Source organism: Podarcis raffonei, chromosome 1 (genome assembly GCF_027172205.1).
Source record: "Podarcis raffonei isolate rPodRaf1 chromosome 1, rPodRaf1.pri, whole genome shotgun sequence".
NCBI lineage: Eukaryota > Metazoa > Chordata > Lepidosauria > Squamata > Lacertidae > Podarcis > Podarcis raffonei.
In genome coordinates, this window is record NC_070602.1 from 9,317,956 (window position 1) to 9,462,134 (window position 144,179).

Genomic DNA, 144,179 nt, shown 5'->3' on the forward strand with positions numbered 1-144,179 from the left:
TCCTCACCACTGTGAGCTGAATAAAGAGCATGAAATCCACACTCAACTCCGAGTATATTTCAGTTCCAATTCAGTTTTAAAGAGCCGGTGCAATCACAGACCACACATTCTTTTTGTTCTTGGTAGTTTTGTCTTATTGTACTTTCTCCCTTCATTCCTCTCATTTAATATTTTCTCATAATGTTAAGACTATTTAAACTCCGACCCCCCCCCAATTCATTGGAGAATGCTGATTTGGTCGAGAAATGTTTATTCCTGATTGCTTATTTCCCTGTTTTTCACCCAAAAGATACTTAGAGGAGCTTACAGGATTTTAAAGACATGAAGGCAATACAGCATCTATATTTTGGTAAGTTGTCTGCTTGTCTTTTCTCTGTGCTTTCAGACACCTCTTAAAGTATTGCAACCCAATTTGGCACAATGGTTCCTGAGACTGAGATCAGGTTTTCATCCAAGTTTGGATACTATTGGACATGATTCTGAATCAAGATACCAGAATGAACGGTTGAAAACTGCACACATCTCAACAACATCCTGTTCTCCCAATGGCCAATCAGATGTTGACAGACCACACCTGGAATACTGTGTCCGGTTCTGGTCATCACAATTTAGGAATGATATTGACAAGTTGGAACAAGAAAAGGAAGGCAACCAAGTTGATACAGGATCGGGAAACCAAGCCTTATGAGGAATGGTTGAGGGAACTGGCTATGTTTAGCCTAGTAAGGTAAAGGGTAAAGGGATTCCTGACCATTAGGTCCAGTCGTGGCCGACTCTGGGGTTGTGGCGCTCATCTCGCTTTATTGGCCGAGGGAGCCGGCATACAGCTTCCGGGTCATGTGGCCAGCATGACTAAGCCGCTTCTGGCGAACCAGAGCAGCACACGGAAACACCGTTTACCTTCCCGCCGGAGCAGTACCTATTTATCTACTTGCACTCTGACGTGCTTTCGAACTGCTAGGTGGGCAGGAGCAGGGACCGAGCAACAGGAGCTCACACCGTCACGGGGATTCGAACCGCCGACCCTCTGATTGGCAAGCCCAAGGCTCTGTGGTTTAACCCACAGCACCACCCACATCCCTTTTAGCCTAGTAAAGAGGAGACTAAAAGGAGATATGAAAGCCATCTTCAGATATCTAACAGACTCTCCCATGGCAGATGTAGCAAGCTTGTTTTCTCCTTCTCCAGAGGGTAAGACTCGAACCATGGCTTCAAGTTACAAGAAAGGAGATTCCGACTAAACATCAGGAAGACCTTTCTGGCGGTAAGAGCTGTTCAGCAGTGGAATGGTCTCCCGCGGGAGCTTGTGGACTCTCCTTCCTTGGAGGTTTTTAAGCAGAGCTTGGGTGGCCATCTGTCATGGATGCTTCAGCTGAGATTCCTGCATCGCAGAGGGTTGGACTAGATGACCCTTAGGTCCCTTCCAACTCTGAGCCCACGTGCAGGACCTGAGCACAAGAGCACTCCCCACTTGAGATATTGTGTCTGGCAGTGGAGATACAACCTAGACATCTATTGCTGTGTGTTCTGGCCAGCAATACCTCTCCAGGGAGTTTTCCCAGTCTCGGTGCTCACAGCCATTCAATGGGAGGTTTCTGGGGTTGATTAATCCTGGGACTCCCTTGCTCAGCGCCTGAGGGCCCCAATCCTGCCACTCACCACCTGGCTCAGAGCGGGGCCTGATGGGCTCTATAAAGGACTGCTGCCGCCGCTGCCGCCGCTGGACAAAGAGGGCTCCATTTTGTTTTGTTTTCGTTTTTTGTTTAAATTGCTGTTGTTTTTTACCTATGTCATTTTAAACTGTGATATTAATGCTGTATTCTTAGTTTCAGATTTTGATTTATGTGGAAATTGTTTCCCATTTGGTTGTGTATTTTTTTTTATGTGGTTTATTTATTGTTTACGGACACGGGAGGCGCTGTGGGTTAAACCACAGAGCCCAGGACTTGCCAATCAGAAGGTCAGCGATTCGAATCCCTGTGACGGGGTGAGCTCCCGTTGCTTGATCCCTGCTCCTGCCATCCTAGCAGTTCGAAAGCACGTCAAAGTGCAAGTAGATAAATAGGTACCGCTCCGGCGGGAAGGTAAGCCAGCATGGTGTAGTGGTTAAGAGCGGTAGTCTCGTAATCTGGGGAACCGGGTTCGCATCTCCGCTCCTCCACATGCAGCTGCTGGGTGACCTTGGGCCAGCCACACTTCTTTGAAGTCTCTCAGCCCCACTCACCTCACAGAGTGTTTGTTGTGGGGGAGGAAGGGAAAGGAGAATGTTAGCCGCTTTGAGACTCCTTAAAGGGAGTGAAAGGCGGGATATCAAATCCAAACTCTTCTTCTTCTTCTTCTTCCGTGCGCTGCTCTGGTTCGCCAGAAGCGGCTTAGTCATGCTGGCCACATGACCTACAAGCTGTACACCGGCTCCCTCGGCCAATAAAGCGAGATGAGCGCCGCAACACCAGAGTCGTCCACAACTGGACCTAATGGTCAGGGGTCCCTTTACCTTTACCTTTATTTATTGTTTATGACTTTTGTAATTATGTCAATCTTGTTATGCTGTAAGCCGCCTTGAGCATTGTTTTTTTTAACTGTGGAAAGGCGGCATACAAATAAAAAATGATGATGATGAATGCAAAATGTCGTGACACCTTTCTGACCCCTTGTTTATCAATCTGCTGTTAAAACTCTGAACAGCTGGCAAACAAAACCCTGTCCAGTTCTTACGAAATACACTAAACACAGCCCAAACAATCTGCCAGCCGAACCAAGTCTTATGACATGACATGATGGGTGTGTGACTACAATCATAGACCACACGTCCTTTTTTTCACTCGGTATGTTTTGCTGTTGACTCAGTAGACCGCATAGCTGTATCCTGTGGGCGATTGTGTGACAACTTATTGTTATCTTTAAAATGATCTTTCTTTTATTTCTACCCCCTTCCCCATAACCTGTCTGCTATTAAAACTTAAAATAAAATTATTGGGAGGGGGGAATGATGGACATTGCTATTGTTCATTACATTTCTTACCCAACTTTCTTTTTTTAAAAATAATAATAATAATTTGATTTTTCAGATTTAAATTTTACAAACACATATCCAACATAGAACATAAAAATAAGATTCCAAGGAATCTCTTGGCCTCCCCTTTGTGGGTCCTATTATTAATCATTTCCTCCTGCATCTTTTATGATGATCCAAAACTTTTATATCTCCATTGTGTCCAAAATTCACCATTAAACTACAAGTGATATTCCAACGCTACTAACGATTTTAGCTATTTACAGTGGTTTTGAAGATAAATTATAATTCCCCCCCCCCATTCCTTATTAAAATTTTGGTCTTCCTGATTTCTGATTCTTCCAGTCATTTTAGCCATTTCGGCATAATCCATCAACTTAATCTGCCATTATTTTCTGGTAGGGACTTTATCTTCTTTCCAAATCACCCAACCTTCACCATGAAGTCCCAGGAATCATAGAATCATATAACTGTAGAGTTGGAAGGGATCCCAAGCATCATCTAGTTCAACCCTCTGCAATGCAAGAAGGGTTGCAACAAGCATTACAATTTAAGCCAGGCTAACTTCCTGTTGAAGCGATAGCCTGGGTGATGGGCCATTAAAGAGAACAAAGGAAAGGGGCTCTGTGTGAGACGTTCAGCTCTATAAAGTGGCAGCGATGTGGCCTAGAATCATAATAGCGAGGAGAGTTGGGGGCAGGCATGCTAGATCTTGCTTGAACCTATGGCTGCAGCTCTGGGAGAAACAAGACCCTCATGGGGTGTTAATGCTGTGAACCTCTCCATCGCCGGCTCAGGTTGTATATCTATATAAATAAACCATATATCACAAAGACACCACAGCTTCCACTACACCTCATTCCAAAAAGAAAACCCGAACCTTGGGTGAGCACCTCAAACCGCTGGAATTTTGCGCCGTTTGGAGATTAGGCTGGTGTGCAGCAATCTAATATGAAGATGCATTTATTTATTAAATTTTATTTATTAAATTTAAATACTGCCCTTCATCCAATGATCACCTGAATTTGCAATATAAACACACACACACACACACATCATACCATAGTAACAAGCAGTAGCAATAACCTGAAGGAGCATCTCCACCCCCATCGTTCAGCCTGGACACTGAGGTCCAGCTCTGAGGGCCTTCTGGCGGTTCCCTCGCTGCGAGAAGCCAGGTTACAGGGAACCAGGCAGAGGGCCTTCTCGGTAGTGGCGCCCACCCTGTGGAACGCCCTCCCATCAGATGTCAAGGAAATAAACAACTCTCTGACTTTTAGAAGACATCTGAAGGCAGCCCTGTTTAGGGAAGCTTTTAATGTTTGATGTTTTATTGTGTTTTTAATATTTTGTTGGGAGACACCCAGAGTGGCTGGGGAAACCCAGCCAGATGGACAGGGTATAAAAAATAAATTGTTGTTGTTGTTTGTTGTTGTAACCCTGCCCCCAGTTAACACAGTTAAAACAAACGAATGTTGCAAACGGAATTTAAAAAGGAAGGGGGAGCAAAGCAAAGAGAAACTAGATATTTATTTACAATTTGGTGACCCTTTATTTCATCTGTTAATGACAACCATGGGACAGACCAGTTATCATCCATTCGACAACAGATATGGCTATCATAACATCGACATACAAACATCAAATTAGCATCGCTGCGACAGGTTGATGGTGTGTTCCACTACGATGGACAAACCAAACTCCACCCTCCTGATAACTCCAAGCTGCATAATGAAACAAAATTTAATTTTTAACTGACTTGAATAGGAACGAATATGGGATGTTTCTTATTTGTTGTGATGCCTTACTTATTGTTTTCATGTTCAGCTTTGTAAATTTGTAAAACCCAATAAAAATATGCTTTTAAAAAGGTGGGGAGGGGAATAAAGAAAGCAATTTTATTTTATTTTTAAAAAATGCAAAGCAAGATGTGCCTCCACGTGGGTTGAGGTGCAAAGAAGTTGAGAAGACATTTCACCCTTCTTTTCCGGCTGCTCCTGTCCTCTGAGACAAGATGTTAATTTTGCTGGGGGGTGTGAAGAAGAAGAAGAAGTGGATATTCCAGCTGTGGCTCCTCCTCCGAGAAAGAGGGAGAGAGCGAAGTTGCCAACAGAGATTCAAATAAGTGGCTTTGGAGACACGCCTTCCTGGAGGAATCTGAAGGTGCAGCAATTGGCCGGAGACCTTTCCCAGCAAAGGAGCCAGGAGGGGGCGAGAAAGAGAGCTCTTTGCACTGTGGGGTTTGGAGAGTGTGTGCTTGTGATAAAATGACAGCTGTAGTTCTGAAGAACAGGTTAGAGCTACACACAGCAGCCGCCGCCGCCGGGACAAGTCCTTGCAAGGCTACTGGAAGCCCCACCCCTTGGCCTTCCCTTCTCGTGGGCTAGTCACATCTCTCAGGTGTTCCCCTTGCTCAACAACCGCTTGTGTTGGGTTGTTCTCTCTGTGTGTCTCTAAGGAGGAGGAGACGCTCTTCTCAAAGCACCCGGGCAGGAGAAGGAAGGAAGCAAATCCTGAGCAGAGAGAGAGGAAGATTCTGCCGAACTGAAAGCCTGCTCTCTCTTATCTGTGGATTTGTGGCTTGTGGTTTGGGTGAGCGGCTCAGGAAAAGGAGAGAAAGAGAGGTTTCCCCCCCCTTCTTACTCTGCTGCAGTTTCTTCCTGAACTAAAGGGAGGGGGGGAACTGAAGCGGTTTGTCTGTGAGAACCAAGAACAGCTAAGGGTGTTCGGTGGCTGATGTGCACAGAGCCGGGAGCGCTGGGGTGTTTGGCACCAGACGGCAGGGCTCTGGAAAGCTGCTTCGCTTCTCTCTCTCTCTCTCTCTCTCTCTCTCTCTGTGTGTGTGTGTGTGTGTTTCCATGCTCTGTTATCTCCCAAAGGAGGTGAAGGAATTAGCTCCTCTCCGCTGTGAAGAAGAGAAGTGATTCAGCAACTTGGTTCATCTCCTTCCTTCCTGGAAAGGGAAGGCAGGGGGGCAAAGGGCTGGGTTTGGGTCGGTGCCCTCGACAGCATGGCCCAGAAACCAGGAGCTGCCACCACAGGCTGCCCTGTCCCCTGAGGACTGCCAAGCTACTCTCCTGGCTACCACAGACTCAGTAGGACAGCACCGTACTTCTCCAAAGAGGAAGCATCCCTCTGTTTCCCCCCCGTCCGGAGCCATGAAGTTCAACGGCTACATGAAGGTGCGCATCGGGGAGGCTGTGGGGCTGCAACCCACCCGCTGGTCCCTCAGGCACACGCTCTTCAAGAAGGGGCAGCAGCTCCTGGACCCCTACATCACGCTGAGCGTGGACCAGGTGAGGGTGGGGCAGACCAGCACCAAGCAGAAGACCAACACGCCGACCTACAATGAGGAGTTCTGCGCCCCAGTCAACGATGGGCGGCAGCTGGAACTGGCCGTCTTCCACGGCACCCCCATTGGCTATGATGACTTTGTGGCCAATTGCACCGTGCACTTCCATGACCTCCTGCACGGCACCGGGTCCTCGGACAGCTTCGAAGGCTGGGTGAGTCACTGAGCTTCTCCTGGGGCTGTTTGGCATCTAAGGGAGCTTGGCACCTGTGCCCATTTGTGATGTGATGTGTGATGTTGTCTACCAGGGCTGGGGGAACGTGTGGCCCTCCAGATGTGTCAGGACTACTAAAACTCCCCTTCTCCCTGGCCATTGGCCGTGCTGGCTAGGGATAATGGAAACTGGAGCTAGAAACATCTGGAGAGCCATAGGTTCCCCTATGTGCATGTGTATGCTCAAGGACTCTCTTCCCTGCTTTGGGGTACTTGATGGTTTTGGGGGGTGGAATCAAGGCTTTTTCAGGTGTGTGTGCATGCAAAAAACCTGGTTACCAGGGTAGCTAGAAACCTGAAACCGGGGAACTTAAAAGAACAAATGAATTATCTTGCTGGGCCTGACCAAAGATCTCCCTCGGCCATCATACAATGATGGACATTGCTATTGATTATTACATTTCTCACCCAACCTTCACCATGAGGTTCCAGGAATCATAGAATTGGAAGGGACCCTGAGGGCCATCTAGTCCAACCCCCTGCAATGCAGGAATCTCAGCTGAAGCATCCATGACAGATGGCCACCCAACTTCTCCTCGAAAACCCCCAAGGAAGGAGAGTCCACCACCTCCCTAGGGAGTTTGTTCCACTGCTGAACAGCTCTTACAGCCAGAAAGTTTTTTCTGATGTTCAGTCGGAATCTCCTTCCTTGTAACTTGAAGCCATTGGCTGGAGTCCTACCCTCCAGAGCTTGAGAAAACAAGCTTGGTATTCAGACGATGGGCATCTACCAGGGAATGTCTGTATCTCAGTGGCAGAGCGTTTGCTGTGCATGCAAAAATTCCCAAGTTCAATTCCAGCATCTTCATGTCAGGCTGGGAAAGGTTCCTGCTTGAAGCCCTGGAGATTGAGATGGACCATTGGTCCAAGATGGCTTGAGGCAACTTCCTGTGTTATTCTGTCCTCTGATCATGTGGCATTTGGAGGTTCATCCTCTTTGAACATGCAAGTACCATCCATACTGACTTACAAAACCCTATACAGTGTGAGTTTTGAACCAATGGAGGTCCCTATGAGTCCCAATGGGCAGCAGCCCTCACTGGTTAGTGTACTGGGCTATGCCAGTGAGTTTTTCCTTTGGATTACACCATCTTTGGCTGTGGTTTGCTAAATGGCAACATGAGAGGCGGCCTTCTCAGTGGTGGCACCCCAGCTTTAGAACTCCCTACCCTCTGTGACCTAGCAGAGCAGACCCTGTGGCACCCGCTCTTTTAAGTCTTGGGCACCTGTCTTTCCGTATCATCTGATGACAGTATCGTCGTTGTTTGATGAGCTGCTGCTGATTTTAGCACCTGCATTGCGAATTTGAGATTGTTTGAGTTGTAACCTGCTCTGAAATTGCTGTGCAATGAAGAGCACGTAGGAAATGTTTCAAATACACGAATCAATAGCACCTTTCGCAATCCTCACCAAAAAGAAGGCAGAACCCTGTTGCCCCAGGACTTTTCTCTGTTTTTTCCAAAGCCATCTCACCTAATGGCTATCGCTGCACCTTGTGACAAGGTGTTCCATCACTTAATTATGTGTTTTCAGAAATCCTTCCTTTGCTCCTTAACCAATCCCAGCGTCTGGTGTTTTTCGGGTGCACCTGGTATCTGACATTTCACCCAGCCCTGCTCTGCGGCTGGTGTTCAAAATACCCAAAGGTGGTGCCTACCATTCTTGTAATATATATATATTTTTCTGGGTAAGCCAATGTTTATTTCTCAAGGAAAGAGATGCGTCTCATTGCTTCTCAACAGGATCTGAAGCCTTCTTTTTGAATAAAGTCGCATCCAAGTCTATGAGCTACATATTAATGAAAAGAAACTGGAAGAGAAATGAATCAGATGAATGGGTTTTTCAATCAGAATTCCATTTTCATTGAAATCCCTGCATTTTAATGGCTAAAACAAATGGGGCGCATTTGATGGGGGATGGGAAGGGAGGGAGAAGAGAAAACAGTAAGTTTGAGAGTCACCAAAAGCACAATTCAACACGGGTTTTATTCAGCAGTAAATCTCCTTGTTTCTATGGGATCTTGCTGCTAGGTAGGTAAGTGTGTGTGGAATCGCAGCCTTAAAACTTTTCAGAATGATTAGCTGGGTCCTGTGAGTGGCCAGGCATGATCTATTTTATCTTTTATCCTGTGCAGTTCAAAATCTTGCACGTTTGCAAAAGGTGGATGATTTGCTGCGCGAAGACGACATTTTTTTTGCCAACTATCTTGCACATCTAATGAGAAGGCTAGAGAGAGTGTTTACACCTCGCGGTCATTCAGGCATCAACAAGAAATGTGTGCCTATTGATTTCCCGCATCAGAAGACACGGGGGGAATTTGGAAATTTCTTAGGAAAGATGCCAGCTATTGAAAACCTTACACTTCAAATGTATTGGCCAGGGGGGGGGGGGAAACCTCTAAGCTGGCAATCCCCGTTGCCACATGGGGTGAAGGCACGTTGAACACGTAGACAGCCCTTCTCCTACAGAATTATTGAAGGACCCCTTTTCATCCGGTTACTGTAGTGCTGAATGTGTCAGGCAAAGACACACTCAAAGAAGCAGGCCTCAGCTACCTGGTCAGAGCTTCCTTGTCGGAGATTTGCTGCTGCCTTTAAATCAGACTCGCTTAGTGGTAGATAAGCCTGTTAATTCCATTTTATCGTTTCCCCCGAATCTTATGTTCAGCTTGCAGCAGCTTGTGATTTGAAAACCCTCACAGAAATTCACTAGTGTGAATTTGTGTGCATTCCTCCTAAGGAAGACATTTTGTGTGTGCATTTTTGCCTAATGTAAATATTTTTTTTTTGCCAGCAATTTCCCTTAACAAGGCACTTTTGCATGTTGCTTTCCACAAGCACATGCATTTTTATTTTTATTTTTTTTAAAAATCTACCCTTTCCCCATATATATATATATATATGGTTTTTGAAGGCTTGGTTTTTTTGGAAAACCACATTGCAAAATTCAGAGGAAGTTTGAAACGTACCTGCGTTTCAGTTTGTTTTGGGAAGCGTTAATTCAGAACTAGGTTTGCATTGAAATGAGAGCTGTGCGGGATTGTCCCCCATCTCTAGGGGGAATCTGTGGGACCCCCCCAAAAAAATCTCATTGGACCCTCTACACCCATCAGCTCCTGCCAATGTAGCCAGCAGTCAGAGATGATGGGAGTTGTGCTCCAACATCAGCTGGAGGTCCACAGGTTCCCCATTCCATAGATAGAGTTGGAAGGGACCCCGAGGGTCATCTAGTCCAACCCTCCGCAGTGCAGGAATCGCAGCGAGAGAATTCCTTGCCCTGGTTTTCTTATAATCTCCCAAGTCTTCTGCCAGGGCTGACTCCTTCATCCTCTTCTTCCATCATTTCCACTGGCACTTACTATTTTTTTTTAATAATAATATTTTATTAAATTTAACAATAAGGAAAGACATCACCAAACAAAGGACAATAAAAGCACAAAACCAAGATTTCACAATACATAAAATACCTAAAATACAAACATTTAACCTAAAAAAGAAAAAAGAGAAAAGAAAGAAAGAAAAGAAAAAAAAACACCAGTCAACACACAGAAGTAAAATAAGAAAAAACACAAGTCACTCTTTTCTAATTATTCAACATTAATTAACTTATTTTCCTGACTTCCTCACGTCTCCCTTTTTTGTATCCCTTTTTGACAGTTGGTTCAGCAAATTCATATCCTACCACTTTGTCCTTAAGTATCCTACCTCCCAAATTTATAATTTCAAACTTTCACTCTCGTCACTAAAACCCCTTCATTTCATTTCAATGTCATCAGCATTCATACATTTTACACTGCTTCTGTAAATAAATTTTAAATTTCCTCCAATCTTCTTCCACCAACTCTTCTCCCTGGTCTCGGATTCTGCCAGTCATCTCAGCCATTTCCATATAGTCGATTACTTGCATCTGCCATTCTTCCAAGGTGGGTAATTCTTGTGTCTTCCAATGCTTTGCAATGAGTATTCTTGCTGCTGCTGTAGCGTACATAAAGAAAGTTCTATCCTTCTTTGGCACCAATTGGCCAACTATGCCCAGGAGAAAGGCCTCTGGTTTCTTCACAAAAGTGTATTTGAATATCTTTTTCAATTCATTATAAACCATCTCCCAGAAAGCCTTGATCCTCGGGCACGTCCACCAAAGGTGAAAGAATGTGCCTTCAATTTCTTTACATTTCCAACATTTATTATCGGGCAAATGGTAAATTTTTGCAAGCTTGACTGGGGTCATGTACCACCTGTACGTCATTTTCATAATATTCTCTCTTAAGGCATTACATTTCCACTGGCACTTAAACACCCCTTGCTTGCAGGCAGCTCCACTGCTGATAGAAGACAAATAATAATAATAATAATAATAATAATAATAATAATAATAATAATTTATTTGTACCCCGCCCAAACTAATACCTCATCCTTTGCAATGTTAGTTATTTTCTGCTTTTCATAGCTTATTTCGCGGGCCTGTGGACTGTGCCCGTGCAACAGAAACTAACAAGGCTATGTGCTCCCTGCTGAATTCTTCAATCGACCACTGAACCTACAGGGAAGGTGGCTGAGATATTCCTGAGGGGGCTGGGCCACATAGCAGTCCTCCCCGCATCCAATAATATACAATACACCATAATGCCATTGGCCTGATTCAGAGATAATGGATAAACTATGGCTTCACCACTGTTCCTGAGGCTTTCAGGTGGCCCCTGAGCCTCTTCACTGTGTCCAAACAGTCGTCTCCTAGCAAACAAGCAGCAATGGGAGTGAGAAGGAGTCAGCTTTGAATGTTCTTTCGTTGCAGGGGGTTGGACTTGGAAGGCGATTGGGCTGGATCCGGCCCCCGGGCCTTAGTTTGCCTACCCATGGATTAGACATTCTTCTGGAAGAAAAATTTACTGGAGGCTCAATTGACTTCTAAATTGCCTTCTAAATCTGGTCTGCGGACGGTCCGGGAATCAGCATGTTTTTACATGAGTTGAATGTGTCCTTTTATTTAAAATGCATCTCTGGGTTATTTGTGGGGCATAGGAATTCGTTCATATTCCCCCCCCAAAAAAATATAGTCCGGCCCCCACAAGGTCTGAGGGACAGTGGACCAGCCCCCTGCTGAAAAAGTTTGCAGACCCCTGCTCTTCATGATGAAACTAAATTGGATCTTCACATTCAAAGGTGAAGTATCAGGCGCTTGTGGATGACAACAGGGTGGCTGTAACCATCCTTCCTGCCCTGTGAGCTGCCAAAAGCATTCTGGCTGTCCATCACCGGAAACAGTACACTGGGCTTGGTGGAATTGGTGTGATCTAGCCAGGCAGTGCATTGTGCTCATACTTGTAGATTCTTTCTGAGCCTTTGTCCTTAAAGGAAATGCCGCTATGGGTCCTGCACAGAAAGGAAAGAGTGAACCATTAAACAATAGCTTTCGAATACAGACGAATGCCAATAACTTTCAAACACAGACAGGTTGCTTTAAGAGCTGCGTTATGGAATTTAGAACAGTGTGAAATTCTGAAGGATGACTGTCCTTCAGTTCACATCTTGTTTTGGGGAAGTGTGAGTTTGTTACGTTCACCTTTAAATGCAAACTTAATCAAATTTCTCCTGTACTCAGATGAATAGGGACGCGGGTGGCACTGTGGGTTAAACCACAGAGCCTAGGACTTGCCGATCAGAAGGTTGGCGGTTCCAATCCCCATGACGGGGTGAGCTCCCGTTGCTTGGTCCCTGCTCCTGCCAACCTAGCAGTTCGAAAGCACGTCAAAGTGCAAGTAGATAAATAGGTACCACTCCGGCAGGAAGGTAAACGGCGTTTGCGTGTGCTGCTCTGGTCCACCAGAAGCGGTTTAGTCATGCTGGCCACATGACCCGGAAGCTGTACGCTGGCTCCCTCGGCCAATAAAGCGAGATGAGCACCACAACCCCAGAGTCGGCCACGACTAGACCTAATGGTCAGGGGTCCCTTTACCTTTTACTCAGATGAATATTGCGAGGATAGAACGCTATGCCTTGATCAAGCCTTTGAAAAGGAGGCTAATGTTCAGCAGCTTCCTCTTTTCATGGCAGTCCTGCAGGCCAGGGAAATCGGAACACATTTATTGAGTTGTTTCAGGGTGGGTAGTCCTGGGGTTTTGCCTCCCGTGGATGTGCCTTAGCTGCTTCAGGGGAGGAGAGCCTGTGGTTTTTGTTAGGCCACCTGAAGTCCCACTTGTGATCTTGCTTCTTGTGGCAGGTAGACAAAGGTAAACAAAACTCTTGGCCTCCCTCTGAGCCTCTGTGTCCATTAGGCAATGTGGGTGGAGTTTGTTTGAACATATTCGTTTCAGCTTAACAAATGAGGTTTTGCCCACACATGATCTTAAGAGGAACGACTTTCCTTCTTAACGTTGCATCACGGACCGAGTTCGGTGGTTTCATTTCTGATCTTTTTCTTGTGTGGGTGGGATTCAATCACATGCAGGCAAATTCGGGTCGCCCAATTAAAGCAAATTTGGTACTGAGGCAGGACAAACCCGTTCTCTTCCCCACCCACCCGCTGAACTTTTTTGCAGCAAGGTTCATGACGGGGGAACACACTGGAAAGTGTGGGGTGGAAATTTATCGAGGCGACATTGTATGTAACCTCTCTGCAACCAAATCAAGGTCAAAGCACGATAATCAGGTTGCCTGGAAGCGATCCAAATCTCACTGGTATTCTTATTCTGGCAGTGTTGCAGCACTGCAGCTTCCGGATTGGCCCTTTGCACGGAGGAGCTCAGTGTGCATATGTTGGCACATCGCTTCACATGGCAGTTGGATATGTGCCTGGCATGGGGCATAGCAAGTGCATGTGTATCACTAGGGTCAGGGACAGGTTTGTTGTTGTTTAGTCGTTTAGTCATGTCCGACTCTTCGTGACCCCATGGACCAGAGCACGCCAGGCACTCCTGTCTTCCACTGCCTCCCTCAGTTTGGTCAAACTCATGCAGGTAGCTTTGAGAACACTGTCCAACCATCTCGCCCTCTGTCATCCCCTTCTCCTTGTGCCCTCCATCTTTCCCAACATCAGGGTCTTTTCCAGGGAGTCTTCTCTTCTCATGAGGTGGCCAAAGTATTGGAGCCTCAGCTTCAGGATCTGTCCTTCCAGTGAGCACTCAGGGCTGATTTCCTTAAGAATGGAGAGGTTTGATCTTCTTGCTGTCCATGGGACTCTCAAGAGTCTCCTTCAGCACCATAATTCAAAAGCATCCATTCTTCGGCGATCAACCTTCTTTATGGTCCAGCTCTCACTTCCATACATCACTACTGGGAAAACCATAGCTTTTACTATATGGACCTTTGTTGGCAAGGTGATGTCTCTACTTTTTAAGATGCTGTCTAGGTTTGTCATTGCTTTTCTCCCTAGAAGCAGGCGTCTTTTAATTTCGTGGCTGCTGTCACCATCTGCAGTGATCATGGAGCCCAAGAAAGTAAAATCTCTCACTGCCTCCATTTCGTCCCCTTCTATTTATTTGCCAGGAGGTGAGCTCCTCATATTCCCATTCTTGACTTCAGCTCTTCTCATTTCCCCATTTGCAAATATGCGCATGCGTGTGTCCTCACGAAAATTCACCAGCATTTCAGTGTGAATTTGCCTTAACCAGGGACACATACCCCTGCTTGTTTCGCTTGCCAATCCCTACCAAATCTCCACCAAACCCCATTCCCCAGGGCCATAGCTCAGCAGAAGGACATGTGTTGGGGATGCAGAAGGTGCCATGTTCAGGCCCTGGCATCTTCAGGTGGGGCCTGAAATGTCTCCTGTTTGAAATCTTGCAGAGCCACTACCCATCATTGCAAACAAGTCTGAGCTAGGTAGACATTACAGTACAGTACCAATATTTTTTGTCACTTCCCAAAACTATTTGCAATAGAATAACATATATAAAACAGCTATATATATAAAACCTTGAAAACAGCTGCTTTATCTAGCTGGCTAGTTATTTATCTGTCTTTCTATGTATATGGAGACTGAAGTTATAACTGGCTAGACTTTATCCATGTAATAGTAAAATCCTCTAATTTTACAATTTCGATATGTTAAAGAATCTGTACCAATAGAAGACATTAACACAACATCTCTTAACTGCTGCCGTGATTATTATTTGTCAAAATTGTAGGCGGGGGATGGGAAAATCATCCACATGAGAATGGATGTCTTAAATCTGGGGCATAGTATGCGTGGTTGAGCTTACATATCTAGTAAGAACCAGAGAGGGTAGACAAGAAGAAGATGTTTTTATCGAGAGATTAACTATAATTAATCCAGAATGCGACAGCTAGATGGGTGACTGGGAGTAGCTGCTGAGACCATATAACATTGGTCCTGAAAGACCTATATTGGCTCTCAGTACATTTCCAAGCAGAATTCAAAGTGTTGGTGCTGACCTTTAAAGCCCTAAACGGCCTTGGCCTAGTATATCTGAAGGAACATCTCCACCCCCATTGTTCAGCCTGGACACTGAGGTCCACCTCCGAGGGCCTTCTAGTGGTTCCCTCCCTGCGAGAAGTGAGGGTGCAGGGAACCAGACAGAGGGTCTTCTTGGTAGTGCCACCTGCTCTGTGGAACGCCCTCCCACTAGATGTCAAGGAAATAAACAACTACAGTATCTGACTTTTAGTAGACATCTGAAGACAGCCCTGTTTCGGGAAGTTTTTAATGTTTGATGTTTTTAATATCCTGTTGGAAGCTGCCCAGAGTGACTGGGGAGGCCTGGCCAGAGGGGCATGATATAAGTAATAAATTGTTGTTGTTGTTGTTGTTGTTAGCAGATTAGTAAGATACAGAGTAATGTAAACCCATTTGCCTTTCTTGGAACCTTGTGATATGATTTTATTGTGTTTGCTTTTGTTGTGGAAATCTGCCCCATCATGTTTAGCGCCAGATGTTCCTTTCTACTTTTATTCCATTTGCCCTACGCTGCTATACTCTTATGTTATAAACAAATATATGCAAAAAAGTTAAGAAACTGTTGCATATATAAAAACATTTGCATATATAAAAAACAAATTTGAGAACAGTTATAAATATAAAAAGTAGTTTTAAGCATGTGCCTAAAACCAATTCAAATCCAGTACAAACTCCAGCTGAGATAATGATTTTCAAAGGCTCCTTAGAAGACGAACGCTTTTAAGCGGCACTGAAAAGAGCAGGTGCCTGGCTGATTTGCAGTGGCAGGGAGTTCCAAAGGGTGCCACATTAAAGCTCCAGTTCTGACACCATGAGGAACATAGTTCTGCATAAACAGGCATTTGCAGCATACGCAGATCGATGCAGCGATCGATTAGGAATGTAGGGGAAGTGGTGATCTCTTAGATATCTTTGTCTCAAGCTGTCTTCATACACCAATAGCAACACTTTAAACCTAGCCTGGTAGCTAATTGACAGCCAATGGCCTGGCTGTATAAAGCAAGCTCCTTCTACTTTGGGCTTGCTTGAGGCCTTGCCAGGTCTGTGACTCATGCAAAAATGCAGGGAGTGGGCTCTTCTGAGGAACAGGTAGTTCTGATGTTGCACATGCCTTTCACTTGATAGTACCCCCCTGAAAGAAGCAGGAGGAGATGTTGCATCAATCCTGGCTCTCCTTGGGAAGGGCCCCATCGTCCCCAGTCACCAGACACAACCCACTGGAAATTCCACGAGGCACAACCGCAAGGACTTAATAAGTCTCTCAAGCCTTCGACCCAGATCCTCTGCTTTCTTTCCAAAACAAAACCAAAGCAGCAGTAGGGAAGCAGACATCTGTAATAAGGACTCCGCGGCTGCTGTAATTACATCGCAACCTCTTGCCTTGGTGCCAGAGGGGCATGTCCGATGAGCACAAATATGTTTTGACATATTTTGGCAGAGGTTTTAGCGCGTGGCAGGTGCAGAGGAAAGTGCGCTTGGGCTGCGTTGCATGCTTAAAAATATATTATTTGGTTTTTCGTATTAAAATTTGACAGTTACATATCCAACATACAACATTAAAACAAGATTCCAAGGAATCTCTTGGCCTTCCCTCTTCTCCTTTGTGGGTCCTATTGTTACAGTAATCATTTCCTCCTGCATCTTTTATGATGATCCAATTTTTTTATCTCTCCACTGTGTCCAAAATTCACCATTAAACTACAAGTGATATTCCAACCCTACTAACGATTTTAACTGTTTACAATGGTTTTTAAGATAAGTCATAAATTTCCCCCATTCCTTATTAAAATTTTGGTCTTCCTGATTTCTGATTCTTCCGGTCATTTTTGCCATTTCGGCACAATCTGTCAGTCTGATCTGCCATTCTTCTCTGGGAGGGACTTTATCTTCTTGTGCACTTTAAATTTTGATGCGATCTTCTGAGATCGGGATTTGAATAGCGGCGGACAGAAAAGCCTCTCCTTGCAGCAGATCTCCTGTGCTTCACCTGGTCTTTCATGCTGGTCAGCCACCCAGGCTCAAGATGCTGCGAAACAGAAAATGGTGCCCCGCCTCTTCTTTGTCGGACGTCCTCCTGTCACACCCCACAGACACTGCCTGAAGTTACTGGAGGTGGCCTGGGTGCAATGAAGGTTGAAGGAGAAGGAGAAGAGGAGGGGGAGGAGGGGGAGGAGAGGGAGGAGGAGGAGTTTGGACTTGATATCCCACCTTTCACTCCCCTTAAAGGTAAAGCGTAAAGGGACCCCTGACCATTAGGTCCAGTCGTGACCGACTCTGGGGTTGGGGCGCTCATCTCTCTTTACTGGCCAAGGGAGCTGGCGTACAGCTTCCGGGTCATGTGGCCAGCATGACTAAGCCGCTTCTGGCGAACCAGAGCAGTGCACGGAAATGCTGTTTACCTCCCCGCCGAAGTGGTACCTATTTATCTACTTGCACTTTGACGTGCTTTCGAACTGCTAGGTTGGCAGGAGCAGGGACCGAGCAACGGGAGCTCACCCCATCGCTGGGATTCGAACCACCGGAGGAGTTTGGATTTGATATCCCACTTTATCACTAACCTAAGGAGTCTCAAAGCAGCTGACAATCTCCTTTCCCTTCCTCCCCCAGCAACAAACACTCTGTGAGGTGAGTGGGGCTGAGAGACTTCACAGAAGTGTGACTAGCCCAAGGTCACCCAGCAGCTGCATGCGGGGAATCGAACCCAGTTCACCAGATTAAGAGTCCACTGCTCTTAACCACTACACCACTGCTGGCTCTGGACATGCCGTCCCTCCTGCCTGTCTCCAGCCTGCCACCTGAGGTGGCCTCCTGACTAAGCCTCACGGGCCTGGCAGTCACCTGAGCTGTCCTTAGGAGCCATCGCTCTCTCTCATGCACCTAATCTTTCCCAGCAGTTGGGAGAGGGCAGAATTCGAGCGATTAGCCACATGGAGCAGTCTGCACACAGGCCAGAGCAGGGTCCAGGACAAAGCACGGGACCATCTGGGAATGCAACGTTCTGTGCCTTCGGGCTCGGCGATATATTGAGAATATCGTCCAAAACCGGTTCGAAGTCCATAATTTTGACCTGGCCACATGATGCATGTGTGTCTGTGTGCTATGCAGAAATCACAATGTGGGGGAAACCGCGAAGCCAGCCGATGCCTTCACAGAGCTCCATCCTTATTTCAGACATTGTGATATACCGGTATATGGCGATGCTTAACTGGTGATATATCACAAAGTTGAAAACCAGATATTGCGCAGCCCTCCTATGCTAAGCAGTGAAGCCAAACAGATAGGCAGTTAATGGCTAAATCCTCGCTTGGTCACCAAAGGCTTCCCATCCTCTGGCCTCTGGCCTATCCCTCACCACTGGATCACATCCCTTATACATCTCCTGGGATAGCTCAGCCAGGAGAGCATGGGAATCTCAGTTTCAGGGTTCTGGGTTCGAGTCCCATATTGGACAAAAAGATTCCTGCATTGCAGTGGGTTGGACTAGGTCATCCTCATGGTCAACTTTACAATTCTGTCATTCTTCTGTTTCCCCTCTGTGAGTCACGATGCAGCTGCAAAGGGCTCTTCGGCCTGATTTTTCCGAGTGGGAACAGCAACAGAGTCCTTGGAAGAGCCTCGTCTTTATGAATTTCGCTTGCTCTCACCTTCTCCTGCCAGTGTGGTGTAGTGGTTAAGAGCGGTGGACTCGTAATCTGGTGAACCGGGTTCGCTTCCCCGCTCCTCCACATGCAGCTGCTGGGAGACCTTGAGCCAGTCACACTTCTCTGAAGTCTCTCAGCCCCACTTGCCTCACAGAGTGTTTGTTGTGGGGGAGGAAGGGAAAGGAGAATGTTAGCTGCTCTGAGACTCCTTTGGGTAGTGATAAAACGGGATATCAAATCCAAACTCTTCTTCTCTTCTTCTCCTCCTTGATAAGCTAGTCTTCTTCGTGCAGGGAATTCTCCCAGCCCACTGGTGCAGAGCAGCATTCAATCATGTGAACAGCCCCCAGTCTGAGGTGTTGTAGTCCAGGCACCATTTCATGTTGTTGTTGTTCCCCACCCATCTGACTGTAAATCAGGTGTCAAAAAATAAAAAAGGGTAGTCAGGTGTCTTTCTTTACAGAGGCCGCTCCTCTATTTGAAGCAGATGCCTGCAGAATGCAGGATTGAAATCTCCCCTCATGAGTTAAATCCTGCTGGGTGCTTCTTCGCCAGTGTGCTCTCTGCCCTCACCACTGAAGGTACAGGCAGCCGGGGCAACCCAACCTATCAGGCACGTGACACCATTATTTGTTTGTTTGTTTATTTATATTTATATGCCACCTTTATCTTCCAAGGAGCTCAAGGTGGTGTACATGGTTTTCTCCTCCTTCCCATTTCACCCTCACAACAACCCTGTGAGGGAGATTAGGCTAACAGACGGTGACTGACTCCAAGCCCACCCAGTGAGCTTCATGGTCAGGATTCGAACCCTGGTCTCCTGGGTCCTAGTCCAACACTCTAACCACTTGACCACACTGTTGCTAGATGGTGTTTCCATGGTTTTTTGAAGAAACCGGTGTTGAAAAGTGGGGCATTTAGAAGTCAGTAGATGATGAAGGAGACATTTGGGGTTGTGTCACTGACTTCGTGCTTCTGAATCCGGCACCTCAGGGTGCTCAGCAACTGTTTTCCACAGGAACTGAGCTCCCCGCAGCAAAGCGCCCCTGTGGCCCGTTGAGAAACCCACACTGCAGACGCGTGTGGGTGTTTCTCGCGCCTCACAGGCTTCTGAGATCTTTCCATTTCTCGGCTCTTAATTTTTCCGGTCGGTCATTAGCTTCTTGCACTATTTACCACACAGCTATTTATAGCGGAGGCAGCTTTGTGCGGTGCTTCAGTCGGCTGCGCTCGAGAGCAATCTCTGGCAGAAAGAAAGTGCGTGGTGAGGGGGGAGGAAGTCACTTGGAACGGATGAGGCCTAAACCTGGACAGCACCTTTTCCAGGGACTGGATTCTCCCCACTCTGGCCCCTATGTGTGGAGGCGGGCGTGTGTATTTATTTTTATTATGATTAAATTTATTAAATTTATATAACTGCCCTTCATCAAGAGATCATAGGGCATTTCACAGAGCAAAATACAAGATAAAGCACAAGTAAATGATTGAACCAAAACAATAACCCCACCTCTGACATTGCCAGACATTTGTGTGGGGTCACAAAGTTGGAGCACAGCACACAGTGGAACTGTGGAACTCCCTGCCACAGGAGTAAGTGATGGGCCCCCAGCTTTGTTGTTGTTATTTAGTCGTTTAGTCGTGTCCGACTCTTCGTGACCCCATGGACCAGAGCACGGCAGGCACTCCTGTCTTCCACTGCCTCCCGCAGTTTGGTCAAACTCATGCTGGTAGCTTCGAGAACACTGTCCAACCATCTCGTCCTCTGTTGTCCCCTTCTCCTTGTGCCCTCCATCTTTCCCAACATCAGGGTCTTTTCCAGGGAGTCTTCTCTTCTCATGAGGTGGCCAAAGTATTGGAGTCTCAGCTTCAGGATCTGTCCTTCCAGTGAGCACTCAGGGCTGATTTCCTTCAGAATGGAGAGGTTTGATCTTCTTGCAGTCCATGGGACCCTCAACAGTCTCCTCCAGCACCATAATTCAAAAGCATCAATTCTTGGGCGATCAGCCTTCTTTATGGTCCAGCTCTCACTTCCATACATCACTACTGGGAAAACCATAGCTTTAACTATATGGACCTTTGTTGGCAAGGTGATGTCTCTGCTTTTTAAGTTGCTGTCTAGGTTTGTCATTGCCCCCAACTTAGATGGCTTCAAAGGAGAATTGGGCCAAATCATGGAGGAGAATGCTATCGACAGCTGCTATTATTTATTGCATTTCTATTCCACCTACCCCTAAATGAGCTCAAAGTGGTGTATGTGGTTCTCCCCTTCCTCATTTAATCCTGACAAAAGCCCTATGAGGAAGGTTAGACTGAGTGGAAGTGACTGGCCCAGGGTACCCAGCGAGCTCCATGGAAGAGTGGAGAATTCAACCCTGATCTACTCTGCTTCCATGGTCAAAGGCAAATAATGCATGTGCCTTGAGATATCTTAATATTGTGGTCTGGCTCAAGAAATATTACCGCACGAGGCAAAGGAAATAACTCTTCTACGTATAAAAGCTCAGCTGGTCTGAGAACTGAAACTTCAAGACTGGTGACAAGATGGGATATTTCTGGTCAACCTCAGGTGGACGACATCGCTCAGTATCTTTAAGGCTGCCCCTTATATAGACACCCAAGAGATCGCTCTCTGAAACCTTTGTTCACACAAGCAAGCAGATACACCCGGGCAGAAATGGTTTGGTTTCCTTGGAGTGACAACAATAGCTTTGTAAGACAGAGAGTGGTCCTCTACGTACAGTGATACCTCGGGTTACAGACACTTCAGGTTGCGCATTTTCGTGTTAAGGACACGACGAAACCAGGAAGTACCGGAACGGGTTACTTCCGGGTTTCGGCGCTTGCACATGCGCAGAAGCGCTAAATCGTGCTTTGCACATGTGCAGAAGTGCAACCCACGCGTGTGCAAACGCAGCACTGCGGGTTGCGGATGCTGCGGGTTGCCAACGTGCCTCCCACACAGATCATGTTCGCAACCCAAGTGTACTGGCCACCAAAATAATAATAATAAAAATAAAAATCAGGAAAAAGGAGTTAGACAAAATCACTATAAATTGTTGTGGCGATTCAGAGGTTTAATGTGAAATCAAGCTGGATTCGAGTTTGTTGGTGTCTCTGGTAACTTCTCTCTCTTACATCACGGGTGTTGGGCTTATATTATGGATCCATATTCTTTTTTTAAAAATCAGGACTATGGCTTGTCATGGCCTTTGCTAGGACAATAAGTTTAAAAGGAAGAATTCAGCTGCAGAGTGGCTGCAGAGTGGCTCCTCATCAAGGAGTTACCCTGTTGAAACGTCAGCCTTCAACTGCAGCGCTAGGAGAAACCACAAGTGTCCCGGGTTGGATGTTATTTCCTTGTTTCTTTATCAGGAATATCCTAATAATAACACAACAAGTTTACTAAGTGCTTTATATTATAATGGCTCTGTATGGTAGACCAAACATTACCTTCCCATTAAAGGTATCAACAACCTCAGATATGCAGATGACACAACCTTGATGGCAGAAAGTGAGGAGGAATTAAAGAACCTTTTAATGAGGGTGAAAGAGGAGAGCGCAAAATATGGTCTGAAGCTCAACATCAAAAAAACGAAGATCATGGCCACTGGTCCCATCACCTCCTGGCAAATAGAAGGGGAAGAAATGGAGGCAGTGAGAGATTTTACTTTCTTGGGCTCCATGATGACTGCAGATGGTGACAGCAGTCACGAAATTAAAAGACGCCTGCTTCTTGGGAGAAGGGCAATGACAGGCCTAGACAGCATCTTGAGAAGTAGAGACATCACCTTGCCAACAAAGGTTTGTATAGTTAAAGCTATGGTTTTCCCAGTAGTGATGTATGGAAGTGAGAGCTGGACCATAAAGAAGGCTGATCGCCGAAGAATTGATGCTTTTGAATTCTGGTGCTGGAGGAGACTCTTGAGAGTCCCATGGACTGCAAGAAGATCAAACCTCTCCATTCTGAAGGAAATCAGCCCTGAGTGCTCACTGGAAGGACAGATCCTGAAGCTGAGGCTCCAGTACTTTGGCCACCTCATGAGAAGAGAAGACTCCCCGGAAAAGACTCTGATGTTGGGAAAGATGGAGGGCACAAGGAGAAGGGGGTGACAGAGGACGAGATGGTTGGACAGTGTTCTCGAGGCTACCAGCATGAGTTTGACCAAACTGTGGGAGGCAGTGGAAGACAGGAGGGCCTGGCGTGCTCTGGTCCATGGGGTCACGAAGAGTCGGACACAACTAAACGACTAAACAACAACAAACCTTGCAAGCTCCCAGCTGAATTGAAATCTAAACCAGAAATCTCTTGCACAACCATTTGCCTGTTCTAGCTGCTACACCTGCTCTGCATATTTCAAATACTTATTTTCTTTCCGTAATGCTTATACAAAGACATTTGAGCACCCCTTTCTACAGTATCTTATGACGGAAGGGAAACACCCAGGATTATTTTGCCTTGTGATTGTCCATGGTTTCTGTAGGGGAACTTATATAACATACTTCCTGCATTCCACTTTTGTGTATTCACTTTAAAGGGAAGTTAGAAAGATGAACTAGCAACTGCCTGTGTCTTCCGCCGAAGGAGACCTGTGTCAAATAGAGCAGTGATTTCAGAAGAAGGGCCATCTCTGCGACAAATGGGAATATTTGGATAAGCTGGGGAAATTCCAGAGTCGACAAAATCTAGGCCAGATACAATATGAGCTGGAAACTTTTTTCTTTGATATTGTTCTCACAATGGGTGTTGTTGACACAAAATGCTAAAAACAGAGTTTATCGCTTCTATAAATTGAAACAGCCAATTTGATGTGAAGTCCTCCCCTTTTTTGTATAATACACACAAAGAGATGTTTTCTAGATCCATCCTTTGGGGTGGGGGAAGAGAACGCATTGCATCTCTGCATCAAGGCCTCTCTTCCTGGCATTCCCAACTGCAAAGAAAGGATGAAACACCATCTGTGCCACCATGGCAGAACAAGGTGGTTTGTAAATCTCCTTTTTTAAGAACCTTCCATGTGCTGAGCTTTTAGGTGGGGCTGGCCCATCCATGAGGCAAGTTGAGGTGGTTGCCTCAAGCGGCAGGAACCACAGGAACAGCAGGCCTGGGCTCCAAGGAATACATCGCCCGCTTCTTCTTCTTCTGCTGCTGCTGCAGCTGCAGTAACAGCTGTGACACACTCCCTGTCTCCTTGACAGCCCCTGCCATGATGCGTCTACAGTGATCTTACGGCGAATAGGAGGTGCTGTTGGTCTCCTCCCACCAGCGATTGGGCGCCTGGGGCGGTGTGCGTGCCCTGCGCCCAGGGGCGGGGCAAGCCAGGGCACAACGCTCCGCGAGGACCTCCAAGTCTGCCTGCCTTCTCCCACTCAGCCGCCCTACAGCTGAGGAGGCGGCGGCGGGCAGACCATTTGGGGCAGCGCGGAGCCTGCGGGCATCCAAGCCACCGTGTCACTCCCAGAAGAGGCGCGTAGTTCGAGTGTGCTGCAGGCCCTGCAGTGAGTGCCACCTGGCATTTTGTCACCCCCCCTTAGTTGTGACACTCGGGGTGGCCCACCCCCACCGCACCCCCTTCCTCCGCCCCTGCTTCCCACCCCTAGGGGCTGCTCCCTGGGGGTCTCCTGGGCTCTGTGCCCACATGGCATGATTCTGAGCAGGCCATTCCCCCCCCCCCCAATTACTGCCTCTGATTCCCACTTCAATTAGTGTGTAAGGTTGATTTGATTCCTTCTCCTTGTTCCTGATCTTCACTCACTCCCTTGTTCTCGATGTTAACCTTTATTAGGCTGCCAATGGCAACTAACTATGATGCCTGTCTTCTACATCCACTGTGGCTGGAGTGTCACAATTGACATTTTTTGCTTGTTACAGGATTCCTAGCCTGTAACAGGTGAGTGAGAGTCTACCCCATCCCCGCCCTATATGAATTAAGGTTTATTTCCCTCTGCTTTCCATTCCTCATTCCGAGGGTTTCTGTTTATCGGGGAAAGAAGACCCTCGCTCTTACAAGTTGCTAGCAAATAAAGTACGGCTGGCATTTGCCTGCAATTTCCTGGACATCACCAGGATTCGTCCTTCAAAAGTGGCGTCTGGGAGGAATTTTCTAATATCGCTTGAAATGGCCAGGAAAACCCAGGCATATGGCAACCCATATCCTATATGTTGGTTGTCGGGGTTTTTTTTGCCAATTTCCAGAAAAATAGCTCAAAAACTTTGGGCAAACCATCAACAACTTTTGTTTCTGGATTTTCACTTTTTGAAATATGCCAACCCTAAAACAGCTTTGTTTCTGGTCTGGTTTTTTATCCTGGTATCCTTGCGTTCCCTTTTGGCAGAGAAACATCCTTGAGTCATGTATCTGGATCAACTTGGCATACACAGCAGGGTTTTGTTTAAAGCTCACAATCTTCTCCCACCCTGAGCGGGGCTCCTAAAAGGAGGCAGGATGAATCTGAATACCAGCGGCAGGGAATTGCAGGAAGGGAAAGCACTTCTGTGCTCTAGCTCTGCTGGCGGCCGCTATGAAAACAGCAGACTGGACTTGGTAGTTCATTTGGCCTGATCCTGCTGGGCTACTCTTCCATGTTCAGAGGGAGACAGCTGCCCTGGGCAGCAGATGATAAGGGCCAAGGCTAGGAGATACATCCATATATCGCCCAAATCTTTGAAGTCCATATCGTAATATCAGTTTCATAATTTTAAATCTGGCAATATATCGTGAATCGTGATGTGTGTTTGTGTGCTATGTGTGTGTGGGGGGGGGGGGGGAGAGACCGTGAAGCTAGCCAATGCTTCTCTCGATACCTGCAGCCTCTGTTAACTGAATCACAAGTACAGGTGCCGGCAAAAATCACGAGGTCCATCCTTATTTCAGACATTGTGATATATCAGTGTATTGTGATATATCATGATATTGAAAAGACAGATATCGCCCAGGGGTGTGGAGAGATCACAGCTATATGTAACATGGAGCCTGGCCTGGCCTCCTGCCCTCAGGTGTGCTGTGCTGTTCGTTTCCCCGTTTCGAAGTGAATTTCAACTGCTTTTATATGTGGAATTGGGGAACCTGCCATCTTGTCATTTGCCTCGGACAGTAAAATGCCTTGGGCCTGGCCTTGTGCAAACACCTTGCAATTGGAATAGTTCTGCATCATGCAACCCTCGACCTTTGCTAAGAATCTGGCACCTCTGCAGGCGTGGAGCAGGGAGAGTCACTTTTCGCACCTTGCAATGCACTCCATGAGTCCTGCCTGGGACATCATGATGATGATGATGATGATGATGATGATAATTTATACCACGCCCTTCTGATTGGGTTTCCCCAGCCACTCTGGGCGGCTCCCAACAAAATATTAAAAACACAATAAAACATCAAACATTAAAAACTTCCCTAAACAGGGCTGTCTTAAGATGTCTTCTAAAAGTCAGGTGGAAGGGTGTTCCACAGGGCAGGTGGCACCACCGAGAAGGCCCTCTGCCTGGTTCCCTGTAACCTCACTTCTCGCAGTGAGGGAACCGCCAGAAGGCCCTCAGAGGAGGACCTCAGTGTCCGGGCTGAATGATGGGGGTGGAGACGCTCCCTCAGGTATACTGGGCCAAAGCTGTTTAGGGCTTTAAAGGTCAGCACCAACACGTGAGCAGCTTCCTTGCAGGACCACAGAAACAGCTTGATGATGGATGAAAGATGCAACTTAATGACACCATGTCATGTGCTTCAGAAACTTGAGCTCTAAACAGGGTCAAGATCAATGTGTTATCATTCATCTATAAAGTCCTGGACAACTTGGTGTGGTTCTGTCTGCAATATTGCCTTAACCCATTTTTATCCGCTCAGCCGCTTCGATCTGTGGAATTGGCACTGCTACAAGTGCCACAAAATGTTCATTCTGCATTTGTAAGAAATAAATCTTTGGAACTCCCTGCCTATTGATATCAGGCAGGTGCCTTCACTGTACAGTGGTACCTCTGGTTACGTACTTAATTCGTTCTGGAGGTCTGTTCTTAACCTGAAACTGTTCTTAACCTAAAGCACCACTTCAGCTAATGGGGCCTCCTGCTGCCGCTGCGCTTGCACGATTTCTGTTCTCATCCTGAAGCAAAGTTCTTAACCCGAGGTAATATTTCTGGGTTAGCGGAGTCTGTAACCTGAAGTGTATGTAACCTTAGGTACCACTGTACTCTTTTCAGCAAGGGCTGAAAACATTTTTGTTCAGACAAGCCTTCCCAGATACGGAGAACGTTGTGTTTTAATCTGTTTTTAGTCTATCGCTATTGTTTTTTGTGTGGAGTTTTTTATTGTTTTAAATACATAGTTGTTTTAAACTGCTTTTACCAATAATTTTATTGATTTAATTTTTTTTGTAAACAGACATGAGGATTTTTCCTATCATCAAGCAGTGTATTAAATCAATACGTTTGAAGCACGTGGTGAGGAACAGTAGCTTACTTCCCAGCACCCTTAACAAACTACAGTTGTTCCCAGAATTCTTGGGAAACATCACATGCTTTAAATGCATGGACAAAGTCTATAGGGGCTATGGGTAGAGTAGTAGAGCATAGATATAGGGTTCACTCCCCTTTTTTTTTGCATTTCTCAGTGACCCACCCCATTCTGCATAAGATTTGCTCATTTAAAAGTTGAGGTGGCCCTCTGCTGTGTCCATCCAAGTTACAGTGGTACCTCGGGTTACATATGCCTCAGGTTACAGACTCCAGAAATAGTGCTTCAGGTTAAGAACTTTGCTTCAGGATAAGAACAGAAATCGTGCTCCGGCGGCGCAGCAGCAGCATTTAGCCCCATTAGCTAAAGTGGTGCTTCAGATTAAGAACAGTTTCAGGTTAAGTACGGACCTCCGGAATGAATTAAGTACTTAACCCGAGGTACCACTGTACACTGAATATCTGAACAAGCACAAATCTCCCCCTTTGTGAGTTGTGAGTAAGAAAAGTGTCAGCTAACTGGCCCGGTCAGGCAGGATGTAGCACTCAGAGACGTGGTTAACACCCATGTGATTACACAGAGATGTCGCACAGTAACATGCAATGCACCTGGTCCCAGCCAAGACTACGCAACGTCCACATTCAATGTGGTTGACTGCAAAGGAGGGAGATTTCACTTGATGCATTGCAGAGAGAGACACATTTTCTACTTTTTCTACTTGCACTTTGTCTTCTATGAAAGACAAAGGGGCCCGGCACTTGCAGAGCTTTTGTTTGTTTTATTCATTTCTTAAAACCTATGAGCCCCTTGATTGCAAAATAAAATTTTAAAACCCCTCAAAGATGAGCCCTCCCATCAGATGTCAAAGAGATAAACAACTACCTGACATTCAGAAGACATCTTAAGCAAGCCCTTCTTCTTGAGGGAAGTTTTTAATATTTAACGCTGTACTGTTTTTAACACTTGATTGGGAGCCACCAGAGTGGCTGGGGAAACTCAGCCAGATGGGCGGGGTATAAATAAATTATTATTATTATTATTATTATTACTATTATTAAACAATAACATCAAGGAAAAACTGCAGCTGTGCTTTAAAGCGTACCAAAGTTAAAATACGGAAACACAGATTAAAATTACGCCAACTTCCTAAGCATCTGGGTGGGCTTGTCTGAGCAGGAATATTTTCAGCAGGTGCCACAAAGTGTACAGTGAAGGCGCCTCTTGATCTCAAGAGGCAGGGAGTTGCAAAGTCTAGGCGCTGCTGCACTCAACAACCGAGTTCTCGTGGAATGGGTATTATGTGGCACCTCTCGTAGTGCCAATTCCACCTGTTGAAACAGACGAGGGGGGACATGTGTTTTAAGACTACCTCTTAGAGAAACTAGTCCCAAGTTGTAAAGACCTTTTACATTCTGGGAATCATGGAATTGTAGAGTTGGAAGGGAACCCAGGGGTCATCTAGTCCAACCCCCCTGCAATGCAGGAATCTCAGCTAAAGCGTCCATGACAGATGGTCACCCAACCTCTGCTTTAAAACCTCCAAGGAAGGAGAGTCCATCACCTCCTGAGGGAGACCATTCCACTGTCAAACAGCTCTTACTGTCAGAAAGTTCTTCTTGATCTTTAGCTGGAATCTCCTTTCTCGTAACTTGAAGCCATGGGTTCGAGTTCTACCCTCGAAGCAAGAGAAAACAAGCATGCTCCATCTTCCATGTGACAGCCCTTGAGATATTTGAAGATGGCTATCACATCTCCTCTCAGTCTCCTCTTTTCTGGGCTAAACATACCCAGCTCCTTCAACCGTTCCTCATAAGGCTTGGTTTCCAGACCCTTGATCATCTTGGTCGCCCTCCTCTGCACATATTCCAGCTTCTCAATCCCTATATACAAAAGACGCTTCCATTGTGTTCCATGCTGTTCTTTTTCTTAAAATAAAAAATAAATAAAAATCCCAGCAGCGTGCTTGATATTTCATGTCACAAATTTCCACAGAACTACTAACGTATGTGGCATTTTTACAGAATAAAGGGAATAATAGAAGCTCCGTCCTCTAAGGAACTTCCAGTCTGAGGCATCCTGCTCACTGGAGAGCTTTATTTATTCAAGAATTTGCTCGATTTGTATGGCGGACTATCGACACGTGTTCTTTGAGCAGCTCATAGAATATAAATGACGAAATGCAATATTAAAATGTGGAACGCAGAGAGGAATTCAACATCATGCTTTTCTGACTGTCCCTCTGGAACAAGCATTTTGATTTGCCTGGTGAGATTATTCCCCTTTCTCTTCCTCCTGCGTGCTGCTTTGGGGGTTCCCAGAGCCAATTTTGGGGGTGCAAAGGGATGAGGCTACTGGTTGTGGTGGAACCCAGGAAGGCAGTATTGCGTACCACCTCAAGTGTGTGGTCACCAATGCTGATGCCCAAATGCTGGTGACGTCCTGACTCGGGCTGTTGGTCTTCATCAGGCTGCTGAAAATTTTCCACATCACTTGAGAAGACAGGCAAAGTAATGCCAGTGTACTGGAAGAAGCAAATATCACCCATGTCAAAGCAACCATCATTCAACATCAACTTCGTTGGACTGGTCATGTTGTTCGGATGCCTGATGATCGTCTTCCAAAGCAACTGCTCTATTCCCAATTTAAAAATGGAAAGCTGGTGGTCCACAAAAGAGGTTTAAAGACTCTCTCAAGGCAAATCTAAGAAAATGTAGTATAAACACCCACAACTGGGAAACACTGGCCTGTGAGCGCTCCAGTTGGAGAACAGCCTTTGCCAAAGATGGGCTTTGCAGACGCTCAAACTCAGGACAAAGGGGAGAAATGTGCTAAGAGGAAGGCACAATTGGCAAATCCACACCGTGATCAACTCCCGCCCGGAAACCAATGTCCCCACTGTGGAAGGCATAGCTGTCAAGCGTCCCTTATTTGAAGGGATAGTCCCTTATTCCAGCGCCATGTCCCTTATTGATGGATGTCCCTTAAATGTCCCTTAAATGATGTCCCTTAAATTTCAAAGGAAGCAGCTCCTCTCCCTCCCTCCCTGCCGGCCAGGGAGGAGGGAGGCTCCAACTGTGTTGCTTGGCTGTGTTGCTCACCCAATAAGAAGTCTAAGAACAACTGGGGGGTGGAGCTTGCATGCCTCGTGTGTGGCTAGTTAATGCAAACTGAGGGGTTTTTTGAATGCTGGACACCATTTTGCTGCACGTGCTGCTGCAAACTTTGCAGTGCAAAGCCAGACCGGGGAGCCATCTTAAGTTGAGGCTGCATAGGCCTTGTGGTGCATGTGATTCAGATTCTATTCAGTTGAACCTCTGGTTACAAAGTTGGTTGGACAGTGTTCTCGAAGCTACCCAGCATGAGTTTGACCAGACTGCAGGAGGACAGGAAGACAGGAGTGCCTGGAACAGGTGAGGCTGCAGGTCCCTTATTTTGGCTGCTGGTCCCTTATTTTCAAGGCTGCTGGTCCCTTATTTTCAAATGTGTAAGCTGACAGCTATGGTGGAAGGACGTGTGGCTCCAGAATTGGCCTCCACAGTCACTTATGGACTCACTGTTAAGACCGTGTTTATGGAAGACATTCTTACTCGGCTACAAGTGATCGCCAAAGAAGAAGAAGGTAAGGCCAGACTCCCTGCAAACTTGGGCAAATTGCTTGTTGACTCTCTGTACAACATTTGGAAAAATAGGGAGCTTCCTTGTACTAAGTCAGACCGTTGGACCTGCTAGGCCCACATTGTCTGCAGACTGGCAGCGGCTCTTGAGGTCTTCAGGCAGGGGACATTCTCAGCCCTACCTGGGAATGCCTGCCACTGAGCTACAGCCTTCTGGAAGACTGCAAGTTCCCTGTCCCTGACTCACATGATCTGATACTTCGCTGTACAATTTCCCCCCCTGCTCATAGAAAACCAGCACCACAGGAAGGACTCTAGCTTCACCACCACACTGGCATGCTAGCTTTCTATGTGCGAGGAATTTAAATTATGTATGGAAGAGCAGGTTAGCGGAGAGCTTTTGTCCCTGACAGGCTAATTGTCTACATGCAGGAATACCGCTTCGTACGAAGGTGTATTCAGTCATGGGCTTACTCCTGAGCAAACGGAGCGCACTTCGTTTCAGTCAGAGGTGAGGAATATGGCACCTCTTTTTAGAGAGAGGAGGATTGCGAGAATCAGTTCCTCACACACAGGGCCTCTGTGTGTGTTTGAACAGGCTCTCAGTATAATCTTTGTTTCTGGTATTATTGCTAAAGGCAACAGCTGCTGAATGAGACCCCATAATAAAAGCCTTGGGGGGGGAATCTTGCCTTCTGTTCCTTTTGAATAGGTTTCAGGGGCTGATCAAACAGGTTTGTCAGGAGACACAAGTATTTTATATGAATGCTCTAGCTGTCTTTGTAGGGCGAAACTCACCGTGGAAGCTGAGGGCAGACTTTTCTGAGTTACAACTTGAGTCAAAGCAAAATAAGGCGGAGGGGGAAAAGTTCACAGCCTCTTTTGTCCAGGGCTGGAAGCATGTTGCAAATTCCTAATTAAACAGCTCAGGAGAAGCAGCAAAACTTAAGCAACTAGACAATCGGGTGCCTACATTTTTCCAGACTTAAGGCTGGGGGTGGGGGGTGGGGGGGAATTGGATTTAGTTCTCACTGAAAGGCAAACCTCCTTGACTGCAGCAGTTTTCACTGACATTGGGCCCCCAGCCCCCAGTTTGAATCAAGATGGCGGACCGAAATCTCACTTTGGCATGACTCGAACTCGTTGCTTCTTGAGATATTGTCACCAAACTTGGCATGAGTGACACAGAGGTGGATGTTTGGGCGCCAGGTTCCATTTCGAATCAAGATAGCTGACCAAAGCATGATTTTGCTGTGACTTCGCTTGACTTTTTTGGCACCGAACTCTGAAATTACACCCTCCGCTTAAAAATTACAATATATTTTGGGTTTCCAAAATTCCTCGGCATCGGCAGGCACTCCCCACTTAGTGTATTATATCAGGGGAAACTGCATTACAGAAGTCGTTTATTAGGAAGAATTGCATATAAGCTTGCTTATATTGGGAGAAACCCAGCGATGAATTTTCATTAGGACTTTGAACAAATAAAATTTGAAAACTGACCTGGAACATCGATAAACTGAGGAAAATAAAAATGGACACATTTAACCAGCCATGCTTCTAGCTCAAAGGTCCATAAAGTTCAAGCTATGATTTTCCTAGTAGTGATGTATGAAAGTGAGAGCTGGACCATAAAGAAGGTTGATTGCCCAAGAATTGATGCTTTTGAATTCTGGTGCTGGAGGAGACTCTTGAGAGTCCCATGGACTGCAAGAAGATCAAACCTCTCCATTCTGAAGGAAATCAGCCCTGAGGGCTCACTGGAAGGACAGATCCTGAAGCTGAGGCTCCAATACTTTGGCCACCTCATGAGAAGAGAAGACTCTTTGGAAAAGACCCTGATATTGGGAAAGATGGAGGGCACAAGGAGAAGGGGATGACAGAGGACGAGATGGTTGGACAGTGTTCTCGAAGCTACCAGCATGAGTTTGACCAAACTGCGGGAGGCAGTGGAAGACAGGAGTGCCTGGCTTGCTCTGGTCCATGGGGTCACGGAGAGTTGGACACGACTAAACAACAACAACAACACTTCTAGCTCTGAAACCTGACAGTCTGCTGTTTAGCTAGACTCCTTGCAGTCTAATGCGACCTTTAGCAAGTTTCCTCTGGTGCAAGCAAGGCTCCTTGCAGTCTGGTGAGACCACTTATGTGTCGCCAAAAAAGAGGTAATGCATCTTTGAAAAAGATGATTGTTCATATTTCACGTATTATTGTATTCTAGAAACCTTTATCTCTCTCTCTCGCAAGGTCACCGCACATCTCCAAGAATCCTGGAGACAGTTGTTTGTTAAAAGGATGCTGGAAGTTGTAGCTCTGTTGGAGGGAAACTACATTTTCCAGGAGTTTTATTTGGGGTGGAGACATGCGCTTTAATTGTACGTTGTGGATGTGAGCGCTGTGCAAATGAAAGCTTAGTTTGCCCCTTCTCATCACAGCAGTGAAGTTTCTTTTGTCGGAAAAAGAAGAAGCCAAGCTTCATTTTCCCACATCAACCGGTCGTACCTGCTCTGCCACTTCACTGAGTGCCTTGTTTGGTTGTCAGTGTGTTGCCCTGTTTTCTCAGTGTAAGGTGTGTGTGTGTGTGTGTGCGCGCGATGCTTTGAAACCCTCTACTGGTGATGACTAATCTGCAGCCAGTTTCTGTTACGTATGGGAGATCCCTCTGTGTTTCGGTCTTGCAACTCATGTCTCCTTTGGGTTTTTAAGGGGCGTCCTTGGGAGATGGAGGAGGCAGAATACATAAAATCATAGAATTGTCAAGTTAGAAGGGACCCTGAGGGTCATCCAGCCCAACCCCCTGCGATGCAGGACTATGCAGCTGTCCCATACAGGGTTCGAACCTGCAACCTTGGCATTATCAGTACCACGCTCTAACCAGCTGAGCTATCCAGGCATGCAGGTTCAATCCCTGGCATTTCTGATTAAAAGGATCAGGTAGCAGGTGGTGTGAATGCAGGAAAAGGACTTGTGTCAGCCTGCCAACCTTATGACCCCCCCCCCAGATACAACAACAAGAACAACAACAACAACAACAACAGGCACCCTGGGGTGCCTTGAATGCGGCCAGCACTGGCCTCTGTCCCTCTTTTCTTCTCTGATGCCCTCTTGCTCCTCTGACTCCCAAAGGCTTGCACAGCTGTTTTTTTTATTAAATAAATTTTATTAGTATTTTCCACACAACAACAACACGAAAAATATCGAAAAATAACAATACACAACACACAAAAACCAACATTAGAAAAACTAAAAAAGCAACAACAACTAAAAAACCCCAAAACAAATCCATATCTTACAAGTTAATAATATAAACACCAAAACAACAACCCAAAAACATTGACTTCCACCACTCCCACAGCACCTCCTTTATCTCTCATTGTGTCTTCCTGTCTTCCTGTTTTCCTTATCATCTCTATCCTAACATCTAGATATAAATCCCTCTTTCTTATCCTTTCACTTCACAAGGTTATTCCAGACTCAGCCAGATTTCTGTCCTCGAACCTTGACTTTTGAGATATTCATTTAGGCACTCCTATTCTTTTTTTACTTCACTTTTTGGTTTTTGTCTTATTATGTCTGTCAGTTTGGCTAATTCTAAGTATTCTTGCACAGCCGTTTGTTGCAGCAGCCCTGGCTACAAGCTCTCCAGGCAAATGGTGCCTCTGGGGTTGGCCAGGGGGTGCTGGGTGCCAGGAGCTGAGGCGGCCTCAGAGTAAGCAAGCAAGCAGGTGAGGGAGCCCAGCCAGCCAGTCCACCAGCCCTTGCTGTTGGGAATGGACAGATGAGTCCCAGGCCCCTGTGGGGCAGTGTGAGGAGGCACCTCTCTCTGGGGCAGCTCAGAGACCAGGGGTGGCAGCAGCAGCGGCTGCCCAGAGGACTCCCAAGGAGAGGGGAGAGGAGAGGAGGCTGAGGGAACACTCCGCAAGGGAGGGTGTTCGAAAAGGGGTGCGGGGCTGTCAGCTCTGCAGGCATGGGGTGGCATCACTGTGCTCCTGAGCCCCACAGAAGGGCTGCAGAAAGAGTGTACTTGGTCAAGGGACTCAAAAAGGTTGAAAACCTCTGGTTTATTCAATGCTGGACTGACCCAGAGTAGATGCATTGAAATTAATGGGCTGAAGTTAGGACAAATGAAATATACTTGGAGTCGAGAGTGGATTTCATGCTCTTTATTCAGCTCACAGTGGTGAGGAGGAATGGAAGTTCCCCCAGAATGTCTGCTTTATATACATCATTTACACAATGGGCCCCACGTGATTGGCTAATTCTGGGATTCTCCTGTAGGCCAATCAGGTTGCGGATTCACTTCCACCTGGAGCTGGATTGGGTGGCTCCTGTGGACCAATCAGACTGCTGCATTCTGAATCCTATTGTTCTAGGACCAATCAGACTGCTGCATTCTGAATCCTATTGTTCTAGGACCAATCAGACTGCTGCATTCTGAATCCTATTGTTCTAGGACCAATCAGACTGCTGCATTCTGAATCCTATTGTTCTAGGCCCAATCAGACTGCTGCATTCTGAATCCTATTGTTCTAGGCCCAATCAGACTGCTGCATTCTGAATCCTATTCAACTCAGTACATAACAACAAAGCAGCTTCCTCTGTGCAGCTTAGTAGTACAGAGCACATGACTTATAAGGCGTTGAACTGGGCATTCCGGCAGCAAGGGGCTGGTGTCTTGTTATTTACTGCATTTGCTAAGCATACTGAAATTCTTGCATTGAAGGTGGTTGGACTAGTTGACCCACAGGGACCTTTCCAACTCTGTAATTCTGTGATTCTATGAGTGAAAGAGAATTATGCCCACTTTTGCTCTCACCCTACATGCCACTAGTGTCAGCCCCTGTCCATCACTGATATGCATCCCCCAACAGATCACCCTTGTGGGAGTGCAGTCCTCGTCAGAAAAAAATATATGTCCCCAACCCCTGTGCTATAAGTTTGACCTTAAACCATCTCCTGAGACAGCTGAACTTTTGTACAGGAGTCCCAGAAAAATAGCATATTTCCCTTCATGCTAAACTTCAGAGCAAATGGGCAGAGTTGTTTGGGTTGGGTGCTTTTCCTCGTTATTTTTTTTTTAAATTGTGGCTTGTTAAAACGAAACACTTATTTTGGGTCTGTTTGCAAGTCAGGACATGAGGACAGGCTGTGGGAAGAGGCTGAGTCATCCCTCCAGAGAACTTTATTTTCAGAATCTTTCAACTGTTGTGAATATTGCATGCAGCGTGAGGCTTATGTTTACATTTATCAGCTGTGATTAAAAAAACAAATTAACCGGGAGTTTTTTATAGATAGCACGCGATGGGGTGACTTGAACTTTGCAGATCTCAGCAGAATCGCACGAAAAACAAAGCTAAAGAAATTTTTTCCACAGATTATTGACCTGTATTTTGCTCAAATAACAGCTGAAAACTAATGGAGTCTCTGTAAAGACCTGTGGGAAATAAGCTAATGGTTTTATTTAAAACAGGGGTGAGAAGAAACTGGATTTGCAGGGTCCTTTTTTAAAAAAACCAAAAACCCTAGAACCTCAAGTTCTATCAACAGAATCCTGATGTAAGATGTTGGCTGGGAAACAGAACTAATTGCCTATTACTAGTGCTTAGAATGCCCATTTTAAAAAGGAACTAGGTGTAGTTCAAGTTCGTCCTGTTCAAAAACGAATTCGTTCTGGTTCCAGTTAGTTTCTAAAAGTTCAGTCTTGGCACTCTCAACCCCCCTCCCAGCATTCAGATTGTTACAAACTGCTGTGCCAGTTTCAGAAAGTAAATCAGGGACCGCATACAAGTGATACAGTGTATGACAGGCATAATATCAACAGGTGAAGCTTTCACCATAATCATATTTCCATGCTAAAAAAGGGTTAACCTGTTTACTTTGGGCCATCCACACAAGGTGTCATTTGCTTTATTCCTGTGCTTCTTGCGGCTACCCTCTTCCTCAGGGAAGATACAGGAAATGCCTCACATTCCTGCCTTCTGTTCCTTAGCAACAGTGATTTAGTGACTAAGCATCCTTAGCAAAAGTAGCACCTCCCTAGCTGCCTAATAGGTCTTGGAAGGTTGCCTCCATGCTTTACTTTCTAACTTCCTTTATAGATGACTTATTTATTTATTTATTTATTTATTTATTTATTTATTTATTTGCTTGTTTGTTTTGTTTCTTTCTTTGTTTGTTTAAAGTGAAAGCTGTGAGTCTGGGGGCCCTGATGGGGTGCAAGTAAGGAGGAAATGATTGTGAAAATGACCAGAAATTGTTCAAAGGTGAATCAGATTCTCTTTTAGTTCACCCAGCCGAATTCAGAAATTTTTGAGCTTCAAGGCAGGGCCTATTGGACACCTGCTGTAAAGCTATTGCCTATCATTATTCCCTCTGTTTCTAGTATTCAGGCTGTGTGTGTTAACTGGCTTATGTAGCCAAAATAGCACCATCCGTGCCCAGGCAGATGGCCATCGAACCTGTGCTTATAAACCTCCAAGGAAGGAGAGTCCGTCGCCTCCCGAGGGAGATCATTCCGCTGTTGAACAGCTCTTACTGTCAGAAGGTTCTCCCTGATATTTAGTTGTAATGTATGTTGTGCACGCAGCCTTAGTTACAGACTCTGTTAAGCTAGGGCACTTCCTGAAATAAACAGTAAAGGTAAAGGGACCCCTGACCATTAGGTCCAGTCATGACCGACTCTGGGGTGCGGTGCTCATCTCACTTTATTGGCCAAAGGAGCCGGCGTACAGCTTCCAGGTCATGTGGCCAGCATGACTAAGCCGCTTCTGGCGAACCAGAGCAGTGCACGGAAACGCCGTTTACCTTCCCGCCAGAGTGGTACCTATTTATCTACTTGCACTTTGACGTGCTTTCGAACTGCTAGGTTGGCAGGAGCTGGGACCGAGCAACGGGAGCTCACCCCGTCGCGGGGATTCGAACCACCGACCTTCTGATCGGCAAGTCCTAGGCTCTGTGGTTTAACCCACAGCGCCATACATGAACAGAAATGCTGCTCTCTTGATTTCCCCCCCTCTTCTCTGTATTTTGTGCTGCGTCCCTCTATGCCAAAATATGTTCGAAAATACCTGTGTATTTGCAAAAGCGTGCAAAATTCATTGCAAAAAAAAACGTGTAGAGGATGCAAAATTGCTTAGAAAAATCTACTTGTTGGGAGAAACGCAGACGATTTCCGCTGAGTCAACTGGGAAAACAAGGGAAACTGAAATGGATTGATTGTCCACCTTCCAATTAGCACTAAACTTGGTCTGGAAAAACAAAAGCCCTGATCTTAACTGGTGGCAGGGAGCAGAAAGCGACGGTCTAGTCCGTTCCTGTAATGTGATGGTTGAGATTTTCACAGTGTGGGGGAAAGCAGTATACAAATATTGGAAATAAACAAATACTGTATTTTTTGCTCTATAAGACTCACTTTTTCCCTCCTAAAAAGTAAGGGGAAATGTGTGTGCATCTTATGGAGCGAATGCAGGCTGCGCAGCTATCCCAGAAGCCAGAACAGCAAGAGGGATTGCTGCTTTCACTGCGCAGCGATCCCTTATGCTGTTCTGGTTTCTGAGATTCAGAATATTTTTTTTCTTGTTTTCCTCCTCCAAAAACTAGGTGTATCTTGTGGTCTGGTGCATCTAGGTGCATCTTGTGGTCTGGTGCGTCTTATAGAGCGAAAAATAGGGTAAATTGGGAGTGAGGAGAACCATATGCACTACTCCGAGTGCACTTGGGAAAAAGTAGTGTATAAAGGGAAATGCAATAAATAGATATCTTTCGGCATTATAGTAGGGGACCTTTCCTGCCTTTGGGCAGCGTGCATTCAATAAATTAATTTTAAAATGATGACGATGATGATGATGATAATGATGATAATAAATTCTCCTTATTTTACAGGTGGACCTGGAACCAGAAGGGAAAGTGTTTGTAGCAATAACTCTCTCAGGAAGCTTTACTGAAGGTAAGAGGAATGCCATTCCCCCCTTTACCTCCCCGTTATATTTTTAGAGCTTACACATAACACACCATTAGCCTCTAGTTGCTGCAGTCGAGAGTCTCCTGTGGCCACTGAGCAGAACGTAAGGATGTCATAATTACCAGGGGTCCACATAGCTTAAGCATCCTTGTCGGACTAACAGCAGGAGATACCTGGATGGGAGCAAAGATCTCCTTTAACAAGCTCAAGCTACAGAGCGAGTTTGAAGGGCACATCTGAGCCCTGGCGCTGTTTTTTTTTATTTTAAAGAGGAGATTCAGAAGGGGGGGAACTGAAGATGGAATATAGATGCGCTAGGAAAGGAAAGGGTGCGTAATCCTTTCAATCCTGCTGTCTCTTGTGCCTTGGGGTGGATCCGGGGCCTGGAACAAGTCGTCTGCAAGGAAAATTAAGAACAGTCTTTGGTCTCTTTTTTTTTCTTTTATCATTTTTATTACGTTTTCCATTTTTTTCAATATTACATCATAACAAACATGATTCACAATTCCAAAATTTCCTCATTCCCCTCAGACTTCCCTCAACCGCCTTCTCTGCTTTATTTCAAAATAATATCATTTCCTGCATATTTCCTTTTTCACACCTTTTTTAAAAATATATTTTAACTTATAAATTATATAATTTTTTTGCTAATTGTAAATGATTATTCAAAACCTGCTCATGAGTCCAGTTCTTTGCATTGATTCTTTACATAGGCCGAAAATGGTTCCGAGTCTTTCTTAAAGGATTTTTTTGTCCTTATTTTGAAGTCTTTCGGTTTTGCCATTTTGGCGTATTCCCTAAGTTTTTCTTGCCATTCTTCTTTGGTTGGTATTTTATCGCTTTTCCATCTTTGTGCAAGTAGCATCCTTGCCGCGGTTGTAGCATACATGAAGAGTTTTTGTTTGGTTTTTGGCAAATCTTAACCTATGGTTTGGTCTCTTTCATTCAGGAATAAAAAGGCAAGTAAAGAGATAAAAGTTTAGAAAGTTATGCATAGCAAAGAAGAAGAGTTAGAACCACAGTTACAGTACCTCCCATGAATGATGGGAGGTTCAGGAGACATAAGAGGAAGAACTTATTGAGGCTGCTCAGCAACAGAGCATTTATTATTATTATTATTATTATTATTATTATTATTATTAATTATTTATACCCCGCCCATCTGGCTGAGTCTCCCCAGCCACTCTGGGCAGCTCCCAATCAAGTGTTAAAAACAGTACAGCATTAAATATTAAAAACTTCCCTAAACAGGGCTGCCTTTAGATGTCTTTTAAAGATAGGATAGCTGATTATTTCCTTCACATCTGAAGGGAGGGTGTTCCACAGGGTGGGCGCCACTACCGAGAAATAATTTATTATTTTATACCCCGCCCATCTGGCTGGGTTTCCCCAGCCACTCTGGGTGGCTTCCAACAGAACACTAAAATACAATAACCTATTAAACATTAAAAGCTTCCCTAAGCAGGGCTGCCTTCAGAAGTCTTCTAAAAGTCTGGTAGTTATTTTTCTCTTTGACATCTGGTGGGAGGGCGTTCCACAGGGCGGGTGCCACTACCGAGAAGGCCCTCTGCCTGGTTCCCTGTAACTTGGCTTCTCGCAGCAAGGGAACCGCCAGAAGGCCCTCGGAGCTGGACCTCACTGTTCGGACGGAATGATGGGGGTGGAGACGCTCCTTCAGGTATACTCGACCGAGGCCGTTTAGGGCTTTAAAGGTCAGCACCAACACTTTGAATTGTGCTCGGAAACGTACTGGGAGCCAGTGTAGGTCTTTCAAGACCGGTGTTATGTGGTCTCGGCTGCCACTCCCAGTCACCAGTCTAGCTGCCGCATTCTGGATTAGTTGTAGTTTCCGGGTCACCTTCAAAGGTAGCCCCACACAGAGTGCATTACAGTAGTCCAAGCGGGAGATAACTAGGGCATGCACCACTCTGGCAAGACAGTCTGCGGGCAGGTATGGTCTCAGCCTGCGTACCAGATAGAGCTGGTAAACAGCTGCCCTGGACACAGAATTGACCTGTGCCTCCATGGAAAGCTGTGAGTCCAGAATGACTCCCAGTCTGCGCACCTGGTCCTTCAGGGGCACAGTTACCCCATTCAGGACCAGGGAGTCCTCCACACCCGCCCGCTTCCTGTTCCCCCAAAACAGTACTTCTGTCTTGTCAGGATTCATCCTCAATCTGTTAGCCGCCATCCATCCTCCAACCCCCTCCAATTTGATTTGCATGCAGAAGGTCCTAAATTAAATTGCCGGCAACTCTCAAGCAGGCCTGTGTCTGAAACCCTGGAGAGATGCTGCCAGTCAGTGTGTGCACTACTGAGCTAAATAGACCAATGGCACACAGCTGAGCTCCTTCTCAAAGCCCAGGAAGTGCTTACCAGGCTTTGGGAAGGGGGTAGGAGGTCTCTAGGACACTGTCAAAGCCTTGTGCCTCCTTCCTCAAGTCGGGCGCCTTGTTTATCTGGCTTAAGCCATGCCGCAGGGACTGGTGGGGAGGGCGACAAATGCTGGCCTCACACAGGGCAGCATATTACCAAGGTCTGCCCCTTGCAGCACACAAAAGTTAGAAAGGAATAACTTCACTAGCTTCCCAGAACAGTAGCTGTACTGGGCTGAAAAGATAAACAAATAAAATTCTTTTATTTATCTGGCACCCCATCAAACCCAGTGGGGCTTACTTCTCAGTAGGCCTGCACAGGGTTGCAAATTTTCATAAGTAAGTTGTGGTGAAAATTGAAGCAGGGTGGTTTTAATTCTGTTTTAGATTATTATTATTATTATTATTATTATTATTATTATTATTATTTATACCCCGCCCTCCCCAGCCAAGGCCGGGCTCAGGGCGGCTAACAAGCAACAATAAAAATAAGTTGAATGAATACAACTTAGAAAGAAAATTAAAATACAACATTAAAATATTGAAACATTAAAATATTAAAATGTAGCCTCATTGCAGGAGGAGAAGGGAAAAGAAAAAAGAAAGAGGGGGAGGGAATCAAATTGGCTCCAAGCCAAAGGCCAGGCGGAACAACTCTGTCTTACAGGCCCTGAGGAAAGAAATCAGATCCCGCAGGGCCCTGGTCTCATGAGGCAGAGCGTTCCACCAGGCCGGGGCCAGAGTTGAAAAGGCCCTGGCTCTGGTTGAAGCCAATCTAACTTCCTTAGGGCCCGGGACCTCTAGGGTGTTGCTATTTATGGACCTTGAGGCTCTCCGTGGGGCATACCGGGAGAGGCGGTCCCGTAGGTACGAGGACAGTTTTGTCTAGGCTCTGCCCATTGGCAGTTTGCAGTGTCTGGCTGATGAACCGTAAGGGGGGATGCCTCTCTTGACAGAATTAAGGTTGCCCGCTCCTGCTAGAAGCATGCATATTGGCGATGATGTGTTTGAACCATGCTTTGAATGCTCTGAAGCAGCCTTGTGCAGCCTGGAGTCCTTGGGATGTTGTGGACGGGAGCTGAAGTTCAAAACGTCTGGGGGATGCCAAGTTGCTCTAAAGCACTGAGGTTCCTTGATGAATTTATAGTGATGGTGAGATTTGAATGAGGATCTTCCCAGAACACACTCCTTTCGCTGCCATGCTAATCTAGCCTTTCTCTGTGGCTTAATAGAGCAAATAATGTTATGTGTGCAGTGGAATATTGACTCAGAGTCTCATCCCCAGTTTTAAGACAAAAACAAATGGAAGCTGTAGGCAGCACAAGCAGATCAAACGGAGTAAATTCAGAATTTACTAATGCAATTTTTATGGGGCTGGTTCCTGAATATTTCATGCTTGGCTATATTTGCAGAAGGTGTACCTACCTCTGAAGTGCAGAAGAATCTGTCTGACACGTTGCTTCCAGTCTGAGCAAGTGAGATGTGCTGGGAAATGCTGAGAAAGCCCCGAGAAGGGAGATGGGTTGGTGATAAATAATATGTTTTGAGAAGGAGACAGACAATTTTCAGCTTGCCTTGGGTCCTGGAGTGTATCGTTCTTCTCTTCTGCAAATGCAGAGCATGTTTTTTCACCTGTGGCTTTGGGCTGTGGGAAACTTCGGCCACTCGTTCGTTTCCGTTCACAAAGCTTTCTGCCACTGCTAAAGATATGTAGGTCACATCTGCAACGTACATTTAAAGCACGCGCGTCCCCCCCAAAGAATCCTGGGAACTATAGTTTAACCCTCACAGAGCTACAATTCCCAGCAAAATAATCCATGACTGTTACAGTGGCATAAGAGCGCCCTAAATATGTGTTGTAAGTAATCCAGTACCGAGGGCCTTCACTGCGAGAAGCCAAGTTACAGGGAACCAGACAGAGGGCCTTCTCGGTAGTGGCGCCCGCCCTGTGGCACGCCCTCCCACCAGATGTCAAAGAGGAAAACAACTACCAAACTTTTAGAATACATCTGAAGGCAGCCCTGTTTAGGGAAGCTTTTAATGTTTAATAGACTATTGTATTTTAATATTCTGTTGGAAGCCACTCAGAATGGCTGGGGAAACCCAGCCAGATGGGCAGGGTATAAATTATTATTATTATTATTATTATTATTATTATTATTATTATTATTATTATTATCTGCTCAAAGGCGGAACATGCTTAGCAACATGGGGAAACCTGAAGCACAGAGCCAAACACTTCCTCTCCTTAATTTGGCCCAACCTCATCCTTGCAAAAGAGATAGAGAGGAAAAACTGGTGTCATATGCAATGCCTTTGCCCAGGGATGCTGAATGACTTCTCTGCCTCCGTAATGACATTTTTTGGGTACTCTAAGATGGCAAGCTTTCACAAGCTCAGCTGAAAGTTCCTCTCAAAGAGTCGGTAACCTATATGACCCTCTCTAGTAAGTGCAGACTTTCCCCATTCATTGTCCAAGTGTTACAGAAAGTTTTTTAGTTTCTTGTTTTATTTATAGCCTGCCTTGCTCCCAGGACAGGACCCAAGATGGTTCCGGACATAAATTAAAACAGGTGTAAAAAACGCAATTACAGATAATAAAATAAAACACCAGTTAAAGAAAAGAATCTATTTTTAAAAACGACACTGGAAACACTCTCTTTAAAAAAATGCAAAAGCACACTCAAAAAAATCCCATTGGCTTGATCCAACAGGCTCTTCTTATATTTTCATGACATTTGAAATTTGCACCTTAGCTCAGCTTGCCATTCCAATTTGGAGTTTTCACACATGCAAACAGGGCGGCTGGATTTGCCTGCACATGCCGTAATAGGTCCCAACTTTTTGTCGAGAGAACCTTTTGCTTAATGCTTTTCCTGGGGGAATGAGGCAGTTGTCCGGGCAAACCCAAGTGTTTTTGCTCTTCTCCATGTTTTCTGATTATATGTCTCCTGCCCATGTCAGTGTAGCAGTTCCAAAAAAGAAGCAGGCAGGTTGCTGTGCTGGCAGGCACCTGAGACATCGTTGTGTTATGTATTCAGTGGTCGGTGTTGCCTGGGCTTGGGTCTGGACTAAGGATTCTGAGCTCCTGTGTTCTGATTCGTACCATGATGTCCAATCACAAAACATTTCAGGATTTGGGCCTCTGCCATTGGCCCTTAAACTCTGGGTCATGATTCACAGCTTGGAAGTTTAGACAGCCAATCACGCTGGGAGTGGGAGTGGTCCAGGCCCTCAGAAATGTATATAAGCAGTTGCTTTGTCCCTGTTGTTCAGTTACGTACTCTAGTCAAGGTTCTTGTTGTTATCATTGTGTCTTGCCTTGTGGGAACCCACCTACACTTTAGTTGTTAGAGATGTTCAGGTATCTTGTGAGAAATAAGGGACTATTACTCCGATAAGAGACTATTACTCCGAGGAGTTGATGCTTTTGAATTGTGGTGCTGGAGGAGACTCTTGGGAGTCCCATGGACTGCAAGAAGATCGGGCCTAAACATTCTTAGGGAAGTCAGCCCTGAGTGCTCACTGGAAGGACAGATCATGAAGCTGAGACTCCAATACTTTGGCCACCTCATGAGAAGCGAAGACTCCCTGGAAAAGACCCTGATGTTGGGAAAGATGGAGGGCACAAGGAGAAGGGGACGACAGAGGACGAGATGGTTGGACAGTGTTCTCGAAGCTACCAGCATGAGTTTGACCAAACTGTGGGAGGTAGTGAAAGACAGGAGTGCCTGGCGTGCTCTGGTCCATGGGGTCACGAAGAGTCGGACACGACTAAACGGCTAAACAACAACAACACTCTGATAATCATGGGCCTGGTAGGCTTTGCCATATGCACTTGTTCTGAATGTGAAATGGACTGGGGAGGGAATATTCCTGCTTCCCTTCCTCTGTGTAGGAGTCAAGGTGGGAGAGGGAAGTGATAGAAGCACCTGAGAACCAGAGGAACCTGTGCTGCATCCTAGTTGCCCAAGGGGCGTGTGGAAATCACAGATAATCCATCTAAGGTATGCTGCTGGACCACCTTGGGCTACACCTGCTCAGGAATTTGGCTCCTTTGGGAAAACCCGGATGCTGCAGGAAGGAAGAGGAGGGCTGGTGTGAGTCAGGAGGAAAGCTCTGCCATTTTCCGATGAAGTATAAAGCCTACTTTGTCGTCGCTGAGGAAAATGGTCAAGCTCTTTGGCTGAAAACCAATGTGTGTGTGTATGTGTGTGTGCGCGCGCGCCCTTCAGTTCTGGGACACAGAAAGGCATGTAGGCAGCATTGCCACTACAGTTTGCTCCATTTTCACCACACATTGCGATTTCCACACTATATTTGAGCTTGCACACAATGTCAAAGCCTCTTCCACAACTATTGTGTAATACAGGGGTCAGCAAACTTTTTCAGCTGGGGGCCGGTCCACTGCCCCTCAGACCTTGTGGGGGGCCGGATTATATTTTGAAAAAAATAAATGAACAAATTCCTATGCCCCACAAATAACCCAGAGATGCATTTTAAATAAAAGGACACATTCTACTCATGTAAAAACACGCTGATTCCCGAACCGTCCATGGGCCGGATTTAGAAGACGATTGGGCCCGATCCGGTCCCCGGGCCTTAGTTTGCCTACCCATAGTCTAATATGATGGAACCGTTGTAGAATATAAGTGCAATTTTATTACTCACTTCCATATTATATTTTTCATATTACATTTTCGGCAGTGACTCCCCGTTTGTGAAATGCTCTCCCTGGGGAGACTCTCCTGGCGCCTTTAGATGCCAGGCGAAAATGTTCCTCTTCAGCTGATTGACATCCAATGGCCTTTTAAAATGTGTTGTGAAAGGGGGGGATATTGGTTAGCTTTTGTTCCTATATTTATTATGCATTTTGTGTTTTTCGTATTGTCATTTTACGTTGTGATCCACCCTGAGATCTATGGGCATAGGGCAGTATTAAAATAAATAAATACAGTCGTACCTCTCGTTACGTACGTAATTCGTTCCGGAGGTCCGTTCTTAACCTGAAACTGTTCTTAACCTGAAACACCACTTTAGCTAATGGGGCCTCCCGCTGCCGCCACCGCACGATTTCTGTTCTCATCCTGAAGCAAAGTTCTTAACCCGAGGTACTATTTCTGGGTTAGCGGAGTCTGTAACCTGAAGCGTATGTAACCTGAAGCATATGTAACCCAAGGTACCACTGTAAATAGATAAATAAATAAATTTGAAAACACGTCCCGTTCCCCCCCCCCCGCCGCCAGAAGGAAATAACATGGAAATGAGCATTAAACATCGACCAATATTCCACTAGAGTTCCAAAAGAGGCTTTTACATTGTGTGAAAGCTCAAATATAATGTGGAACTTAACAGGTAGAGAGATATTGGGAGTGGAATGTTGAACAATCTCAGGACTGGGCAAGGCATGTGGGTCCTAAGATTTTGCGGAAGTCGGCTGTTAGCCCCAGTTGACCAAAAGCAGGTGTGCAGTTGGAACCAAGCATGGATCAAGAACTAAAGTAGCAATTCAAATGCAGAATCATTGGCAGAATTCTCAGGTGCAAAAAGACAAGACCTAATAACACAGTTTTGTTTTGTTTTGTTTTGTTTAAACACACACCCCTTGCAATACATTTCCATGTATGTACTGTCAGTCTTCTTCTTTTTTGGCAATTACACGTAGCCAAGTAAGATTGTCTTCCATGAACACAGTCTTAACAGTGAGTCCGTAAATGACCAATTCTGGATCCACACATCCTTCCACAGTGGGGACATAGGTTTCCAGGTGGGAGTTCATCACGGTGAGGGTTTGCCAAGCATGCCTTCCTCTTAGCACGTTTCTCCCTTGTGTTCTGAGTTCGAGTGTCTTCAAAGCCCATGACACCTTTGGTAGAGGTTGTTCTCCAACTGCAGCGCTCGCAGGCCAGTGTTCCCCAGTTGTCAGTGTTTATAGTACATTTTTTTTAGATTTGCGTTGAGAGAGTCTTTAAACCTCTTTTGTTGACTACCAGCATTACGCTTTCCATTTTTAAGTTCAGAATAGAGTAGTTGCTTTGGAAGACGATAATCAGGCATCCACACAACATGACCAGTCCAATGAAGTTGATGTTGAAGAATCATCGCTTCAACACTGGTGAGCTTTGCTTCTTCCTATACACTGACATTAGTTCGCCTGTCTTCCCAAGTGACGTGTAAATTTTTTCGGAGACACCGTTGATGGAATCTTTCAAGGAGTTGGAGATGGTGTTTATAAGTGGCCCACATTTCACAAGCATACAGTAAGGGTACTGTCAGTCCTAGGTGAGATGCAGTCAGATGCAAGTAAATACTGTCGTTGCACAAACAGAGTCACACAGGTTGACCTAGAAATCCTGTATAGTTCTTCTGGGTCAGGAAAACTCAGTGGTTGGCCCGAGTGGGTGGGGGTGTTCCAGAGCTTTGGAACAAACACTTGATGCTCCAACCAGTAGGACTGGTGGCTCACCACTCAGGTGAGTGGCACACAGGTGTGCAGGCTCCTGGTCCTGTGGGTTTTCAGCTATTCTAGATACATCTGCAGTTAAGATTGTGAGCGATCAGTTTGACCATGAACTTTCAGTTGTTTATTTGAAGGGCTGTCATGGGACAGACCTCTGTTAAGTTCACCGTCTCTCCCATCATGGCGAGAGGCCTTATTTCTATCAGAATTGTCCCCATTGTTTCCAAATTTGCATATCAATTAGCACAAGGAAATGCTATGCAAAACTATTCTCTTTTAGCTTTCTTGGGTAATACAAAAGTGTCAACTCTACTTAATCTTAGGCCTTCTGGCAAAAGGGTTAAAATCTCAAGACGAAGTCTCAGAAGCAAGGGGGTGAGGGCTGGATATATTTTGTCATTCAGTCACTCCATCCATCCCATGATATTCACTGGGCTTCAGTCCTGGAGCACTAGGCATTACCATGAACTTGCTCTGATCTGTCTCCTATCCCACCAGGCTCCACCCTATGAATTGCCAGGTACCACCTCTTAGCTCTCAAGCTCCACCTGCTGTTTCTAAAGGTGTGAGTCTTAGAAGACCTGGCAACTCTAAAGCATGTCTCCCTCACCTGCTTATAAGATCCTGCTCTGTTTAAGGTTACAGAGAATGAGTGCTATGGAAATGCAAGGGGAACGAAGAGGACATCTGTAAGCGCAGCCAATTTTAATTCCAAACTTATTTCCAAATTTCCCAAATAATGAACCTTCTTCCTTTAGGGCAGCCTTTCTCAACCTGTGGGTCCCCAGATGATGTTGAACTACAACTCCCATCACCCCTTTCTAGCAAGGCCAGAGTTCAGGGATGATGGGAGTTGTAGTCCAACAACATCTGGGGACCCACAGATTGAGAACCACTGCTTTAGGGGAAACTTCACAATATGTAAATCAGGAGGTCATTAACAGTCTAGACAAATGGAGATAGAGAGAGAGAAGCTTTTCCATGAACATCAATCAGAATGGACGTTACAATGAAACTAACTGTGTGGGGGTGTTTATGTTTTTGTTTGTTATTATGGTATATAGTTTTAGGTTGTAAAACACCCTGTGATCTTCTGATGAAGGGTAGTATGGATTTTACACACACACACACACACACACACACAGAGAGAGAGTGCTTTTTTTCTTTAAAAAATGTTTAGGGGTACTCTCATTCCGTCTGAGACTCAGGAAACACCGTGACAGGAAATGAGGCCACCATCAGGGGTAGCAACAGAACTGACGGTTTTAAATTGTTAGTTTCTTCTCCCGCTAAATTAACAAAATGTTTAGGGCTATGTGGAGCCCTGCATCCCCCCAGGAAAGGCCGTGTGTGTGTGTGTGTGTATTATACATTGAATAGTTTCCCCCTCTGGAAGAACCCACAAGTCAGGAACATGTGGACCAGCTTGTAAATAAGCTTGCTTTGCACCTTCCAGTTTCCAGAGAATCAGAATTGAAGAGTTGGAAGGGACCCCAAGGGTCATCTAGTCCAAACCCCCTGCAAGGTTTTGCTTCCCCCTGCCCTCATTCCTTCTAGGCTGGAAGCCCCAGTGATTGGAAGAGGAGTGATTCCTTCTTGCACTTTGGATATAATCTAACATGGGTGTCCCATTACCATGAGCACCCTCAGGGGACAGGGACCCAGTCAGGGTTGCAGGAGGAGCACAGATCGAACAATCCAAGGTCAAGCAACTGAGAAGCAGTCTAGTTGCATATATGAAGTTGCCCACTGACAGTTAGAAGCAGCTGGAAAACTGACTTAGGCACACAAGTCGCCTGCTCACAGTCTTTCTTACAATCATGTGTATTCCTGTTTAAATTATAGTCATGGGCTGCATCTACACTGCTATAGAAAAACGCTCTGAAAAATCCGTTTTAAAGCTCACAATGGAAAATTTCATAGAGTTCCGGTTTCAACTCTAGAGCGCCATCTGGTGTGACAGTGTTATAAGGCATTTGTAACATTTTATTTTTACTAATTTAGCTGAGTCCCTGGTATGTTGTCTAAGTCATGGAATGGATCATTGACATCCATGTGTAACATTGGAAAATGTTGATCACTATCTTTCCACAAAGGCTGACATTGATGCTGAAATCAAGCATCGCCTGAGCTCTGCGAGTGCAGCTTTCTCCCGATTGAAGTGCAGAGTATTTGAGGACTGGGACATTCGCAGGGAAACCAAAATGCTTGTTTACAAAGCTATGGTTCTACCTACCTTACTGTATGCTTGTGAAACATGGTTGACTTATAAACACCATCTCCAACTCCTTGAAAGATTCCATCAACGGTGTCTCTGGAAAAATTTACACGTCACTTGGGAAGACAGGTGAATTAATGCCAGTGTACAGGAAGAAGCAAAGATCATCAGCATCAAAGCAATGATTCTTCAACATCAACTTCGTTGGACTGGTCATGTTGTGTGGATGCCTGATTATCGTCTTCCAAAGCAACTACTCTATTAAAAATGGAAAGCATAATGCTGGTGGTCCACAAAAGAGGTTTAAAGACTCTCTCAAGGCAAATCTTTAAAAAATGTAGTATAAACACCGACAGCTAGGAAACACTGGCCTATGAGCGCTCCAATTGGAGAACAGCCTTTACCAAAGCTGTCATGGGCTTTGAAGACGCTCAAACTCAGGATGAAAGGGAGAAAGGTGCTAAGAGGAAGACAAGCTTGGCAAATACACACTGTGATCAACTCTCGCCTGGAAACCTATGTCCCCACTATGGAAGGATGTATGGATCCAGAATTGGCCTCCGCAGTCACGTATAGACACACTGTTAAGTCCGTGTTCATGGAAGACAATCTTCCTGTATGCCACAACAGCAGGAAGACTACTCCTCGCACAGAGATGGAAACAATAGGATATTCCGACAATTGAAGAATGGCAACAGAAATTATTGGAGTATATGTTGGGATTCGCAGGATACTGAGTAAGTCTGCAGGCTTCAACAGGCTGATGCAATACTCTGTGAACTGCTGGGTCAGAGTGACTCAGCAGGAGTGTGATTAATGTGATTGGCTATCACCTGTTTTAAAAAGGAAAGCGTGTTCAACAGTAACTGTGGTGGTTGTGCTGTGCTGTGGTGGTGCTGTGGTGGAGAGTATTCGTTTGCCTTAAGGTGCAGGTACTCTGTATGAACTGCTTTTGTAAATACTTGTATATAGCTCACATTAAAAAGACTGCACTAAAAAGAAACCTGGGACTCTGAGCCTTTCGCTAAAAGCGCTGCGAGGAATTCGTGACAGTATATGGAACTAGCAAGGCTAACTAGAAGAATCTGACAGCAGGACGATGAGAAATTCCAAAAAGAATGGTCCAAATCTATGGTATACTTAGAGAAAACTGTACATAAATAAAGACACTCACAGGACTGAAATAAAACTCATAACGTTTATTTTAAACATTTGGTTAGACCATAAGATGTAATGCTGTAATATAAGAAGGATTGTATGTTTAAAGTGGGGCATGGGTGGCGCTGTGGTCTAAACCACAGAGCCTAGGGCTTGCTGATCAGAAGGTTGGTGGTTCGAATCCCCGTAACGGGGTGAGCTCCTGTTGCTCGGTCCCTGCTCCTGCCAACCTAGCAGTTCGAAAGCACATCAAAGTGCAAGTAGATAAATAGATACCGCTCCGACAGGAAGGTAAACGGCGTTTCTGTGCGCTGCTCTGGTTCGCCGGAAGTGGCTTAGTCATGCTGGCCACATGACCCGGAAGCTGTCTGCGGACAAACACCAGCTCCCTCAGCTTATAGAGCGAGTTGAGCGCCGCAACCCCAGCGTCGTCCGCGACTGGACCTAACGGTCAGGGGTACCTTTACCTTTATGTTTAAAACTTATTAAGGAATTATAGACATTGATAGAATTTATATATAGTAAACACGCTTAAGTAAGAGCAATATAGAGAAGCCAGAAGAGGGGTGAAGGTAAGTTAATTTGGATAAGATATAGATTTTTAAGGAGAATAATGTTGTTAAGCTATATTGTGTTTAAGATATTTGAAAAAAATCAATAAAAATTATGGAGAGAAAAAAGAAGAAGGAGAAGATGTTGTCTAGGTCATGGAATGGATCATTGACATCAATGGACTTGAGTAATTTGATTTCAGTGGGTCTACTCTGTGTAGGAATTAGCTGGATACAACCAATGATTGCTAAATTTGCATCTATGCGTATAAATCAGCATATGCGACTCTGAGTCCTTTCCTTGCTTTCTTTGGCAATACATAAGTGGCCACCCTAGACAAACAGATGTCTGTCCAAATTCTTCAGTGTGCAAGAATCCAGTTCCCAAGCCTTTTCCTGATGTGTGATGTCCGAGTGTGATTTGGAAATAGCTACCTGGCTTTTTCCTTGGCCAGTCATGGAGCAGAATGACAGACAAGTGCGTGTAAAGGCATTTATAAGAGCCGTGTGTCAGTGTGGAAACAGGAAGTTTGCGATGTGCAGCTTTAAAAATAGCCATTCTGAAGAACTGGAAGAAATTAATAGCAGGTTTTGGAACCCATCATTCAATGCCTTAACACTCCTCTTGGTGTTTCTGAGAACACTGGGGTTTTTTTTCTACTCACATGCAAATTTAATCAGTTAATCATCATGAAATTCAGCTAATCTGGTGGTAGCCTTAATAGTGTTCTATGCACCTCACCTTGGCAAGATTTCAGGGGTGCAGTGCTTACAAAGGTTTGATTTCCTTTGGAAGGAGGTCACCGGAGGCTTCCAGGGGTTTGGCAATGTATGCATGTATTTACAAATATACAGGTTGAATATAGGTGGAGGCACACAGCTTAAAGACTGCAGTACATCTTCCCCAATCCAACGTGTTGCCCAGATGTTGCTTTCTGGCCCAACTGGTGGAGGTTAATGGGAGGTGGCCTCTTCCAACAACATCTGGAAGGCCACAGTTTCCGTACAGTATAGTACAATTGTATCTTGGGGTAAAGGTAAAGGTAAAGGGACCCCTGACCATTAGGTCCAGTCGTGAATGATTCTGGGGTTGCAGCGCTCATCTCGCTTTATTGGCCGAGGGAGCCGGCGTACAGCTTCCGGGTCATGTGGCCAGCATGACTAAGCTGCTTCTGGCGAACCAGAGCAGCGCACGGAAACGCTGTTTACCTTCCCGCCAAAGCGGGACCTATTTATCTACTTGCACTTTGACATGCTTTCGAACTGCTAGGTTGGCAGGAGCTGGGACCGAGCAACGGGAGCTCACCCCGTCGCGGGGATTCGAACTGCCGACCTTCTGATCGGCAAGTCCTAGGCTCTGTGGTTTAACCCACAGCGCCACCCGCGTTCCTTGTATCTTGGGAGGGGAGGTAAATTCCAGGGGTGGTGCGTATTCGGAAAAAGTGTATACTTGAATCTGGAACTGCCCTTGTGCGAGCATCCTAACCTTCTGGCGCGCTGCTCTCGCAAGTTCTCGCAGGGATGTCTGAGTTCATGCATGGTCTCTTGAGAACATCCCAGAGCCTGCTAAGCAAGGTGGTCAACAGGGAGAGCTTAAAAGCTCTTTCCGCTTGGGGGGGGAAACCTGGCACAAAAAGAGCTTTTAGGTTCTCTGCAGTTAATTTGCACGATTTCAGCCGGCCGGCATCCAACTGCTCAAGGTTGAAAGTTGGGTGTTCATACGATTTGATCACACTGCAGCAATTCAGACAGAGCTTCGAGACATGAGAAAAGGATCTGCAAGCAAAAAAGAAAGGATAGGGACCATATGATCCCAGAAGTGGAGATCCTGGGTTTCGGAAGGCGATTGTATGGCTGATGGAGCAGAGAGAATGAGGGGGAGGAGAGGAGATAAGGAGGAGCAAGGAATGAAGGTGCTTAAAGATACAGTGGTACCTCAGGTTAAGAACTTAATTCATTCTGGAGATCCGTTCTTAACCTGAAACTGTTCTTAACCTGAGGTACAACTTTAGCTAATGGGGCCTCCCGCTGCTGCCGTGCCGCCGCCCCGCGATTTCTGTTCTCATCCTGAAGCAAAGTTCTTAACCCGAGGTACTATTTTTGGGTTAGTGGAGTCTGTAACCTGAAGCGTCTGTAACCCGAGTGAAATATACTTGGAGTCAAGAGTGGATTTCATGCTCTTTATTCAGCTCATAGTAGTGAGGAGGAATGGAAGTTCCCCCAGAATGTCTGCTTTATATACATTATTTACACAATGGGCCGCATGTGATTGGCTAATTCTGGGATTCTCCTGTAGGCCAATCAGGTTGTGGATTCCCTTCCACCTGGAGCTGGATTGGGTGGCTCCTGTGGACCAATCAGACTGCTGCATTGTTCTAGGACCAATCAGGCTGCTGCATTCTGAATCCTATTGTTCTAGGACCAATCAGACTGCTGCATTTTGGATCCTATTTGTTATGTACTGAAGTTCTCACCCTGGGCCAGCAGGGGAATACTGTAGATAGTTCAGGTCCACATATGCAAATAAGGGATTGAAAGTGACGTTCAGTGATTGGATAGTTACAGAAAATGGTTACTGTTGCATTCTAGTGGAGCTCTATATAAGCAGGCTGGCTGACCCTTCAGTTCAGTTCTGTTCTGGCCTGTGAATAAACAAGAGCTGTTTGAAGAATCACTGTGTCGTCTGATATGTTCACCCACAACTTAACACTATTCTCGGACCAATCAGATTGCTGCATTTTGGATGCTATTCAACTCAGTACATAACACCGAGGTACCACTGTAACATGTTTTGAGATAACTTGTGGTTGAAAATTAAAGGAAAAGAGTGGCAAATAAGCAAGAACTAGTACTGATAAGCATTTGCTTCCCTGTTTTGTCTCCTTTACCTTTGTATACGCAGGAACTCTCCAGAGGGACAGAATATTTAAGAACTTCACCCGGAAGCGCCAGCGGGCCATGCGACGGCGAGTCCACCAAGTCAACGGGCACAAGTTTATGGCTACCTATTTGCGGCAACCCACGTACTGCTCCCACTGCCGGGAGTTTATCTGGTGAGAGAAAGGCTTTGAAATGGAGAGTCTTCCCATTGTCTCTTGCTAATCCCTTCGCTAGGAACAGCCCTACCTGCAACAATTTCTCTCCGCAGATCAAAGAGAAGGGACCACAACAGAGAGATAAAGTGCAGCTCTCTGACCTGAGATAGGAGTGGGAAAGATAGTCAGAGCCATTGTGTCTGCTTATGAAGATTTGCAGGCAGCCCGTAGAATATCCAAAGGGAAGGGGGAGAAATTTGATTCACCCTAAATTTAAAGGGCATGCGGGTGGCGCTGTGGGTTAAACCACAGAGCTTAGAACTTGCCGATCAGAAGGTTGGCGGTTCGAATCCCCGCAATGGAGTGAGCTCCCATTGTTCGGTTCCAGCTCCTGCCAACCTAGCAGTTCGAAAGCACGTCAAAGTGCAAGTAGATAAATAGGTACCGCTCCGGCGGGAAGGTAAACGGCGTTTCCGTGCGCTGCTCTGGTTCGCCAGAAGCGGCTTAGTCATGCTGGCCACATGACCCGGAAGCTGTACGCCGGCTCCCTCGGCCAATAAAGCGAGATGAGCGCCGCAACCCCAGAGTCGGTCACGACTGGACCAAATGGTCAGGGGTCCCTTTACCTTTACCTTAATTTAAAGGTTGATTGGCCTAATTTGCACTGTCTGAAACAGCATCTGTGCCGAAACGCAGCCATCGTTGGAAATTTGCGCTCCTCCAAATTTGGTTCTTCAGTCAAGTAACATGTTCAAAACTGCATATAGAAGGGTGAAGAGTTGTATCCAACTAATATGGAGTAGGCCCATTGAAATGAACCGGCCTAACTCAGCTGTGTCCATTAATGTCCAGTGGTCCTCTATGAGTAGGATGAACTTTGGATTCAACCCGAAGCATGCATAAGAATGCATATATTATTAGTGAAAACAACATACCGAAACGTTCAAGAGAATTGCCTTGCAAAAATACTACTGTTAGGCCAAATTTGTATACAAAAATGTGTGCAGCATGATAAATTCACACGGAAATGCTGCTGAGTTTTCGGGAGGATTTTAGAAAATTAATCTGCAAACTGATATGGAAAGGTGGAGAACTGAGAGAAACCGAGATTGACATAGAGATTGACCCATCCCTAAATATTCCACACTGCAAGGCTCAACTTCCTGAGAATCACAACTTTTATTTCAAAAGATTTTAGCATCATCATCATCATTTATTTCAGGGCCAAATGCAGCCATTGAGATACCCCTCTCAGGCCATTGGGACAATTGCCTAGGCCATTCCTGTTTTTAATATAGTGTTTTAATTTAATTTTAAAACAGAGTTTGAATGGTTGCATGGTTTTATCTTGTACTTAAAAACGCAAAATAAAAACACAAAATGCATATTATTATTTTTTAAAAGCACAAACAAGTGACCCCACTTCCCCTGCCTTTACTTCTAGGTGAAACCACTGCCCCTTTCAACTCTAAACTCAGGCTTTGTCCTTATAACTCGATAAATTGAGGGAGGGGCCCACACACACCCATTTGGTCTGTTCTGGGAGTCAAAATGGTTTCAGGACTGTCTTCCTGTGCTGCTCCCGACATGTGGCTTATATATTTATGTACGTGTTTGCTTGTTACATTTATGAACATTTTATATATATATATATATATATATATGAGATCTTAATTTTTTCTATTACAAAGTTAACCTACATCTAACCCAATACAGTGTTTATAAAAACAGATTTTTGATCTGTGATCATTCCTCTTGCTTGCCTGTATCGGAGTGAAGAGGAGCAAGACAGATGAATCCATTGGTCTTTAAAGTGCTAAGAGGTGCCTTTGCCTGATGCATTGACTCTCATGGGGGAGTCAGCTTTGAGCCAAGAGAGTATAAAAATAGCGAGCCTTCTTTAAATGTATGGGTTTGGGTTTTTTTACATACGCGAGAGAAGCCTATGAACCTGCTATGTCTGTCCAGGGGGCGGGGAAGCAAAAAGGATCAGCCATGATTGCGTCAGTCTGCTCTGACTCTGCTCAAGGAGAGGTTAAAAAAGTCTCCAAAAGAGCTGTTTTTACATTTGCATTGTAAACTGTGTCACTGCTGCTTTCCCAGCCACTGGGTTGTTGTGTACAAACCTGACCTGATTTTGGCTCTTTTATCTGATCCTGAGTCATGCGCTTTCTCTGTTTTGTCTCCAACAGGGGAGTATTTGGAAAGCAAGGATACCAGTGCCAAGGTAGCGTGCCTCGTCTGTCTCTCACCAAAATGCACACGCCACAAATTGGCCTTTTTCTATTCCTGCACAGACCCCGTTAAAATGAATGGGAGAGATACTCAAGGCTGGTTCTCGGTGAATCAGGCCCATGCTGAAGTTTAGGCTGAGGTTATGCATATCTCTGGGTGTGCTGGTAGACAACATTAGTCATACCAGAGTCCATATGACGCAGATGGATATCGCCAAATAATTTCTCTGCCTCTCTGTTGATAGTTATATTGGTTGCAATTGATGGTCAGTCTATTCTGGAGAAGTCCTGTCTGTCACTTCTTGTCACCCCTATGTGGTGGACGATGAACCTATGGAACTCCTTGCCACAAGATGTAGTTAGTGGCAACTTAGAGGACCTTTGTGGGGGGTGGAAAAGGGGAAGGATTAGACAAATTGATGGAACATAGACCTGTCATCAGCTATGAATGTTGCAATTGCCTTGATGTTTGTAGCTTGTAGTTTGCCCTTGTAGTTAACAGCAGCTTGGGGGATTTCATAGAATCTTAGAATTGTAGAGTTGGAAGGGACCAAGAGGGTCATCTAGTTCAATCTCCTGCAACACAGGAATATTTTGCCCAACTTGGGGCTCAAACCCACAACCCTGCGATTAGCAGTCTGATGCTCTACCGACTGAGCTAGGGTGTGGTTGGGGGATCAGCACAAGGGCAAATGGTTAAATCCACCCCTTCCTCCTGTGCTTTGACTCCAGACCTACCACCTCCAAAGCTCCTTTGAGAACAAGATAAAAATGTTGGTGCTTCCATTTTCCAGGGCAACTAATAGATGTCGACCCTGATATATGTAATACAGAGCATGACCTGCATTGGGCTTCCCAATGATTTTTGTCGATCTCACCTTCCTGTTCTGTTTCAACCCTTCCCCCCCCCCACGCCTGCGTCTTTTTTCCAGTTTGCACGTGTGTCGTGCACAAGCGCTGCCACCATCTCATTGTCACGGCTTGCACGTGCCAGAACAATAGTCACAAGGTGAACACAAAGGTAAAGACACAGTTACACATTTGGGGTTCTGTAGCTTATTGCAATGTAATTTATTCACCTCTCTGTTGATCCGCCTGTTTCTACAGAGCAACACACTTTGTTTAATGAATTTCCGAGCTGTGGGTTTGCCTGTGTACTTAGTGCCAGGATCCTTTGGTTTTGTGTGATAAAAGATGGATGGGTGTACCCTGCTGAGATGGAGTAACTTCATCCTATGTTCCTATGCCACTTCTACCTTTGTCCTGGAGCCGAACACAATCTCCTTAGGTCCGTTCACTTCAATGGGCTTAATCCCCTGACTTATGCCATGTCCAACCTTTGGCCCATCTAGCAGAAATCTCCTTCATACCAGCTCATGACGGATGCCGCATCTTGTTTGTCCCCAAGTTCCTTTCCCTACCTGTGAAATGGGCATAATAGTTGTCCGCACCACAAGGTTGGAGTTAAGACTTTAAAGACAGCCAATCAATAAAAAACAAAGGCTTGCTAGGCGGGTGGCACTGTGGGTTAAACCACAGAGCCTAGGACTTGCTGATCAGAAGGCCGGCAGTTCGAATCCCCGCGACGGGGTGAGCTCCCGTTGCTCGGTCCCTGCTCCTGCCAACCTAGCAGTTCGAAAGCACGTCAAAGTGCAAGTAGATAAATAGGTACCACTCCGGCGGGAAGGTAAACGGTGTTTCCGTGCACTGCTCTGGTTCGCCAGAAGCGGCTTAGTCATGCTGGCCACATGACCCGGAAGCTGTACGCCGGCTCCCTCGGCCAATAAAGTGAGATGAGCGCCGCAACCCCAGAGTCGGTCACAACTGGACCTAATGGTCAGGGGTCCCTTTACCTTTACCTTAGGCAATGAAGTTAGGAAAGCATTGCATTGTTTCTGAAAGGCGATGGAAGTTGTAGTCCTCCATTGGCTATGAATGGTATTTTTTGCTGGGAGGGAGAGGAGGATATTCTTGTGTGTGTTTTTACTTGATTTCCCGCCTCCCCAACTAACCAGCCTTTCCTCTATTGCTGCTACCTCCTCAGATTTCTGAGCAGAGATTTGGAATCAACATCCCTCACAAATTCCGGATCCACAATTACAAAGTGCCCACCTTCTGCGACCACTGCGGGTCTTTGCTTTGGGGCATCATGAGGCAAGGTCTACAGTGCAAAAGTAAGCCAGAATTCATAATACTTTCTCACTTGTTGTTTTGCAAAAGGCCAACAGCCCCTTCCTCATATGGGTTTCCTGTTTGTGAGGGAAAGCTGTTAAACATTCATTCAAGTTTGTACTTCCCCCCGAGCAATGAAAAGTCCCTAGTCAGAGCTCACTAGGGTTTGGTTTCTTTTGGATGAGAGAGCACCAGAGACCTACGGTGTCTTTGTAATAATTGTTTCATTTGCTAATATACAAGCTGAGGATAAGTGGGAATAGCTCTGGCTCAATGGTATAGAGCAAGTTCAATCCCAGGCATTTCCAGGTAGGGTTGGGAATATCTCCTGCTTGAAACCTTGGAGAGCCGCAAATACGAATTTAAGAAATAACATAGGGACGCGGGTGGCGCTGTGGGTTAAACCACAGAGCCTAGGACTTGCCGATCAGAAGGTTGGTGGTTCGAATCCCCGCGACGGGGTGAGCTCCCGTTGCTCAGTCCTTGCTCCTGCCAACCTAGCAGTTCGAAAGCACGTCAAAGTGCAAGTAGATAAATAGGTACCGCTCTGGCAGGAAGGTAAACGGCGTTTCCGTGCGCTGCTCTGGTTCGCCAGAAGTGGCTTAGTCATGCTGGCCACATGACCCGGAAGCTGTACTTGGCTCCCTCGGCCAGTAAAGCGAGATGAACACTGCAACCCCAGAGTCGGCCAGGACTGGACCTAATGGTCAGGGGTCCCTTTACCTTTAAGAAATAACATAACATAAATAAACAGCCAGGGAGAGGTGTCCCAGGCAGATGCCATTGCCCTTCTAGTTCAGGTTTATGGAACAATTACCTTGTGCATTGCTCAAAGCATTGATTCTGCCCCCTCTCACTCTTTGTCCCATTTCTTTCTTTGTCCCTCTTTCAGTATGCAAAATGAATGTACACATTCGTTGCGAAGCCAATGTAGCACCGAACTGCGGCGTGAATGCTGCAGAGCTGGCCAAGACGCTGGCGTGTATGGGCTTGCAACCAGGAAACATTTCTCCAAATGGGGTAAGGCTTTGTTTATCCCTTCTCTCTGGCCCTCCTCTCTTCTCCACATCAGGAGCTCGAATCGAATCCCGCAGCACAGAGGAGCACACAGGCCAGATAAACAGTCACTCGTTGGGTCCTTTTTCTAAATAATAATAATAATAATAATAATAATAATAATAATAATAATAATAAATTTATATCCCACCCTCCCAAGCTGAAGCTGGGCTTGGGCTAGCAACAATAAAAGTAACACAGTTTACATAAAATCACAATCAATTCATTGACATGCATTCTAAAATCAATTCATTCTAAGATCAATTCAAAATCAGATTAATAGCAACCATTGGGCTAGAGTTCTGTGAGGATTACCGAAGGAGGGGGTCAGACTGTGCCTTGGCCAAAGGCCTGGTGGAACAGCTCTGTCTTGAAGGCTCTGCGGAAAAATGTCAAGTCCTGCAGGGCCCTAGTCTCTTGTGACAGAGCGTTCCACCAGATTGGGGCCATGGCCCAAAAAGCCCTGGCTCTGGTTGAGGCCAGCCTAACCTCCCTGTGGCCCAGGATCTCCAAGATGTTTTTGCTTGAAGACTGTAAGGTCCTCCGTGGGACATACCAGGAGAGGCGTTCCTGTAGGTACAAGGGTCCTAGGCCGTAAAGGTTTTAAAGGTTAAAACCAGCACCTTGAACCTGATCCTGTACTCCACCGGGAGCCAGTGCAGCTGGTATAGCACCGGGTGAATGTGATCCCAGAGCGAGGACCCCATAAGGAGTCTCGCTGCGGCATTCTGCACCCGCTGGAGTTTCTGGGTCAGTCTCAAGGGCAGCCCCACGTAGAGCAAGTTACAATAATCCAGTCTGGAGGTGACCGTCGCATGGATCACAGTGGCTAGGTCAGGGCGAGAGAGGTAAGGAGCCAACTGCTTAGCTTGGCGGAGATGAAAAAATGTCGCCTTTGTTATAGCTGCAATCTGCGCCTCCATGGAAAGGGAGGTGTCGAAGATTACACCCAAATTCTTAACGGATGGTGCTGGCACTAATTGTGCCCCCGCAAGAGATGGGAGTTGCCCCCCTCAATCCCATATCGTCCCGTCCCAGCCAAAGGACCTCTGTCTTCGAAGGATTTAACTTCAACCGGCTCCCACGTAACCATCCAGCCACAGCTTCCAAACATCTGGTCAGTGTGTCTGGGGCCGAGTCAGGATGGCCATCCATCAACAGATAGAGTTGGGTGTCATCAGCATACTGATGGCAGCCCAGCCCAAAACTTTGGACAAGCTGGGCGAGGGGGCGCATAAAGATGTTGAAATTGGGGAGAGTATCGCACCCTGAGGCACTCCACACACCAAGGAGTGGTGCGATGACAATTCCCTCCAAGCGCCACCCTCTGTCCCCGACCAGAGAGAAACGAGCGCAGCCATTGAAGGACTGTAAAGAACTGCCCCACCCTCTAGCACAAGGGGTGGGGGACCTGTGGCTCCAAAGGTGTCCTTGGGGTACAGTTCCCAATAGCCTAAGCCAGCATGTCAAGATGATGGGAGCCAGAGTGCAAAACTCCTTCAAGGCACCAGGTTGGCAGAGGCTAGTGGCAACACCTAGGCAGTGTTCGAAACAGCTAGTGAAACACAATTAGAATCATACAACACAATAATTCCCAAGGGAGCAGAAAAGACTATTTATGTATGCAACCACGGCTGCATGGATGTTATTGGCCCAGAGATGGAAAGAAGATAAAGTCCCTACCAGAGAAGAAGGGCAGATCAAGTTGGTGGACTGTGCTGAAATAGCTAAAATGTCCGGAAGAATCAGAAATCAGGAAGACCAAAAATTTAATAAGGAATGGAGAAAATGTATAGCTTATCTTAAAGACCATTGTAAACAGCTAAAATCGGTAGAAGGATTGGAATAACACTTATAGTTTAATTTTGGACACAATGGAGATATAAAATATTTGGATCATCATAAAAGGTAGATGCAGGAGGAAATGATTAATAATAGGACCCACAAAGGGGCAGAGTGAAGTACAAGAGATTCCTTGCAATCTTCTTTTTATGTTGCATGATGGATACGTGACTGTAAAATTTTAATCTGAAAAACCAAATAAATATATTTATTTTTGAAAAGAATCATACAACACAACAACACTTTAAAATAATGCCACACTAAAATATATAATAGCAGGCTTGATAATCCCACTGCAGAGCCTTGTTTTTAGAAGTATTTTTTTTGTGGCGGGGGGAGAGATATGGGTGCCCCCTTTGCCTGAAGTGGCAGCAAGGTTTTCTTTTGGAGGAGTTAAAAAGCAAACGAAGAGGGAGATTTTTGGCCACCTTTCGTATTAATTTCGCCCCTGAAAATTCTTAAATGTGCCTCCCCCAAATGTCACCAAATACAGTATCTTTGTGAGGGACAAGTGTTTCCACAAAAGTTGAAGGTGGGTATTCAGCCCGCCTCAACCGCAAAGCCTCAAAACAGTCCCCACAGTTGCTCATAGCTGTCAACTTTCCCCTTTTCTTGCGAGGAATCCTATTCGGAATAAGGGAATTTTCCTTTTTAAAAAAGGGAAACGTTGACAGCTATGCAGTTGCTATTAGCTTACTCGATCAGATAGAGCAAGTTTCTGTCCCTCATTGTTATGGAGAAAAAAATGCAAACGTCATGTGGGTGTGAATACGTCAGCTGTGGCGCTTCCTTGCAAAAATAAAATAAAATAAGCAGTGGCTTGCAGCCTTCTCTCTCCCCCTCCCAGAAACTGGTCTCCAGGTCAACGCTGAGGCGACAGAAAAAAGAGAGTGGAAAGGATGGCAACGAAGTGGCTGAAGTCTCAGCGAGCAAGCTCAAAATTGAGGATTTGCTGTTCATTAGAGTTCTGGGAAAGGGCAGTTTTGGAAAGGTAAGAGTTCCTCGTCGACACCTGGAGTATGGGCAGAACTTGCTCCTCAGTTTCTTCCGCGCAACTTCCATTTCATTTCCACAGGGTTTGCATGTAGGGGGGAAGGAGAACTGGGCTGCACCCAATTTCCCGGCCATTTGGTTCCGCCTTTGCGTTCTTACTTACTTAACTTTGAATAAAGATATCTAAGCAGTGTATGAAACTTGTTAAGTTGTGGGTGAACATATCAGACGACACAGCGATTCTTCCAAAGCAGCTCTTTATTTGTAAGCTGGAAGAGAACTGAACAGCAAACAGCTCAGCCGGCCTGCTTTTATAGGCAGCCGGCTGTCAACAACGTAGCAACAACAACCCAGGGTTTCCCGCCTAAAATAACTGATGTGGACCTGAGTGAAAACTACATACACAATACTCCTGGTGCCCAGGGTGAGAACTTCAATACATAACAAAACTCAATATATAAAAAACAACAATTTAAAACCATTCTTCTTTGCATCACTACTTATTTAATTAACCTATTTCTATTTGTGCCCATAGATTTAAATTTTTTTTTAAGGTGGGAGAAAAACAGAAGAAATCAGAAGCTCCTGCCCAGCACCAAATGAGCTCAGATTCTAGCATAAAAAACCCCTCTACCCAGTTCCCCCACAACATCCATATAGATTTATAAACTCGTATCTCCTTTCCCTGCAAACTAAAAACATTTCTTTCTGCCTGGTTAGGTGATGCTGGCTAAAACAAAACAGACAGGATTCCTTTATGCCATAAAAGTGCTGAAGAAGGATGTGATTCTGCAAGACGACGATGTGGAATGCACTCTGACAGAAAAGCGGATTTTGACCCTGGCCAGGAATCATCCATTCCTAACCCAGCTCTACTGCTGCTTTCAGACACCTGTAAGTATTCTTCTCAACCTCCACAGCAAAATCAGCATTAGGAACACAGAGATTTTCGCTTCCTAAATGAGCTCTAAATCTTCCTTACAAAACAGGCCTGTGGACCATAGCGTTTTCTGGGTTTGTTGGAGTTATTCTCAAATAAGTATAGAGAGGATCCTGCTGGGATAGCTCAGTTAGTGGAACATGAGTGTTATGTACTGAGTTGAATAGGATCCAAAATGCAGCAGTCTGATTGGTCCTAGAACAATAGGATCCAGAATGCAGCAGTCTGATTGATCCTGGAACAATAGGATCCAGAATGCAGCAGTCTGATTGGTCCACAGGAGCCACCCAATCCAGCTCCAGGTGGAAGTGAATCCGCAACCTGATTGGCCTACAGGAGAATCCCGGAATTAGCCAATCACGTGGGGCCCATTGTGTAAATAATATATATAAGCAGACATTCTGGGGGAACTGGCATTCCTCCTCACCACTGTGAGCTGAATAAAGAGCATGAAATCCACTCTCAACTCCAAGTATATTTCAATGAGACTCTTAATCTCAGGGTTGTGAGTTCGAGTCCCACGTTGGGTCAAAGATGATTCCTGCCTTGCAATTCTACAGTTCTATGATTCTTTCTGCAAAAAGCTCACAGCTCTGGAGATCTACTTGTCTTGATTACAGTACAGTTTCTGACTTCATAAGGAACGGGCTGTGTTTTCCTGAGAGTGAGCACTAGGTGGCAGGCGTCGCAAGTGAAAAATGCAGCCAGTCACGTGGCCCTTAAAAAAAAAAAAATTCCCAGGAAAGGTTAGCTGAGGAAACGAGGCAGCAGCTGCCTCGTTGGGACCTCACAACCACAGTCCGCATTCTTGCCAAAGGACAGGCTTGTGAGTCCCTCCGGCATTAACTTCCCTCACAAGCATTTCAATAAAACGGGATTACTAGTTTTCCCTGGGAGCAACTCAGTTTTTGAGAGGCTGATCTTCCTCTTTTCATATGTTCCCCACGATGCCTGCCAAGGAAACCGGCTGCCTCCATGCCATACCTTTAAAGCACACAACTCACCCCCCCCCAGGGCCGGCCCACCCATGAGGCAAGGTGAGACGACTGCCTCAGGCGGCAGGATGCACAGGGGCAGCAGATCCAAGGAATGCATCACTCACTGTTGCTGCCACTGTTCCCGATTTAGCTCCTCGCTTGCCCCCTTTTTCCCTGGCCGGGGTGGCAGAGGGTGGGGTGGGGTGAGCCGCCATTTTGTGGTTCGCCTCAGGTGCCAAAATGTCTTGGGCCTCAAAGAGTCCTGGGAGATGCAGTTTGCCGCTCACACAGCCACCACCCCCAGCACCCTTAACAAACTACAGTTCCCAGGATTCTTTGGGGGGAGCCATGTGATTTAAATGTGTGGTGTGTACACAGCCGCGGTTGTTGCTCACAGTGAGCAAGGCTGTGTTCAAAACTTCCGGTGTTGATTCCTGGGGGGGGGTCTTTGGGCAAGACAACCCATCTGGGCCCCCACCCAAATGAGTCCATCTCCTCCCTGCAGCAAGTACTGCGGGATCTTATCAGTGACCCCCTCCTAATGTATAGGCCCTCATTATACGTCCAGTTGTACCAACTCTTGATGCCAGGTCTGAAAACATCACCCTTGCCTCTTTTTCCTTTCCTTTTTCCTGTTTCGGGAAGCTTTTAATGTTTCCTTTCCTTTTTCCCCCTGTTTAGGGAAGTTTGGTGTGTTTTCATGTTTTTAATATTCTATTGTGAGCCGCTGTGGGGAAACCCAGACAGATGGGTGGGGTACAAACAAACAAACAAACAAACAAATAATAATAATAATTTCCTCTCCTCTCCCTCATTTGAGTCACACAAATGCTTTCCTGCTTGACATAGAACCAGCTGCCACATCACCAGCAGCAGACTAGAAAAATAACCCAAACTGAATTGCCAGGAAAGATAGGGTCACAGAAACAGTCTCCCGACCGTCGTTGTTGATACAATAATAATATTCATTATGATTCATTATGGAACCCTTCCCAGTCCCCCTCTCTCTCTCTCTCTCTCTCTCTCTCTCTCTCTCTCTCTCTCTCACACACACACACACACACACACAAATACACTTACACAGGTCTCTGCTTGCAACAATTTCTTTTTCCATTTTATCTTTTAAAAAGATTATGTGCTGTTGCAGAGCGACTAAAAGTCCCTTTGCACCAGGCTGGGGTGGGTTGGACTGGGCAGAGGGGTTGCTGCGCCAGCCTCCCGCTGGTTGGTTGCCAGTTGTGGCGGGATGCCAGAGTCACAATTCTGGCTCGGAGCTCCTCCTTCCTCCTGCCAAAGGGGCAGGTGAAAGTGATGTGGGTGGCATCCTCGCCAGCGGTGGCCAATGAAAAGCCTTTTTTTTTTTTTTGTGGGAGGCTCCTGGGACTGAACCCAAGAATTTGTGCCTGACAGCATCCACTGAGCTAGCAACCTCACCTTTGAGAATTCAGCTAGATCAATTTCTGAGTACATGAACATGAAATTTATTTACGGTAAGAGACCAGCTTGTGAAACACAAATGGAACTACAATCCCAATAGCAAAACAAATATTTAAAACAATATACAACAATGGATTTTAAGTTTTAAAATGTGATAGGCATATAAACACATAAAAACTTTGAGATAGACTACCTTAGAGAAATGACTCAGAGTCGCCTGTGGATCCAAGTTTGGGAATTTTCTTAAGAAACTAGATTGAATCAGGGGATGGTCTGCGCCTACATATCTGTGCGCAGAATCTGGGGACAATCCGGGTCGGCTTGTGGTCTTTGCCTAACAGGAGAAGATCAAATTTTTGCTTTACCGGGAGGTCAGCAAGCCTCACCAGCAAGGGGTCAATGGTTTCTCTACGTGCCTCATTGTAAAAGGGACATCTAAAAAATATGTGTTCAGGGCTTCCTATGTCCCCCAATGGACAGGCACAAATTCTCTGGTCATATGGGACTTTTTAAAAGGACCCTTCCAAGACTGGTGAGGGCAGAGCCGAGCTTCTGACAAGTGTAAAAGCCATTCTTGCATTTTTGGATACAAGAAAAAAGAGATATGCTGCTGGTTAATTTCTGAGTACCTAGGAGCCTCCTAAATGTTTCTCGTTTTTTATTGCAAGCCCTTCGCTCATTTACAGTAACTTTTCTTCTCTGCAGCTTTTTCGTTCGGCTTGATTCCAGCCTAGAGCATTGTGCAATGGGGTCTCTCTCTCTCTCTCTCTCTCTCTCTCTCTCTCTCTCTCTCTCTCGTCTGTTCCCCATGCCCAGTTGCAGGGCCTTTTGATGCCACACGGCTTCCTGTCGACGCCATCTTTTCTCCGCCACTTCTTAGTACTGCCAGCTTCTGCCCCGGATAATACTGTCACAAAAGTTGGGCGCCAACCCCTCACTCTCTGCCAAGTGGTAGCAAGATCCCAAGGGGTTCCAGGCACTCACCCAGGGTCTGTGTTCCTCTGGAGAACTGAGACGTGGCGGAGACTGTCGTTCCTTTAAGAAATGTGGTTTATTCACCTATTTACACCTTCAGTCTGCATGGAGAGAGTCCAGGGACTCAGCGGCACAGCCCCAATTATAACGTTATAAGTGCGTTATAAAAATGTGATAGCAGATGGCACTGTAGAGCTCAATGACTAATTGCGCATATATATGACTTTTTTTATAGCGTTTTTTTGTATCTGTGTAGATCCAGCCCAGAGCTTATAGCACGGTCATATCAAGAGGTGCTTTTCCCCCATAGTAGGTCAGCCCTGAAGCTAACACGTTTCTCCCAGCCTCCCTTCAGCCAGCCTGGGACAGACTCCTGGGGTGGATCTAAACACGGGGGTGGGGTGGGAAATAAGTAAGAAATTAGATCATTTAACAAAAGAAAAAAATCTCTATGAAAAATTGAGTTTCAAAATTTTCTGCCCTCTGGCGCCATCTGGTGTTGCATGTTTATAGCTCATTCAAATTGCCATTTCTTTACTAATGTAGCTGAGTCTGAAGCCTAGAGAGTCACTGCCAGTCAGTGTAGACAATACTAAGGAAAATGAACCATGTTCCTCTGTTCTTCCTGTCCCTCCTGCAAAATACTGGCAGCCTGGAGGGAACCTTAGAGTGTCGAGTGAACATTCGTTCATTTGTGGCTTTCTCCCTCATTGTTTTTTTAATGGAAAACTTTCATAAATGCAAAATTGCTCCAGAGGCTGGGGTGGGGATAAGGTTTCTTGGGCTGTGCACACACCATGCATTTAAAGTACAAGAATCTTGGGAAGTGTAGTTTGTTAAGGATGCTGGAAATGGTAGCTCTGGGAAGGGTAAACTGCAGTTCCAAAGAACAGTTTGGTTTAAGAGTATGGTTGTATACACAGCCTTGGTTACATCACAGGAGCTAGCCAATCTGTGCTGTGCACAGCCACTGCTTTGTGCAAATGTGGCAAATGTAGCAAAGGACATCACTCTCAGGGTGTGGGAACTCTCATCGCATTTGAATTCCCTTCTGGTGCACTCAGGCGCCTGCCATGAGATAAAAAATCCTTGCCTGGCTGGCTTTCGTTTTCCTCTGCAAGATAATAAACAAAAGTAGCTCTTTCTAGACTGAGGCAGTGCCGGATTTACGTATAAACTAAACAAGCTATAGCTTAGGGCCCCATTCTCTTGGGCCCCCCCAAAAAAATTAAAGGAAAAAACCACTGGATGTTCATTTCCAAAATATACGATAAAAAACAAATAAATTAAAACCTACATATAGCAACAATGTTTTGTGTTGTGTAGCTCCAATGATGTAAGTAATGGGCCCCACCTGCTAGCCTGCTCCCTAAAATATCACTGGTTTTAGATACCTGTTAGGTCCATATAGCATATATTCAATACCCCAAAAAGCAACAATTTGTTGTTGACAAAGGACAGTTGGACATATCAAGGGCCCCATTACCTTCAGTAGCTTAGGGCCTCATCCAACCTAAATCTGGACTGGGGGAGTGTCTGAGAGCAGCCCATAGGGGCTTTGCCGATGCTCCTCAAGCATTCAACACTTCCAACACTTAATGATTATTTAAAATGAATTTAATCGAAGCAGCATGTGACATTTCGGGCTGCGTGTGACGCGGTGCCTCAGTGCATTGCCAGAGTTACCAAACGGACTCCCGCTGAGCATGGTGTCTCGATGTCTTCTGTTAGGACCGCCTCTTCTTCGTCATGGAATTTGTGAATGGAGGGGACCTGATGTTTCACATCCAGAAATCCCGCCGCTTCGACGAAGCCCGAGCCCGGTTTTACGCCGCAGAAATAATTTCGGCCCTCATGTTCCTCCACGAAGGAGGCATCATTTACAGGTGAGCAAGAACGCCATGCAATAATTTGTTGTTGCTGCTGCTGCTGCTAATTAAATTAAATGAATAAATTCCATTTATACCCTGCCCTTCAATCAATGATCACAGGTCTGTTCACAGCATTAAAAAAAACCCCAAAATGAATAGACCTGGGATAGCACAATCAGTAAAGTATGAGACTCTTAATCTCAAGGTCGGGGGTTTGAGCCCCACACTGGGCAAAAGATTCCTGCATTGCTGGGGGTTGGACAAGAGGACCCTCGTGGCCCCTTCCAAATCTATGATTCTATGCCCCCTTCTCTTTTTAGAACAATAAAATCAATAAAAGCAGCCTCACAGGGAAATGTCAGTAGGTGCCACTTTTTCAGCCATATAGCAGTATGTGGGGAAAACAAACACCCTCCCCAATTCACCTTTTTACTGGCTCACAGCCCAACACTTCCTGCCAGCTTTTTTCTTGAAGCTATTGTACTACCAACCTTACTGTATGCTTGGGAAACATGGACCACTTATAAACACCATCTCCAACTCCTCAAAAGATTCCATCAACGGTGTCTCTGAAAAGTTTTACACATCATTTGGGAAGACAGGTGAACTAATGCCAGTGTACTGGAAGAAGCAAAGCTCACCAGTATTGAAGCGATGATTCTTCAACATCAACTTCGTTGAACTGGTCATGTTGTGCAGATGCCTGATTATCGTCTTCCAAAGCAACTACTCTATTCCAAACTTAAAAATGGAAAGCGTAATGCTGGTGGTCAACAAAAGAGGTTTAAAGACTGTCTCAAGGCAAATCTAAGAAAATGTAGTATAAACACCAACAACTGGGGAACACTGGCCTGTGAGCGCTCCAATTGGAGAACAGCCTTTACCAAAGGTGTCATGGGCTTTGAAGACGCTCAGACTCAGGACGAAAGGGAGAAACGTGCTAAGAGGAAGGCACGCTTGGCAAATCCACACCGTGATCAACTCCCGCCTGGAAACCTATGTCCCCACTGTGGAAGGACGTGTGGATCCAGAAATGGCCTCCACAGTCACTTACGGACTCACTGTTAAGACCGTGTTTATGGAAGGCAATCTTACTCAGCTACGAGTGATCCCCAAAGAAGAAGAAGTTGATGGCAATCTTCAGAGCAGGTGAGCAGGTGAGCATCTGGAAAGCAGAAGAGCAGAGGTGGCCCATCCTGGCCTGTCATGGCAGGAGCAGGGACCGAGCAACAGGAGCTCACCCCGTCGCGGGGATTTGAACTGCTGACCTTCAGATCGGCAAGTCCTAGGCTCTGTGGTTTAACCCACAGCACCACCTGCGTCCCCTGTGATCCTAGACAGGCCCAAATATTCAGTGAGGGTGTGAATCAGAGCTGGTAAGAGGCATGACTCAGAAGGCTGTATGGCCTGCGGAAAGTCCCCAGGGTCAGGCAGAGAGGTCTGGAGGGTCATATTTAGTCCCTGGACCGAAGGTTCCCCATCTTTGTTCAAGGACAGTGATGTTTTTAGAATTATTATTATTATTATTATTATTATTATTATTATTATTATTTATACCCCGCCCTCCCCAGCCAAGAACGGGCTCAGGGCGGCTAACAACAGATATAAAAACAAATTGATTGAAATACAACTTAAAAAACAAGATTAAAATACAACATTAAAACATTAAAATGCAGCCTCATTTCAATGGAAACTCAAATCAAAAACTTGGGGGGGGATGAAAACGTCAAGTCTACCAAGGCTAACTATCCAGACTGGTCCTACATGGGCCAGAAAAAAGCCAGGGAAGTCCCCAAATAGGAGTTCCAACACAGAAGAAGAAAGGAAAAAAAGAAAGAGGGGGATGGAATCAAATTGATTCCAAGCCAAAGGCCAGGCGGAACAACTCTGTCTTACAGGCCCTGCGGAAAGAGATCAGATCCCACAGGGCCCTGGTTTCATGAGACAGAGCATTCCACCAGGCCGGAGCCAGTGTTGAGAAGGCCCTGTAGCTGAGGCCAGTATATTTGAGTGAAAAAACAGATGTTTGCAGACCGGATGAATGCAACACAGAGAGCCTTAGAGAAAAGACCACGAGGAGCTGCGAGGGGCAAGAGATCAGGTGCGAGAGTGGGGGCCATTCAGGAATGCAAGAATGTCCACATTTTCACTGGAAAAGTGTTGTTGGCCATACAAACCTTCCTCCTTTCTGCATCTGAAGCAGGCCCGCAACACTCTTGTAGCAGCCAGACTCTGAGACCGTTTTTACCAGGGAAATTGCATAAATAACACTCCCACTCCAGCATAACATTTTGCCTGTAAATATGGAAGCAAAAGCTGGTTGCTGCGGGCACAGGCCCCCTCTGGCAAGGGAAAAGGAAGGAAGAAATGTCCTGTTAATACAGCACTTGCGTCTCGTTCTCACTTCCCCTCTCGCGCTTGATGCCAAAGCCCGAAGGAGAGGAGGCACCAAGTGGTTACGCAACCGAGACCCTGTTTCAAACAGCGGCGAGCGACAGCCATTGACATTCAATCAGTCCTCCGAAGAGATCTGTTTACACCGATCGGAGCACCCCCAGGCGTCTGCCTGCTCTCGAATGTATTCTCCCAGAGACTGCGGAATAAATTATCTTATGTCTAGGAGCCCTCCAGCGCATGCAAACACAAACACACACACTTGCGCCAAGTGTCACAATAAATATTCGAAGGGAAACTGATGGCAGCAGGCTGATCTTGCGGAGAAACGGGCCCTCATATTACAGTTTAATGCACACCCAGAAACAAACACACGTCCAGATATTAAGCCATTCCGAAGGCAGGAGAGATGGGTAGCTGGTTGTCTTGGTTTGGAAAACAACTGTGGAATTGCCTGAGAGTGAATGAGGCAGGGTGGGGAGGTTGTAGGGTCAGGTGTCTATTTATTTAGGACCCCTCCAGTCTTCCTTTTCTTGTGCATCCATGATTTGTGCTCATGGTGGTCTTGGCCTGCTTTGGGCCAGACATTCTGCTTCTAGAATTATAGAACTGTAGAGTTGGAAGGGACCCTGAGGGTCATCTAGTCCAACCCCCTGCAATGCAGGAATCGTTTCCAATCCCAAATGTCCGAAATCCTGTAACTTTTTGTAGTAGTAGTGGTAGTAAGAAGAAGAAGAAGGTGCTGACCTTTAAAGCTCTAAACGGCCTCGGTCCAGTATACCTGAAGGAGCCTCTCCACCTCCATCGTTCTGCCCAGACAGTGAGGTCCAGCGCCGAGGGCCTTCTGGCAGTTCCCTCACTGTGAGAAGCGAAGCTACAGGGAACCAGGCAGAGGGCCTTTTCGGTAGTGGCACCCGTCCTGTGGAACGCCCTCCCAGCAGATGTCAAAGAGAACAACAACTACAGTGGTGCCTCACAAGACAAAATTAATTCGTTCTGCGAGTTTCTTCGTCTTGCAGATTTTTCGTCTTGCGAAGCACGGCTATTAACGGTATTAACGGTTTTAAGAAAAAGGAAACAAACTCGCAAGAACTCGATAGGGAAATTCGTCTTGCGAATCAACTCAAAAAACGAAAAACTCTTTCGTCTTGCGAGTTTTTCGTCTTGCGAGGCATTCGTCTTGCGAGGTACCACTGTACAGTCATACCTCAGGATAAATGTGCTTCAAGTTAAGTATTTTCGGGTTGCGCTCCGCGGCGACGTGGAAGTAACGAAGCGCGTTACTTCTGGGTTTCACTGTGCGCATGCGCCGACGGTCAAAATGACGTCAAGCGCATGTGCGGAAGCGGCAAAACGCGACCCACGCACACACAGATGTGCGGACGTGGGTTTCGTTCGCTTCAGGATGCGAACGGGGCTCTGGAACAGATCCCGTTCGCATCCCGAGATACCAATGTATCAGACTTTTAGAAGACATCTGAAGGCAGCCCTGTTTAGGGAAGTTTTTAATGTTTAGTAGACTATTGTATTTTAATATTCTGTTGGAAGCTGCCTAGAGTGGCTGGGGAAACCCAGCGAGATGGGCGGGGTATAGATAATAAATTATTTAATAATAATAATAATAATAATAATAATAATAATAATAATAATAATACCTTGCCCATCTGGCTGGGTTGATTTGGTGAAGCAAGCTTGTTTTCTGCTGCTGAAGAAGCATAAGACCAAAGCCAATGGCTTCAAATGTCAAGAAAAGAGATTCTGCCTACTGTAAACGTTAGGAAGAACTTTCTGATGGCAAGAGCTGTTCGACCGTGGAACACCATGAGAGGTGAAAGACTCTCCTTCCTTGGAAGTTTTTAAGCAGAGGTTGGATGGCCATCTGTCGTGGATGCTTTTAGTTGAGATTCCAGCATTGCAGGGGGTTAGACTAGATGGCTTCCGGGGTCCCTTCCAACTCTACAATACTAGATTCTAAAATGGGCTCCCACCCCTTTTTATCGGCTCACCTTTTAGCAGATTAATCTACCAGCGAAACGGTGGTTATAGTTATGGCCTTGATTTGCACGCTTTAAAAAAGATTCAGAAAGTTTCCTTGTCTTTTGTTCCTGCATTTTGTGGGTTGGCAGGGCTCGCATCTCGCCTTAACCTCTTGCCTTGAATGGTTATCTCCTCCCGACTGCGGTTTACAAGCTAGCTTGTCTTCCTAGGAAAGTTTATTATACGACCTGGCATGATCCCGCTCATTGATCTCAGGGCTTCGGGGTTTATTCCCTTCTCCCTCTTCTTTTATAGCTTTTTTTTATGCAGAACATGCTTTTTATCAACAAGTTCGTAAACTTGATGGCTGAGCTGCAGCTGCTGACATTTAGAAGGTGCCTTATATAATAATCCTGGCGGTTGCTGTCGTGCGTGGGGGTTCTTTTTTAAGGCAGAAGATTTGTAATAAAGGGCAGATAGGACACAGTCGTGAGATTCTTTCTGCTTGGGGAAAGGCACTTCATAAGAAAAAGATATTAAATGAGAGGCAGGAAGTGTGTTTGCGAAATCTTTTCCCTGAATTTATTCAGTCACCTTTTCTGTTTAAAATGACAACAGTAATCTTGCTTCCAAGCCCCTCTGGGTGCAAATGAGGGAGCTGACTTAGCAGTCCGATCTGATACATGTTTACTCAGAAGTAAATAACCCTGATTTCAAGAAACTCCATACTTGTCTTATGCCGGGCTCCAGCACTGTCTTTAGCATATGCACCGCCGGGGTGCAAAGATCCACCCAGCGCCCCCAAATTTAGTTTAGCCCCCAATTTAACTTTTATTATGCTTATTGTTATATACTGAAGTTCTCACCGTGGGCCAGCAGGGGGATACTGTAGATAGTTATGCAAATGAAGGATGGAAAGTGACGTTCAGTGATTGGATGGATACTGTAGATAGTTATGCAAATGAAGGATCAAAAGTGACGTTCAGTGATTGGATGGATACTGTAGTTAGTTATGCAAATGAAGGATCGAAAGTGACGTTCAGTGATTGGATAGTTTTAGAAAGTTGTTACAGTAACATGGTACTGGAGCTCTATATAAACAGGCTGACTGAGCCCTTCAGTTCAGTTCAGTTCTGTTCTGGCCTGTGAATAAACAAGAGCTGTTTGAAGAATCGCTGTGTCATCTGATATGTTCACCCACAACTTAACACTTATGTCAGACACCACGCTTACGCCTTATCTCTTGTTTACGAAAGAAGGGAGGGAAAAGAAACAAACTTTTTTATTTGTTCATTTCTTTACAATACACTTATACTTAAGTATACAACACCACCACACTTAAACTTATAAGTATTATTTAGGCACCTACGTAGGAGATACATCAGTCGTGTCAAAGGTGCCGCTGACCCTGCTGCCGCATAGCAGCTCAATACAATAAGAAACATATTGTTTTGATGGAAGAGTTAATTTCGCGTCCTCTGCACCGTTGTGAATGACAAGCGCCGCCGTTCTGAGTGACAAGCGCCGCCGCTGGCATGGCACCTGTTTGGTAAATGAGCGCACAAAGTCGAAAGTCCTGTAGTGAAAGAGTAGGTATACATTTCGGTAATACCTAGGTATACAGTGGTACCTTGGGTTAAGAACTTAATTTGTTCTGGAGGTCCATTCTTAACCTGAAACTGTTCTTAACCTGAGGTACCACTTTAGCTAATGGGGCCTCCTGCTGCCGCTGCGCAATTTCTGTTCTCATCCTGAAGCAAAGTTCTTAACCAGAGGTACTATTTCTGGGTTAGTGGAGTCTGTAACCTGAAGCGTCTCTAACCCGAGGTACCACTGTATACATATTTTGTTTTTCTAGCTTGATCAAAATTATTTATTATTTCATAACAGGTAGATAGTTAAGAGCTTAGGCAGCTTCAGGGGTGGGCCCTGGTGCCCCCCAGAATTTGGCGCCCGGGTGTCCTGCACCCCTTGCACCCCCAGGTAAAGATGGCCCTGCCAGGCCCGGAGATACGGATCTGCTACGAATCATAGGCTGTCTCAGCCCAGGAGGGGAAATATTGCTTGGGCTAAACCAAACCAAATTACACTAGTTTGAAGAGGGTGTGATTTTGGCAGGGAGGAGATGGGTTAGATGAGGAAGCCTGGATTTCCCAAGAAGCTGTCTCCCCCATGAATTTGTCCAATCCTCTTTTACAACCAGCTGAGTTGGCAGCCATCACTGTGAGTTCCAGAGTTTAACTATGCGCTGTGTAAAGAAAATAATTTATTTTATCTGTTCTGAGTGACTCCACTCAGGACCTAGGGTGGAGAGCACCCCACCCCAGTTTGTCCTGTGGAACAAACTGGTGAGAGTGGAACGTAATATATAATTTGAACAGTGAAAAAACCAGAGTGGTACATTTTGGCCTCCTAACGTTTTTTTATTCTTATTCATACTTACCAAAAGATATACATACCCAGTACAAAGTATCTTTTTATAATACACCAGAATAAAAGAAGTGTTTTAAAAATCTAATCTAAAAAGAAACAGGAGGAAAGATAAAGGAGAAGGGGAAAAGAAAAAAAAAGAAAAGAAAAGAAAAGAAAAGAAAAGAGGATGGGGGGAAAGAGAGAGAGAAAAGAGAAAAAGATGAAAAGACTTCTGGTTTTCTATCTATAGCAACTTGCTCAAAGTATTCACTCAAACTGATATCCAACTATTCTATTTTCCACAAGCCAGTATTTTTTCAGTCTTCAAATCCAGATATTATATTTTCTCTTTCATGCAAAAAGTCCACAAGAAGCTTCCAGTCCTTAATAAATGTCAATAATGACTAAAGAGGGACATTTTGGGTCGTTTGAAGAGTGATGAGTTTTTTCCCCTTCGTGTCTCAAGATTCCTGCAACGTTTGCAGCCCATGTTAGTCCGGAGGCTGATAGCTGCAAATGTTTCCAGGTTATATTTTTCCACACAGGCTTCAACGTGTGTGAATCGGTGGCTGAGTTGCAAGCTGGCATGTAATACAGTAGCTTTGGGGAGGAAGAGGAGGAGGCGTGAGGTTGGCACTGCACTCATTCTGGCTCCTATGAGCCCCTCTTCTTTTGCTGCTTTAGAAAAACCAGCACCGAAGAGGCTCTTTGGGCTTGTCTTGCAATCTGAATTTGTCACCTTCTATTGCTCTGAAAAATGTTTACGCCACTCTTCATATTCTTCTGCCCGCCTCGCCGCCTTTCTCTGCTCCAGCTCAGGCCTCTCACCTGCCCTGGCAGGATCCTCTTAAGCACTTGGCACCACCTGAGCCTTCCCTTAGTCTGCTTAGTCTTTTAATGTTCACCCTCCCTTGTTTGGGCATGTTCTGTTTTAATAGCCCTTCTGGGTCATAAGCGCCTTGGACGTGGCTGGCAGAGCACAGCAAGTCTCGCAGAGCTTACTGTGGAAGAGGAAGCTTAGGAGAAGCAGGGTTCACACCCTTGGTGGGTCATGTTGACTCAGAGGCTGCAGGGCTCTTACTTAGAATCATAGAATCATAGAGTTGGAAGAGACCACAAGGGCCATTGAGTCCAACTCCCTGCCAAGCAGGAAACACCATCAGAGCACTCCTGACATATGGTTGTCAAGCCTCTGCTTAAAGACCTCCAAAGAAGGAGACTCCACCACACTCCTTGGCAGCAAATTCCACTGTCGAACAGCTCTTACTGTCAGGAAGTTCTTCCTAATGTTTAGGTGGAATCTTCTTTCTTGTAGTTTGGATCCATTGCTCCGTGTCCGCTTCTCTGGAGCAGCAGAAAACAACCTTTCTCCCTCCTCTATGTGACATCCTTTTATATATTTGAACATGGCTATCATATCACCCCTTAACCTCCTCTTCTCCAGGCTAAACATGCCCAGCTCCCTTAGCCGTTCCTCATAAGGCATCGTTTCCAGGCCTTGGACCATTTTGGTTGCCCTCCTCTGGTCAACTGCTGGTTGCCTTTTCCTAAGCACAGGAAAGGTCCCCAGCCAGCTCAGCTCTTGAGCATATGCATCCATCTGTCTTGGGAGACAATGGAGGTATAGGAAGGTTGCGGTGCCTGCAGTGGCTGTAGAGACCGATACAGGAGAGACATATTCTGTTGCAGCTTGAAGCAGATGAAGGCGTCCGGCTGTGCTGCTGCAGATGCACCATGGCATTTCTTCTCTTTGCGCTTCTCCCTGTGGTCATTCCTCCTCTGGTCACTGCGGTGGATGCACAACCTGACCATCTGTCTCCAGGCACTGCGGTCATCTGCAAGGGATTCCCCACACAGCGGGGTTGATGTTGTCAGCCTTCATGTCATGTTTGCCGACATCTTTGTAACACAGTTGGTCTGTCAACAGGCCTGGTTCCTAAAGTCAGCTCCCTGTAGAGCACGTCCTTGTCTTTCCTGCTATCTTCCATTCTGTGGACATGACCAAACTGTTAGAATTCCTGCTCCATGATTGCAGTTATGGGATTGTTGTCTATCACATGACGGTATTTGACTCCACAGAGTGGGAAGTGACGGAAACAGGATGTTTGTGTTACTGTGTTCCGTGAAGTGCGACTATTGTCCTTTGTTCTTTTTCTCTTTGCTGTCTGATGCTAGAGAGAGAGGGAGCCATGTTGCAGTGCTCCGTGTGTGTTCATATGTAAATAAAGTAGATTAGCCAAAATGCTGAGTTGCTGAGGTCTGTCACGCATGATGCGCAAACTCTGCGGATCCCTAAGTGTGCCGGTGTCGGTTGGCATCGGTCGCTGTGATGTTTGGGCAGAAGAAAGCTTTTGAAGCTCCCGAACGATTGACCAGGAGGGAGGGAACATACCAGTCGGGCATGTGTCTGTGCCCGGGTCCTACTCGAGTGTAGGCTGAACTCCTGACATCGAAGTCTCTGAGACAGGAGTGTGACCATGCTGGGACTGTGGGCTTGGGAGAGCGCATCTTTGCTTGAGACTCTGCCCTGCCATATTCACAACTTTAGCAGAGAGTCCAAGTAGAAGAGTCTTCTGCCAGTGTGGTGTAGTGGTTAGGAGCGGTGGACTCATAATCTGGTGAACCGGGTTTGCGTCTCCGCTCCTCCACATGCAGCTGCTGGGTGACCTTGGGCCAGTCACACTTCTCTGAAGTCTCTCAGCCCTACTCACCTCACAGAGTGTTTGTTGTGGGGGAGGAAGGCAAAGGAGAAAGTTAGCCGCTTTGAGACTCCTTCGGGTAGTGATAAAGCGGGATATCAAATCCAAACTCTTCTTCTTCTTCTTCTCTGGGTTACAAGCACCAAGTTCACTGCACCAGCTGAAATACATAAGAAGAGCTCTGCTGGGTCAAGTCAAAGGCCCATCTCACCCAGCATTCTCACAGTGGCCAACAAGGTACTCATGGTAAGCCAGCAACAACTGAAAATCCGCAGGGATGATCTAGAGCAGGCATAGGCAAACTCGGCCCAACTACAATTCCCATCATACCTGACCACTGGTCCTGTTAGCTAGGGATCATGGGAGTTGTAGTCCCAAAACATCTGGAGGGCTGAGTTTGCCTATGCCTGATCTAGAGGGTGAGCGTGAGAAAAACACGTCATGGGTGAGAAGCTGGAAGGGGAAGGCAAACTGTGAGAGAAAATGGGCTGGAGAGATGAAGAGGCCCTGAAGGGTGGAAGACCAAGGTTCATATAAGAACCGGCTTGTCAGGAGTGTGTGCAGGAGCAAGGCCCTGTGACCAGTAGGGCTTCGCAGGAGTGGGGCCTTCCTAAGTTTGTTCTGGAGAGGCAAGGCGCGGCCGCACAGGTGAGGCTGCTTGGTAACTCACTGCATCTGGTGGCAAGAGCCCTGAAGGGATATAAAGTCAGCATTTCCCTTCGGCTCTTTGCCACAGCAACACGTTTGCTGCCTTGCTGCGTTTGACTCATTGATACTTGATCCTCGGACCCCTGACTTCGTGACTCCTTCCTTCTTGATCCTCGGACCCCTGACTTCGTGACTCCTTCCTTCTTGATCCTCGGACCCCTGACTTCGTGACTCCTTCCTTCTTGATCCTCGGACCCCTGACTTCGTGACTCCTTCCTTCTTGATCCTCGGACCCCTGACTTCGTGACTCCTTCCTTCTTGATCCTCGGACCCCTGACTTCGTGACTCCTTCCTTCTTGATCCTCGGACCCCTGACTTCGTGACTCCTTGCTTCTTGATCCTCGGACCCCTGACTTCGTGACTCCTTCCTTCTTGATCCTCGGACCCCTGACTTCGTGACTCCTTCCTTTTTGATCCTCGGACCCCTGACTTTGTGACTCCTTCCTTCTTGATCCTCGGACCCCTGACTTCGTGACTCCTTCCTTCTTGATCCTCGGACCCCTGACTTCGTGACTCCTTCCTTCTTGATCCTCGGACCCCTGACTTTGTGACTCCTTCCTTCTTGATCCTTGGACCCCTGACTTCATGACTCCTTGCTTCTCGACCCTCAGACCCTTGACTTCGTGACTCCCTGCTTCCTGACCCTCAGACCCCTGGATTCTGGACTCTCATTCCTTCTCCCACCCTGCCATCTTGTGCCCGGTCCCGACATCCTCGGCCAGGACTTTGATCACCCGTAGACCGGACCTTGACTAAGCCTTTCACCACATACCTGTAATTCTCCCAGATCTCAGGTGGTAGATTGGAATAAGAACATTCAAGTGACTGGAATAGGTGATACAAAACTTGCTGGACCAAATGGTTAGACCTGGTTTGTGGCAGCTCCTTATAGCCTTGTGCACATATAAGCCACCCACTGTTTTGCTTAGCCACCCACTGTTCTGTTTAAGCCAAGGTGCCTTGGCTTAAAAATTAGGGCCATTTGAATCATTGAAGATTCTTGGGTTTTCCCAGACCACGTATGAGGCCGCTGAGTGGGGCATAATGAGCCACTCACCTGCATTTCAGTTTTTTATTAAGGCAGGAGATGCAGTCCCAAATCTCAAAGCATACCATGTAGTTTGGTTCTTAATATTCAGAGAACAGCCATCTAGGGTCGCTTCCAGCGGCCATGTTTATGGAGCATCTGTCCTGGTTTGTCTGCAGGGAGATTAGGCAACAGCTGGCTGTTTTTAATGAGCCTTCTTCGCTCCACTTTGCACACAGGGAGACTAGACGAGGTTGCTTCAAAGCAAGAGTTGCCCCACACTTTCCCAGTGCATTCCCCCCCGCCATCGCTTTCCCTATTGCAAAAAAAAAAAAGAAAAAAGGTCTGGTCTTTTGGGGAAGCGGGTTTGTTGCTCAAGAGCTCTCAATCCGCTTTAATCCACAGACTTGATTTGCCGGTATGTGACTGAATCCCGCTCAATAATTGCGACAGTCCAGAAATGCCCTGGATGGTGTCAGAAGCGGAGCTAGCTGTTCCAGCACCCAGAGCATGCACCTGGGGGTGGGGCCACGGGGGCAGGGGCAGCATCCCTGGGGGTGCTGCGGTGGGCGTCCCAGGGGCTGAGACGCCCATGGGCAAGGAGCGAACCGCCCATGGCAGGCTGCTTCCTGGGTGGGGTGGGAGCCAGACCGCTTTACCAGCAGCCTTCCTCCCTTCCCTCTTCCTTTTGACAGCTCGGGGGAGGCTCCCCCCCCCCCAGAAGCAGCCCAGGAGTGGGGGGCAACAGCGCATTGCCCACCTGCAACTCCCAAGCCTCCCCTGAGCTGTCAAAATGAAGAAGGAAGGGGGAAATGCCGCCGGCAAGGTGGTGGAACTCTGCCCCTTCCCCCTGACGGCTTGGGGTAGGCTTGGTCGTCGTGGGCAGGCGGCGCACCGAATGTCACCCCCCTCAGTGATGACACCCGGGGTGGCCTGCCCCCACTGCACCCCCCTTCCTCCACCCCTGGATGATGTCAATTTTAGCATTTCAGCTGGAAGAGCATCACTAAGAGCAGATCCACTGCATGCATTTAAAGCGCATCCAACACACATTTAAAGCATGTGATTCCCCCTGAAGAATCATGGGAACTGTAGTTTCCCTCCTTACAGAGCTACACGCCCCAGCACCCTTTGGAAAACTACACTTCCCAGAATTCCTTGGGGAAGTCACGTGCTTCAAATGTGTGTTGGGTGTCCTGGTGGAAACTTTTTGGTGTGCCCACTGATGAGTTCTTTGGAAACCATGATTGTGGGGGAAGAAGCTGGTAAAGAGAAGTGGACATGGGCATTTGAAGCCTCCTTTGGCATTGTAATGATGGTTGTATCACAGAGCCGGTGTCTGAGTCACAAGTGGAAAGGGTTCCTGATCCATCTCCAAACCCCCCCACCCCCCCGGGACCTTGTGATCTGATGATGATCCACAATTACTGTAAATACAGCTGAATAATCTGTGTCCTGGAAAATGTGCGTGTGTGTCTGTGAACATCTTAGGAAAGCGACTTTTCCAATGCCGCTGACCTTTGCCCTGCCAGCTGGTAAACTGCAGAATGCTTGGCTTGTGGCAGGGTTAAAAAGAGGCCAAAGCTCAGCCTGAGAGAACAGGCTTTGCCCATGCGAGGTCCTGGGTTCAATTGTCAATTTCCCATCAGAGGTTCTGCAGCATCTGCACCTTAGGTAGCTCCTGCTAGACAGCAGAGAACCAGGACTGGTCAATGTGGTGTGTTCCCTCCCCAGATATTCTACAGCTCCCATCATTCTTGACCATTGGTGATGCTGACTAGGGATGCTGGTCTTCCAGGACCAGGAGAGGCACGAAGAGGGAGGAGCAGAGACAGGCAGGTTGGCATGGGCTCAGATTGCTTGAAAGGTCAACACCGCTGCAGTGCCCTCCAGAAATTGTTGGACTCCAACTCCCATCATCCCCCGCCAGCATGTCTGGAGAGCTGGGGTGATGGTAGTCAGAGTCCTACACTCTCTGGAGCCCTGTTGAAGCCCATAGGGATTACTTCTGAGTAGGCCTGCCTAGGATTACACTGTAATTCCCTGGCATGGTTGTGTCTTCTGAGCTGCCTCCCGCAACTCAGTAATAGGAGTGAGTCACTTTTTTTGGCACCTCTGAAGGGTGGCATCTCACAGCGCACGTTTCCAAAAGCGTTTCCACATCAAGGAGCGATGGTTTGACATGCGGAGGAGGCAAGAAGCAACAAGCAGCAAAGAACAGTCTGGCACAATCTGACATTATGGCGCTCTATGCTCAGATCTCCACACTTGCCATCGTTACACACTTCAGACTTGCTTGATGGCTCAGAGACAGGGCATCTGAAATGCAGGCAGGAGGTGCCGGGTTCAAGTCCTGACATCTCCAGGGAGGGCTGTGATGGGAGCTGCCCAGAGTGGCTCTGGCAACCCAGTCGGTGGACAATATATAAATGTTGTTGTTGTTGTTGTTGTTGTTGTTGTTATTTAATGCAAGGCAGATGCGCCTCCACTGAGCTATGACCCATTCCCATATATATTTTAATCTGACCAAAAAAAGAGAGAGAAAATGCAGGGGTGAGATGGCTGCTTTAGTCCAATGCAGAGTTAAGCAAATCCTAATTCTGCATGAGACAGAGGTGATGGTTTGTTTCCATTGGGGTGTAAATTCCTGACACCATAGATTCCCATCTGTAAAATGGGTACATTGTTTTCCAGAATCTCTCCATGCTTCATTCCTTCATAAGACACAGTGCATATATGTCCATTTATACATGTGATTTAACACGCAACTTGCATATTGAAGATTGGATTTACTGTGCTAAAGTTCATTTTCGGCAGGGGATGGTGTGGGGGGGGGGCTGAATCTGACCCACATAGCGCCTGAGAAGTGTGATTGTCAGTACTAGGCAAGCTACTTTTCCCTCTGTGATTTGGGTTCCTTCTCTTTCTGCCTCCGTTCTGATTTGACTGTTGCCTTGCCCTTTGTGGGTGCTGCTGCACTTGTGAACTGAAATTAAAGAGGCGTACAACTGTAGACATCTGAAGGCAGCCCTGTTCAGGGAAGTTTTTAATGTGTGACATTTTAATGTATTTTTAATCTTTGCTGGAAGCCGCCCAGAGTGGCTGGGGAAGCCCAGCCAGATGGGCAGGGTACAAATAATACATTATTATTATTATTATTATTATTATTATTATTATTATTATTAGAGCTGGAAGGTACCCAGGGATCATCTAGTCCAACCCCCTTGCAGTGCAGTAAACACAGCTAAAGTGATGAGCTGCCCTCTTACTCAGAGTGTTGTTGGCAGGGGTGACCATTGTGATTGGACTCCCAGCTCCTGTCATCCCAGGCAGGCAGCATGGCCAATAGTCAGTGAAGAATGGATATGGAGGCCCACGTCATTCTTGTCCCCTGCCACACCGGAAAGCATACACAGGATTATTCCACCCTGACTAGGAGGATTCCTGCCCATGTTCCTGGAGTCATGAGATTCTTAATCTCAGTGGTTGTGGGTTCAAGTCCCACACTGGGCAAAGACTCTCCTCCCTGGAAGAGAGGGGAGTGGTTGTGGGCGGGAGCCCAAGCTCCGCCCCTGGCCGGGGGCCTTAGCCCCCGCCCCTCCTCACCTGGCTGGCGCCCACGCCCACCGGAGGCAGCCAACCAGGTTTCTCCGGGGGGCGTGTTTAGCAGCTTAATGCTGCGGCTCCAGCTCCGCCTCCTCCTCAGTCGTCGTCCCGCAGCGAGTCACCCACCCTCCACTCCCATTTAGCTCAGGGTCTAGGTTTTTTGGCCTTGCTATGGACCTTAGGTTGGTCGCCCCGGTTGTCTGGGGGGCCTGGTAGGAATTTTTCCATTTGGCATTAGGCTTTTTGGTTTTTTCGCCTACCTCGTAGCAATCGTCACAACTTTTGTGGTATTGGTGGGTAGGTTAGGCATTGGATTCATGTGTGTCAAGGGCTAGGTGTGGCCATCGCCTATGCTATCTACCGTGGGTTATTCCGTTAAAGGAATCTGGCGGTCGTGTATTCCGTCCGATGCCTGCTTGGCGGGAGGCCATGGCACGACCCTCGGTGACAGCAGGGGTGAGCCTATAGTTGGATTAGCACCAACAGGCTCCACCTACTGTTGAATAAACCCACCTCCTATAGTCATCCAATGCCTAAGCCAATACCTTTTCACTGCTGTAATCAATAAAGTTGTGGCCTTTTCTTGCCCATTAACCTTATATCACGTGTCCTTGTGTGTTTATTTCACATAGCGGGGGTCGGGCCCTCGATCCACAACAGATTCCTGCACTGCAGGGGGGTTGAGCTAGATCAGGCATCCCCAACCTTCAGCCCTCCAGATGTTTTGGACTACAATTCCCACCATCCCTGAACACTGGTCCTGTTAGCTAGGGATCATGGGAGTTGTAGGCCAAAACATCTGGAGGCTTTTATCTGGGATACACCAAATCTGATTTGTTTGTGCTGTCATCAATGTGCTTTCCGTGGAGGGCTCCAGGTTGCAGATTTGCTTGCCCCCCCCATCCCCACCCCCCACTTGGCATGCATAAAATAGCAGCACTCTTAAGAGCAAACTGGCTCCGTCGTCAGATAGGCTAGAAAAAATTCCAGCAGCTCCGTTCAGTGAGATGAAAGAATCCTCTACATTTCTAGGTTGCTGGTTATTTGGTCAGCAGGAGGTTTGCCCAGTCCGCCTGCCACAGACTTCCAGGAAGGATTTTCCCAGTCCCGGTTTGTGTCTGTCATACATTCAGTGAAATCGCATCCCCACCCACTGGCATTTCTGAGAAATGACTGCGTGTCTGTATGAAAGAACAACGATTTTACGTATATTTAAACCGCAACCTTTAGCAGAATGTGGGATGTGAGTTGCCCCTTCATTGTTTTAGAAGCCATGGGATGGTTCAAGGCAGGGGTCCGCAAGGTTTACGTTGTCTTGGCCAGTTCACTCCAGTGGAGATCCCTCCGTCGGCCGGATCACGCGTGCGCAGCCACGATTTCCGGTGTCTGCGTCAGCGCAGACGTGATTTCTGGCATCTGAGCATGCACAGACACTATTTCTGGCACCGCGGAAGCGAGTCCCCACGCCGCGCTGCACCACTTTAGCACAGCGCTCTGGGACTGACCGAGCGGTCGGCTTGGTTCGGGGGTGGCTCGTGGACCGGTTAAACGACCCCCGTGGGCCGCTTGTGGCCCATGGGCCTTAGGTTGCCAACCCCTGGTTCAAGGCATCAGAATTCAAAGCAGCCTGGCTGCAAAGATCTGTTGCTGGCAGACAGGCATGCTTTTGAGGAGACTGGGCTAGACCGACAAATGGTTTGTGTAGGTGTGATACAGCTTTGTATATTCATAAGTGGAGAGGTGGGTGGGTTTTTTTTTGTATTTATTTATTTATTTATTTTCAAAATTAAAACAAAACATATTATCCAGAAACATATCACCCTTATTCCCTCCCCAATTTTTCCTCCCCCCCCCACAAAACCGACCCACCCCCACCCCCCCGACTTCCCTCAGTTCCCTTCTTTGATTTCTCTGAGAATGCTGATTTCTGCATGTTACAAAGTTGTATAGATCCTCAAACTACTTAGCTAATTATTATCAATAAAAAGTTTGTGAATGTTTATTCAAAACCAGCCAAGGAGTCCAGTTCGCTTTGTTGCCTCTTCAAATACCCGTATTTTTCACTCTATAAGATGCACCAGACCACAAGACGCACCTAGTTTTTGGAGGAGGAAAACAAGAAAAAAAATATTCTGAATCTCAGAAGCCAGAACAGCAAGAGGGATCGCTGCGCAGTGAAAGCAGCAATCCCTCTTGCTGTTCTGGCTTCTGGGATAGCTGCGCAGCCTGCATTCACTCCATAAGACGCACACACATTTCCCCTTACTTTTTAGGAGGGAAAAAGTGAGTCTTATAGAGCAAAAAATACGGTACTTTGTAAAGGGTTCCCATTCATCTTTAAAGTCACAGTTATCCTTGTCCCGTAGCTTATATGTCAGTTTTGCCAGTTCTACATAGTCCATCAATTTTTCTTGCCATGATTCTTTAGTTGGGGTTTTAGGTGGGTGTTTTTTTAAGACTCCTTTGAGTTGGACTCTGAGAAGCACATTGCCAGAGATTGTTCGAAGCTAAACTTACTGCTCCCACAAGCCATTGGACGGAGGGCTTAATGGCTGCATTTATTTCATCACAGGTAGGCACTGTTGTGTATTGAGTCAAAGGATTTTATATCTGTATTATTATTGTCTGTATTTGCATTAGTGTAAAGTAACTGCCTTTTGGTTCCAGAGGGTACAGCTACTATTGGTTCATTTAAGCTGCTGTATTTGGATCCTCTGTCTTATTGGTTTCCTCCAAAAGGCAGGACTGTGATTGCCTGATATTGTTCCCTCCAAAATGTATCCTTTCTAGCTAGTTCCCTGTCCCTATAAATGTAGCTCTCCCCTCCTCAGTTCTCAGTCTTGTTTGCTTTAATAAAGAAGTGTTACTACAGAACTGTCTCCAGCATATTATGTCAAGAGAGCTGAAATCACAAACCCCACGTCACAACAGGCACCATCCCTAACTAGCAGGACCAGGGGTCAGGGATGATGGGAGTTGTAGTCCAACACAGCTGGAGACCTCAGTTCGAGAAACACTAAAGATGGACTTGTCTTCCTATTTCCTCCTTATTTTCCCTAAACTTTGAAATGTTTTCTCTCTCCCCGCCCTCCCCCCCCCCACCCCAATCTTTTGGTGTAGTTTCAGAATACTTGGAAGAGACAATATGTTGTCTGATAAAAATAGCTTGATGGGTCTGGGTTTGGTTACGTTTTCCAGGTTGTATGGCTGAAGAAAAAACAAGTTGTTCTGCTGCCAGCTGTCTGAGAACAAACTGGGAAGCTTCTGTCATACCCATGCAAACGTTTGTGTCTTTGCTTTGCTTTCATTACAACAGTAGCTGTAATGGCCATAGCTGTCAACCGTCCCTTATTTGGTGGGAAACTCACTTATCCCAGCGCCGTGTCCCGCTGCTGTCCCTTATTGATGATGTCCCTTAAATTTCCCGGGTTTCAAAGGAAGCAGCTCCTCTCCCTCCCTCCCTGCCGGCCAGGGAGGAGGGAGGCTCCAACTGTGTTGCTTGGCTGTGTTGCTCACCCAATAAGGAGTCTAAGAACAACTGGGGGGTGGAGCTTGCATGCCTTGTGCCGATCAAATCGGCCGCATTGCCTGGGGACTCACCTTTGCTCAGCGCTTCCCAGCGGAGAGGTGACGGTGGTTTTCCTTGCTGCATCCCCTTTGCCGGGTTGCTGCGCTGTTGGAACCACCGCTTGAGGCTTCGTTTGGCTGCTGGCTGGGCTTTCTGCCTTTGGCTCAGAGGGGCTCAGAAGTTGAACATACCTGTGCTCTGAAAATCCCTTATTTTGGCTGCTGATCCCTTATTTTGGAGGCTGCTGGTTCCTTATTTTCAAATCTGTAAGTTGACAGCTATGGTAATGGCCTGCTCCACAGAGGGCCTTTATTCCAGATTTGTTAAACGTTTCTGCTTCTGTATCCACCCACGATCAGTTCTGGCCCTCCCCTCTCTCAGAATGTGAATCCCCTGACAGACTACCCTCAAGGGATCTCATCCCCTGGCAGAAATAAGGTTGCCCACATTCATCCTCCCATGTAACGTCTTGTTAGAACAGGTTGTACACTGTAATCACTTTTTTTTTTTGCAATATTTTTGACAGTCCTTGCGGGGTTTTTCTGCAAACTTGCCGATCCCCCCACCAAAACTATCTAACCACATCAACAAAACAAATAGATTCTGTTGCAGTTTCATGCTCCCGTGTTTCGTTCTGGATGCTGTAGTTTGAGCAGTTTGTAATAAATGCGTCGGAAGAAGTGCAAGAACCCTTGCAATTGCTTCAACGTGTAGGAATGTTCATTGCAACCCCTCCTCAGCAGCTGCCTTTTCTATGGTGCTCTGTTAAATGGAATAAGTTTGGGCAGTTGCAATGCTAATATTCCACTTGCTAATGCTAAACAGATATTCCTTTCTTCTCCCTCTCCGTCAGAGGACTCAGGCTGGCCAGTCTTCTCATGACGGCTTAGCAATTTCCTCCTGCGGTGTGGAACTTACCACGTTCGCCTTGTCCAAAGTTAGCAACCCAATTATCCAGCAAGCGAGGTTCTTCCAACTGATGAGAATAGAACACAAAAGCCACCAGGGGCGGTCCTGCTTAATTTGGCTCCCTGGATTCACAGCTTCAGGGTCTGTGGTTTGCAAAGGAACATGTGACACCAACCTCTCTCTTCCTCCCTGCTTCCCATAGTCCCTCCTTCCTAGCATCGCTGCTAAAGAATGCCCAGAGCATGCATGCTCCAAACTGCAGAGAGAAATTTAGCCTTGCAGAGCAGATGGCTCCAGCCCACTGTCCGCTGCAACCCAGCACCCTGGACAGCGTGCTGACCATTAGAACATAAGAAGGGGCATTCGAACATTAGGGAAGGGGGAAGGGCTGTGGCTCAGATTCAGGTGGAATCGACACATATATTAAAAAATGCTGTGAAAATGCTTTTTTTATTATTAAAAAAAAGTTTTTTAAAAATATATTGAATCTGTCATCAGCTCACCATCGCCATCTTGTGTCACATTCATATAATGCACAGCGGGTGGCGCTGTGGTCTAAACCACAGAACCTAGGACTTGCCGATCAGAAGGTCGGCAGTTCGAATCCCCGCGATGGGGTGAGCTTCCGTTGTTCAGTCCCAGCTCCTGCCAACCTAGCAGTTCGAAAGCACACTAGTGCAAGTAGATAAATAGGTACCGCTGCAGCGGGAAGGTAAACAGCGTTTCCATGTGCTGCTCTGGTTCGCCAGAAGCGGCTTATTCATGCTGGCCACATGACCCGGAAGCTGTACGCCGGCTCCCTCGGCCAATAAAGCAAGATGAGCGCCGCAACCCCAGAGTCGGTCGCGACTGGACCTAATGGTCAGGGGTCCCTTTACCTTTACTAGCTTGAGTGCTCAGTATGACCTTCCAGTTTGATTGGGTCTCGCAATTAGGAGGCAGCTGTGCTTCTACTTAATATGGATATGTGTGTGTTTATTTATTTGCAAAATCTATACACTGATTGGGGACGCGGGTGGCGCTGTGGGTAAAAGCCTCAGCGCCTAGGGCTTGCCGATCGAAAGGTCGGCGGTTCGAATCCCCGCGGCGGGGTGCGCTCCTGTTGCTCGGTCCCAGCGCCTGCCAACCTAGCAGTTCAAAAGCACCCCTGGGTACAAGTAGATAAATAGGGACCGCTTACTGGCGGGAAGGTAAACGGCGTTTCCGTGTGCTGCGCTGGCTCGCCAGATGCAGCTTTTTCACTCTGGCCACGTGACCCGGAAGTGTCTCCGGACAGCGCTGGCCCCTGGCCTCTTAAGTGAGATGGGCGCACAACCCCAGAGTCTGTCAAGACTGGCCTGTACGGGCAGGGGTACCTTTACCTTTACCTTATACACTGATTGGTTTTTGTAAAAACAAACAAACCTCAAAGTGGTTTACAAAGAGAACAGAACAATAGAATTATATGCAAAAAACCATAACAGTTAATCTTTTGATCATTCAAAACATAAAATCAACAATAAACTAACAACAGGATTAAAACATACATTCACATTCTACACATGTGGATAATAACAACAACAACAACAACAGCAACAACAATAATAATACATTTTATTTATACCCCGCCCTCTCCAGCCAAGACCGGGCTCAGGGCGGCTAACACCCGATATAATAGCTAATTGATTGATAGGCATGTCTAAACAAAAATGTTTTTAGCAAGTGCCAAAAAGATTACTGTGAAGGCCCCTGTTTGACTTCAATAGGCAGGGAGTTCCAGAGGAACTAAAATATTGGTATCTTACAAATGTGGAATGGTTGTTACATGGCGCCTTTAACAGTGCCAGTTCCGTGATCAAAGAGATCAAGCGGGCATATATGGGGTATGGTGATCTTGCAGGCAAACTGAATCCATTTTTTAAAATAGGGTTAAGGGTCATTCCATCTCCCTGCTGAAGCAATATAGGAGTTTTATATCCATGGAGCTTTATGCTATCCTAGGGTTGCCATATTTTGAAGAGCAAAAAAAGAGGACACATTTGCCCTCCTCTGCTTTTAAGTACAGATCGTTATGACAACTATCATTTAAAATACGCCTACTATATGTAGGCTACAGAACAGGGGCCAGCAAACTTTTTCAGCAGGGGGCCAGTCCACTGTCCCTCAGACCTTGTGGGGGGCCGGACTATATTTTTTTTGGGGGTGAACGAATTCCTATGCCCCACAAATAACCAGGAGATGCTTTTTAAATAAAAGCACACATTCTACTCATGTAAAAACACGCTTTCAGCAAAATAATAATAATAATTTAAGATGCTGCTCTGTTGTGTGTTTAGCCAGGTGCCTTAGATCAAAGTCTAATGCAGTAGAAAAAGTTTCTTGGGTTACTGCAAACAAAAAAACCAAGCTAAAAAATCCTTTTTTTGCCAAATTTGCACCCAGACATGGAAAAGAGGATGTGTCCTGGAAAAGGAGGAAATATTTCTGCCCAGCACTGAGCCTCTCCACAGAACCAGAGCACAGAGGCCATTTCATACAGCAAAGAAATAAGAGCAAGCAGTCGAGGAAAGGGAACGAATTCTAGTTCCTCCAGAAGCACAGGGGAGGTATCTGAAGATGAATGGGAGCCAGTGTTTCCATTGTCATGGCGACAGGCAAGAAGCAGAGACAGGCCTTAGGCTGGCTGTGCTTTGCCCTTTTCAGAGAGAAGGCAAGTGATGCCAAGCCGGACTAGAGGTCTCAGGTGCATCACCTAAGCGAGCCTTGAAGCAAAGTCTCCCAGAGGCTGATGTGTCAGGAAGGAGATGGTGAAAGTTAAGAGAATGACAAAGCCAAGCGGATAGGTACCCAAAAGAGCTGGAGGGGATGGCGGGGAGAAAACAAGGCGATCAAAAGAGGAAGGAAATTTGGGGAGCTGAAGTTTGTTGAGGGGGAATAATAGTTAGGAGACCCTGTATTCTCCCTCACAGAGCTCCCAGGGAAGAGGGACTGATTGTTAAACCACTCTGGGAGTTATAGCTCTGTGAGCGGGACTTGGGGTCTCTTAACATCCAATGACACTTCCCAGAATCCTTTGGGGGAAGCCATGCTTGTTTAAAGTTACATGAGTAACTTTAACATGAGGAAGCTTAACATGAGTCCACTTTGTGATGCAGCAGCAAAAAAGCTAATGCTATTTTAGGCTGCATCAACCAAAGTATAGTGTCCAGATCAAGGGAAGTAATAGTACCATTCTATTCTGCCTTAGTCAAACCAGAGTTCCCAGGATTATTTGAGGTAAGCCATTCACTGTTTAGGGACGTGGGTGGCGCTGTGGTTAAAAGCCTCAGCACCTAGGGCTTGCCGATCGAAAGGTTGGCGGTTCGAATCCCTGTGGCGGGGTGCGCTCCCGTTGTTCGGTCCCAGTGCCTGCCAACCTAGCAGTTCGAAAGCACCCCCGGGTGCAAGTAGATAAATAGGGACCGCGTACTAGCGGGAAGGTAAATGGCGTTTCTGTGTGCGGCTCTGGCTCACCAGAGCAGCGATGTCACGCTGGCCACGTGACCCGGAAGTGTCTCCGGACAGCGCTGGCCCTCGGCCTCTTGAGTGAGATGGGCGCACAACCCTAGAGTCTGTCAAGACTGGCCCGTATGGGCAGGGGTACCTTTACCTTTACCTATTCACTGTTTAAAGTGGTATGATACTGCCTTAAACAGTATACAGTAAAAAGGTAAAGGACCCCTGGACGGTTAAGTCCAGTCGAAGGCGACTATGGGGTTGCGGCGCTCATCTCACTTTCAGGCTGGTGTTTGTCCACAGACAGCTTTCTGGCTCATGTGGCCAGCATGACTAAACCACTTCTGGTGCAACAGAAGACCATGACGGAAACCAGAGCGCATGGAAACACCGTTTACCTTCCCACCGCAGTGGTACCTATTTATCTATTTGCACTGGTTATCCAGTGATGGCCAAACTTGGCCCTCCAGCTGTTTTGGGACTACAACTCCCATCATCCCTAGCTAACAGGACCAGTGGTCAGGGATGATGGGACTTGTAGTCCCTAAACAGTTGGCGGGCCGAGTTTGGTTATGCTTTCAAACTGCTAGGGTTGCCATATTTCAACAAGTAAAAATCCAAACACAAAAGTTGTTGAGCTTTTTTGCGGGGACACTGCTTCTGACTGCAGTTTTTGTTAGGAGAGGCTCAGAACTTACAGGGTTAAGAGTTCTGAGTGATGACGCCTCACATTCTTCGAGGCGTGGCAAAAGAACACTGACGCAAGTGGGAGTGTTCTGTATCTCTGAGAGAGAGAAACGCAGTGTGCGTGTTTGCTCTAAGGAGAGAGCAAGCGAGATGTCCGCTCTATCTCCAGGCGGGAGATTTATAGCTGTTGTGTTTTGCTAAGGAATAAAGACTTTAAAGATAAGCAGACTGCTGCGTCCAGCCTGAGTTACTGCCACCGCGCGAAGAACGTTCAAGCTTCTGTTCCGCTGTGTTTTACGCTCTGCTGCGTCAAAGGTCCCGGGGGGGAAGACCAGAGCTGCGCATGAGGAAGTGTGCCGGACCCCCCTGGACGTAATTGACCCGAATAGGTTATGGGGGTCAGCAATAAAGATAAGCAACGTTCGTGCGTGTGAGGAGGCTGCAGTCAGAGGCCAGCTGATGAGACGCTGGGAAAGAGATACTGCAGGCAAAGAGGCTGAGCAGCAGCCAAAGGCCAGCTAAGGAGTAGCTGGAGCCAGCCGGGAGGAGCTGAGATCTGCCGGACCGGGAGGTACTCGTGAGTAAGCTGGGCCCCCGGGGAGAGATGGCAGACAGCCATGAATCGCGTGCAGTCCCTTTTGAAGAGGCAGACGGGAAGGAGCCCTGGGCCGGGAGAAGGCAGGCACTGAAGAAAGCAGTGGGAGCCAGGCGAGAGGGGGCTGAGAATCGCTCTGAGGAAGCACCATGCCCAAGAAGCCCAGAGGGGGCTAGACGCCAGCCTGAGGGACGCCCAGAGGGGGCCAGATGCTGCACAGAAGCTGGGGAACGCCCAGAGAGTCCAGGAGGGGCTGAGGAATGCCCAGAAGGCCCAGAGGGGGCTGGGACTGTGTTGGAGGGCTGCCGGAATGCCCCTACATATGAGCTGCATGCTGGAAAGCTGCTGGAAGCTGGGAAGAGGAAAGCAGTGGCTAGCTGTTCCTCTGGAGGCTGTGCACCAAAGTTTGGGGGTGCAGGCCAGAAAGGCCGGTCCAAGGGTCTTGAGAGTGCCCAGGCTGTTTGGCAGGAGCTGGAGGGGGTTTGCAGAGAAACCACAGCAGAAGCCAAAAGCCATTTTCCCAACGGCAGAAAAGCCTCAAGGAGGAGGGCTGCTGGAGAGGTTGGGGGGGCACTGACGTCCAAAGGCAAGTTTGCAAAGTTTTCCACTAGGCGATGTTTTGTTTGTGCTTCGACTGACCATCTGCGTCGCAGCTGCCCACAGAGAGCAAAGGAGCCAGGGCAGGATGCGTTCAAGGTCGTTTCCCATGGGAACCAGCCCGGGAGAAGAGGCCAGCGTGGAAAGTCCCAGGGTCGGCCGGAAGGGGAGGAGAGCGTTTATCAACTGTCTGCTTCGATGGCGGTTTTGGAAAACACCACCTGCAGCGATAGCTCCAAGGTCGGGGGCAGCAGGAAGGCAGTTGCTAAGGCAACAAAGAAGGACAACTCCGGAGGGGGGAGAGTGCTTCGTTGGGTTGTTGACTCAGCTGCGAATGCCCATTTGGTAACAGCGCCACCTGATGGACAAATGTGGAACTGCAAGGCTGTTTCAACTGAGAAAACAGTTAGATTTGCTACAGGTTCACAGGGCCGTGTAACCCATGTTTCTAATATGTTTGTCTCTTTTTTACAGGCTGAATTGAAGGTTTATGTTCTCCCTGAGATAAAACATTGCCTGCTGTCTGTACCTTCTCTTTTACAGGAGGGATATTCTGTGAGTTTTGAAAAAAATGTTTGCACCATTTCCAGAGATGGGAAGGAGCTCGTAAGTGTTGGAAAAGATCAGAACAACCTCTTTGTTTTAGAATCACCTCTCGAGGGTGAGGGGAATGCTGGGAAAGCCACTGATCACACTCATGTGTCATGTGCTTGCGTGTGGCACAAGAGGATGTCACATGGGTCCTGTGAGGACGTTCAGATGTTATCAGAGTGCACCAAAGGTTGCAAGGTAAAAGAATGTAGTAAACCTTTGAATTGCAAGGCTTGCAGAAAAGCCAGAAACAAGGGATTTAGCCATCCCAGGGTAGAGAGAGTAACCACAAGGCCTTTTGAGCTTGTGCATGCAGACCTTTTAGGTATGCCACAGCCAAGTCTGGGCAAGGCCAAGTGGCTGATGGTGCTGACAGATGATTTTACTAGGAACTCCTGGGCTTTCACGCTGAAAACGAAGGAGGAAGCAGCGCAACTGATCAAAGATTGGGTTGCAGAGGTGGAACTGAGGTTCTCCACCAAGGTGCAAGGTTTCCAGTTTGACCGTGGTTCTGAGGTCACTGGGTCTGCTCTAAAGGGTTTCTTTCGCCAGAGGGGGATACGTCACAAGGTGACTTCTCCTCAGAAGAGTGGCGTGGCAGAGCTTAGGAGTAAAGCTCTGGTTCGAGCATCCGAAATTCTACTGGATGACTCTGGTTTGCCTCACAGTTTTTGGGGGGAGGCGGTAAAAACGGCCAATTTCTCGATGAACAGGTGCTACAATGCAGTGGTAGATGACACCCCATATTTCTTGCTCAACGGACAGAAGCCACAGGTGCATTTCTTCCGTTCGTTTGGTTGCAGGGCCATGGTGCCTGTACCAAAGTGGTTGCAGCAAGAGGGTGGTCCAAAGTACCAGGAAATGATCTTCTGTGGATATGAGCCTGCGACAAAAGGGTGGAGATTCGCATATCCAGAAGGTGATCAGACCAAGCTTCTGGTCAGTAAACAGGCTGAGTTCTTTGAGCAGGATGGTTGGGCAAGGCGCAAAGTGCGCTCTGACGTTCACTCAGATTGTCTGTACGACTCTGAGGAGGAAGGAGAGCCAGAGCCTGAACCTGCTGGTGGAGACCAGGTCCCTGAACAGAGTAGGGCGTCTCCACAGGTTGTTAAGGGAGTGTCCAAGAGTGAGCCCTCATCTCCTGTGCGCATAATGGAGAAAGCTCACAGAAGTGTCAAGTCAGAGGGGGAGTCTTCTGATGAGGAAGACGCACACGCTGGCCCCAGTGGGTCGGGAGGAGCACCCCAGTTTGTGCCCAGGCGGTCATCGCGGGCTACAAAGGGAATTCCACCTGAGAGGTTTCAGGTCACAAATGCGTGGGTTGGTTTCGCACAGTGCGAACCTAAGGTTCGTGAGGTTCAACAGGTGCCTAACAACGATGCCAGGAAGGGGCGGAAGGCAATGGGGAAGGTGTTGAACACTCAGAAGTCCTCTCAGAACGTGATTCGAGAGGGGGTGTTAGGAGAGGCTCAGAACTTACAGGGTTAAGAGTTCTGAGTGATGACGCCTCACATTCTTCGAGGCGTGGCAAAAGAACACTGACGCAAGTGGGAGTGTTCTGTATCTCTGAGAGAGAGAAACGCAGTGTGCGTGTTTGCTCTAAGGAGAGAGCAAGCGAGATGTCCGCTCTATCTCCAGGCGGGAGATTTATAGCTGTTGTGTTTTGCTAAGGAATAAAGACTTTAAAGATAAGCAGACTGCTGCGTCCAGCCTGAGTTACTGCCACCGCGCGAAGAACGTTCAAGCTTCTGTTCCGCTGTGTTTTACGCTCTGCTGCGTCAAAGGTCCCGGGGGGGAAGACCAGAGCTGCGCATGAGGAAGTGTGCCGGACCCCCCTGGACGTAATTGACCCGAATAGTTTTCTGTGTATGTCCGGACGTATGACATATGCAAATTTCAGATGTATGGCAACCCTAAGGTTGGCAGAAGCTGGGACAGAGCAACGGGAGCTTACTACCATTGAGCGGATTCAAACTGCCAACCTTCTGATCAAGAATGTGGTCCTCAAGTCGAGAATTCGTCTCCCTGCCCCCCCCCCCCGCCCTATGGCAATGTGGAGCGAGGAGCAAGTGAGATCACTCCAGTCAGGAGTGGGTGACGATTAACTCCTTGAAATTTCAGGGCAGGTGCAGAGGAGCTGTTTTCCCTGTTTCCAGTTCTATAGTGTTGTAGTCGTGGTTTTAAAATTTGCCTCTCGGAACAGGCTGTCACAACAAATAAGCTAAAAAAGGAACAACAAACTAAAAATGACTGCAGTGCAGCTTTAGAAAAAAGCCTCCCCAAATGTTTTGCTATTGGAAACTTTATCTGTGAGCGAGGCTTGAACCGGATGACTTACTGGGGGAAATTTATTTCCCCCTTCCCTCCCCAGACGTAATGTATTGACTGGGGTGGTAATGTTGGTCTTCTTTTGCTTGTCATTAAGATCTGTTTCTCTTTTTCCTTGTTCCTTGTTCCTTCTCTTTCGAATTACTGACTCTGCTTGGCTCTTCTCCCCTTTTAAATCTTCTGCTAGTAGTTATTTGTCTCCTGCCTGGGCCTGTTTTCCAACCTCACTGCCTGAAGTCGGATCCCATTGCTCTTTTCCTCTTCCTGAGATTGCAGCGGAGGTCTCATTCACACATAGCACAAGGAAACCACCTTAAACAACCACGGCTATAGTTTACCTCCACAGTGCTACAATTCCCAACAGAGGAGCCATTAATGGATGCTGGGTTTTTGCTGACGTTTTTATGTATAAAGTGCTTCCCCTCACATTTGCTTTTGGCAGATGACACAACCTTGATGGCAGGAAGTGAGGAGGAATTAAAGAACCTTTTAACGAGGGTGAAAGGGGAGAGCGCAAAATATGGTCTAAAGCTCAACATCAAAAAAACTAAGATCATGGCCACTGGTGCCATCACCTCCTGGCAAATAGAAGGGGAAGAAATGGAGGCAGTGAAAGGTTTTACTTTCTTGGGCTCCATGATCACTGCAGATGGTGACAGCAGTCATGAAATTAAGAGACGCCTGCTTCTTGGGAGAAAAGCAATGACAAACCTAGACAGCATCTTAAAAAGCAGAGACATCACCTTGCTGACAAAGATCCGTATAGTCAAAGCTATGGTTTTCCCAGTAGTGATGTATGGAAGTAAGAGCTGGACCATAAAGAAGGCTGATTGCCGAAGAATTGATGCTTTTGAATTATGGTGCTGGAGGAGACTCTGGAGAGTCCCATGGACTGCAAGAAGATCAAACCTATCCATTCTGAAGGAAATCAGCCCTGAGTGCTCACTGGAAGGACAGATCCTGAAGCTGAGGCTCCAGTCGTTTGGGCACCTCATGAGAAGAGAAGACTCCCTGGAAAAGACCCTGATGTTGAGGAAGATTGAGGGCACGAGGAGAAGGGGATGACCGAGGATGAGATGGTTGGCCCGTGTTCTCAAAGCTACGAACATGAGTTTGACCAAGCTGTGGGAGGCAGTGGAAGCCAGGAGGGCCTGGCATGCTCTGGTCCAGGGGGTCACGAAGAGTTGGATACGACTAAACGACTAAACAACAACATCATAGGGATCGATGGTTCTTCCCAAATGACAGTGACTCAAAGAACACAATAGGTGCTAGTCAACTGAAGTTTACTCAGAGCAGACTTACTGAAATGCATGGCTCTAACTTACTCACCTCTGTTGATTTCAGAGGGTCTACTCCGAGTAAAGTTGAGTACCACCTGCATGGTATTCATGTGACTCATGACAGGATCAGTGGTTCCCACTGTGGGCAGTGCCCCCCTCTGTGGGGAGGGGGGTTACCTGGGGAGGGTATTAAGAGGCAAGGGGGCATCAGGGGGAGCTGTAAATAACTATGACTCTGAAAAGTGGATATTGCTGGATCAAGTCCATCATTTTTGTTGAATTAAACTAAATAGTTTTAACTGGATTTTGAATAAATGTGCAATCAGTGGTCACTGTTTTGAATTTTATTGTGTTTTTTATCTTCCTTGGTGGGTCATGCAAACTGCTATTTTGAATGATGCTTTTTTGGGGGTTGGGCAGATCTGAAAAGATTTGAGAAACACCGGTCTGAATGATTCAAGCATCACTTGGGGAGGGGAGCGGGAACACTGAAAACAGAATTTGGGGTAGCATCCTTGCTGGGTGGGTGTGTGTAATTAAATTTTTGGTTTTACAATTTAAAATACTCATTTAAACATTCTTAAAATATCAATGACTTCCCTTCTTCTCTTCCCATAGTTCATTTTACATATCATAAAAACCCCTGCATGTTTTACAAAAACTAAACCATGCAGTATTCCATTATTACATCCATCAAAACTCATTTGCACTGTTGAATTTATCTTAATGCTGCCCACGTTATCAAGTGTACACAATTTCCCCCGTGTATTCAATAAACGTTTCCCAGTCTTCTCTAAACGTATGATCTTCTTGCTCTCTTATTCTGTACGTTAAATATGCAAGCTGCGCATATTCCGTCAGTTTAAGTTGCCATTCTTCTTTGGTTGGGACCTCGCTCGTTTTCCATTTTGGGGCTAACAAAACACAGGCCGCAGTAGTGGCATACATGAATAACCTTTTTTTGTTGGTGTTGATCTTCAACTTGTTGTCACACTTCCTTTTTGTCTCAATTTACCGTATGTTTCACTCTATAGGACTCACTTTTCCCCCTACAAAAATTAAGGGGAAATGTTTGTGCGTCCTATGGAGCGAATGCAGGCTCCTTGGCTTTAGCGATAGCAACGTGAAGCCTCCGAAGCACAGAGGGAGCGCTCCCTCCGCGCTCCAGAGCCTACGCGTTGCTTTTGCTGAAGCCTGGAGAGTGAGAGGGGTCGGTGCCTGAAGCCTTTGGAGCACAGGGGAACTCGCACTGCACTCCGAAGGCTTCGGGTTCCTTTTGCTGAAGCTGGGAGAGCAAGACTCTCCTGGCTTCAGGAGAGAGCTGCGCAGCGCCCCTTCAGCCAAGCGGGAGGAGAAATGGAAGGGGCTCCATTTCTCCTGCCGCTTCGCTGAAGGGGCGCTAAGCAGAGAGGGGGAGAATTTTTTTCCCTTGTTCTCCCCCTCTAAAACAAGGTGCGTCCTATAGTCGGGTTCGTCCTATAGAGTGAAAAATACGGTACTACCTGCAAACTGACGTGTGTCTCCACTGTTGCAGGGATCTGAAGCTGGATAACGTGTTGCTCGATCACGAGGGCCATTGCAAGCTGGCCGACTTTGGGATGTGTAAAGAAGGAATCCGCGACGGGGTCACCACGGCGACCTTCTGTGGAACACCTGACTACATCGCCCCAGAGGTACAGGAAAGATGTCGCCTGTGCAGGAGCTTTGCTTTCTCAAACGCTGCATTTCCCCACCAGGCTCAGCTCGGCAGTGCAGAAACCGAGCTAGGCCAGGTTATGTGGCAGAATAAATGATTCCAAATTAGAAATAATTTGCACAGTATTTGCGAGGCATTTGGATAAATGCTTGCACAGGGTTCACATATGTAGTTGCTTCAAAGCCATGAGACTCTTCTGCATGCAGCATGGATATTGTTCTGCCAACAGGACAACGGTTCTGTGCATGCACCAAGAAGCTCACTGCGTGCAGATAAAGCAGTGTGCATGAATAATGAACATCTGCAAATGGAAGTCCGTGAGCTGATGTGGAAAAAACCCTGCAAAGTGGTTGTGCCTCAGCAAGGGCCAGTATGTTCCCTATCAGTACAGTTGTACCTTGTGTTAAGTTGTGGGTGAACATATCAGACGACACAGTGATTCTTCAAACAGCTCTTGTTTATTCACAGGCCAGAACAGAACTGAACTGAAGGGTTCAGTCAGCCTGCTTATATAGAGCTCCACTACAACGTAGCTGTAACAATTTCCCAAAACTATCCAATCAATGAACGTCACTTTCGATCCCTTATTTGCATAACTATCTACAGTATCTTCCTGCTGGCCCAGGGAGAGAACCTCAGTACATAACACCTTGGATCTCAAATGCCTTGGCTCCCAAACAAATCGGCTCCTGAACGATCGAAACCCAGAAGCGAGTGTTCCAGTTTTCGAACAATTTTCAGAAGCCAAATGTCTGGCGCGGCTTCCGATTGGCTGCAAGACGCTCCTGCAGCCAAACAGAAACTGTGCCTTGGTTTTTGAATGGTTTCAGGAGTCGAATGGACTCCTGGAATGCATTCTGTTTGAGAACCAAGGTACGACTGTATCTGTGTGAATTTGTATCAAATGCATCCTGTGCCCTATTTTGCACAGGTACCTCTGGATCAAGTTTAGGGTATTCTCATTGAACATTTCAGGGTTTTCTTTATGTCCTGTCCATGGGCCAGTTCACATGTTAAACTTGCTCTTTCATCAATCATGCATGCATCTGTAGTGCTCCTCTTGGTTTCTGAGTACTTGATGATTCACAGCCACTTGTGAGACAGGTGACAGGAAAGTTCTTTCTGTGAGATTAGCCCTGCAATGGCTCGTTCACAATCCAAGTCGTTTCTGAACGGCTTTATTTCTGAACAGGTAACTTCACTGTGAAGAACCCACACTCTGAAGAAGTGTGCATGCACACGAAAGCTCATACCAATAACAAACTTAGTTGGTCTCTAAGGTGCTACTGGAAGGAATTTTTAAATTTTGTTTCACAGTATACAAAACTGACTTGTGTCCAACAACCAAATTTTACAGCTTTCAGCTTTTCAGCTAGCATTCCTTGAATGTGTTTAGAATTCTTACGTGTGTCTATTGACTAACTCCCAACAATACCATACCAGACGTTTTCCTTAAATTCAAGGAACCATACTTCAGTCAATCAAAATTACTCTATGGGATGTTGGGGGAACCAAACTAGGCAAGTCCTTCAGGGAGCCTAGTTTACTTCCATTACTTCTTGTCATAAGTCGTTGCTTGATGCTGCAATCATCCCATGGTGACCAGGCAAATGTGAACCAGGACTTGATTGCTTGACGTTTGTGTGGGTTGGAGAATGCTGTACTCAAATCACACTGCAAAGGATTTTGATCATGTGGCATGTGTTAATTAGCTGGCCAATCCCAGAATGTCTGTGCTGTCTATGACTGTCCTTGCAAATCAGACCCTTCAACCATCTCAGCAATTATCGCCCATTTGCTACTGTAAAAGGTTAAAGGTGTGCCTGTTTAACATATATTTAAGCTCTAGTTATCTACCAATGCAACTTGTTGGATTTGCTTGCCATTCAATTCCCACCTTATGGTTTTCTCCTTTCCATACCTGCCAGCCAAGATTTCACTTCCTGCATCTGAAGAAGTGAGTCTATGAAAGCTTATTCCATAGTTCAGTCGGTAGAACCATGGGACTCTTAAGGTTGTGGATTCGAGTCCCACGGTGGGCACTGCAGGGAGTTGGACTAGATGATCCTTGTGGTCCCTTCCAACAATTCTATGACCCTAATACATTTATTAGGTTCTGTTTGACTCCTTGTGATTGCTTGTGGCAGCTAGACTAGTGATTGGGCGTGGCCGCCAGGACCACATAACACCGGTCCTGAGAGATCTGCATTGGCTCCCAGTATGTTTCCGAGCACAATTCAAAGTGTTGGTGCTGACCTTTAAAGCCCTAAATGGCCTCGGCCCGGTATATCTGAAGGAGCATCTCCACCCCCATCGTTCAGCCCGGACACTGAGGTCCAGCGCCAAGAGCCTTCTGACGGTTCCCTCGCTGCGAGAAGCCAAGTTACAGGGAACCAGACAGAGGGCCTTCTCGGTAGTGGCACCCACCCTGTGGAACGCCCTCCCATCAGGTGTCAAGGAAATAAGCAGCTATCTTATTTTTAAAAGACATCTGAAGGCAGCCCTGTTTAGGGAAGTTTTTGATATAATGCTGTATTGTTTTTAACACTCGATTGGGAGCCGCCCAGAGTGGCTGGGGAAACTCAGCCAGATAGGCGGGGTATAATAATAATAATAATAATAATAATAATAATAATAATAATAATAATAATAATAATAATTAATAATTAGCTGCAAGAGCCTAACATGGCTGCTCTTCTGGAAACCATTACGAAATCTCACTGGGCTTTGATCTGTCATCCTCTTTCACATATGCATGCCATCACTCGGCGTTGCAGTCCTCAACAGGCAGGGAATAAGAATGACTGGGTAGCATTGTTGATTTTGACTCCTGCTCATCTCACGGCAGATTTTACAAGAGATGCTGTATGGTCCCGACGTTGACTGGTGGGCAATGGGAGTGCTGCTCTACGAGATGCTCTGTGGCCACGCTCCTTTCGAAGCTGAAAACGAAGATGACCTCTTTGAGGCCATCCTTAAGGATGAAATCTCCTACCCGTCTTGGCTCCCAGAAGATGCTGTTTCAATTCTGAAGGCCGTATGTATCCACTTGTCTTGTTTGCACAACTTCCCTCTGACTTACATCTTTTGCTAAACAGTAAGAGTCGGTAGGAATTTTAAAATATCCCCGTTCACCCAGGCATTTGCAGAGAAGGCATTTGTCACATGGAAGATGGAGCAAGCTGGTTTTCTGCTGCTCCAGAGGGTAGGATCCGAACCAATGGATTCAAATGACAGGAAAGAAGATTCCGACTAAACATTAGGGAGAACTTTCCGACGGTAAGAGCTGTTCAGCAGCAGAACAGACTCCCTCAGAAGGTGGTGGACTCTTCTTCCTTGGAGGTTTTTAAGCAGAGGTTGGACGGCCATCTGTCAGGGATGCTTTAGCTGAGATTCCTGTCTTGCAGGGGGTTGGACCAGATGACTCTCAGGGTCCCTTTCAACCCTACAATTTTCTATGATTCTGTGATTCTGTTAAAGATACTGTTCCTGGCAACCTTGGAAATATCAGCTGTGGGGACATATAGCTGTTTTAAAATGTTCTCAGCTGTTGTCATTGTTTTGATTTTTTAAAATTGCGTTGTTTTGCTCCTTTGGTAGTTCATGTGGGCGAATGGGTTTCAGTCTGTCCCCAGCCAACCCCACCTTCCTTGTTTACAACTGGTCAGGATGTGACTCTCTGCCTGTCACGGCCTGTGTCTCCACCTAATGCAGATCTTCCATTGCCTTTTGCCCTGTCGGTCCGAGTGGGAACAAGCCACTACTGGGCAATAAATGTTGAGTTCACAAGTATTGTCCCTCACAGCTACCCAAAAGGGGAGTGGGGTCAGGGAGGCGGGAGCAGAAGCATAGAATTGGAAGGGACCAAGAGGATCAACTAGTCTAAGGTTACTAGATTTTTTTCAAAGAAATCCAGGGACAATTTTTTTTTTGAAAAGAGAAAAAAATAATGAATTTTTTTTAAAAAAAATTAAGGAGTAATATCTTCTCTTCTGTGGTCTCCTCTGTCACATGGCTCTCCTCTGGGCCCTGGCCTGCTCTCTTGGAGTGCTACCCTGCCGTGGAGTAGGCTCGGGTCGGGCCTGGGCACCATTTTAGCTAATGGGGCCTCTTGCTGCTGCTGCGCCGCCAGAGCACGATTTCTGTTCTCATCCTGAAGCAAAGTTCTTAACCTGAAGCACTATTTCTGGGTTAGCGGAGTCTGTAACCTGAAGCGTCTGTAAGCCGAGGTACCACTGTAATGGCGATGGTGTGGCAAGGTCGGGGCTCCCCTCTTTTTTCTCCTTCCCCTTTCTCTCTCTTCCTTCTCCTCCTCTCCTCCGTCTCCCTGTGTCAGCTTCAGGGTTTTTACTGGCCCTGGAGCACCGCTGGACAGTTGGCCGGGTGGCCGGGCACTCTTGCTCTCAGCTCAATTTGGGTCATGGGGGGGTCAGAGGTTCCCCCAGTTGATGTGCCGGTGTCCCTGGTTCCCCCTTGGCAGTGGCAGCAGCAGCCTAGTAGCACAGTTTGCTCTGGCAGCTTGCTGCCGTGGTGCCCGCCATTTTGCCTCGCTGAAAGTCCCCATATGATGTGTCTTATGCCATTGAACCAATCACGCAACATTCATTCCCTACTAATAAATCTACAACACTTAAAATATAAATCCAGGGGCATTAAATGAAATCCGGGGACATTCCAGGGACGGATTTTGTCCGAGGACAGATTTGTAAATCCAGGGACTGTCCCTGGGAAACGGGGACGTCTGGTAACCATAACCTTGTCCAACCCCCAGGAATGCAGGAATCTTTTGCCCAACATGGGACTTGAACCCACAACCCTGAGATTAAGAGTCTTATGCTCCACTGACTGAGATATTCCAAAAAAAACAAGTCTGCAGTTCCAAGTTTGCTGTTCCTTGGAAGGCAATCTCCTTCCCTTGGGCAGCAGAGCTGCTTCCTCTGAGGAGCCATCTGACTTTCTCCAGATTCCTCTTTGTGTCTTAGAAGGTCACTTCTCTTCCTGGAACGTTCCTGAGAACATTCTTTAGCAGGAAAGCGGCAGTGACCTATAATGCACAAGGGGGAAAACTGAGCAAGGTTCCCAAAATCCCTCCCTCCCTCGCTCCAGCTTCAGTTATTTGTTTCTGACGAACAATTTATTGTCAGCTTTCCAAGGCAAATAACATTTCCAAACAATAGAATAATCACTGGCCACTGTAAAAACAGGATGGTGGACTAGATTGGTGATAGGCCTGAGCCAACAGGTCTCTTCTTATGTTCTTATAAAAGAATCTGAACACCGATAGCCTACAAATCAATATGGCTAACTTAGGGTTGCCATATTTCAAAACGTAAAAAGCAGGACACCCTGAAAGTTCTTCTTTTTTTTAAGAATAATTTTTTATTAACCGACCAATCACATCAAATCAAACCAAATTACATAAATTCCAAATTACACAGCCGAATTTTAAATTTTTGTTGGGGGTACCCATATTTCAAGTTCCGAAGGGGATCCAATCAACTTCTTGCTTCTTACTGCTGTTTTAATCTAACCTTATGATGTTCACAGTACTATCCAGTCCTTTCTTATTGTTTTTCCACATCTCTTGTTGTTATTTTCATATATTTTTCCTTTCTCTTTGTGACCTCTGATAATCTCCACAAGCTGGTTAGAACAGTTTGTAATCCTGCGTGGATATTTTTTTTTTTATCCAGTAGCCATATCCAGACGTTTTCCATATAACATCACTTCCATACATCAAAACAGTCATGGCGTCATTAATCTTCACCAATCTGCCTCCTTTCTCAAAACCTCTGAGGAGATTCACTAGGAATGCAGTCTGAAAACAAGTCCATTCTTCCTCACGGCTATAAATCCTTTGGCAAGATGGCGACTCCGAATTAATTGCTGCGCCATTCCAAAGGCTCTTATTGCTTCTCGGTCTCCATAAATCATACTTTTGGTTAAAGTTTATCTCCACACAGACCTTAATCATCCTGCTTGGGTCAGTTCAACCAACGATTCTAATGAGGAGGGGTTCTTGTAAATCACATAGAAGGAAAGTAAAAAAGGTTCCCCCCCCATTCAGTCCCGTTGTCAACATACCCAGCCTTTGGTGTATCTTCATCGTAAAATATTCCTGTTTCTCCAACCCGTCGTCTTCTTTCACAGAGGTCACTTAAATTAGCAGACTTCACTCCCCTTCTTCACTTGAAATATGTGCATTTGCTTCTTTTGTAATTAATTATTCCAAATTGCTGCAACTAGTGTGCGATCAGAGACAGCGTCCAGGAGAGCCAAGGTCCACACGGGGGCATTCTGCCTAGGGCCCTCACCCCCTTCTTTCGAATTAGGGGGTGATTTATGGGCACAGCAGGCAAGGGCAGTGTTCCCCATTCCCTTGGGGCAACAAGGGAGGCTGCCTACTCCCATAACAGCCTCTTAATTACCCCGTGTGGGTCGGAGAGATGATATTGTCGGCCATCTTCCAATGCGCCCCCTAGTGGCCCCACCCTGAAAGTTCTTGAGCTTTTTTTTTAAGGAAGACCCCAAAATTGTTTTGGAGCTTTTTAAGGCATTTTCGGCACGATTTAACCCCCACTGCCAATTTTTCGGGACATTTGCCCAATTTCTGAAAAATAATCCAGGACACCATTTTTGGAGGCAAATTGCAGGACATGTCCTCTAAAATCAGGACATATGGCAGCCCTAGGCTAACTTAACCCAACAACACTCTCCTCCCATCACACACAATTAAATCTTACTAAAGACAACCAGCCATGCTCTGGGCTCCCCAACCAAGGAAATATAACAAACGAATAGAAAGAGAACCCACCCAAGTGATGCTGACACAGCCCCCACAACACACACACTAAGTAAAGAGTGTAAGTTTTACCACTCCACCCCCTACCCCTTCTCTCCCCTTTTTCCTCCTTCTTCCCCAACGATATTCTGTTCACAACACTAATGTTTCATATAAAATGTAACTGATCTGTAGAAAGGACTCTACAACCTGAAAAAGAGGCAATGCATGTACAGTGGTACCTCGGGATGCGAACGGGATCCGTTCCAGAGCCCCGTTCGCATCCCGAACGGAACGTAAGACACGACGGCACGTCTGTGCGTGTGCAGGTCGCGTTTTGCCATTTCCGCGCATGCATGTGACGTCATTTTGAGCGTCTGCGCATGCACGAGCAGTGAAACCCGGAAGTAATGCGCTCTGTTACTTCCGGGTTGCTGCAGAGCGCAACCCGAAGGCGCTCAACCTGAAGCACATTCAGCCTGAGGTATGACTGTACAGTACTCTTGTAAACAAAGAAAAGCTTTAATTTTTTTTTTTAAAAAAAGAATCTGAAGCAGCATATGTCCATATTTTAAATGTCTTTATTTTTTAAAACAGAGGCACTGGAGGATACTTTCAGGCAAATCCAAAGGATCTTTCCTGATTAATCAATTAACTGATTAAACTTCAGAATTGGTTCCCATGAAGCATCACAAAACAATTTCACTATACAATTAAAAAAAATGCAAAACTGTATTTTAAAGCTGCATGTATGAAAGCCAATTGTAATGCAGCCAGATGGGCGGTGGCAGCGGGGGGTATAAATAATGAAATAATAATCATAATAATATATAGAAACCAATTGAAATCCAACACAGGTGACTGACTGGAATAAAAGAAATCTCCCCTTAGAGGGCTTGTTGAAACCAGAAGGTCTTCAACAGGCACCAGAAAGACAAATAAAGGCAGTGCTTGTCTGATGTGCAACAGCAGGGAGTTCCAAAGAGTAGCCGCTGTCACACTATTTTGATTTCCAACATTGTTTTGGGGATACCCAACATATTTGGGCTTGGGTTTTCCCGCCTTCAAAAAAATTGCCTTGGCTTTAAAACACTGTCGCAAAACAACAACAAACCTCTAGTTACGTGAAACATATTCAATAAACACACAAGACATAACCGGCTGTACGTTTGAATAAATAAAGTATACTATTCATTGTATTAAATTGTAGATTTTAACAGAAGTAGCTCATAAAGTTCAACGAAAAAAGTACAATCATACCTCATGTTACGTTTGCTTCAGGTTGCGCGTTTTCAGGTTGCGTCCTGCAGCAAAGTAACCGGAAAGGGTTACTTCCAGGTTTCGTCACTTGCGCATGCGCAGACACACAAAATGACGTCATGCGCATGTGCAGAAGCGGCAAATTGCAACCCGTGCATGGGCAGACAGGCAGACACGGGTTGCGTTCTTTTCAGGTTGCGAACGGGCCTCCGGAACGGATCCCGTTCGCAACCAGAGGTACCACTGTAGAAGACCCAGCGGATCAGTTCATTCTCTAATCAGTTTATGCGTAAAGTCCATGTATGTGTAAGTGTCTATTCCACCTGTCTGTTCATAGAGTCCAACAATCCACACGAAAGGTTGTTACAGTTCCACAGAATCCTTTCTCAGAGTCTAAGACAAGATTAAAACGCAAATCATTGGACACAAAAGACTTTATAGTCCATTCTAATTTGCTTTCTGCATCCGGTTACATCTTGTGTGTTTACTGAATATTATTTAAAACACTGTCCAGCTTGCATTTTGCAATCGTTAGATGCACACATGTGTTTCTGCAACTGTAAATTTCCCCCCAAAGGTGCATTCATGAGTCCACAGAATTTCCAGAGTTCGGCATTACATCTCTTCTGCAGTTTGCTTCGCTGTGTTGCTGCTCTGTTAAAAGAGCCGGGCTTCAGGCCCCTATATGTGTAAGAACAGTGGAAGGGACCTGCCTTTTACAGCCTCATCCTTAGGCACCATCGCGACATTTAAAGGCTGGCGTTCTTTCTGTGCATTCATTGCCCATCTGGGATTTGTCCTGTCTCATTCCGGCTCCCAGGACAGGAACAGATTCCCAGGGACAGCAGGCTGTGCTCCCTGGCCGATCCAAATCAACTTCAGGGCAGGGTCATGAGAGCAAGGGATGGGTGTGCACTGACCACAAGATTTGGTTTGGTCCTCAGTTCAGGGATTTGTAAAAACAGTCTGGTTCACGTCGTACTTATTTAGTGGCTGACTAGTTTGGTTTGGAGGTCCAAATCTCATTTGCCATCCCCACTTCACTCTTGGGAATTCTAGATGGATATAACTTCTTTCCTTTTTGACAAAAGTGGGTGGATTTTGCAGGCTGGACCCTCCAGAGTGTGTGAACCCTGTCAGATTGCAGGCAAATAAATCTGAGGGCTTTTGTGTACTTAGGTAAAGGGTAAAGGGGACCCCTGACCATTAGGTCCAGTCGTGGCCGACTCTGGGGTTGCAGTGCTCATCTCGCTTTATTGGCCGAGGGAGCTGGTGTACAGCTTCTGGGTCATGTGGCCAGCATGACGAACCAGAGCAGCACACAGAAACGCCGTTTACCTTCCTGCCAGAGCGGTACCTATTTATCTACTTGCACTTTGACGTGCTTTCGAACTGCTAGGTTGGCAGGAGCAGGGACCAAGCAACGGGAGCTCAGCCCGTTGCGGGGATTCGAACCACCAACCTTCTGATCGGCAAGTCCTAGGCTCTGTGGTTTAACCCACAGCGCTACCCATGTCCCATTTTGTGTACTTGTTGTTATTGTTGTTTAGTCGTTTAGCCGTGTCCGACTCTTTGTGACCCCATGGACCAGAGCACGCCAGGCACTTCTGTCTTCCACTGCCTCCCGCAGTTTAGTCAAACTCATGCTGGTAGCTTCAAGAACACTATCCAACCATCTCGTCCTCTGTCGTCCCCTTCTCCTTGTGCCCTCCATCTTCCCCAACATCAGGGTCTTTTCCAGGGAGTCTTCTCTTCTCATGAGGTGGCCAAAGTGTTGGAGTCTCAGCTTCAGGATCTGTCATTCCAGTGAGCCCTCAGGGCTGATTTCCTTCAGAATGGAGAGGTTGGATCTTCTTGCAGTCCATGGGACTCTCAAGAGTCTCCTCCATTACCATAGTTCAAAAGCATCAATTCTTCGGCGATCAGCCTTCTGCCTTTGTGTACTTAGGCACCTATAAATGTGATCTCTAAGTCTTTAAACTTTTTTTAACTGGGGGAAAATTGCATGAGGTTTTCAGGCAAGGGTGTCCCTTCTGAGGGTATAAGCCAAATTTAGCTGGGAGAAATTCACATTTAACCTTAGTAGGAATTACATCTCAGTAGGCCGGTGCAGAATTGGGCTGTTAACCATCTGCTTAGCTTATTTAAGCTGTTCCTAAGTCGAGTGGTAAAACAGCAACCTTTCGAAACTAGTAAGGGATATCTGCTTGGCAGAACAGAGTTCTCCAATGCAGAGCAGATTTCACTAAGGGGAGTGTGATTAGGTATTTCTCAACAGGAAAAAGTACCAGGAAGGAGATCAAATCAGTCTGTGGTTTACAGTGTCAAAAAGGAGAGTTCTCACTGACTCACAAGGGGCAAAGTTTACGCTGTGGGCTGCAGATGGGAATTTCTGGTGTGAGCTGTTGCTGCTGCAAAGTTCACGTCCTGAATTTTGGAGAGCTCTTTTGGATTTTGGATAGCGAGGTGGTCTAGGCCGAGAGATGGCAACTTGTCTTAGGGCACCTGGTACATTTTCCAGCAGAAATGGAACCCCAAGTCTGACTCCAGTCTGCTCTAGTTTATCTGTCTTATTTTCCAACCACAAGCAAAGCACATAATGAGCAGTAATTTTCCCTACTTCTCTCCACCCACTTTCCTTACATAATAATCAGATGAAATTGCTTACAGGACATTCAGCCTCCAGCCCTGGGGCAACATGGAAGGAAGCCTTAATTAGAGTAATTGCTCTGTTTAAATAACTATTCTCTCTTTGTTTAAAGGCCAATGGATGTTGGAGCGAACCTCTCTCCCCTTCTCCTGCCTTTCTCTTCCCTTCTGATCTAATTCATCCCTCATTCTTTCCGGCCATTCATTTAATGACTATCTCTCCCAGATATTTCTCCTTCTTCTTTATTTTACAAGGGCAATTAGATGGCAGATTCTGGCTCATCTTTCCTTTCCTAGCCACTGCTTTTGTAACAAGGAATTTACAGCGCTTTGCTGAGGGCAGCAAGGGAAGTTAGCTTCCCACAAACATACTTTTGCGAATTTTTTTACAAGGCACCATGAAACTTTTCACCAACGTCATTAAACCAGCGTCAGACCCAGCATGCAAACCTACAGTATCCAGGATTTTTATGGCGGTTTTGCAGAAGCTCAGGCTCAGGGGTGAAATGTGGCCCTCTAGACCTCCCTATCTGGCCCTCGGGATCCTTCTCAGGCCACACCCCCTTCTCCCCAGGCCATACCACCTGGTTTGCATCCTCCTTTGCTGTTTTTGCCTGGCTGGAATGTGTCCTTGAACTCTGGTAAGGTCTCTTGCTTGCCTGAGTGGAGGGCAGAGAGGAGCCTGTGTGGAAACTAGCTTTCCGTAGAAGGGCAAAATTAACATTCATTGCTCTGCCAACTTTTGCATCTTGCCCTGCTCACAACTTGCACGGGAGTAGCCATTGAGCCTAGAAGGAAAAGCAGGTCTCCAGCTGAAAAAGGCTCCGTACCCACTGGCTTAAAGTAATTACGAGCAGGGAGTTGGACTAGATGACCCTTGGTGTCCCTTCCCACTCTACACTCCTATGATTCTAATAACAGAAGTATTTAATTTGGTTCAGAAACGGTATCTATTGGTCATCAAATGTCTTGGCAAACAGCGATGGTTTTTAATTCCTCCTGAACTCTAAAAGTGAGGGCGGGAAACAGGTGCACTTCATCAGGCAGGGCATTCCACAAATGGGGAGCCACCACCAAGAAGGCCCTGCCACTCGTTGATGTCAACAGGGCTACCCCCAGCATCTCCAGATAATCAAGTGAAAGACCCCTGTCAGAATTTCTGGAGGCTCACTGCACATCAGAGCAGACAGTTCTGAGTTACATGGACCAAGGATACGGCAGTTTCCCATGTCTCTAATTAATAGGACATGATAGTGGATGGCTAAGAGCATCACTTTCTTCCTTGCTAATCCTTTCTTCTTCTTTTTGCAGTTCATGACCAAGAACCCCAAAATGCGCCTCGGCAGCATTGCCCTGGGTGGAGAGAATGCTATCCTACTGCACCCATATTTTAAGGAATTGGATTGGGATCTGCTGAACCAGCGTCAGATAGAGCCGCCTTACCGTCCTCGAATTGTGAGTGTTTAGAATTTTGCATGTACTCAGAAGTAGATTCCATGCATTACATGAAAAAGTTCCCCCAATTCAATCCCTGGCAGCAACGGATTGAACCTGGTACCTTCTGCATGCAAAGCGTAACCGCATTCACATCAATGACCTAGTTTGCTCATAACACCAAACCACAGTTTACTGAACTATAATAATAATAATAATATAATAATAATACATTTTTATTTATACCCTGCCCTTCCCAGTTCAAAAACCTGGCTCAAGGTGGCTAACAACAAATTTAAAACACTTAATTGTAAAAGCAGCATAAAATACGGTATAAAAACATGAATAACAATAAAATTTGAAATTCAGAAATCAATTTAGGGGAAATAAGCATTAGATAATCCCCAGGGCTAGCTGGCTGAATTGGTCCTCCTTGGGCCAGTGAGGAGGCCAGGGGAGAATTAGCTGTGGGGTCTCAGAGCGGGTGATCTTCATAAAAAGGGAGGGGGAAGGAAGAGAAGGGAAATAAAAGATCAGGCTGAATTCAAATTAAAGGCCAGGCGGAAACTCTGTCTTACAGGCCCAACGGAAGGAGGTTAAATCCTGAAGGGTCCTAGTCTCCTGGGACAGAGCATTCCACCAGGTCGGAGCCATCACTGAAAAGGTCCTGGCCCTGGTGGAGGATAGTCTGACTTCCTTAGGGCCCAGGACCTCTAAACTATGGTTATTCATGGACCTTAAGTTCCTCTGTAGGGCATACTAGGAGAAGCAGTCCCGTAAATATGAGTGTCCTAAGTTTAATAACTGTGGGTTATTAAGCAGTGGCTCAAAGTTATTAGTGAACCCTGCTCGGTAACTTAACAATGCTTTATTTGCTGCCAGCAAACTACAATCTGAAACTAGTGTTTGTTTACAAAACTTGGGTGTTACATGTGAATCCAGCACTCTCAGTTAACCATGGTTTGCTTGGTCATCCCATCCCATCACCAAGTGACAAAACAAACATTGGAGAAACAAGAATTGTTTGATAGTCTGTGGGACAACTTGTTAAGAAAACTATGGTTTAGCATTATGTGCAAACCAGGCTAGTATGTTGTTTTCCTGGGATAAGCCTTTCATGTAATATTTTGGACTAGATGGTTGTTGGTTTTTTGGGTTGGGTACACACTATACATTTAAAACACACGCCAAAAATTTAGGAACTGTTGTTTACCTATCATAGAGCTAGTATTCCCAACACTTTAAAAAAACTACAGTTCCCAAGATCCTTTGGGAGGGATGTGTTTCAAATATGCTTTAAATGTCTGGAGTGTATGCAGCCACTTCTGTAATCTACTTTTAACAGAAAAGCTGAGTACAGCTAATTTCTAATAAATAAACCTAACAGATTGGACCCAGGCTTAAATTACTCACACTTAGGTCCTATAGAAATCACTGTGTTAACTACCTTTTCACACTGATTTCTGTGTGGTACAAGTACTTAGTATGATGTAACAATCTTAGTCAGGATCCTGCCCAATTTTTAGAAAATTACAATGCCAATTTTTCTAAATCCTCAAAATACTGAGAAACCAATGTGAATGTCACCCTTGTTAATGGGGGGGGGGGAGAGAACGAAAACCTAATATATTTGTTTTATATTTGCATATGACAGAAATCGAAAGAAGATGTGAGCAACTTCGATCCTGAATTTTTAAAAGAGGAGCCAATATTAACTCCCATTGAAGAAGGAATCCTTTCTATGATTAACCAAGACGAATTTAAAAACTTTTCTTACACAGACCCAGAACTAGAGTCTTCGCCACATTTGCGGGCGTGTACTAGCCTCTCCCCCTGACAAAGAGGAACAGTGGCAATTTAGGCCTTCCTGAAAATTTGTCCAGCTGGGAGATCGAAACCCGACAACCTAATATTCATGCCTCACAGACAAGAGAAGCACTGTTAGTTTAATATCGGAGCAGAGGGACTGTCCTGGAATTTTTGAAGCAGCAAGAACAAATATTTATAGCAGGGCAACGAATCCCCTTCGGTAAATGGATGGTGTGGATGTGGGAAGAAGAAATAATTTGACCTTGTTGACTCGGGACAGCTGGCTGGGAAATTCGACTTTGCAGTGCGTCTGGGGAGTCACCAGAAGGGTGAAATGAACTCTGAGGCAGGCCAAGTTTGATACACCACTGATATCCTGCAATTGCACCTTCCAGAAAACAGGGGTAACGAAAAGAGGGGAGCCAATGACTGCGTCGAACTGCATCAAGAAAAACATTGTGTATGGCATTACCTTGGTTAAAGAATTTATATAGTATACTGTTCTTCCTCCGATGAAGAACGTTGTAGGTCCCTCCTGGGCAAAAATGGGTCTCTGAAATGTTTCAGGCTTCCATCTGAAGAGATATTTCATTGCACAGATTGTCAAAAACATTTTTTTTAAAATATCCTCCAGGGAAGGAAGTCTTCCATGGTATATAGGGCCAGATCCAGGCCCGGTTCTGATTTGTTGTATGCTAGTGGTAGCTCCAGATGGGATTGTCCTGTCCTCATTTCCATCACGTGCGCCCTGTCAACTGAAAGGAGGATAAAACAGGTTTTCATATCTGCTCTGAGAAAGAGAGAGGAGGAGGAGGCGGAGAGAATGAATCTTCCTTGCTGAGTTGGGGTAAAAGTTTGTGACTGTTGTTAACAGAGCAAGACCACCTGCTACCTCTCTGTGTTAGAGACTTCCGATTGTGCCACAATTTGTAGGCGCAGGTCCATGCTTTCCAGTCATGTGTCAAGAGCATGGTAGGTTTTTTTTTTCCTTCCACTGCTTTCCTCGGGAAACCTGGCTGTTTACTGCTGCATCTGAGAAAACGCCAATCCACAGCAAACCCAGTTGACTTTTATTGTGATTCACAATGGGACAAAAACAAAACAAAACCCTGCCTGAACCCATGCCTACAGAGACTAGATGAGCCCTTCCTAACTGTAAGATGAGAGGGAATTTATTTCCTGTGTTTGTCAAATATGGTAACCAAGATGACCAGGGGCTTCCTAAGTATTTTCTTCTCCCATCCTCAGTGCTTCCTCTCCTGTTGAAAACAGACTGTGTAAAGTACTCTCTGCCTTTTACCTCAAAGAGGATTTTTACCCTGATTCCCTTGAAAAAATATATAGATGTTTTCTTCAGGGCTCATTAAAAACAGAAGAAGAAAAAACTGAAGCCAAAATGGTGGTCCCTCAAATTATTTCGCCACTGGCGGCATGACCTTTCTGCCAGACACCCAGCTTACAACTCAGGGCCTCATTTTGGGACAAAGCAGGGAAATTTCACACAAGCGGAAGATGAGGTTCTTAAGCCACAACTGCTTGGTTCTCAATGTGCTTCTGCATACCCAGTTGTGGGGAATCAGAAGTGGGGTGTGTGTTGCAGGCTTCCAGTGGGTTGGCTGGTTGGCTAGCTTGAGAATAGGATGCTGGACTAGATGGGCCATTGGCTTACAGGGTTCCTTGTGGTTTCTTACGTTCTTAAGTTGATTAAAAGTATATTTATTTGAATGAGTAACATTAGTTTATATGAGTTAAGTGGGGTACACATTTCGGCTAGCAGACTATGTTCAGTGTCGGGATCTCCACTCAGCCAAGCCAATATGGCTCATCTTCCTCCGAGTCCTTCGGAATCGCCCTCCTGACGAATAATTAACGACCTGAGCCTTTGATAAGGCCTCAGGCACGTTCTCCCATTCAGCAGAGAATCCAGCACAGGGAAGTGATGAGATATTTATGGCTACATCACTGTGCTTTATTTCATACTACACAGACAACAAAGAAATATACATCCTCTCTCTATGAAAGCAGAGAGCAACTGAACAAAGGAACAAAGGAAACAGGAAACCGCTAACGTCACATCCCATCTCCCGTCTCTTGTGAGACGTCCAATAGCCTGGACTGTCTCTGGAATGTAAACAGAGTCCTGTGACTCTAAGCAGCTGCTCAGTGGCAAACAGAAACTAACATCCAGTACAGGTGTCCCCCACCAACTTACACGGGGGTGGGTAGGTTATATTCCGGGCCCCAACATGCATAAGTGAAATTGTGTATAGTGGGAAGCACCCCACTTTAACAGAGAGGGTGTGCGGGGAGGAGAGAGTGCGGGAGGAGAGGCAACTTGGAAATTGTCCGTGGCCCGCTTCCCCTATCCCGAGCCTGCCTGCCTGAGGAGAGCTGGAGCGCATGGTGGCACCAGCTGGACACAGAGTGCGAGGGCCAAGAAGGGCACCCAGCAGAATGGGTGTCAGAAGGGGGCGCAGACGCATGGCACAGCCAGGGAGGTGCCTCCTGGCCCGTGCCGCTAGTCGATTGATGGCCACCTTCCCTCGCTTGGGCAGCAGCCCTGAGCAAGGAAACTCCTATTTATTTATTTGCGCATCATGACTTTAGCCAGCTTGTGCCATCAAAATCATGCTCCTTGCCAACAGACTCCCAGCATCACTGCGAACCACCCTGGGTGTGGCATCTACCAAGAGGTAACCCATCATGATATGCCTGGTTTCCTTGATCCATCTTCAGGTTGGTCCACCTTACATGAGCCCAGCAAGTGATGAGAAGAATGGTACCTTCTCACCTTCATTCCCAGAATTCTGATTCAGCAAGGGTAGCCAACATGGCACCCTCTGGATGTCATGGACTACAACTCCCATCACCCCTCGCTATTGGCCATGCTGTCTGCGGCTGATGGGAGCTGAAGTCCAACAACATCTAGAGGGCAAGAGGTTTGCTATTCCTGTCCTGTATACAGAACCTCCAAGTGTCCCTATTTTCCAGGGACGTCCCCGATTCAGAGAAGCCGTCCCGGTTTCTGATTTGATCCCGGAATGTCCCACTTTTCTTTAGGATGTTCCTATTTTCACTGGAGAAATGTTGGAGGGTATGGAGTTATGTGACCCCGCCAAGCCATCTGAAGGCAATCCTGTAGGGATGGTAAAAAAAGTAAAATAAAATAAAATAAATAAAAAATTAATTTAAAAAAATATTTAATGTTTTATTATGTTTTTATATACATGTATGTTGGAAGCTATCGGGACGCGGGTGGCGGTTCGAATCCCCACGGCGGGGTGAGCTCCCGTCGTTCGGTCCCAGCTCCTGCCCACCTAGCAGTTCAAAAGCACCCCTAAGTGCAAGTAGATAAATAGGCACCGCTTTCTAGCGGGAAGGTAATCGGCGTTTCCATGTGCTGGCTCGCCAGATGCAGCTTCGTCACACTGGCCACGTGACCCGGAAGTGTCTTTGGACGGCGCCGGCTCACGGCCTCTAGAGCGAGATGAGCACGCAACCCTAGAGTCGGACACGACTGGCCCGTACGGGCAGGGGTACCTTTACCTTTATGTTGGAAGCTGCCCTGAGTGGCTGGGGCAACCCAGCAAGATGTGTGGGGTATTATTCGTAAAATTATCATTATGGAATGGGATGTCCCTATTTTCATCAGAGAAATGTTGGAGAGGATGTGTACGCATGCACCTGTGGTAAGTGAATGGCTCAGCTGGTGGAAGTCTGTGTTCAAGCAGCAATGCTGCTGAATTATTTCACCACTGGCACTAAATGCTGCTGAATGTGGGTTTGTGAGGTGGCAGCGTAATGTTTTTTAACAGAGCACTGACTCCCCCCCCCCCTAACCTGCTGCCACTGTGCAAACTTAAGCATGTGCCATCCTACTGCAAAAACATGTTCTCATGTGCCACACTAAGTACTTTCAGGTGTCCAAGGAGCCCAGTTAGAATCAACCGCTTCCTTGCAAACGTCCATCGCTAGGGCAAGCTGAAAACTGCCCTTTCTCCATCTTTGCAGGCCCAGAAAAGTCTCATCTGGAAATCTCCTTTGTGAGTTTGCAACCAAGCCAGAAAGTGTGGGGTGGGGAAGGGGGAGGAGGACCTGGAGCAAGCAGCAACATTGCCCTTACTGGATTTTGCCATAAACGTTGCGACATAACTTCTCGCCAGAGGATTCGCTTGCTGTCGCACACACCCTGCAGTTTGCGGGAAGGAGCAAGCTGTAAAAGTTGAGTAAGCGTTGCAGCTAAACCTGACTCAGCGTTTTATAGCCACTAATAGGCTGACGGCTTATCTGCTGCTGTCTGAATTTGATCTTTCAGTCTCTCCTCTTAAGCCTGCTGGAGGTTTTTCCTTTCTTTCTTCCAGTTCCGCTTCCACTTAATCTCAAGATTCTTCGTCCCTGCCCTGTTCTTTACCCCAGACAAGTTTGCACACATCACGATCCTGTCTCTCATTGTGCTGAAAAGGTCACCAGGTACCATGTGAAGCAAGGAGCTCCTCTCAGGCCCCTAATCCATCCAGCCCATCAGGAAGCAGCCAATGCGGTCTCCTTCGGAAATTGTCGGACTACAACTCCCATCATCCCTGGGCCTTTGGCCCTGCTGGCTGAGGCTGATGGGAGCTGGAGTCTGACAGCAACTTGCAGGTATTATGTTGGCTACCCCTGGTCTATATGGGCAGGCAGGAGCCCTCCAGAGCCTCAGGCAAACTTCTCTCATAGAATCATAAGAGTTGGGAGGTACTGCAAGGGTCATCAAGTCCAACCCCCTCCCCAATGCGGGATTCGAACTCACAACCCTGAGATTAAGAGTCTCATGCTCTAACAACTGAGCTAGCCAGCTGACGGTATGGGACCCACTACATTGTTTTTTAGCTAACATGAGATGCCCTGGGGCCACAGGGGAATAGGTCACAATGCAACTCCTCTCCATTCCAGTGCTTCCCCTCCCAGGGACAGTGTTGTCATGGAGAGCAGCCACAGAACAGGGTCCTTTGCCCAGAGACTCGGGGCAATTCATTTTATCTGGGAATAAACTCCATTGCTATGTGGTCACTTATGCACCAGTAGATTTGCATGAAAATTGCACGTGCTACTTTACATGTATGCAAATTCAGAGGTAACTGCTGTCATTTAAATAGGCATTTTAAATAGGCCAAGGCCGGGCTCAGGGCAGCTAACAAGCAATAATAAAAACAAGTTGAATGAATACAACTTAAAAACAAGATTAAAATACAACAATTAAAATACTGAAACATTAAAATATTAAAATGCAGCCTCATCACAGGAGGAGAAAGGAAAAAGGAAAAAGAAAAAGGGGGAGGGAATCAAATTGGCTCCAAGCCAAAGGCCAGGCGGAACAACTCTGTCTTACAGGCCCTGCGGAAAGAAATCAGAGCCTGCAGGGCCCTGGTCTCATGAGGCAGAGCGTTCCACCAGGCTGGAGCCAGAGTTGAAAAGGCCCTGGCTCTGGTTGAAGCTAATCTAACTTCCTTAGGGCCTGGGACCACAAGGGTGTTGCTATTTATGGACCTTGAGGCTCTCACGAGGGTGTTGCTATTTATGAGAGCCAGTGTGGTGTAGTGGTTAAGAGCAGTGGACTCGTAATCTGGTGAACTGGGTTCGCTTCCCTGCTCCTCCACATGCAGCTGCTGGGTGACCTTGGGCCAGTCACACTTCTCTGAAGTCTCTCAGCCTCGCTCACCTCACAGAGTGTTTGTTGTGGGGGAGGAAGGGAAAGGAGAATGTTAGCCGTTTTGAGACTCCTTAAGGGGAGTGAAAGGCGGGATATCAAATCTAAACTCTTCTTCTTCTTCTTCTTCTTCTTCTTCTTCGGGCATACTGGCATACTGGGAGAGGCGGTCCCGTAGGTACGAGGGTCCTAGGCCGTTAAGGGCTAGGAGGGAAGAAGACTTTGGCCAAGTGATCAGTGTGCCTGTTGAGTCTGCAGTGTTGCCGCTGACTTTTGATGGCTAACTCCCTTCTTATAGTTCTTTCTCTTTTAGACGGGGAGCCCTTAAGAAAGAAGATCCTTTTTTCACATAGAAGTCTTTAAAGTAGGTCACATGCTGCCAATGGCATGGGAGGAAGAGGGTTCGCTGAGCCCCCATCTCCCACCCTGAGGGCAGATGTGACCAAGACTTGCCCGGACCCAGCATGCATGTGTGTCAGGCCTTTATGGTGACCGTGCACAGCTCAAAGCTGCTGCCACTGCACTGGGAGAAAAGGGATCCAGTTGATTCCGGAGCCAGCTGCCCTGCCTCTGCAAAGGGACTCATGGATGAGTTGTACTTGAGCCTTTGTCCTGATAAATGTACAATTTCCCTATCAGAAAGAACACAGAACTCCAACTGCTCATTGCCCTGAGACTCCAGAGTTGAAGGGAAAAACACTCTGGCCTCTGACATCTGCCAGGGGACTCTGGGAGACTGCTCCCTGTGGCTGTCAGGAGACAACATCAAGGCAAGGGGAGAGATCACCCGGTCCTATTGCTTTTCCCTTCTCTCCCTGTTGAAAGAAAAAAGCCCCCAATAATTTAAAGAACTTTGTCATGGAAAGATCGCTCACATTCCTGCTTGTCCCACTGCTTTCTCCCGGGGAAACCAGGTGTATCCTACTGAATCAAATCAAACATCAGTTGGGTATTCTGCAGATAGACATTTGTTTCAATTCAAAGGTAAACAGCAGGTTTTCCCAGGGAAAGTACTAGGGCAAACGAAAAACCTATTAGATGAGCCTTAAGACCTAGTATCTGAATCTTCATTTTTCCTCCTCCCTCCCAATCGCTTTTTCCTTTTGTGTTGTGGCTGTAGGCTGCAAGTCCAAGGGCAGGTACTGCCTTATTACTGATCATGGTAAATTGCCCTGGTAGCCTTGTTTTTTAGCCAAAAAGAAGGGCAAGGATACTTTAATTAAATAAAGAAATGCGTATGCCCCAGTCAGGAGGCTCTTGATGCTGCAGGGACAACCTGTTCCTTGCTTCCTCCACCCATTTCACATGCCCTGCCCTTGGACATAATGAACAAGTTGTGTATGCAGAGTATCTACCTTGCATGCCAGATAGAAATAATGATTGATTGATGTGCATGAAGGGAACAGAATGATATTGATGTGTGCTAATTTGATGGAGCACATGAGGACTTGGAGTGGCTGTTGTTGATACTAATACAGAAGTGTGGCCTTGAACTTCTCCAGACCCATGTTTAAACCCAGTTAGGGTCCTGCCCTCCAGAGCAGCAGAAAACAAGCTTGCTCCATCTTACACGTGACAGCCCTCTAGATATCTGTCTCCTCTTTTCCAGGCTAAACATACCCAGCTCCTTCAACCGTTCCTCATAAGGCTTGGTTTCCAGACCCTTATCATCTTGGTCGCCCTCCTCTGCACACATTCTAGCTTGTCAACATCCTTCCTAAATCATGGTTCCCTGAATTGGACACAGTATTCTAGGTGTGGTCTGACCAAGGCAGAATAGACTGGTACTGTTACTTCCCTTGATCTGGACACTATACTTCTGTTGATGCAGCCTAGAATAGCATTAGCTTTTTTTGCTGCTGCATCACACCAGTGACTCCCACTAAGACCCCCAGATCCTTTCCCCATGTGCTATTAACAAGCCAGGCGTGCCCCATCTTAGATTTGTGCTGCTGGTTCTTTCCAGGACCAGCAGGACCTAACATTTGTCCCTACTGAAATTCAGTTGCGCTTGGGCCCAGTTATCCAACCAGCTGAATCCTGATTCTGCCTTCTGTGACGCAAACTACGCCTCCCAGTTTGGTGTCACCTGCAGATTTGATGACAGTCCCCTCAATTCTTTACAAAGACGAGAAAACAATGCCAGGCACATCCGCTCACTTTTGCAGCCTCTATTAGATAAGTATAATGAGATCGAAAGTTAATCCCCTCTCTTTCAAATCCAACAATTAGCAAGAGCGTTAGAGGGCTATGTATCGTAGATACAGTTCAGCGCTCGCATTAGAGGGATATTTAAACCGTCACGTTCTGATCTCAGTGATTATTGTGTTAAGTGATGCTTCTGGAGGTCATACTATAAATGGGGCCAAAATAAGCAGCTCACTCCATAGCTTTGCATCTTAACCATTAATCCATTTCATCTTTAGGATCACTTCTAGCCCAGTGACAAAGCCAGATAGGCAGAAGATTTCGAGCAAGAGGCGCAGTTGCCTTGAATCCCTCTAGAGAGCCACCAGGGTGACATGAGGCCACGGCGGTGAATGTTTTGCACCTGGTGTTTGACCTGCGATGCCTCATTCACTCCCCTGCAAATCTCCACTCAAGTCACGGGCAAAAAGATTTTTTATTTTTATTTTTAATGGAGATTTCACACGCATCCAAAACTGGGTGTGAAATCTGAATGTGATGTTCTCAAAGAGGTCTCACACTTTCAGGTTCCGCTTTTGGAGTTTGAATCTCTGGGAGCCTTTGAAAAATTCACGATGCTCATAACGCCAAAGATTTCTGCATACATTGGGGAGATATGTTTGAGGAACACCCAACTCAGCAGTGGCTTCTGAGAGCAGTTCCTGATATTGATGTTGCATGCCTCATGTCTGCTGTTGAGGGAGGAAGAGCTTAAATGCTTTGCTCAGCCCAGAGACGCTTGAGAGGTGAAGTGTAAGGCTGCAGTCCACAAACCACAGGAAGCCTCTGGGGTAGTCCTGTAGACATCAGTGGGGTTTCAAAAAGGCAGGTCTCGAATCAGTGGTTGGTCGGGTGGAGCCAGGGAGGTGAGGCATCATTGCTTGGCTCTGTCTTGGTAATGTTTTTTTTTTGCAAATGTTTTTCCCTCCTGCACTGTGTGCCTAATGGAGACTGGCTCATAGCAGAATACATGGTGCAGCCACAGTGTTCGCAAATGGGAGTGCAGAAACACTCCAGGATGCAAAATCAAAGGAAATTTGTGATTCAGTGGGGTGGGAGATAGTGACTCAGAAAATCTTAGAAAGAAGTGATTGAAGACGACCTCAGCCATCATGCTCAGTGAAGGGCCGAATCCTGGTTTGAGGACTTACCTGGCTGTGGAGGCAGAACTACCACTGCAAGAAATCTAGCCACCTTCGTTGATTTCTCACAATGCCCCTAAAATGGACTGATCTTTCAATATTGGTTCCTGTCAAAGTTTCTCATTTTAAAAAGTACTGTGTTAAATGGGAACATGCAATTAAACAATCACCATCCTGCTTAAATATATATTGTGGGAGAAGTGATTAAACCTTGAAGCCAAATGCTTCGCTGAAGATCGAAGTGTCAGATCCCGTCAGCGTATGAACCAAAGAAGCTTTACATTTTTTAATTTTTTTACAGCTGACAGTAAAACGGGAAATGAAAACCTGCATCTTCCACACACAAAAAGAAAAGAATGAGGAAGGCAGGATGAAAAGAAGGCATTTGAAAACTGGAAGCAGATTAAGCCTGCCTGTCTGATTTGTGCGCTTTCCCCTCCTCTGCTAAAGGCCATAAACAGAAATTACACCCAAGTGACCTCAGAGCCTCTCTCAGCCGGACATCCTCAGGTGCTTTTCTCCTTACACCCCCTCTGTTGTGTTATAGATTAGAGACTTACACTCTGACGCTGGGATATTGACACTCAAGATGGATCTGGGTGGCTTCCAACACATTTAAAAACATAATAAAACATTCAATTTTTTAAAAAAAAATCTTCCCTGTACAGGGCTGCCTTCAGATATCATCTAAAGGTTGTATAGTTACTTATCTCCTTGGCTCGGGGGTTGCATAACTCCATACCCTCCAACATTTCTCCAATGGAAATAGGGACCTCCTACCAAATCCTCCAACACTTCTCCAATGAAAATAGGGACATCCTAAGGAAAAGCGGGACATTCCAGGATCAAATCAGAAACCGTGGTGGCTTGCGTAAATCCAGAACTGTCCTTGGAAAATAGGGGTCTGCCCTTATGGTCCCTCGCAACTCTACGATTCTATGATTCCCCAAGATCATCCCCAAGATCGTTTGCTCACCTGGAATGTATCCCTAAATTCTGATTATTCGTTGAAAGCTCGGAAGCAAAAGCAAAGGTGCTCTGACACGGAAAGTTAATGTGCAGACCATGCTGGAAAGCATGGACGAGATGTAAGTGTGGATAAACCCCCTGCCCACTTCTTTGATCACAGGTTCATCCAATCTGGTAGATTCCATCCCCAATTTGTTGGGGTTTTTAAGGCCTTTGAACTTTGACAATTTGGACTTCCTGCTTACTCAGAGATGAATATGTATATGTGAGTAATTCTTGTATCTGCTCTCTTCTTCCCCCACCCGCAGACACTGACCTCAGTTTGGCCACTCCTGCCAAAGCAATTTCTGCCTTGCGTCATTTTCACAGGCCACAGTCTGTCACAAAGTTCTGCAATGCAATACACGCTGGTGAAATTAATTTGAACTGCACAGGAGCTTCCACCTGCAGTTGCCGAATTACAGAAACACAGTGGCTCTCCAGCGTTTAAGGCAGAGAGAAGCTGGGGATGGAACCTGTGACCTTCTGCAGCAAAGCAGGTGCTGTGCTACATATGGGACACCTGCATGTTCATGCATTCCTGTATTATTATTATTATTATTATTATTATTATTATCAGTATCATTATCATCATCATCATCATCATCACCATCATCATCATCACCTTCTGGCAAATAGAAGGGGAAGAAATGGAGGCAGTGAGAGATTTTACTTTCTTGGGCTCCATGATCCCTGCAGATGGTGACAGCAGTCATGAAATTAAAAGACGCCTGCTTCTTGGGAGAAAAGCAATGACAAACCTAGACAGCATCTTAAAAAAGCAGAGATATCACCTTGCCAACAAAGGTCCGTATAGTTAAAGCCATGGTTTTCCCAGTAGTGATGTATGGAAGTGAGAGCTGGATCATAAAGAAGGCTGATTGCCGAAGAATTGATGCTTTTGAATTCTGGTGCTGGAGGAGACTCTGGAGAGTCCCATGGACTGCAAGAAGATCCAACCTATCCATTCTGAAGGAAATCAGCCCTGAGTGCTCACTGGAAGGACAGATCCTGAAGCTGAGGCTCCAATACTTTGGCCACGTCATGAGAAGAGAAGACTCCCTGGAAAAGACCCTGATGTTGGGAAAGATGGAGGGCACAAGGAGAAGGGGACGGCAGAGGACGAGATGGTTGGACAGTGTTCTTGAAGCTACCAGCATGAGTTTGACCAAACTGCGGGAGGCAGTGGAAGACAGGAGTGCCTGGCGTGCTCTGGTCCATGGGGTCACGAAGAGTCAGACACGACTAAACAACAACAACAAAATGCCTGGAAGTCTCAGGGCAGTTCACAGAACAAAATCAAAATATAAAACCACAAAATATATAATCAAAATAAAAACAACCCACTAACCCCCAGGGGATTGGACTAGAGGACTCTCGGAATTCCTTCCAACTCTACAATTCTATGGTTCTATACTGAGCTACGACCACACTATGCATAATTTTATACACTATGTATAATTCCATTCCCCTCTATCATGTCCCACTCCTTGTCTTTTTTGCTAAAGTGACACCCCCCCACACACATCTTTTAACCTTTCCTCTTAAGTCAACCTGGTAAAAGCACTCATTGAATAACTGGTGCTGCCTCAGGAGCCGCCATTTTCTACCAGGAACCACCTAAGGGACGTCTAGCAAAAAAACAAAATAGATCCTGTACGCTTAGAAGTGTCTATCTGTGGCTGGTGTAGAAACTGGAAATATATGCTGCTTGCTAGTGAAGGGAGAAGAATAAGAAGATGTGTTTGTTTGTGGATGTTTTATTATGTTGCTAATGACACCTGGATCATTATCTTAAAACAAACATCACTTTGAGGCCCTCATGAACCAATCACGCAGGGAGCTGCAGTTGCTTTTCTGGGGCTGTTGGGTATCCATAGGGCTTGTTGAGCAACCGGCATGTTGAAAACCTTACAAACCACAACATGTTGAGAAAGATTTGGGCAATGCCTTGCGGTCTGCATCCATAACACGAGAAAGCAACAACGCATTCTTGAGGCTTGACACGAGCATGCGCTGCTGTTGTGGCTACAGCTCTCCTCTGACAGCAAAGAGGAGAATAGTAGGATAACAGAGTCCAGAACTAACCTCAAGTCAAGAAATCCAGCACTAGGGCAGCCTTTTCTCAGAGACTGAAGGAGAGCCCCCTCTCCCAGGTCATTGTTAAATTGCTTGGATCATCATGAAGCCTCCTCTCACACTCAACCCAAATCTACATCTTGTAGCTTAAAGCACACGTTAGATCTAGTTTTACATAATGGTGGTCACATTTAAAGCATATTTCATATGACTTTAACGCTCCCCCCCCCCATAATTACAAGAAACCACTAAAATCGAAACAGCCAAGATTGTCAGCAAAAATGCAATACGCAAAGGGCCACAGGCTAGGCAAAATTATTGTTACGGAGGTTTGCGCGCCACCCGCAATCTCTGCCGAGCAGCAACAAGATTCCAGGGGTTCGAGGAGCTCACCCAGGGTTTACGTTCGGGAAACTGAGGCACAGCAGAAGCTGGTATCTTGAAGAAATCTGGTTTATTTTGCACCTATTTACACCTGAGGTTTTCAATGGAGGGGATGCAGATGGTGTAATGCCTGTATCCTTTTGTGGTCCTGTCTTTTTTAAGATGTGGCAGCCATTTTGTATTATGCCACACACGCCACCGCAGCCATTTTGTGTTATGCCATGCTCCCGTGGCAGCCATTATGTGACTGGCACCCATGGCACTTACTCCACATTGCAAATGGGCGTAATGTGCCAAAAATGATTGGTGACCCCTGTTGAAAGGTAAGGTATTTCCTGCCTGCAGGTTCACAATCTAACAGACGTGATCTAAAAGGAAAAGGGAATGAGGAGGGAAGAATAAAGCAAGCACTGGAGGAGCTGCTTCTTTACTGCCCAATGGATGTGGCCAGTTGGTCTCCCCCAGACCATAATATTCTTTCAGGAGGGAAGGAGGTACAGCTTCCCATTGCCCTGGTTCAGCTGGCTGATAGCAGAAGCCAGAGTGAGCCTCGGTTCAGCTCTCTTGTCTGAAGGAGAGAGATGTATAAATGACCTTTACAGCAATAGAAGACAAATCTGTCCATTTCCGTTTCACTCAAGTTTCTATTTCCCCCCAAACCTGAGTTCAGCTCACTGTATATTTCTGTATGTATCACCTTGCAATTATTTTTGCTCATTTTTTTAAAAAGCTGGAAATTTCTGCATTACTTCCAACATGCAGTTTTGCGAGCGATGTTTCCCGGTGTAGTGCATCTTTGTACGTTATTTTTAGTCATTTGCATTTTAATGCATGCTTCCACCTAATATATTCATTCCTGCATGCCTTTTTGGGTTGCATCACAACTGCATCACAAAATCCAGCGAAGCGTGGCTTTTGAAGGACACCCGCAATCCATTGCACGTGTTGCTCCAGGAATCGCGAATTAGGTAGCTTGGCACTGATAGCCAAACCAAATCCCACCCCCATCCCTAATGAGTAGCGAAGGTGTCCTGAACTGACATTTGCTCCACATTTCGGAGGACTGGGTGACGTGGAAGTCACATGCCGCATTAGATATCGATTCTTTCTCTCACCCGTCCATTTCGAGAGAAAGATGTGCAAATGTCCAATTGTGGCATTCCCCTAGTAATGCTACGAGAGCACCCTCACAATCCCAGCGCCCCACAAATGGACAAAGCCGTCTTTATCTATAAACCGACCCCTTTTCTGCTGGTTTGCCTGCATTTAACTGCACTCTTGCATCGTTACATGAATGAGTGTGTTTAATTAATCCCTGCCAGAGGGAGGGCAGCGACTTAGGCAGCCCAAGAGCAAACAAGGTCAGCTTTCCCATCGGCAGCGCATCAGTGGTGTTTGGGGCGTGGGGGGGGGGGATAATATCATATGCTCTTTATTTTGAGCGGGGTTTTCGCTGCTCGCCTGCAAGCGGTGACCTCTCCATGAGGACAATGCAAAGCTGAGCGGCAGAGGAGCGCAGCTTCTCAGCACACAAGATAGGTCAGTGGAACCGAGGATGCCATAGGCAGCAGAGCCTGGGTATTGCTGGAGGAATAATGGCCGCGGCAGAGCTAAGTTGTTGACTTTGCAAATGTATATGCCAAGCTTCAGTCTTTGTGACATGCCCTTTGGCTCAGAAGCAAGCTTCTTACAGGGTTTCCAGTGTCGTCGGTTTGCGCCAGCGGTTGCTTCGAAAGCATTTCAGATGCAGATGAAAAAACAGAAGTGAAATGGAAAGCCCAAAGGCAAAACGCAATCTAGAATGGGGCACATGGAGATTAGGCTTCAGAACTGATATGATTTGCGGGTGGGGGTTCCATCACGTAACAGAAAACTGTGCAGTTGAGTAGGTGCACAGAACGTAATCGCTTCCCTTCAAAATCAGATAAGGAAAATACAGCAGCAGCAGTAACAAATAAGAACAAATGAAGCAGGCCCTAAAGAATACCCCAGGCTCTGAGCCAGATCGGGGATTCTATGCCACTTCTGCCCTCTCCCTGGCTGTAGTTTGCCTCTGAAGGTGCTATTTGCAGTAAATAGCAGTTTTCGGGCCAAACGGCTTTGTGGTGGGGGGATGACTTTCAGCGGTAAACTGGCAAGGGACTACAATCCAAATCATGAGCCAGTGCTGGCCCTACTATTAGGCAGAGAGTAGCATAAGGTTACCAGATTTTTTTCAATGAACCCGGGGACACTTATTGTTTGCTGTGTACATGTGACATGATCACTGCAGATGGTGACAGCAGTCATGAAATTAAAAGACGCCTGCTTCCTGGGAGATAAGCAATGACAAACCTAGATAGCATCTTAAAAAGCAGAGACATCACCTTGCCGACAAAGGTCCGTATAGTTAAAGCTATGGTTTCCCAGTAGTGATGTATGAAAGTGAGAGCTGGACCATAAAGAAGGCTGATCGCTGAAGAATTGGTGCTTTTGAATTATGGTGCTGGAGGAGACTCTTGAGAGTCCCATGGACTGCAAGAAGATCAAACCGATCCATTCTGAAGGAAATCAGCCCTGAGTGCTCACTGGAAGGACAGATCCTGAAGCTGAGGCTCCAAGACTTTGGCCACCTCATGAGAAGAGACGACTCCCTGGAAAAGACCCTGATGTTGGGAAAGATGGAGGGCACAAGGAGAAGGCGACGACAGAGGACGAGATGGTTGTACAGTGTTCTCGAAGCTACTAAAATGAGTTTGACCAAACTGCAGGAGGCAGTGGAAGACTGGAGTGCCTGGCGTGCTCTGGTCCAGGGGGTCACGAAGAGTCGGACACGACTAAATGACTAAACAACAACAACATGTACATGTGAATGCTGAGAAAGCTGTAAATCCAGGGACTGTCCCCGGGAAACAGCGACATCTGGTAACCTTGGAGTAGCAACCGCCTCAGACGGAAGATCTCAGAGGTGAAATGATGGCGTCGTTTCTAAGCTAATCTGTTGCCCTCAGGTGTAATGAAGAACACTGTCAGATCCTCCCAAAACATCTGGAGGGCCGAGTTTGCCTATGCCTGAGTTAACAGCTTCCTTATGCAGAGCTGCCTTCAGATGTCTTCTAAAGGTTGCATAGTCAAAACAAATTTTTTTTCCCCTTCCAGTAGCACCTTAAAGACCAACTAAGTTAGTTCTTGGTATGAGCTTTCGTGTGCATGCACACTTCTTCAGATACCAGATATCAGATTCTTCAGTATCTGAAGAAGTGTGCATGCACACGAAAGCTCATACCAAGAACTAACTTAGTTGGTCTTTAAGGTGCTACTGGAAGGAAAACATTTTTTTGTTTTGACTATGGCAGACCAACACGGCTACCTTTCTGTAACTGGAACTATGAAAGGTTGCATAGTTACTTATCTCCTTGGCTCGGGGTTTTTTGTTGTTTTTTTTTTTTTGCAAAATTCCTATTTTCCAGGGACAGTCCCAGATTTACAGATGCCATCCCAGTTTCTGATTTGATCCTGGAATGTCCCACTTTTCCTTAGGATGTCCCTATTTTCATCAGAGAAATATTGGAGGGTATGGAGTTTTGTGACCCCCCAGAGCCAAGGAGATAAGTAACTATGCAACTATGCAACCTTTAGAAGGCATCTGAAGGCAGCCCTGTATAAGGAAGTTGTTAACTGTTTCATGTTTTATTGTGGTTTATATATACGTCAGAAGCTGCCCAGAGTGACTGGAGCAACCCAGTCAAATGGGTGGGATTTAAATGATAAAAGCACCATCATTATCATTATCATTATTATGGAATGGGACGTCCCTATTTTCATTGGAGAAATGTTGGAGGGTATGCACAGTCCTGACACCAGGAAGATTCAACTGCTGGTCTGGTTGGACTCTGTACATAGAATGGGTAGAGCACCATATTGTCCTCGGGCAGCAAACTGCCTTGGGCCCAGATGTGTCGCCAGCAGTTGGCCAGCTTGAGCCCCGGCTGAGGGTCCCAGGACTTTGAAGGATCTGTCACCCACCAACCTGTGCCAAGAGCCCCCCGCTAGGTGTATATTCCACGTCCGGGCCCCACAATTACTTTTCTCTTCAAAATTAAATTTTCCAGCTTAAGCACTCTTAAGTGTGGATAGCGTACTGTGTCATTCGGCCCTTAAGTGACTACTCCTCTATCGCAGAAAAAGTCCAGTTAAGGGACTCTTACAAAACTGCTAAGAAAAATAATAAATCTGCACACTCCCAAAGCAGAGGTTCTGACTTTTCTCCAGAAAACACTTCCTAAAAGCAGATGAGCGCTTGCTTCATTCTGTTGCCACTGGGCCAGTTCATGTGAGAAGTAAATGCATTGATGTTGCACTCTGCCTGAGCAGAAACCGCAATTTCTCACAACCTCCGGTTATCGTAATGTGTTTGCTTTGCTGCCAACATTAATGTCAGAAGCACTTGCAGCTTGTGAGATTTAGCAGGAGCAGAATGATTGGCCTTCTTTTAACAAGTATAAACGGTCGTCGGTAGAATTTTAAATATCGTATATACTAATAAGGAAGCTCCAAGTGCTGGCCATTAAACAGGCAAAATGGCATCATCTAGGCGAAAGAGGATAGTGCTGGCTGACTTGTACTTTTGCAAAAGTACAAGAAAATATTTGCAATTTAAGTATCTTGTTCTTTTTAATGGGCCCAAGGATCATGTACTGAATAGTTGTGGGAGAAAAAAAATCAGAAAGCCAGGAAGGAAGGGTGTGTGTGTGTGTGTGGAGTATTTGAACAGACGCACTCCACATTGTATATATCAAATTCTACTTGGAGTGAGGGAGAACCATGTATCCCACTTTGAGCTTCTTGGAAGAAAGGAGGGATATAAATGTAATACAAAAACAAACAAAAAGTGGCGAAAACAGAAAGGCTCTCATCCCAATTATGGAATGCTTTCCTCACAATGGAGCTGCTTTTCTGGTGTACAACCTGAAAAGTAATAGACATCTTTTTATTTTTTATTCACTCACACATTTTACTGGTTTGGGCTGAATAAACAAAAATGTCCTATTTTGGTGCCTTTCTGATGTTTGCTTTTTATTCCGCTTTATTTATACAGTTGTTAGCTGGTTCCTTGCAGTCTTTAAGCTACGTTTTTTCAAAGCTGTCTTGAGAATTTTGAATTAAAAGCCAGTTAGAGCTTATTGAAGCAAAGAAGCAAACCAACAAACAGTGCCATTTATGCCCAGTTTTGGTTTTTTGTAAGTCAGAGGCAAAGGTCCCCTCACTTTTAGAAAGGGTTTTGGGTCGTAACCGGTGGAAACACCATTTTTTTCTGTGAATAAACCTATAATTTTTTTTCCTTTGCTGGAAGCAGAAAATGACTAGGCTGTCTTGACAAGACAAACTGGTGAGGGTGGGAACAAAGAGAATATCTGGAGCTGTTTTCGGTGCTTGTTGCTCTGTTTTGTCTTGAGAAAGAAAAAGGAAACCTCAGTCTTAAAATAAGAGGATAAACTGAGGAGTCATTTTGTGGCTCGATTCTGGATGGTGCAAATGCTAAGTTGCTAACAGCAAGCAAGGAATGGAACAGAGGACAGAAGCAGGTTTGTTCACTTCATTTTGGATGACGGCCTAAACAACCCTTTGGGCCAGTGGGCACACTTGAAATTTTTGGAAGGTGACGTAGGTTCCAGTCACAAAATGGCTGCTGGGTGTGTGTGTGGCAAAACACAAAATGGCTGCTACATCTGAAAGAGCAGAAAACACAAAATGGCAGTGATCTGCCCCTCGCATCAATGGAAAAATGGCACCCACATCAGCTGCTGCCGCACTTGCTCACAGAGAAAAAAGCTCTTTGCACCTCTCCTCTGTTCAGAATGAGTGTCCAACCCTGAGATGTGGGCATGTTTAAATGCACATGTTCAATTTATTTATTATATTTATATAATGTAGGGTCTATGAAACGCAGGGCTGCCGTATTTCAAAAAGTGAAAATCCAGACAGGAAAGGTTTTTTTTTTAGTTTTGCCCAAAGCTGTTGAGCTTTTATTTATTTTTTGCAAAATTAATAATAATAATAATAATAATAATAATAATAATTTTTAATACTCCACCCATCTGGCTAGGTTTCCCCAGCCGCTCTGGGTAGCTTCCAACAAAATATTAAAATACAATAATAAAATATTAAAATACAATAACAAAATATTAAAATACAATACAAAAAAGAAATGAAGTTCAGCTATTTTTAAGGAAATTCGCCAAAACCTACACTTCCAACATGGGTTGGCATACGTCTGTATTTTCCTGGACATTTCAGCGATTTCCACCCGGACACTGTTTCCAATGGCCGAATCCTGGCTATGTCTGGGAAATTCTGGGTGTATAAGGCAACCTTATAGACTGCTACCTTTTCCTCCAAATAATTCCAGGCGGCGTCCATGGTCTTCCCCTCCCATTTTTATCTCACAACAACCCTGAGGCATGGGCATAACCGGGGGGGGGGGCAGGAAGGGGCAGCTGCCCCCCCCCCAATCAATAAAAATCAACACAAATGCTCCCCCCTAACAAAAATCCTGGCTATGCCCATGCTGAGTGGTGTGCAATGCTTAGCCAGTGCAAAGAGCAACTGAGCAGGAAGAACAAACGTTTTCTCATGCCTTGTGGATTTCTGACATGATATCTACTGAAGATTTTTGCAGGGCGTCCTGCTGGCAATGCCCGGAGATCTTTCGCAGGCGGAAACACAACAGACCTAGCATTTCCCAGCATGGAGATGTGACAAAAATCTCTTTCATGCCCGCACATTGTGCAAAGGCATCAGTACTGTCTGAGATGAGTACTGTCGTGGAGTCAGGAGGCGGCTATTGAATGCCAGCCCTCCTATCTTTTACACTTCGCTTAGTCAAGAGCAATTTAAAAGTGGTGTGCAAGCTTTTTGGTTAGACCGGCCTCAACAGCAGTGTTATGTACTGAGTTGAATTGGATCCAAAATGCAGCAGTCTGGTTGGTCCTAGAACAATAGGATCCAAAATGCAGCAGTCTGATTGGTCCCAGAACAATAGGATTCAGAATGCAGCAGTCTGATTGGTCCTAGAACAATGCAGCAGTATGATTGGTCTGCAGGAGCCACCCAATCCAGCTCCAGATGGAAGTGAATTCACAACCTGATTTGCCTACAGGAGAATTCCGGAATTAGCCAATCATGAGCAGCCCATTGTGTAAATAATGTATATAAAGCAGATGCTTTGAGGGGACTTTCATTCCTCCTCACCACTATGAGCTGAATAAAGAGCATGAAATCCACTCTGAGTATATTTCAAGCAGGCTAAATGTGTATCCAGAGGGCAGATCTGCAACATGGGCTTACAGGTCGACTTTGGCCAGATTCTTACAGCTGAATCCATAGACAAAAGGCAGGAGGCATTGAAACTTTAATTAGATTTTTCTCATGGCCAGCATTAGCTGGCTTTTCCTGGCGCTCAGTGCACAGAATTGAGACGTGTCCAAGCGAAACAATGAGCTTCATTAATCTTCCAGAGCTTCCTGGTCTTCAGGTCGACATGCCCCAAGCTCACTTGCACAGCCAACACCTAACGCCATGTGACACATAGGCTCAGCTGGCATGGTTTAGTGGTTAGCTAGTCGCTGGCAAGTCCCCAGTTGAAACCTGAAAGCAAACTGGCAACCAATCTGTGCAGTCCTGTTAAGCCACAGTTTTGGCTTATTTTGTCATGTAAACCAGGCAGCAGAGATGCAGAAAGCTGCATCCGTTGGATTACAGCCTGCTGGCTTACCACCTGTTCCGTATGCAGTTCCTTTTCAAGTTAATAAAAAACACAACTTGTTTCTCTCTTTTATACGTTTGTTTGCCTAGCCTACAGACTGCAATAAGGAAAGTGGCAAAAGGTTGTTTTCTTACCATCTCACACAATGTCTTCCTTATCCCGAACCTCTTCAGGTGGCAAGCATAATAGCCTGCCATGCAATTATGAAAACAAACAGGAATCCTGTTTAGGGGGACCAATAACGCCGAATGTTTTTAGTCTTCCCTACAAAAATGCAATTGGGGCTTTTACAGTGGTACTATCAGGGTAGGACATGCAGAACCAGATTGCCACATTTTGCAGTAAAACAGAGCCCCTGCTCCTTGCTGGAAGATCATAAAGTCTCGATTCTAAAATTATCTAAATGCACCAGCAGGCCTTTTAGTTTCTGAATAAACCACAAGGAGAGAGGGGGAAAGACTGTGGTTTCTCCACGGTTTGGAGAAGCAGATAGAACGAGAGGTGCCTTTTCTCCTTCTGAAGGAAGGTGAGGACAGGTGACCTCACCTAGGCCCGAAGTCACCCCCCCCCCACCAAAGCAGGCTCAAAGCTTCCGAGGGCAAAGCCTCATAAGGCTACACTTCCTGTAATAGTAGAACACAGCCCATCACAGATAGTACTTACCGTATTTTTCACTCTATAAGGCGCACTTTTCCCCCTCCAAAAATTAAGGGGAAATGTGTGTGCGTCTTATGGAGCGAATGCAGGCTCCTTGGCTTCAGCCATAGCAACGCGAAGCCTCCGGAGCGCAGAGGGAGGCTTCGTGTTGCTTTCACTGAAGCCTAGAGAGCGAGAGGGGTCGGTGCGCACTGACCCCTCTCCCTCTTCAGTCTTCAGGGAAGCCTGAAGCCTCCGGAGCGCAGTGGGAGCTCCCGCTGCGCTCCGGAGGCTTTGGGTTCCTTTTGCTGAAGCCAGGAGAGCCAGAGGGATCGGTGCGCACCAATCCCTCTAGCTCTCCTGGCTTCACTTCGCTGGAGAGGCGCTGCACAGCTTTCCCTCTCTGCGCCGCGCCCCTTCAGCAAAGCGAGAGGAGAAATGGAAGGGGCTCCATTTCTCCTGCCTCTTCGCTGAAGGGGCGCTGAGCAGATAGGGGAAGATTTTGTTTTCTTGTTCTCCCCCTCTAAAACAAGGTGTGTCCTATGGTCGGGTGCGTCCTATAGAGCGAAAAATACGGTATTTGGGAGAAAGAGAAACAAATGCAAATACTTTTCCAGTTCTTAAAGTCCTTGGGAAACCTGCAAGCAGGATCTCAGTGAAACAGCACATTTCCCCGCTTGTATTTCACAGCTACTGGCATTTTGAAGCATACTGCTTCTGACAGAGAATGTAGAACATATTCAGTGTGGCTAAGCATCCATTGACAGCCCTTATCCTCCATGAATTGTCTCACCCTCTTTCTAAAATCGTCCAAGTTGGTGCTTATCACAAACTTCACTAGATAGTTCGCTGCCACAGGATATGCTGACGGTAACTAAATTAGATGGTTCTAAAGGGAGATTGGATAAATTCATGGGAAAGAGCCTTGAGCTGTTTAGCAGAACGAGTGTGTGAGGTTCTTGGGCTGTGAGGTTCCAATCCTGGCTCAGCTTAGTTGGTGGAGCTAGTTGGCAAGCTATGCTCGGCCTGACCAACCTCACAGGGTTGTTGGGAGGTGAAAATTGATAAACTCTTGTGTGCTATTTTTGATCTCCTTTAGACCAGCCTTGGGCCATCCTGATGTTTTGGACTTCAGTTCCCATCATGCAATGGTCAGGGGTGATGGGAGTTTTAGTCCAGTAATATCTGGAATGTACCAGGTTGAGGAAAGTTGGCACAGACTAAAGGGCAGAGTAGATATGCAATGATAAAGGGCAGGACAAACAGATAACAAGGGGGGGGAGCATTTAGTTGCCTTCCCCATTCCTTCCCAAGGCCAAGTGCAGTTATCCACGAGAGTGATGTCATCGGTTTACAGAAGTTGAGAAAATTTGCAATGGAGCGTTGGTTGCATCTATAAGTGTTTTTCTTTTTTCTTTCAAGGCTGGCAAAGTAGTGCAAAGGTTTATTTTTGTGCTTTTGGCTTTTTAATCGATGTAGCCTTCCTGGAACAGCCTGCCTGGAGGGTTGAGACCAAAGTCTACATCTACCAATCAATAATAATAAAAAATTAAGAACAAGAACTAAGATTTGGGGGCCTGAGAGAGGTGGTCCCTTTGGTCTCTGGTTTTTTGTTTTAGTTGCGTAAAGTGCTCTTGAGCCTTTCAGCTGCTCCACTGAAAGGTTAAGTGTCTTATGAGAATAGCAACAGGATTTCCATGCATGTCCTTGAACATCCTTCTATGGAACCAGCTCCCTGGCAAATGTGGAAACAGCAGTTCAAGTTGTTCACATTAGTGCTTAAAGACCAAAACGACTTAGGCCACAAATACCTGAAAGACACCTCTCTCCTTCCCTGCAGACTCTCCAGGGTGTTAGGAAAGTGGTGAGGGGGGTGCTCTTGGTAGTTCCCTCAGAAGTTTGGGGTGATAGTGGCAATTCAGGAAAGGGCATTTTCTGAGGCAGCCCCTATGTTGCGGAATTCCCTCCCCGCAGAGGTGCGCCTGGAAACCAAGCCTTATTAGGAACGGTTGAAGGAGCTGGGAATGTTTAGCCTGGAAAAGAGACTGAAAAGAGACAGGAGAGCCCTCTTCAAATATCTCAAGGGCTGTCATATGAAAGAGAGAACAAACCAGGACTTGAATCCATGGCTTCAAGTTACAAGAAAGGAGATTCTGACTAAACATCAGGAAAAACTTTCTGACGGTGAGAGCTGTTTGATGGTGGAACAGTCCCCCTTGGGAGGTTGTGGATTCTCCTTCCTTGGAGGTTTGTAGGCAGATGTTGGATGGTCATCGGTCAGGGATGCTTTAGCTGAGATTCCTGCATTGCAGGGGGGTTGGACTAGATGACCCTCGGGGTCCCTTCCAACTCTACAATTCTATGATTCTGTGACTACACAACTTTTGGTGAATGCTGAAGATGCACCTCTTTTACCCTGGCTTTTGACACCTGTTGTTGTTGTTTAGTCGTTTAGTCGTGTCCGACTCTTCGTGACCCCATGGACCAGAGCACGCCAGGCACTTCTGTCTTCCACTGCCTCCCGCAGTTTAGACAAACTCATGCTGGTAGCTTCGAGAACACTGTCCAACCATCTCATCCTCTGTCGTCCTCTTCTCCTTGTGCCCTCCATCTTTCCCAGGTTCAGGGTCTTTTCCAGGGATTCTTCTCTTCTCATGAGGTGGCCAAAGTATTGGAGCCTCAGCTTCAGGATCTGTCCTTCCAGTGAGCACTCAGGGCTGATTTCCTTCAGAATGGAGAGGTTGGATCTTCTTGCAGTGCATGGGACTCTCAAGAGTCTCCTCCAGCACCATAATTCAAAAGCATCAATTCTTCGGCGATCAGCCTTCTTTATGGTCCAGCTCTCACTTCCATACATCACTACTGGGAAAGCCATGGCTTTTCGACACCTAGGACGTGTGTTTTCAGGGCACAACCTATTCCTATGGATGTACTCTTGTTTTAACTTACTTTTAATGTTGTATTTTAAAATTGTAGCCCACCCTGGGGCCTTCTGGTGAAGTGTGAGTCTAACAGGAGCAACTACAACTATTTGTCTTCTTCTTTCTCCAATACCTGCCATACCTGGTTTGATACAGTCACTGGAAATCATGGCAGGCTTAAGTGGGCTCCTTTGCCTGTTTTCAGGGCCCACCCTATTATTGCAAATGTAATATTTTAAATGCTTTGGGTTTTGAATTTTAACATGGTTGCAACTCTCTCCAGGGTATGCTGGACAACAACAACAACAGAACAAGGCAGCATTCCTCAAATTCAACAAACTAGATAAAAACATGCCAATTCCACTTGACACATGCTTAAAAGCGATGTCACACACACCCCTTCGAAAACCAATTCAGCCTCTGCCCCGCTTATGTAATGATGGCTCAGGAGGCATTAAAAGCAGGCGCGATGTGTTAGTGGAAAGAGTTAAAAGCCCCAGCAAAGGGCTTGTCCTCAAATCCCCCCAAGAGGACTGTAATGAAAATTCCCATTCGTACTGTAGCTGGGCAGAGAGGGAGTGGCCAGGGCTCCCACCGGAAATGAAGTTGGTTCAATACTGATTAGGATCCCAGCTGGGCTCACCTCAGATGACCCACCATGGCAGGCGGGGGCTCTGATTGGGCAAGCGAGCTGCTGTGCTGACCCTGCTTGAACTCCCCTCAGCTGGCCTTAAACAGCAGCGCAGGAAACGGCCAAACCAATGGGAAATAATATTTTGCTCGTGAATCACTTTGTCAGATTGGCTGTGCATTGAGGATAAGGTGGGCACGTGCCCATTCTTTACAGAGGGCAGTCTTCTGCTTCGAGGTGCCCTCTGTTTGAAGGAGTGCCTGTTCCAAACCCAGTTTAAAGACAAAGGAAATTAAGAAGTGAGAGGAGGGCCACATTCTCACCCGACGTTTAAAGAAGCATGATACCAGTTGTAATAATAATATTATAATACTTTATTACTTATACCCTGCCCATCTGACTGGGTTGCCCCAGCCACTTTGGGCAGCTTCCAGCAGAATGTAAAAAACACAGCGAAACATCGGACGTTAAAAACTTCCTGATACAGGGCTGCCTTAAGATGTCCACGGAAGGTTGTATAATTGTTTATCTCCTTGACATTGGATAGGAGGGCATTTCAAAGGGCAGGCGCCACTACCGAAAAGGCCTTCTGCCTGTTTCCCTGTAGATTCATTTTTCTTTTTTCCCCAAATTTTTTTATTCATTTTATAACACATATAAAAAACACAAACAGAAAAGACAAACAATACGAACAAATTCTTGTCATATCCTTATTTTTCTAAACATTGTTAAATGGGCTTCCCCAAGTCCCACCTATCTGATTTTCATTTTACTTCCTCTTTAGCAGTTTACATATATCATAATTTCTAACCATCTTTTTTTTTAATCACACTTAAAATAATTTCACATTTTATCACTTACAAATAATACTATTTTAAAATACCCTATCTTCTACTTCTAACCCTACGGCCTATATCCACTTCCAAAGCTATTCTAAGGTCCCTATTTTACTGACAAGAGCTACAATTCCTATACAGTGGTACCTCGGGTTACATATGCTTCAGGTTACAGACTCCGCTAACCCAGAAATTGTACCTCGGGTTAAGAACTTTGCTTCAGGATGAGAACAGAAATTGTGCTGCAGCGGCGTGGCAGCAGCAGGAGGCCCCATTAGCTAAATTGGTCTTCAGGTTAGGAACAGTTTCAGGTTAAGAACGGACCTCCGGAACAAATTAAGTACTTAACCTGAGGTACCACTGTAGTTCCCTGGGAACAGAAAGTAACTGCTGAACCACTATGAGGATGGAGTGCAGACTAGCATGATCAACCAGAACCCCACATATTTGTTATTATGTTTCTTGCTAATATTATATTTCTTCTTCAGTTCAGTGGTACCTCGGGTTAAGAACTTAATTCGTTCTGGTGGTCCATTCTTAACCTGAAACTGTTCTTAACCTGAGGTACCACTTTAGCTAATGGGGACTCCTGCTGCTGCCCCGCTGCCGGAGCACGATTTCTGTTCTCATCCTGAAGCAAAGTTCTTAACCCAAAGTACTATTTCTGGGTTAGCAGAGCCTGTAACCTGAAGTGTCTGTAACCTGAACCGTCTCTAACCTGAGGTACCACTGTATAAGGTCTCAGGGTGGGTTATTACAATGTAAAAATACAATATCAAAGTCAGTTAAAACAATTTATGTCAGAAGAATAGGGCAGATCCTATTAGATCCACGCATCTAAAATGTATCTCAAAAAATCACTATATCAGTAGTTTTGAAACTGTGTTCTGGGAAACTCCGCTGGTGGAGTATAAACTTACTAGGGACTTTCCACTGAGGTCAGCAATGAGCGTATAAGCTTTCCTGAACATGTCACAAAATAAGCAAAATGCATACAAAATACGCTGGTTATCTGCAGAAGTCCGAATGTGATAAGTGCTTTGTGGGATGAGACCAAAGAGGCATTTGCATCCAGCAATTCGTTTCTTACAGCGTGGCTGTTCACATGCCTCCCCCGGGAAGCTTGGAAGGGGGGTGTCAGGGAACTGCCATCAGAACTAGAGGAGGAGGCGAGGCCCCACAACGATGCTGGAGAGGGGCCAAGCAGGGAGAGAGGCAAGTCTCCTGTTGGGGAAGAAAATCAGCGCAACACCAGGGATAGAGGGGGGCCAATGGGGGAAGCAGAGAGCAGGCTCCGGGACTCTTCACTGGACACCAGCGGGGAGAGCACAGGTCCTCCGCTACCCACGCCCTCCCTGCCCAGAAGACTTCTGCGCAGGGAGAGTAGGAGGAGACTGGGCATCAAACAACTTTTATGTTGGAAAAGGTTTAAGAAAAGCCCACTGACGGATTCTGCCAGCGACTGAACAGCCACGGAGTGGATGGCTGTCCAGCGAGAAATGGTTTAACCAGCCAACCTAGCCCAGAGTGGCGGCTATTTATGCACAAGCAACCCCTAAAGCCATTACAGGGGGCATGGAGGCAAGCAAGAGCGTGCCTCTGTTAACAGCAACTGGTATCTGGAGGAATGATGCCAATCAGCACTGAGGTTGTCTTTATCTCATAAGAGCGAATAATATCTTGATTAATAATCTACAGAAGAAACGCTTCATTTACAGTCATACCTCGTGTTACTTTTGCTTCACGTTGCAGCTTTTCTTTTTCTTTCCCCCCCCAAATTTTTTACTGGTTGTCACAACATTATAAACAAACACATAAGACAAACAAACATAAATCACAGCCTTATTAAAAATTACACTTATTAACATTGTTAAGTGACTTCCTCACATCCCCTTGGTTGAATTTCATTGCATATCCTTTTAACGTTGCAGCTTTTCAGGTAACGAACGTGGTAAACCCAGAAGTGTTTACTTCTGGGTTCGCCGCGCACGCACGCGCAGAAGCAATCTGCGCGCTTTGCGCATGCACAGAAGCACTCTATCATGCTTTGCGCACGCGTGGTAGCGGCACTCTACTTACGGACATTTTGGGGTGCAAATGGCACCCCGAAACGGATCGTGTTCGTAAGTAGAGGTACCACTGTACTTTACAACCCTCAGGGGTGGCCCATGGACAGCAGTCTAGAGTGAGCAAGCCAGGAGCTGGGAGTCAGGACCCAAGGGCAAACTAAAGAAGTGTCAAGGTGGGAGTCACAACTGAAGAGCTGCCAGATCCAAAAAATAAGCTAGGAATCGGGTACAAAACCAGCAATGTCTAAGTCAGCAAAGTTCAGGCAGACTTGCTTAAGTAAGGCTCACTTGGAAAAGGATGCTCTTATGTACTTCCTCCGGTCCAGGAGGAGCCAATGGCCAGTCAGTGGGTGGAGCCAGGCCCAATCAGGAAAAAGTCTTCTCCAAGAAGCTGCAGTAATGATCCTCCACCACATGGGGCAGCGGTCAGCAGATCGTGACAATGCCTTTATTGATGGTAAGTTGCTTTGAACCTCTTTGAGAAAAGAAAGGTAAAATCAAATCCAAATCAACCAATCATGGGACTGGAACATGGCATTTGAAACAAGCTTTTTAAAAGGAGTAATAACATTATGGTTGGACAGTGTTCTTGAAGCTACAAACATGAGTCTGACCAAACTGCGGGAGGCAGTGGAAGACAGGAGTGCCTGCCGTGCTCTGGTCCAGGGGGTCACGAAGAGTCGGACACGACTAAACAACTAAACAACAACAATAACATTATAGCCTAGAGGTGGCAGTGCCAGGGTCTCTCCTATGCAAAGCCCATAAGGAGGAGAAGGAAAAGCTGTTTGCATTTGCTGAGTTCTTGGCCTCCCAGTTCACTACAGTGGTACCTCAGGTTAAGTACTTAATTCGTTCCGGAGGTCCGTTCTTAACCTGAAATTGTTCTTAACCTGAAGCACCACTTTAGCTAATGGGGCCTCCCACTGCTGCTGCGCCGCCGGAGCACGATTTCTGTTCTCATCCTGAAGCAAAGTTCTTAACCTGAAGCACTATTTCTGGGTTAGTGGAGTCTGTAAACTGAAGCGTATGTAAGCTGAAGCGTATGTAACCTGAGGTACCACTGTAGTTATATTGCTTAGGCATAAGAGGCAAGCAGGAACATCGATATTTCTGTGGTTTTTTCAGACTGTTGGCATCACCTGCAGAGCCCCATCTAGGAATCTGAGGAATGTAGCCAATTTCCCCAGTTAATGCAACATTTCATCAAGTGTTGCTAATCGAGAAATCTTTCATATGCTGGAAGGCACAGAGCTACTACAAAGAGACGCAACAGGTGCGTTTTCAACCACGTCAGCAGCTGAACCTTGGGTGGGGCACAGTAAGTGTCGCAGGACTGGAAAGTGTTGGGACCTGTCCATGGGCCCCTCCAGGCTGGGGTGTTTTTGTGGTTGCACTCTGCAACATGACCTTGACACAATAAAAGTGCGTGAGGGGTGGATTTTCTTCTGCTTAAGTCTGCCCTGCTATGTTGCCTCAATGCTGCCACATTATTGCTGTCCAGAGAGGCTATAGTGCAAACCCCCCCCCCCAAAAAAAGGGACAAAATTTACAGGATTTCACCAGGACGTTACTGGACACTGATGGGAAATGAAGCAGTGTAATTGCCGCAATTGTTTGGCAGGAGCAAATAGCATTGAGAGTGAGATTGCCTCAATTGCATCATGGACACAGATCATCATGAATGTGAAATAAAAACGATGTCTAGAGGAGCACAGTAACAGACCCTCAAGCATGAAGAGTGTTTGCCTAGGAAGAAATGAGCATTTGTAACTAAATTATTTGGTGGTTCATACATAACGGGTTGCGGGACGCGGGTGGCGCTGTGGGTAAAAGCCTCAGCGCCTAGGGCTTGCCGACCAAAAGGTCGGCGGTTCGAATCCCCGCGGCGGGGTGCGCTCCCGTTGCTCGGTCCCAGCGCCTGCCAACCTAGCAGTTCGAAAGCACCCCCAGGTGCAAGTAGATAAATAGGGACCGCTTACTGGCGGGAAGGTAAACGGCGTTTCCGTGTGCTGCGCTGGCTCGCCAGATGCAGCTTTGTCACGCTGGCCACGTGACCCGGAAGTGTCTCCGGACAGCGCTGGCCCCTGGCCTCTTAAGTGAGATGGGCGCACAACCCCAGAGTCTGTCAAGACTGGCCCGTACGGACAGGGGTACCTTTACCTTTACCTTTTACATAACCTATAATAGCCATTTGGGAGCATGGTGGTGGAGGAGAAAACAACATTCTCTTCTATTATTATTATTATTATTATTATTATTATTAATATTACCACCACCACTATGCCTTGCCTGGAGGACATTCCTCTTGCCCCAAGTAACCAGCAATGTGGCTATTTCTAAGTGATCTTCAGCTCTGTGCAAGTGGACCCAGGTGGGGTGGGTAAATGATCTACTCCAAATCCAGTTATCAGCTCTTTGTCTTCAGGAAATATTTGCACACAAAGCAGAAAGGATGGGACCAGCTTGATCAAAGGAAAGCGCTACAATGGGTGCTAAGTGGGTTGAAACTGCATTTCAAGCTAGCTGTCAGGGCCTCTTAGGCTAACACAGGCTGAGCGAACAATATAGACACCCTTGGCAGCCAGAGATGGCCTGTTGGGTTAGTGCGTTGAAAGGAAGTGAAGAACATTTTACAAACATTTCCATATCTAATGCAAACATACGTCTGTCTCTCCATCCCAACAAACTTAAATGCACCAATACGATGAGGAGCCTTTCTTGGATCAGGTCCAAAGGTCCACCTAGGCATCAGCTTTCCTTCCCACAGTGCCCAGCCAGATGTGTCCAGGAAGCTCAGACGCTGGTCTGTTGAAGGCAAGAGACCTATTCTATTTGCTCCAACGCTACTGGTACTCAGAGGTAAAAGTAGGGCATGTTGACATGCCATCTTCCTGCATCATAGCCCACATCACTGGGACTGGGATAGGTGTGTCCAGGAATGTTTCGTCACAGAGTAGCCCTGTGTTGAGGGTAGAAAGTCAGCCACACAGATGGAGAGCTCATGATGTCATCAGTGCCCTTCGCTCTGGGGGACCATCACTGCTGTGTGGTCAGGTTGCGGGGACTGACGGCACACCTGGCTCGGGTCCCCAGAGAGCAAAATAATCTGTTTCTTTCAGCAACTATTGTGAGGAAAAAACTGCTCCTTTTCCCTTATGGGGTACCCAAGAGCCCATATATAGTGGTACCTCTGGATGCGAACAGGATCCGTTCCAGAGCCCCAATCGCATCCTGAAGCGAATGCAACCCATGTCTGCGGGTCGCGATTCGCCGCTTCTGCGCATGCGCGTGACATCATTTTGAGTGCACATGTGCGAGCGGCGAAACCCAGAAGTAACGCATTCTGTTACTTCCGGGTCGCCGTGGAGGGCAACCTGAAAATGCTCAACCCGAGGTATGACTGTAAAGTCCTTTTGTAGGTTCTCTATCGGT

The 144,179-nt window shown here is 46.3% G+C and overlaps 1 protein-coding gene and 1 non-coding gene across 2 annotated transcripts; one reads left to right on the plus strand and one right to left on the minus strand.

Moving 5' to 3' along the window:
• Window positions 1-5,945: 5,945 nt before the first annotated feature.
• Window positions 5,946-114,045, plus strand: PRKCH (protein kinase C eta). Its single transcript, XM_053404071.1, has 14 exons — window positions 5,946-6,519; window positions 38,565-38,628; window positions 54,308-54,458; window positions 56,633-56,667; window positions 57,607-57,695; window positions 58,719-58,848; window positions 59,739-59,866; window positions 62,592-62,735; window positions 63,458-63,631; window positions 68,798-68,952; window positions 99,327-99,465; window positions 102,337-102,525; window positions 111,490-111,633; window positions 113,267-114,045. The coding sequence occupies exons 1-14, from the start codon at window positions 6,172-6,174 to the stop codon at window positions 113,447-113,449; spliced, it is 2,073 nt and encodes a 690-aa protein (XP_053260046.1). The 5' UTR covers window positions 5,946-6,171; the 3' UTR covers window positions 113,450-114,045.
• Window positions 33,503-33,576, minus strand: TRNAI-GAU (transfer RNA isoleucine (anticodon GAU)). Its single transcript has one exon. It is a non-coding gene; the product is annotated as a tRNA-Ile (tRNA).
• Window positions 114,046-144,179: the final 30,134 nt, after the last annotated feature.

Coding starts and splice junctions, on each gene's coding strand:
- PRKCH (XM_053404071.1), top strand. CDS start 6,172: ATGAAGTTCAACGGCTACATGAAGGTGCGCATCGGGGAGGCTGTGGGG. Junction 54,459..56,632: donor CACTGCCGGGAGTTTATCTG/GTGAGAGAAAGG, acceptor TGTCTCCAACAG/GGGAGTATTTGGAAAGCAAG. Junction 111,634..113,266: donor CGCCTTACCGTCCTCGAATT/GTGAGTGTTTAG, acceptor TGCATATGACAG/AAATCGAAAGAAGATGTGAG.